Below are 135,463 nucleotides of genomic sequence, written 5' to 3'. Positions count from 1 at the left end.
CAAGGAGGAGCAGGTGGGGGGCAGGACGGTGAGGCCACCGGGGGGGGGCCCAGGGGGGGGCGGGGGGGGGGCAGGACGGTGAGGGAGTTACCTTGGACGTGACGAGTGTGTGCTGCTCTGAGGCCTTCTCGAGCGGTACTCTAGGCACTGCTACAGTTGGGTCAGGACCTTGGGGGACAGGCTGGGCCACAGAGACAGACCTGGGGGTGGCACAGAGGCCGAGCTGATAGCCGGGGGGTGGGTGCCGTCATTTGGGGAGAATGTGAGTGAGGAGGGACGTGCCAGCGTGTAAGGTGCGGGCCTGGGAGGTGAGCCAGCGAAGGCGGAAGGCAGAGGGGGTGTTGGCGTGCAGTCAGAAGAGGGGAGGGGACCAGGAGATGTGGGGGTCGCGGTGGGTAAGAGTTCTGAGAAGGGAGAGGGTCACCAGCGCCAAATGCTAATAAGCAGGGCCTCGTGAGACGCAGACTGAAACATGTCCGTTGGGTTTGAGCGCCTTGGTGGAGCTGACAGCTCCGAGAAGGTGGCCGCAGGCTGGGAGGGAGGGGCCGGAGGGGCCCGGGCGGCCTCACCTCCACCGTCCCCGCAGTGTACTGCTGCTGCTGCCTGGCCAACGTCTCCCTGCCCGGCATCGGGGGCACCGTTCCCGAGTCCAAGCCTTTCTTCTATGTGAACGTGGCCGACATCGAGAGCCTGGAGGTAGAGGTGTCCTACGTGGCCTGTGAGTACGGGGCCCGCCCCATCCTGCCCGCACATCCCTGGCGGGGTCGCCCGGGGCCCTCCTTGTCCCGGCAGCGTCGGGCTGGTTCCCTGTAGGGCCGCCCTCCGGGGTCCTGCCGCCTGAAGCCCAGCTCCCGCAGGCACCACCGAGAAGATTTTTGAGGAGAAGCGGGAGCTGTACGACGTCTACGTGGACAACCAGAACGTGAAGACGCACCACGAGCACCTGCAGCCGCTGCTGAAGGTCAACAGTGCCGACCGGGAGAAGTACCGGCGGCTCAGCGAGCAGAGGTAGATCAGAGCCCGGGGCCGCGGTGCTGCCTTGTCGGGACAGCGGGGGGCGGGGCTCCCGTCAAGCCCGCCTGCCGCCCCTTCCCTCTGGGCACATTTCTGCCCCTCTGCCGGGAGCCGGGGTTGAGGAAGCTCCCAGCACATACCGATGGGCAGCAGGCATGTGTGGGGAGACTCCTTTCTGGCGGCCTCTGGAATCTGTGAGGCCCGAGGGAGCGTGTTGGTATCAGTGGCGAAATAAATGGTCTCATCACCTCATCCCTATTTTATGACAGTTAGGAAAGATGGTCACTTGAGTGGGATTACACACGGGCAGAACCAGCCCTGGACTCCAAGCCCCGTTTATCTTTGCTGCTCTCCCTGCCTTTGGACGGGGGCCAGGGTGCGTGTGTCGCTCTGGATCAGCCTCCTTCCTGAGAGGCAGTGGCCCGTGCAGATGCCTGGCCAGTGACCTAGCCCATCACTGGGGTCCTCGTAGCTGCGCCAGAGGCTGACGGGCGTCTCCTCCCCGACAGGCAGATGCTGTTGTATTCCCAGGAGGTAGAAGAAGATTATAACCCCTGTGAAGAGGACCTCTTTGTGCTGTAAGTCGGCCCAGGCGGCGGTCGTGGGCCTCCCCGTGGGTCCCTTAGCACTAACGGCTTTAGCCTGGATCCCTCCCTTGTTACCTGCTGCAGCCCAAGGATGCCCTTTATTGCCACCAAGGGCACTTAGAGCTGGGCTCCACACAGAGTCAGCCTGAGCCCCAAAATGCTGTTGGGGGACCCAGAAAAGTTAAAGCAGCAGGGGAAGGTTTTTAAGAGAAAATGGGAGTCCCCGCAGCTGTCTTCCTGTTGGGCATCTACATCCAGACGTCTGCTGCGTAGGAGCTCTGTGTGTCCCTCGGGATGCAGGGACTTCTCATCCCGTTGCTTCCTTTGAATGGAGCAGTTCCTTGTACTGAGTATTATGGGCTAATCAGAAACTTAACTCTTGAATCGAAGGACATTTCTTTCCTTCAGAGCTGTTGGTGGTCAGGGTGGGAGCCGTGGCCTTTATACCTCGTAGCACTGATCCCATTCATAAGCAGCTGTGTGAGATAGCGCTCAGTGATAAGAACAGAATTGTAATTGAACCAGAAACAATTTTCCCAGCTTCCGGCTTGGTCTTCCTACCCCGCCTCCCGGGATGGGGGTGGGGAATAGCACTTGCAGTTAGAACTGTTTCTGGCTTTGATATTGGCTTTGATAATTCAACAAAGGTGCAGTACTTTGATTCTAATAAAGTGTACTTTCTAATGCATACATGCTGTTTAGCTGTAAAAGTATCTGGGAACTGAGCAGGGAACCAGCAGACTCATCAAGGCTTGACACAGTCTATTGAATCTGACATTCCAGAGCGCCCGGAGCTGCTTTGGGCACTAGGCACCTTGCTCTGTGGAACACAGCTGAAAAGTCTAGACAGTTAATGCCTTTTCTGACTACAGTTCATATATTCATACAGTACTGTAAGTTCGTGACATTCAAATCATGCTCTGTGCATAATTAAAACAAAAAAAGCAATCGAAAGCACACAGCTGCGTACAGATGGTGGTGAGCTGTGGCGATACCGGCACCTCCAGGCTGACTCCCCTTCCGCCTTCACTGCCCGCTCCAGCAGGGCTGGCTTCAGGTTGCCCCGTGCCCGCCGCAGCGCCCCTGAGCTCCACCTTTTCTGTGTGGGTGCCTCAGGGCCTGGAGAGCCAATTCAGAGCCCTTCTCTGCCTCTAGGAAGGCTCACCTCCTGCTGCGGGCTCTACTTACCCAGCCAGGGCTTTGAAGGTGGATTCCACTTTCTCACATTAAGTCTTGACCTCAGAACTGCGTTATCAGTCTTTTTGGTTTTGTTTTCTGTCCTTCTCTTCCCTTTACGACTAAGCAGAAAGAGAGGAACCAAGTTTACAGGGGCCTCTCCCTACAGCTGTGTTTAAACCCCTAGTGACCTCCCTCTCAACAGGAAAATAAATTGTTGGCAGTCAGACCATCAGTTGCTTAGAGATTTTGCTCGTCGTACCACGGTTAACGCCAGTTCTTTGCTGACCTTAGCGGCACTTGAATAACCGTTTAACTTCTAACCCGTTTTCTTCTTTTAAAAGATATGTCTGAGATTTGAAACCATTTAAAAGTATATCAAGCAAAGCAGTGCAGTTTTGGTTCCCCACGTGCGGCTTACTTGGTGAGCTTTCGTGTCTTTTCTGCCCTCCTTTCCCACGTCTTGTCTTGTGAATGCAGGTTTTTCCTCGAGCAAAACAATCGGATATTTCAGACTTTACTGGAGGTGTCTGCCAGTCAAGACAAAACTCTGACGGCTGAGCATGCCCGGGGCATGGGTCTAGACCCCCAAGGAGACCGGAGCTTTCTCATGGACCTGCTGGAGGCCTACGGCATCGATGTCATGTTGGTCATTGACAACCCCTGTTGCCCATAGGAAGGATGAGTTCACCCAGGCCCCAGATGGCCTGATTTTTAATTAAGTTGACACAAAGGAATACTGTTTATACTTCCAACAAATGTAACTTTTGCATCGCCTTCCCTCCCTTCCTCCCCACCAAGAGGTAAGATGAGAGAGCACCTTGGTTTTGTAGGTCGTTGAAAGCTACCGCCTTCAGAGCTGCCGCCGGTTTGGTCTTAGGAGTTATCAAAGCAGATTCTCTCATTGCCTTGTTGAGGGACTTGAGGAGATGGGGCGAAGGCCGCGTATCACCAGGCGCGGGCTGAGCTCTGGAAACCTGGGGCTGGACTGTTGAGAAAGTCTGTCTGGTCCTTGTCGCGTGACATATCAAGAATAAGACAGCTGTCCATCCAGTGTGGCGTTGGATGTCCACCTGCCTGAAGCAGAAGCTAGACCAGGTGGCCTTTCAAGGTTATTTTAATCAGTTCTGGGAGTCTAGTCTTGGGATCAAATCCCTTTTCCTGTTTATTAGAGTAAATCTGTGTTTTCTCTGTTCACGTAGGTAAGAGACTTCAAAGAGGGACAAAGGATATTTCTGTCACCAAGTGTGAGCTTCTCTAAGGACAGATGACAGGGAGAGGTTGCTTCTCAGTCACCTGAGAGCTATAATTGTAGAATGAAGCCTTGAAACCTTCCTCTGAGTAAGTTAATGGTGGCCACTCCACGTAATAGTCCTTTTTCTCTGAATCCCCTCCTCTTGGGGACGGGCTGGCAGATTCCTTCGGGCCGATGTTAACAAGAGTGTGTACCAGTTTGGAGCCCTCGTAAACAAACTTCTCTTTAGCAGAGACGACATTTGTCGAGCTGAGTAATTGGGACCAGAGAGGTACAGGTTTGTTAGAGAGCAAACGTGGCAGTCCCTCCACCCAGGAAAGTAGTTGGGAACCCTGAGAGTGAGCTCCTCTGCTTTGCTCCGGAGTGTTCTGACCTGGGACAGCTCCTGTCGGCCCTGCCTGTTCTCTTTGGCTGGGGCGTTCGGTGGATGCCAGCTTAGGTGAGACAGCCACAGTCTGTTAGCCAGAGAAGCTAGCTCCTGGAGTAGCGTTTAGGTCTTTGGGGTCTGTTTAGGATTTTGACTTGGGATCCTGGGTTGTTGGTGACAAATAACTTCTTGCCCTTCACCATTCCTGCCTGGCTCTGTTATTGGAATAGCCATCCGTATACCCATGTCTGGGACCAAGTTCCAGCCAGGCAAATGTACACAGCAGAGAGAAATAACTTCCAAATAGATGGGTCACATGTCTTATCTCAAGACTAGCTTTATAGGGCTTATTGCTTTATTTAAAAATATTTTCACTGTAGCCCCTTGACATGGAATTGAAGACTAAAGAAATTCGCATGTGGAAATGCACAGACATTGATTAATCAAGGTAGCATCTTTTATGTAAGTATATAAATCAGTTTGGGCATTGAATTGTAAACTGTACATTTTTCTCCCCTGTGGGTTTAGCCTTCATTTCAGTAATACATATGTTTACAAAAGAAAAAAAGAATCTGTGTTTAGAAGCTGAAGCTTCACTGCCTTTTTCCTGGAAGAGTGACTGTCCCCTCTCGCCCCTGGAGAAGAAGTGGCCTTTCTAACTTGGGTCAAGTTATGGTTACTTTTATATACTTTTAGTGGTATCCAAAGGCTCAGGGCTTTCTATGTTGGGGGTGGGTGGTCAGAAGTAGGGGCGGGATTCCAGATTCTCCAGATTCTCGTGGAGGACACAGGCAGACCCTCTTTCTGTGCAGCTGGGGAATCTGTTCGGAGAATACTCTTTTTAAGCACTTCTGCTCCAGAGGCCTTCTGCGTGTGAACGCTTTTGTTTTCGTGGTATTGTAACTCCAAGCTCAGACGTGCTGATGTAAAGGTAGTAGGATGAAGATGAGATTCCTGTATTTCCCTTTGAATGGTGGGCCCAGGCTTCTGTGCTCCTTTTAGCTCCCTGCGGTCCTAGGCAGCTGTCCATCTGGCATCTCTGTGTGTCCCGCCGATGCTCACGCAGAGGTCTGGGCTGGGGGTGGCCCTGGGAGGGGTGCACCCATGAGGCAGTGCCACTCTGAGGTCATACGCACCCTGGGCTCGGCCGACCTTGAAGAGGAAACCCAAGAATTGGTTCTTCCCTGCATTGCCAGCTTCCTGCGTGTGTGTGTGGCGGGGTGGGGGTGGGGGTGGCAGGAGTCTAGTGCAGCGCCCTCTGCTGGGCTGGCCGGCGCGCTGTTGCCCTGTGGTTACCCTCGTCACTGCCTGTCGTCCCCCAAGAATGCGGATGTGGAGCCTCTTGCTTCCGAGGTCAGAGGTCACCGTTTGAAGGCTCTCTCAGGTGGGCAGCACCCACAGCGTCACTTGCTGCCAGGTCCGTGAAAGGGGAGTTCGTAGGTGGGGTACCAGGCAAGACTCCCTGCACAGGGATGGCAGAAGCTAGAAGCCACACAGACCTGCTTTTGTGTCACTGTGGAAATATTTTCTGAGAAACCCCCTGCTTTTGTTTGGAAGCTTTGGAGAATGTCCCTCTTCCCTGTCCTCCGAAGGGACAGGGCTTACTGTTGCTACTGTGGCCTTCTGGAGCAGGTCGGGAGCCTCGGGTCCACTGACTGATGGTGGCCTCCTGTCCCTCTAGACCCTTGGACCACCTCTCTCCCTCCCCACGGCCCACTGTGCCAGCTGGCGCGGTCCTGCTGGGGGACTTTAAGCCTGATCTAACGCCCAGCTGCGAGCCACGTCCTAACTTAGAAATACTGCTGACCTGAGACACGGGGGCTGCCAGGTCACCCCTGAGTCAAGTTAGAAGAAACTCTCGGTGGCGAGAGTCCTTGTGGGACCTAGAACCCAGGCTTGGGGTTTGTTGATGTCTGTAAGGTACGACAGAGTTCTGAAGTGGATTTTTCACTTGTGCAGGCTGGGCAGACGGTACCATTCAGCCTTTGGGACAATGTCCAGTTGTCCTCTGGATTAGGACTCTTCAGGAGTCAGAAATGGTAGGACTTATCTTTCACCAGACCAAAAAGTATGGGCCAAATAATAGTTTAGAATTAGCTTTGGCTTTTGCTAGGCATGAAGCACTCCTTAGGCCTGGTGTCGATCCCTTCTAGTGTAAGTGCCTGTACAGCCCTCGGTGAGTTAGGAATCCTGTGGATCAGCAGGCATCTGCCCCCTGGAGCCATCCTTCACCCTGGCATCATGTCTTCCATTTGGCTGAAGAAGGGACGCTAAATTCATTGATATAGCGATAGAAATAATTTAGCATAGGAATTTGCATTTATAACTTACCTTGTTTTGTCCCACGTGAAAATCAAGATGGGAAATTTAACTATAGCACAGGGTGCAGACAATTCTCAGCACCACGTGTGCAGATTCATTTATCAGTGTAACCACCTATATTTTAGCTAGAAGATAAAGATAAGTGAAATCATAGCTGAATCACTGTTTTTCATTCTGGTGGTTATGAGGACGAACTTGCTATTTGTCTTGATACACTGAAAGCCCTTCAAACGCAATACAAAGGTAAGATTATTCACCTTTAAACCGAGGCCTTTGGGGAACCTTTTGTAAAGGGCAGTGAAGAGTTAACCTTTTAACGGCAGTACAGCAACCCTCCAGGAAGAGGCGGGGACCTCAGGGACTGTTTGTTTTGTTTTGTTTTAAATGAAACTTTAGAGCCCAGGGAATGAGCTGAGGTGCTTCCTCCACTCCCAGGACGGATCGTACTTGCAGAGGTAGAGGAGTGGGAGGGCGCTGCTGAATAAAATAAGACAGTGAACTTGCTTTGGCGTGATGACAGTTCTCAAACAGGCAAGGTTAGTATGGGGACTGGCGTGTCTCACACGGGCTTTCATCTCTCCGTTAGGTTCCTGGCTGGTGGGCTCAGACTCTGCGAAAGGGCCAGTCCTCGGGTCTTTTCCCTGCATTCCTGCTGTACTTAGTGCCCTGCAGTGAGGATCCTGCAGACCTGGGGCTCACTCCAGCAGGCCAGTCCGTCCCCTCTCATTTCAGGAAAGCCCTTTTGTGATTCAGGTAGGGGAGGAGGAGTTCAGGGCTCCTTTTACTCCCAAGTCATGGCTTTTTAATATTCCATTTGTATTACCAGTATACCTCTGTTCCCCGGAGCTACTGGGGTGGAGTGCTGTGGAAAAAGGCTAACTGTGAATTTAGTTCATGTTTTTCTTATAAGAAATGGAAGTTTATTTTTATATCGATATTACTATGTGATGAATTGAGTATGCAGGTGTTGGAAGGAAATTTCAAAACTATAATCCTAGAAGAAACGGGCAGTATTGCAATTTGGAAGCAGCTGAGACCCCATAAGCGTTTTGTTATTTAAACGTTCGGGTGAGTGAATAAGGACTGTCCTGTGAAATCTAACACACAGCCTCTTGAGGAGATAAAGTTGACAGTCCGATGGAGGATGACACACATTCACCAACCTTAAGATTCTTGTATGAAAGGGGGCGAATGTGAGCATGCTGATTTCTAGGCCTCTTAGCTGGAGGCAGATGAGAGGCAGGGGTAGTTTTATAACTGGCACTTTGACTCATTTGTGGAGCTGGAACACAGGGGCCATTTGGTGAAACTGCACATGTAGAAAGGAAGTAAGAATTTTCCAGAGCTAGATAGAGAAATGATGACGGAGAAGTAAAGCCCTGCTTTCATCTCTTTAGCATTTATTCTGGAAGCTCAGCGTAGTGGGTAGGTACCTTTTAGAGGTAGGTAACAGGCTCTAAATTCAGAAAATTTATTTAACTACCACGGAAGGATAGGTATGAATTACCTGTTTGCTGTGGAATGCCTCTTTAGACTAATGTACATCTACTTTGCTTTCTAAGGACAGCTGGGGGATGCAGGGGTGGGGTGTAGGGTATTAGGAACTAGCTGGAGATGATCCACAGAATGAAAAATCCACACACGGGTCACCGAGTTCACTGGTTGTTAACATATGCCATTGACATTGGAGTGAAAACTCCTTCCTTTGGCCAAATCAAGCAAAGATAAAAAGTCTCAAAACATTTTGAAGGCAGCATCAGGAAATGAGTTTCGGTCTAGCCCTCCACGACCAGTGAGGAAAGCTGTAGATTCTGTGCTTTTGAACAGACTGGGTAGGAGACTTTAGGGGTACAGAGTAGAGGAAAAACAAAACTAACCTCCTTTGTTTATCCCAAGCTTGTTGACTAAATTTTTTTATAGGTCTGAGAGAGAAACCTTTTTTGAAAAAGAAATAGTTGTAAGCCTTGGGAAAAGTTCTGTTTTTGCCAAGTTAGGATCAGCATAGTCTCCCTGTCGCCTTAAATGTCAAACCCCTACTTTGATTAATACCCCAGTGTAAGAGTTACAGCAATAAGAGCAATGGAATCTGTTTTTGTTTCAAGTGTTTACCTCATAGTATGAAATTAGTAAGACAGTTCATAGATCTTACCCTGAATATACTGCATCTGGGTGTGTTGTTCTCTCTCTTCAATGGTGATCATTTTAAAGGCCTAAAGGAAGCTGGGGTTCATCCCGAAGAGTAAATGTTTCTTGAATTGATTTTGTTCTGTGGTACAAATAACATCTGTGTATATCATATGTGTATATATCTGAACCAAGTTGTATGCAGAGAGGCTGATATAACTATATTTACAGAAGACAGTTTTTACAATTAAAATTCACATTTTAACATGAACATGTGTGCTGCAGTCCTTCACTTGGTCCAAGAAATGCGGCTTGTGGTAGGAAGCAGCAACAGCCCAGGGCACGAGCAGAATCCATGGCGCTCAGCACTGACCTCGCTTACGGTGATGATGGAAGAAACCAGAGCTGGTGCCTGTCCTCCTTGATTGAGGCCACGGTCTGGATACACATTCTCCAGGTAATGGAAACCGAAGTTGGAAATAACCGTCCCCATTCCATCAGAAAAGCCAGGACTGTGCACCCTCCATCATATCAGACAACTTCTGCAGAAGGACCCCACAGAGACCAAAGCTTTTTTGTTTCACATCTTCCTCCTACTTAAGTTTACTTTAAAACAAACATTATATACTGACACACACACACACAAACACATTTTATTTTTAACCTTCTGGGGCGTGAGTTATTTTAAGGCAGTAGAGACTCAATTCCTAACATTGTTAGCTCTGTGTTCCAAGCCAGGTTCCTACCTTCCAAGTGACATGACCACGTATTACCTATTTCCTAGGGTTGTGAGAACACAGCTCGTCAGTCGCACGTGTAAAGCACTGGCACATGGTAATTACAGCCATGCACACACATTGGCCATGGGGGTAAGCAAACGGCTTTATACTGAACTACATTTAATATAAAATATCTGCTCTGTTTTTAATAGAAATACTCTTGGTTTTTGAGTGAAATTAGTCTGACAAAAGGTTTGTACTAAACAAGAAGGGGGGACTCGGCTTCTCCTCGGACCCCTCAGCATTCCAGGTCTAGCTGACGAGGGTCTCTCATAGCTGCTGAAACATCCTTTACGTGGCCCTTATATGGAAGGACAACAGAGAGAAGGCAATAGATGATAAGGCAACCATGTTCTCAGTAAAATGTTCTCAGTAAATAGTCTGAATCAAGAAAACAAAGTTTGAACTAGGACATATTTACATTTAAAAATGAATAAAAACTCATCTGAATTAAATATCCTTCCCCAATCATATGTTCCCTTATTTCTATGGAAAAATTAGAATCACTAAAACACATACATGCTGCTAGCCAAGATCCTGTGCTGGTCCGTTGCGCTCTCTTATAGAACCAATATATGCCAGACTCTCGGCTCATGTAGACCGTATTTTCTTACACCACAGCACTCCCTCTCCCCTCCATGGGCAGTATGGCGTGGCTGCTCCTTAGACTGCATGTTTGGACCTGCCTGCTTTTTGTTGTTTTTTGCAAAAGCACAGCTTTTAACACCACTCTGAAGAACACAGAGGTAAACAGGTAAGCATTATTTTATGGGCTTTTCAGTCATGGTCTTTTCATAGCTGCTTTATAATCCTTTAAGCATTGGTCTTCACTCTCCAAGGGGTTCGTGGGTGCCGGCACATGCACTGTCCTAAAACTGATCTACCCGAGGGTGAGCCAGCCAGTTCTCCTTTCCCTCTTCCCCCTTGTGCAATCTTCCTTCCTCTTTACAAAAAGAAAACCTTACGTCTCATCCAGCTTACTGTGGTGCACTGCCCTCTGGAATATAAAAACCTCAGGGGCACCAAGGTGATTATCATGCCTAGCTACCGAATCCTTAGCAAGGTAGGTAAGTTTCTAGTTCTCTGTCTTCAACAAACTAAAGGGGGATCTAATCAAGCTGTTGATAGGTCACTGTGATTTTCGATATGCGGCTCAAGAGAACTGCATGGCGTTGTTATAACAGAATTTTTTCTATCCCATCTGCTTACTTATGTATTTACATCTATAAGGTTAAGCCTTGTTTCACCTTAGCTGTAAATAACATGTGCTTTGGGGAGGAGACAGAATGGTGGAATAGAATGACGTGAGCTCACCTCGTCTTACGGAAACAGAATCACAACTAACTGCTGAACGACCGTCAACCAAAAAAAAAACGCTGGAACCTACCAGAAAAGATACCCTATATCCAAAAGAAGCAGCCACAATGAGATTGTAGGAGGGGTGCAATCATGATAAAATCAAACTCCGTACATGCCAGGCGGGCAACCCACAAACTGGAAGATAATTATACCACAGAAGTTCTCCCACAGGAGTGAAAGTTCTGAGCCCCATGTCAGGCTCCCCAGCCTGGGGGTCTGGCAACAGGAGGAGGAGCGCCCAGAGAAGCTGGCTTTGGAGGCCAGCGAGGTTCGATTGCAGGAATTCCACAGGACTGGAGCAAACAGAAACTCCACTCTTGGAAGGGCGCACACAGGGTCTCGTGTGCACCACAATCCAGGGAAAAAGCAGAGACCTCGTAACTTACCTGCTAGTATTGGAGGGTCTCCTGCAGAGGCGGGAGGCGGCTGTGGCTCACTGTGGGGACAAGGACACTGGCGGCAGTAGTTCTGGAGAGTATTCATTGGCATGAGCCCTTTTGGAGGCCACCATTTTCTCACCAAGACCTCGCCCCACCCAACAGCCAGTGCTAGGACGCCTCAGGCCAAACAACCAACAGGGTGGGAACGCAGCCCCACGCATCAACAGGTAGGTTACTTAAAGTCCTGCTGAGAACACAGCTGCCCAATAAACACAACCCCTGACACGGCCTTGCCCACCAGAGGGACAAGACCCAGGTCCACCCACGAGTGGGCAGGCACCAGCCCCCTCCCACCAGGAAGCCTGCACAAGCCTCTTAGACAGCCTCAGCCACCAGGGGGCAGACCACACAAGCAAGAAGAACTACAGCTCTGCAGCCTGCAGAATGGAAACCGCAGTCACAAAGGCAAAATGAGATGGCAGAGAAGTATGTCCCAGATGAAGGAACAAGATAAAAACCCCAGAAAAAATACTAAGAGATAGGCAATCCACCTGAAGAATTCAGAGTAATGATAGTAAAGATGACCCAAGATCTCAAGAAAAGAATGGAGGCACAGATCAAGAAGGTACAAGAAATGTTTAACAAAGAGCTAAAAGATTAAAAGAATAGAGATGAACAGTACAAAAGAACAAATAGAGATGAACAATACAATAACAGAAATGAAAAATACACTAGAAGGAATCAATAGCAGAATAAATGAGGCAGAAGAACAAATAAGTGAACTGGAAGACAGAATGGTGGAAATCACTGCCATGGAACAAAACAAAGAGAAAAGAATGAAAAGAAATGAGGAAAATCCAGGAGACCTCTAGGACAACATTACACACACCAACATTTGCATTATAAGGATCCCAGAAGGAGCAGAGAGAGAGAACCTGAGAAAATAATTGAAGAGAGAATAGCTGAAAACTTCCCTAGCATGGGAAAGGAAACAGTCACCCAAGTCCAGGAAGCACAGAGTCCCAGGCAGGATAAACCCCAGGAGGAATATGCTGAGACACATAGCAATCAAATTGGCAAAAATTGAAGACAAAGAAAAAGTATTATTAAAAGCAACAAGGGAAAAGCAACATATAATGTACAAGGGAATCCCCGTAAGGTTATCAGCTGGTTTCTCAGCAGAAACTCTGTAGGCCAGAAGGGAGTGGCATGATATATTTAAAGTGATGAAAGGGAAGAACCTACAACCGAGAATACTCTACCCCACAAGGCTCTCATTCAGATTCGATGGAGAAATCAGAAGCTTTACAGACGAGCAAAAGCTAAGAGAATTCAGCACCACCAAATCAGCTCTGCAACAAATGCTAAAGGAACTCCTCTAGGCAGAAAAGAAAAGGCCAAAACTAGAACCAAGACAATTATGAATGGAAAAGCTCACCAGTAAAGGCAAACATACAGAAAAGGGGGGAAATCAGCTGCACGCAAATATATCAAACCAGCAACTCTAAGAAGACAGCACAAATGCAGGATATTGGAAATGCACTTGAAATTAGAAGACCAGCAACTTGTAGCAGTCAGATTTATCAAAACCTCATGGTAAGGGCAAACCAAAAATCTACAATAGATACACACACAGAAAGGAAAAAGGAATCCAAACAACACTAAAAGTCATGAAATCACAAGAGAAGAGAACAAAAGAGGAAGGAAAGACATAAACAAAATGAAAAGACAACCCACAGAATGGGAGAAAACCTCTGCAAACGATGTGACTGATAAGGGATTAATCTCCAAACAGCTCATGCGACTCAATATGAAAAAAAACAACCCAATCAAAAAATGGGCAGAAGACCTAAATAGACATTTCTCCAAAGAAGACATACAGACACATGAAAAGATGCTTAACATCACTAATCATTAGAGGAATGCAAATCAAAACTACAGTGAGGTATCACCTCACACCGGTCAGAACGGCCAACATCAAAAAGTCTACAAACAATAAATGCTGGAGAGGGTGTGGAGAAAAGGGTGCCCTCTTGCACTGTTGGTGGGAATGTAAATTGGTACAGCCACTATGGAGAACAGTATGGAGATTCCTTAAGAAACTAAAAATAGAGCTACCACATGATCCAGCAATCCCACTCCTGGGCATATATCTGGAGAAAAACATGGTTTGAAAGGATACATGCACCCCAGTATTCACTGCAGTGCTGTTTACAATAGCCAAGACACGGAAGCAACCTAAATGTCCATCGACAGAGGAATGGATAAAGAAGATGTGGTGCATATGTACAATGGAATGAATGAAATAATGCCACTTGCAGAAACATGGGTGGACCTGGAGATTATCATACTAAATGATATAAGTCAGAGAAAGACATATCATGTGATAGCGCTTATATGCAGAATCCAAAAAAAAAATGATACAAATGAACTTATTTACAAAACAGAGACAGACTTAGAGAAGGAACTTATGGTTACTAGGGGGAAAGACGGGGAAAGATTGGGAGTTTGGGATTGACATGTACACACTGCTATATTTAAAATAGATAACCAACAAGGACCTGCTTGTATAGCACAGGGAGCTCTACTCAGTACTCTGTAATAAACTAATGGGAAAAGAATCTGAAAAAACATAGATACATGTATACGTATAACTGAATCACTTTGCTGTACACCTGAAGCTAACCTCCAATACGAAAATTTTAAAAAAACTTGAATAAACAACACAGAAAAACTGCTTTTTGATAAATGAACTCTAGGATAAAGAGCATTCTAATAAAATGTTGATTTTTTAATTATCAAAAATTTATAATATTCATCAATTGTATTTCAATAATTTATAACATTTATTCTGTACTGAGTTAACACTTGAAGAACTAAAAGAAAGTTACTTCCACTTACATTTTTTGGTGGCAAGAAGATAGGTCCGATGGAAAGAAAATTTCAAGCATAAAAACATTACATTATGATAGCATTTGCTGAAAGTGGTTTGGAGATAACCATACAAGGATAATCGACATTTTCAATGACAAAAAACTTATTTTTGTAAATGGAGGATGACTGTTAAATTGTTATGTATTTCAATTACACTGAATATGTTGAAGACAGTGATGTAACAGTTTTATTTTAAAATATCAATATTTACATGACACCAGAAAGTACATACTTTGGCAACTAACTTCCATGAAAAATTTTAGCTGTCAACTTAAAACTGAGGGGATACGTGATTTTTCAAAATACTTTTAGGAAGTAAATACTTTTAGGAAGTACCTCAGCAGGGTAGTGTGTGGACCGCTGCTTTACAAGACTGTGTCCTGTTCAGTTTGGGGGACACCTCTTGTAGTAGAACCACCTGGGGAAGGTGGACACCTTTTAAAAAATGCAGATTCCTGGGCTCCAGCCCCAGACTGAGTTACTAGATTTGGGTTGGGCCCCAAGTGAGTCAGTTTTCAACATGCACCCCAGGTGGTTCTCATGCAAACCAACATTTAAGAAGCACGACTTCGGGGGAAAAAACGTACTTTACAGTATTTCAGCCATGGCTGAAGAGGGAAACACCTCAGGTATGTTTTTGATTAAGGAGAGAACCGAAAGACGCTAAGAATTGGAGCTCGCAAAGTAGCAGCACCCATGGAGGAGCCTGGGGAACGGGACGAGGCCGCAGCAGGCAGGCGCTTCCCTAGACTTCCCAGGGCAGCCACAGAGCCCACCAGGAGAGGACGAGCCACTCAGCCCAGGACCCTGCTTCCCACCAGGGAGCTAACAAGCTCTAGCCCTTCTCCATCCATTGAGGGTGGGGATTTCCTGGAACTAGCCTGAGGAAAAGCAGTATGTAGAAGGGACGGGCTGTCACAGCAGAGTCAAAGCATGCGCTGCTGGGAAGCCGGCTGCAAAGCTGGGAAGCACTAGAGAGGAGGGTGGAGGGTACTTGCCATGAACAGGCCCTTGGGATCCTCTGACAGCGCTGCAGGGACGGGGAGGCCTTGGTCCCCTTTTGGTCCCCGGGTAGCCTGAAGCGCAGTCTCGGGCACCCCCTTGCAGCCCACTCACTGGGCCGTGCTTTGCAGCAGCTGCTCCCTCTTCCGAGGGTCACAGAAGAACTGTAGTTTCCTGGGGAGCAGTTTCACCTGCACGGGCATCGCCTCGTATTCCTCGCTGTCGATGCTGAAGGAGCCCCCTGTTCCCTGTGGAGAAGAGAATATTCACAGCAGCTCACGCCCACGCTGGCTGGAATTCGTCATCACTAGAGCACCGGAGCAGGTTGCTAGGGAAAAGGTCCTCCTCTCTGAGGCTCTGGTCTAATGTTCTTTGAAAAGAGTATTTCGGTGCCTGTGTCAGGCACGGGGCTGGTTCTGGAAATAGCCCTATTCTACCACCATGAAAAAGGTTTCAGTGGCCTCTATCTCCTCCCAGAGTATGCTGGGATTTGTGAAACAAGGGTATCATTTTCAAATGCTTACTGTAAGACAGGGTCCTGTCACGTCTTTAAGGAAGTCATAGAACATACGTGTATGTCCTCAGCCCTAATCTTTCTCAAATGAAAAGCGAGAAACAGCCAATCTCTGAGGAAAGGCATTACAGCCACTTGATGATTCTCATGGTTCTTTAGGACTCGCTTAGCTTTATACCTAAGGTATAGCAACATTAATATTACAGATTCTATAAAACCCTTCTGTAACTCATGCATTTAATTCAACATTTGCTGTGTTGAAACTATGGTGCCAGCCACTGTGGGGACACCTGCCTTTTTGAACACCTTAGTTTAATAGCCACAAGTCTTCAGAGGCCACCTGTAGTAAGTTTTTTCCACTTACAGGTTATTCTACTAAGCTTGGTATTTCCCAGTACAGAAAAATCTACTGCCATCCTGAAAACTGCTTCCAGATCCTTTTTTAAAAATGTGAAGCTAGGGCTTCCGTGGTGGCGCAGTGGTTAAGAATCTGCCTGCCAATGCAGGGGACGGGTTCAAGCCCTGGTCTGGGAAGATCCCACAGAGCAACTAAGACCGTGTGCCACCGCTACTGAGCCTGCGCTCTAGAACCCACGAGCCACAACTACTGAGCCCACGTGCCACAACTACTGAAGCCCCTGCGCCTAGAGCCCATGCTCCACAACAAGAGAAGCCACTGCACCACAACGAAGAGTAGCCCCCGCTCACAGCAACTAGAGAAAGCCCGCGCACAGCAACAAAGACCCAACGCAGCCAAAAATAAATAAAAAAAAAAAAAAGTGAAGCCATAATCCACTATTAACATTTGCTAACTGGAGAACCTTGTGGGTATAGTAGCTATCTGCATAATTTACATTCAGAAAAATGAAAGCTTGGGAGACCTAAGGATCACTGTACAGAACCTTGGCTTGACAACACCGGAAGTCTTCAGGAGTCAACTCTAAACCTGTGACTCAGAAGGGGCTTCCGTCATCTTTTCAGGTCTCCCTTAATGGAGCCCAGAGCCTGGCACAGTGCTCAGCACGTATAAGGTACCTAAAAAAGGGCCTGTTTATAGGAAGGAGGGGGAAGAAAACAGGAGGGAAGACAGACCGGGAAAGAACCACAAGCTCTGGGACAGCTCACCCCCGCTCACCTCAGGAAGAAGCAAAGTGCAGCGGCTGGCCTGAAGACACTCGGTGCCGTCAGCACGCACCTTGGGGTCTCTCACCTTTTTACTTCTGTTGGTACAGGAAAAAGCAAGCTTGGAAACCAGTGCTGGCAGCTGCGTTCAACTGCAAGAACATAGCAGGTTCTGCCTGTCTTTTGATGATATGAAATAGATGGACTCATAATCTCTTGAACCATGGGGTTCTGTGAATAATTTTTCCCCCAGCGATTCTTGCTGAGTGTTGAGATACGTTCTAGTTTGAGGTTTATTTACTGCAGAGAACTGTGCTTGAAGTTAAGACTGATTTTTCTCTGAATTCTTTTTTATTTTTAAATAGATCCATGTACACCTAATTCCTGGGCTATTTAAAAAACTCAAATTTAAAAATTGGAATGAAATGAAATTCTTTAGAAAAAAGTACTAAACTTTTGATACTTGGTACTTCTTGTGAGTCTATTACTTAAAGGAGAAAATTTTTTATTCTAATTTAAACTGGTTATTTATATGAACAACCAGACTGAGTAGTTCTTGAATGATTCTCCATATTGATATAAACAGTCTACTTAGCATAGCGCATCTTTACTTTGACTACATGGCTTTAGAGTAGAATTATCAGCCTGTCCACACGCGCACGCACACGCACGCAGGCACACACACACACTCCCCCTCGTGTATGTACCGCCAGTTAGGGTCAGTGGAAAAGGGGTAAAAGCTAATCTCAGTCCATTCTTTATCATTAATTAACAAGAGTAATTCTTTCATCTATGAAACTTCATCCATTTTCTAAAGCAGCTTTACAGTGTTCTTATCAGATACCCAGAGGAAACGGACATTACTTGATTTCACTTCCTGTAGAGACCAAAAGGAAACCATGTTATTTCTGCTGCTGCAGGTGACAGCAACAAGGCAGAACATAATGACTTCGTCTAATTTAAGCAGTATCACCGGTTTTTCTTCCTATTTTTGGATGTCAGTATTATGAAGGAGATTCAAATATAGCTGGTCCCACTGGCCAGACTTTCAATTAAGACACTGTGTGGCTTGTGGACCCTTCCTAGGAGAAGAAAGACTTTTCCCTTCTTCCTTATACTACAGTTAAGTAAATCAAAGGCTGCAGAAGCAGCTATTCAGCAACTGAAGAATTGGTACCAAAGGCAAGAATAACACACACTGATGAAAGACATTGTACTGCCGGTGCTGGTGCAGAGAATGAAGTAGCCATGGAGACGCGGCTGCTGCAGCAGAAATGTCTAATCCTTAGATGGGCACCAGAGGGAGCTCTGAGACAGAGCTCATAAAAAGCTGAGACGATTCCCAGTTGGCATGGTAACACACAGCCTCCTCGGATGCTTTGAAGGCTGGCAGAGGGTTGAGAGCATCCTTAACCAATAAAATTCTGGCAGAGGTAGGGCTTAATAAATCAGACAGGACCTGGAAGGGTATTTTGTAGTGGAAAAGGGAAAAAAGCCTGGAAAATGTCCAAGGTACTCAACACCTTTCCATCAATGCCCTGGGAAGAGGGCAAGGTGGGCTGACATGAATGGTAACGGATGCTGTGAAGTGCTTCACACTGAAAAAGAGTTTTCCCACACAGTCCCTTGTATGAGACTCAAAAACAATCCTGATAGAGGTGATTATACCACACCATTCTATACACAGGGAAAAGGATTCAGAGAAGGTAAAGGATTTGTCCAAGTCATAAGGCCAGTGAGTGGCAAAATCAAGATTTGTACCCAGTAGTTCTGACCCTGAAGCCAAAATTCTGGGCATGATACCACACTACACTGAATCCTGTCATTTCAGTCGAAAGACAAAGACGGCTCCCATACTCTGATCTTCCCGAAATGAATGGGGGAGGCCAAAGTAGGAGAGGTACACTACACATGCCAACTCAAATGAAAAAAGGATGCTCTGGTTCCCAAACCAGACAAGTCCTCGGTTGGATCTCTGTCTTGGAGTGCATGGGCACTCAGATTGGTAAAGTCTGAGGACACAAAGTACTTAAAGCCTCACAGCCTACAGACCCCAGTCCACTTACCCTATAGTTACGAAGTCTCCTTTGCTGACCGTGTTGGGCTCCATGCAGATGTTCATAAAGTCTTCTTTGCTCTAAAAAGGTTAGGAAAACGAAAATTAATGCTCTAAATTTTGGCTCATGCAGCCTGTTGCCCTCCTTTAGCCTTAGAGGGTCGCGGTTGGAGCTGTGTATTACAGAGGGGACTTTACTTTCAATGACTTTATCCTGAATATATCCTCAGTCCTTTTTCTTTTTACATTAAGACCTTTATTGAAGTGGTATTTACATACCATAAAATTCATCTCTATTGCTTGCTTGTTTTTTTACTACATACATAAGCTAGGTAAACACTCAGGCTTGGAGGGTTGTCAAGTTCTGTCACTCACTAATAATCATAGCTGTTATAGTCTCCAGGATCCCCTCCCTGGCAGGCCAAGCTTTCAGCCCCTCTCTCCCAGCAAGTCTCCACCCTCACTGTACGTCATCATCATGCCACACTGGCTGGATCAGCTTCTTGATGTGGAGAGCCCCCAAGTATCTGTGTTTTTTTAAAATGCTCTACATGCAAACTTGGTATGTGACCAGAGTTGAAGAGCAGCAATCCTTTTATGCCATGGCAATGTTTTTAAAACTCTACATTCCCAACCACAGAATGTTCTGGAAGAATTGAGCTACAAGGAAGTGGCTATAAAAACAGACTTGGTTCCTGTGCCACTCCCCACAATTTACCACCAGTTGGTGGCTAGCAGTATAAACCTGGCCCTCTGTAGATCAATCCCAACACTTCTGTGTCTGCTTCAAATAGAGGTTTGTTTATTTTTGGACAGCTTCAAAATCTGTAGCCCCAGGATCACCCCCAGACCTCTCAGAGCTGACAGCCTGTGCCTAAGATTAAAGGGCACTATCAAAGCACAACTTTACGTCTCAACTAGGAATTACAAAACATAGAGGGATAGCTCTGCTCCAGGGTCACCTTTTGTTAAATGACTTATTGTCACCTATGTACCATGAACTCTTCTAAGTGCTAGGGTTGTGTCAATGAATGAAAAAAACAATTTCTGCCTACAAAGAACTTACATTCTACCAGAGAGAGTGGAAGGGATAAACAAAACACAGCCATAATAAAATAATAAACTTCATGTATATTAGAAGTATGTTAGAGTATATCTGTATAAAAATAGTAAATTGTGGACTGTGTATGTATATTAGCATAAACGGCGAATTATAGAGTATATTAGAAGTATTACAGTATATTATAAAAATGAGACAAAAGGTGGTATTGGTGGCATTTTCAGTATATGTGCTACCGAAGCAAGCACGATTGGTGGCGTTTTTAAAGAGGGGTCCAGGTAGGCCTCACTGACAAGGTAACCTCTAAGCAGACACCTGAAGGAGGTGAGGGCATTGTGGAAATCCAGGGCAAACTCTAACAAACGTCACCTGGAGGGCCTGTTAAAACACAGGTCAGAGCTTATGGTTCAGTAGATCTAGAGTGAGCCCCAAGAATCTTCATTTCTAACAAGGTCCCAAGCGATGCTACTGCTGCTGACCCAAGGCCCACACTTTGAGAACCACCGGTCTAGGGAAGCGCAGGCCCCACAAAGGGCACTGCCAGGGCAGGGGCCTTAGGTGGGAGCAGGCCTGACGTGGGAAAGAACAGCGAGGAGGCCAGTATGGCTGGAGCAGAGTGAGAAAAGGGGATGAGAGGAGATGGAATCAGAGGGTTCAGGCACTGCAGCAGTAGGGCCTTGTGCACCCCCACGAGGAAGTTGGCCGTTAGGCTGAGTGAAGTGCGGAGCCACTGGAAGGTTCTAAGCAGAGAAATATGATTTGGCTTTTTTTAAATTAGGGTCTCTGGCTACTGTGTTTAAAGGAGAAGAAAAGGGGAAAGGGCGGGGAGACCCCTTAGGAACATATTATAATAATCGGGCTGAAAGACGATGGTGCCTTGGATCAGCTGGCAGCGGACACTGAGACGCGCTGGCAATATTTAGAAGGTGAAGCCGCCAGGACTTCCTCTGAGATTTGATGCCACGAGAAGGAGGAGCCAGATGTTTGGCCTGAACAATGAAAAGGGTGGAATTAACAATCGACTGCGCTGCAGGAAGACGGAGGAGAAGGCAGGTTTCGGGGGTGGAAGGGAAGACCAGCAGCTCAGTTTTGGACATGCCAAGACTGAAATGTATCTTAGACATGGAAGGGGATAAGTAGATACACATGCAAGTCAAGGATTTGACTTTTGTTAAGAGTGCAAGTGCGAAAATCAATGTGTTATGCTACAATGACAGGTTCAGCGAGAAAAAGCCTTATCTCAGTAGTGGCTGGAAAGGTACTTGATAAAATTAAAGATCCACTCATGATAAAAACTCTGAGCAAACTAGGATAGGAGTGGAAGGGGACTTCCTTAATCTGATAAAGGGTATCTACAAAAAACCCCATCAAACTCAAGAATGAAGCAGTGAAGCCTTTCTCTCTCAGTCAGGAATGAGACAGGGACACCTGCCATCACTGCTTCTGTTCAACACTGTACTGAGGCCCTAGCCTATGCGATAAGACAAAAGAAGAAGGTTAAGTATTTGAAAGGAAAAAATCATATCAACTGCACTGTTTGTAGTTGATATGACTGAATCTATAGAAAACCTAAAGGAATCCGTAAACTTAACGTAATAATTGTTAGGTTGCTGCTGCGCATCAATATAAAAAATCATTTCATGTCCATCGACTAAATCAGATAGTTAAAAAAATAACAAGAGATCCTGTTTACAACAGCATCAAAAATTACGATAACTAGGAATCTACCCAGCAAGACAAAACCTTATAGAGAAAACTATAAAACTTCATTGAAAGACATTAAAAACCTAAATAAATGAAGATACGCCATATGCATACAATAGAAGAGTCAATATTGTAGAAATGTCATTTCTCCGCAAATTGATCTACAGGTTCAATGTAATGCTGAGCAATATTATAACAGATTTTTATGTGGAACTTAATAAACATTCTAAAGGATTTATAGAAGTCGGAGAGCCAAGAACAGCCAAGAGACTCTTTAAGAAGAAAAACATAGAAGGACTTACTATAAAACTATAATAATTAAGAGAAACATAGTATTAGTACAAATATAGAAAAATAGAGCAAAAGAATAGACTAGAAACATCTCCATGTATACAGATACTTGACGTATGACAGAGGTTTACCGCAGATCAGTGGGGTGGGGGGGGAAGGACATTTCAATAAATGGTGCTTGGACAACTGGCTTTCTATATAGAAAGAATATAAAACTGGAGCCTTACCTCCATCATTCACAAAACTCAATTATAGGTGGGAGTACCTCTTTTTTAAGTAAATATGAACTCATTTGCTGCAAATCACGTTAACCTGGTTTTTCATTTAACAAGATACAATGAACATCTTCCCATGTCAATAAATAGAGAACATTTAAAATATATGTACCAAAATGTATTTCTCATCAGTGGCCTGATTAGTTTGTTTCACATATTTTGCTATTATAAATACAGTGAACATAGCTCTACAAGAGATCCTAATTTTCAAGCATTCCACACCCCTCAGGCCTCTTTCAGACTCTGAATGGACTTTTTTTTTTAATGATAAATGAACATTTTGAGCTATTACACGGCAGCTTCACTGTCTTTGAATATTTTATTGCATTTGCTTTTATTTTTACAAAGAGGATAGAAAAACAAATGAATGTGCTGCTGCTGCTGGTGATAAGCAGCACAGGATCATATATTTTTATAACTGTCACAAAGATAAAAAGCTCTCGGCACTCTGAATGAGGCTAATCTCGAGCCACAATCACATACATACTCACTGAACTCAATCCATTCATTGGCATTCAGTCATCAGTGCGAAGAACAAGGTTAAAGAACATGAACAAAACACTGGAAGTACATATCATCAGAGACTGAGTATAAAGGAAACGTATAATTAGAAATCTTATCTTTCTTTTTAAGATTCCTCTTTTTAACAGAGTATTTTTTGAACCTTAATACATTCACTTTCACCAACATTTTCAGACTCTCTACATCATGTATCATCTGATTATTTCTGAAGGATAAATTTCTAGAAATATGCTTAATAGGGCCAAGGGTACGCTTACATTTCAGTTGCTTCATATATACTGCCAAAATGCCTTGGAGAAAAAGTGTTCCGATTTCTCTTTCCCTCAGGAAGACCTGACAGCCCGTTTCCCTGTCCACACCGACAGTGAACACTAGCAGGCTTTTTAATCTATGGCAATTCAATATTTAATATTTTAATTTGTATTTCTTTGATACTGAGCACTTTTTCTGTTTCTTTACCTATGAAATTCAGAGAGAAGTTATATCTACCTGATAGAGAAGTTATGAGGATGACATGAGCTGACACTGTGTAAAATCCTTAGGACAGTGCTTATCATGTAGTAAATATAAGCGATTTTTTTCATGTTTATTTCCTTTGTGAATTTCTAATTATGCCACCTGCCTGTTGTTTATATTAGTCCTTTGCCCACTTCTTATTGATTATCCTAACAGTTAAGTATAAAGGAAAGCTATTAACTCCTGGTATATCACATCCTAATATTTTCCCCAATTTGTCATTAAAACAAATTTTTTTAAAGGTTGCTAAACTTTAAAGGAAATCTAAAAATGAGTGTCATTAAAATTTTTGTTTATAGTTTCTTTTTTATTAGAAGTAAATGCATCAATATGATTTTTGGTTAGATGCCAGTCTTGGAAAGGCCTTGTCCTCCCAAGTTTATATTGATAATCACTTAAGATTTCACTCTAGTGTTTTTTGTTTTGTTTTTTAATGCGGTACGCGGGCCTCTCACTGTTGTGGCCTCTCCCGTTGCGGAGCACAGGCTCCAGACGCACAGGCTCAGCGGCCATGGCTCACGGGCCCAGCCGTTCCGCGGCATGTGGGATCTTCCCGGACGGGGGCACGAACCCGTGTCCCCTGCATCGGCAGGCGGGCTCTCAACCACTGCGCCACCAGGGAAGCCCTCTAGTGTTTTTAATAGTTTTATTTTCTTACATTTAACCTTTTAATCCAACCAGAATCAATTCAGAAGGTGAAAAGAGCTGTGTGATCCAAATGTTATACAATGGACATGCATTACCTTTATAATTAAAAAGCAATCCAATACTCTGAATATTAATATTGGAATCAAGCTTCTCACTACACTTGTCCCCCTCATTCATCTTACTACATTCATATGTTCAACTCCATGTGCCAGTTTTCAGACTGACCAGGTTAGTTGTGAACATACTACTTTGATTCACATAAAAGCTGAACATAATATTAGTCCATGGTTAAGGATAGCTTTCCTACTGGCATTCTCATTAACATAAACTACTAAAGTTTTCTCTAGACCAGGGGTCAGTAAACCCTTACTGTGAATGGCCAGACAGTAAATGTTTTAAGCTTTGGGGCCATTCAGTCTCTGTCACAACAACTCAGCTCTGCCACTGCCCCATAAGAGTGGCCACAGACAACATGGACATGGATGAATATGGCTGTGTTCCAATAAAACTTTACTTGTGGATGTTGAAACTTGAATTTCGTATACTTTTACCTATCACAAAATATAATCCTTCTTTTGACTTTTCTAACCATTTAAAAACATAAAATCAATTCTCAGCTTGCAGTCTATAGTAAAACAGGTGGCAGACCAGTTTGCTAACCTCTGCTTTATTTCAAAAAATTTTTAGCACATTATCTGTATCAGTACTCTCCAGGAGACCTTTTTGCACTATGGAAATGTTTTATATTTACGCCTTTCAATATGGTAGCTACTAGCCACGTATGGCTATTGAGCGCTCGTCATGTGGCACAAGTAATGAGTTTTAAATTTTATTTGTATTAATTTAAGTTTAAGCAGCTACCTGTGACTAGTGGCTACCATACTGGTCAGTGCATGTCAACAGATTGGACTCAATATGTAAAATAGAGATGTTTGTGTGTATACATATATACATCTATATGAATGTAGATGTATATATGGTTTTCTCTCCTAGAGGCCTAAATCTACATATTTAATATAGTCACAAAAATAATGGATATTTACTCAAGTAAAAGTTCCACAAATTTTTATTCCTGTGACGAATGGGATTAGGCTAACTCCATCTCTAAAGGCCTTTTGCCCTCAGTTCTCTCAGGCAGAAGGCTTGGCGACAGATACTCGATCAGAGCCCCTTAAGCTTTTAGGCACTTCACTCGCTGTTTCTTCTCATTGCTTATTCCTTAAAGGCACCCCACATCCTCCTGTCCTGATCCTTCCCTCTCTATCCCCACAGGGTAAAAATAAAAACACCAAGTTAGTGGAAGAGCATGTCGCCTTTGTCACTTTTTCCCAAATGCTTTTCTACTTTAAAAAAAAAAAAAAAAAAGGCACACTTACTGCCAGGTCAAGCTGACTGTTCCGGGTCGAGATGGACAGTTCAAGGGTGGACAGCTGCACTTCTTTCCAGACCTCTGGGCTCACCTCTTGGGGGGCTGTGTGAATGCATTCGATACAGGTCAGTGTCTCCCATGAACATCTCAGTACCACCACCACAGCCAGCTACCAGTGGCTCAGATGGCCTCCTGAGCCCATCTGCTGACCGCCCCCCCCCCCCCGCTTAGTTTTCTTTATTTCATACTTTTGATACACAGGTTAAAGGGCCAGGCTCAAAATGGAATCTCTATGCCTGAGACATCCCTATAAAAGTAGCCACAATAACATAAAGGTTGGTGACAGAAAGAGGGAGTCACTGGGAGTCACAACTGACACAGGCTGTTCCCATTCATGGGACACTGCTGCTGCCGTTTGGGGCCTGCACTGTGCACACAGAGGGCTGAGTTCAGCGATGCTGGAAAGGCTTCCCCTGCTCTAGGAGAGTCAAACACTGAGGTGGGGTCTGCTTCAGGCAGGCCTGAGCTGACCAGGGCTTTCCAATCGTCAGTCCCCACGCTGCTCACCGTCCTGCGGCTGTACCCAGTAGGATGCGAGCCTTCGTAATATTCTCCTGTACAAAGAGGGCCGTGGAGGGGTCTCTTCTGCTCCACTGGGAGGTCGCTCTGCAGGTCCCGTGTATGAGAGAGAGGCTTGATGAGTCTGAGGCCACTCCTTTCAATGTAAAGAGACAAAAACCTTTATCGTGCAGCACGATTCCAAACTCTTGGGGTTTCTCTCTACAAAGGATAGTATTCCACCCATATCTGCTTGAAAGCTAACTAGTAATCTCTCATGGGATGAAATTATCTCTAACTTGGAGTGTGGAATCCTCAAGCTTTCTTTTCCTATTGAAGGCCTATAGGAACCCAGTGACTGCGGCCTCCATTGCTCTCCTAACACAGAGCAGAGAGGAGATCAAAGTGGACCAGTAACCAACCATTGCTTACACTTGTCCAAGAAAACCTCAGTATGAACAAGCACAGAGTCATCCATACTTTGACTTAGAGATGGTGACACAAACATGAAATCCAGTTGTATCACATACCTTCTTCGCTTCTGTCATCATATTCCACTCAGAGACCAGACTGGTTCAGTCCAGCCTCGAAATCCAGCCCAAGTCCTCTCATTCCTGCTTCAAAGGCCATCACTCTCAACTCTAGATTTGTCTTCTTCCTGGCACCGAGTCCAGTGCCATCCTGGGTCCCATCAGTGTCCCCAGGGATGATGAAAACAACACCCTAGCCTCTCAGCCCTTGACGTCACCTCTAACCCACCACAGCCACCGATTTCCATGGCCACGTCCCGGTCCTTAGCGGTACCCGGAGCCACTCCATCTTAGAAATCTAAAGCCCTGATATCCTACCATCTAATCACTTCCCATATTCTTTTGTGCCCAGTGGCTCTTAGGGTGAACTGCTCCCTTGTTCTCCAGTTTCCATGGGGTGAATTACAAAAGAGTAACAGTTCCAACTCCTCTCACTCCACCTCTTACTCCTTCCCAAGTCCAGAAAGACCCAACCCCTTCTCTTCTCACTCTGGAAGTGGCCGTCCTGCGGACTCAGGCATCCACTGCTTCCTCACGCAGTGAGCTTACTTAGCAGTCTCTGCCCCGAAGGAGATGTTTTAAGTGGATAACAATCTGGAGTGTTAGGAAATCAGATTGTGACCGCGTATCCAAGCTGTGTCCTTCACTCCTGCTGACATTTATAAAGCTGGCATGTTGATTTCCATATGCTTTGTTCCTGCATTTGGTTGGTCAGAGGAGGAAGAGAGGGGTGTGATTTGGGGGCCCGTGGAGACCCTAACCACACCAAGCTCTCAGTCGCACTGAGAATCCCAGACCCTGACCACGCCATTTGTCCTCAGGCCAACCAGATGAACAGTGGGTTACTTTACAGCACACTCTTTTCCCATTGCTTTTGGCCCTCGTGTCTTCTTTCTTCCATAATGTTTGCCCTGAAAAGCCCCTATTCTTAACCAATCTGTCACTAGGTGTCTGTACTTCTACATCGTGGCTCAATATTATTAGAAGGGGAAATAAAACACTCCTGCTGAGTACTGACGCAGGGAAAACAATCACCCAAACGAGCATATCCATGTCAACAAATTCTTGGTCTAAGGTTGTCCATGCCACTTGATAATCCTTCTAAACCTATTTTCATCTTGCTTCAAAACTCCCCGTACTACCATCACCATCACCACAACCACCATCACCACCACCATCACCACCTCACTTTCAAAAGATCACTTGCTTCCTGCACTTCAGTGAGAATATCAAGACATCAGTGAGAACCGCCTTACCTCTTTATAAATATGTTTTCATCTGTACCTCTTCTTTATTTCTCTCCTGTCTCAAGGAAAAAGGCATCCCTCCCCCATCCAAGGCTAGTCCAGGACTCTGGATCCCACTCCCTTCCATGTGCTCATGGAACTAGCTGAGTCAGTCATGCTTTTTGTGTCCTTTCTCTCTTCTCCTCCCATTCTTTTTCACTTCTGCTTCAGGAAATAAAGACACAGATATCTCTCCAATTAAAAAAAACAGAACACTCCAGTGGCCCCATATTTCTCACTAGCTTTTGTCTTTTTATGTCCTTCTTTTCAGAGTCGAGATCCTTGAGGGAGTGGCTCTACTGCCTCTACTTTTTGCTCCCATTTACCCCTGAACTTTCTTCAGTGCGGCTTCAGCTCTTCCACCCACAGGCTACCGAACCTTCAGAGGGCACTCACTTTCCTGCCTCTATTTAGACTCTGCCGTTGCTTCTTGAAATCTCACTCTATTCTTGAAATTCTCTCTTCCATCGGCTTCTATGTCAGTACTTCCTCCTGGAGTCTCTCTTGGCGGTTCCCAGGCACCGTCTCTGCCTCTTTAAATGAAGGCTATTCCTGGCCATCTATTCTCGACAGTAACTTTATCAAATCCATAGCTCAATGCCACTCATACACTTATGACATTTACATCTATTTCTTTAGCCCAGATCTCTCTGAATTCCAGACCGAAGTCACGACTGTATCGCCACCTGTCTGCACCACCAGTATGTTAAACTCAGTATGTGCCAAACTGAAAATTTTATCTTTCTTCACAAACTTCATTCTACTCTAATATTATCAGCATTAAGGGAAAACTCTAGTTACCAAACTCCAGTCCCTCAAACCAGAAATCTGGGAATACTACACGCTCCTTCCAGCTTTTGAGGGCTGTACCTCTTTAATCCATCCTCTGTGGTCAATATTCACTGTTACCACCTTATCACCTCTCAACTGGATTATGTTAAAAATCTTCTACCTGATGCCTTTGCCTTTAACTACCCATGTCCAATCTCCTGTCCGCACTGTTGCCAAACAATTTTTCTAGAGGGAAAATCTACTCTTGCCACTCCCCTGCTTAAGACTCAATAACCCTCTAGTGGGCTTCCCTGGTGGCGCAGGGGTTGAGAGTCCGCCTGCCGATTCAGGGGACACGGGTTCGTGCCCCGATCCGGGAAGATCCCACATGCCGCGGAGCGGCTGGGCGCGCGAGCCGTGGCCGCTGGGCCCGCGCGTCCGGAGCCTGTGCTCTGCAACGGGAAAGGCCACAACAGTGAGAGAGGCCCGCGTACCGCAAAAAAAAAAAAAGAAAAAGAAAAAAAATAACCCTCTAGTGCTTTAGTGATAAATGTCAGATCCCACATCAAAACCTGCCATCAGCGGTCCTGACCTGACCCTCAAAGTCCCCTTCCCGCCATGCTACTGCATTGGCCATAATTAAAGACCGTGTTACACCACTGTGACTTCACACATCCTCACTGCTCCACTTGGAATGCCATTTATCTAGTCCTGTATGTATTTCAAAATCTGGCAAAAGTGTCACCTTCCCTGGGCTGACTTTACCAACCTTCAGTCAGGGGTAAATGCCCCTCCTCTCTGCTTCCATCTTATTCTCTCCATATTTCTCTCTTAGCACTTGCCAAACTGCTGATTTACCTGGACCTCACCCCCAGCACTTGAATACTTCTTGAGGGCATGAAGCCTGTCTTATTTGACTTTGCATTCCAAATATATAGCAGGGCTTGCCACACAACAGGTATGCAGTAATTGTTTGCTGAAGAAATGATGGAAACAGTTTACATGCTCCCAGATTCTACAACTTAAATAAGTAGTTACTCTATTTCTTCCTGAATGCAATCCCTACTCCACCAATGTAATTATCCCCTCAAGCAACAACAGTAATGCATTTTACTCACACAATTTGCCTTAGGTATAGAAAGTCCCTGGCGCCCCCCAAGTTCATTTTAATAATCATGTAGATTGGCTACCCCTAGTACTTTAATGGTTTTGTTATCCATCTGGAATTTATTTAGAAGGTAAAGGGAGCTATGTTTTCCAAACATTTTGCAATGGACATATATTACTTTTGTAATTTGAAAAACACTCGATACTCTGAATGTTAACATTAAAACCAAACTTTTCACTACATTCAAACTTCATCTGCCAATTTTCAGATTGGTCGAATTGTAAATATACTACCTTGATTTGCGTAAAAGCTGAACACAGTATATAGTACACAGATTAAGTATGACTTTTCTATTAGCATTTTCTTTAATATACATTGTTGAGCTTTTCTCTATGCCAGTATTTTTCATTGTATAGTCTACAGCAGCATGGCCTGATAGAACTTTCTCTGATGATGGCAACTGTCTCTATACCTGTGCTGTCCAATACAGCAACCACTACCCACATCTGGCTAGTTTGAAAAAGCACAGTTTGAAGCACAAGCCTGTATGATTAGATACACAACTTCAGTTCATTTCCAGATGCTAATATATAGACACACTTGCAAATAGTTAACGAGATACAGGTCATTGTGTTCAAGGTTTGTCTGGTAAGAGTGAGTGCATGAATAGACAAAGGGAAGTAAAATACTAAAATGAAATGAAATCTGGGCTTGGTAATGGAGAGGGTAAGTTGGTAGATGAGAGGAATCACAACAGGAATGCTTTCTGCATTTGTATATAAGTAAATATGCCCCATTTCAGTGCTGGAGCACACTATATACATCTGTAGCAAGAAATTGTTAAGGGTTCCAAATACACACATCACAGAGGAACAACAAAATACCAGAAGTCAAGCTTCTACACTGTAAACTGTATTTACCTTAAGAGTGCTGAAAAAGTGGGCTACTTTGGTCTTTAGAGGCCCAAGATACCAGTACCTGAGAAAGACCAAGATAAAAATGTAATTAGAATGTTAAAAGAACTGTCAATGTGCTAGATACCATTCATGACGGATAATGCATTAGAATTACACCTTTACCATGAGTGTCTGCTCTGGAGGCTTGGAGACTGTGGTTTAGTATTAAAAAAAAGTATTGCAGTTAAGTTTTTAATCTGCATTTGAATACCATGTCAAACTGTACATAATTAGTTATACAGCAGCTAGATCCTTGCAATCTACAAGGGATATATAATCAGAGTCTCCTTGAATCTCTAAATTCACAGGTATCACCGTATTATATACTTTCCACCATGGAATACAGTTGAGTATACATTCCAAATGAGCGGAGAGGGATAAAGCCACAATGAGACGCAGTTGCTGGGTGCTGATGTATTACTCATGAGCTAAATGGCTGCATTCTGTACACCGTGTTCTCTCTCACACACAAACATACAATTAAAATCTGTAAATCAGCATAATTTCGCATTACTTATGTTATGCAGCTTGAAAATGGCAAATGTGAAATCTGGGAATGAAGAGGGTCTGCTTCATATTGCTAAATACCTAAAAGCTACTGAAGAGAAAAAGATGCCTAGTTGGAATTAGAAAAGTGGCATAAAGTAGATTTCTCTCTTAAAACTCATCTCTGTCACCTACCAGCCCATCTTAACAGCTCCCCATTTGTTTTGGATCAATATGTATTTATTTAGCACTTACTATGTATATGGAGGAAACGAAGCAATATAAAGAATATAAAATTCTTGCCTTTGAGGGCTCCTAATTTGAGAAAATAAGGCCCCCCAAAGTAATAGAAAACAACAAATAAATAAACATTTACATGACATGGTATAAACTGATCACGATTCATTGGTAAGGAGAGTCAAGAAGGCACAAGAAATCACTAAGGGCCTAAAATCACTGAAGCAGCCACACTTGCATAATGAATGACACAAGAACAAAGTAAGGGCATGAGACCTAGAAACATGGGTTGGATTTAGATACATAAAAGAGGGAAGGAGATCATTCTAGGCAGAAGGAGTAGTAAAAGTACGGGAAACACTGAGAGTAATAGCCAGGGCAAAAGCTTTATTTAAAGCAAAGATACACAACTCTGTAGTTAGGGGTGCTGACGGATTAAGTTGGGCCTTGAATGCCCAAATAAGGAGTTTAGCTATCCAACGAGCAATGCGGAACCACTCTATTACCCAGGTAAGTACCGTGATGCTATTCATGAGGGCTTGGACCAACTAATTTTTTTGTTTTTGCTCTTTTGTTTCAAAGGTTACTCAATGATTTGCTTCTTTTCCCAGTTAGCCAGACAGAAACACATCCCATCCAAGGCAGTTTATTTCTAAACTGCCTGCAGTTCCCTCCATCTGTATCGATAGCAAGTTCTGACACTGCGCTTGCAGTCTTCCCGAGGCCAGCTAGGAATTGGTTTCTCGCATCCCAATTGTTTCTCTCATGACACACAGAGCGACTCAGTGCACGGTCCTAGTCCAGGTATAACAACAACCAGAATTTTAAAATTCACTGCTCAGAAATCAAACAGAATGTGGGCCCGCGTGTGATATTCCTAAAGGGCTGACCTATGCTTGTGCTCAATATATTTAGAAAGCAATTTGCTCTCATCAGACTTTCTCAGGGGAAACCAAGCAATTCCTCTTGGTAAATTGCTGGCATTTGAGATTACAGATCAGACACAAAGATAACTTGTGGAATCAAGATAACCACGGCATACTTGCAAATAAAAGCTGTGAAATATTAAAGAACACAGTGTGTGATATAACGTAGTGATATCTCTCTTTTGACAGCCCACTGTCAGGAACTTCATTAGCAGGAATAACCAGTGAAACAAATGAGAGACATTTCTGTAGGCACCTCCCTGGCAGTCCAATGGTTAAAAGACTTCACCTTCCAATGCAGGGGGTGCAGGTTCGATCCCTGCTCGGGGAGCTAAGATCCCACAGGCCACACGGCCAAAAAAAACAAAACATAAAACAGGAGCAATATTATAACAAAAATTCAATAAAGTTAAAAATGGTCCACATCAAAAAAAAAAAAAAACTTAGAAATTTCTGTAAAGAAAATGAGCAGGAATGCCTACAGTGTGAAAGAGGGGTTTCTTGATAAAAGCTGTGTGTGAGATCAATCCTAATTCATTTAAACCATACTAAAATTGTAAGCCCGTTTTCAAGAAGAGGTAAAGAAAAACTAAAACGCCCACCAGCGAGGAGGTAACCTCACGCCGCGTCTGCTCAGCCCCACCACAGGAAGCCCTGCCCAAGCAGCCTCTCCATGCAACAGAACAGGACACACCCTCTTTCCGAGCCAGGAGCCTATTCTACACGATGAATTCTCCAAAAATAAGCCCGTTCGCATGAAAAGCCAGCGGCGGCCCTCTAATCACCTCCTCCACAGGCCTGTTTCTTTCATCTCCCAACATAGCCAGGCATCTGCCTTTCTTCCTCCTCTGAAAGAGGTGGCCTGGGCTCTGTGGATCTGCTAGGCTTTCAGAAAAAACACCTCTCGTCGGGGGGTCTTCCAACCAGGGCTGTGAAAGCTCCACGAGGCTGTGGCCCCAGCGGTGCCTCTGACTTCGTACCCAGCTAAGGAGGCCGCGGGAGGAGAGGCCATCCAGTGCCCCTCCGGGCTAGCTCAAATACGACGTCTAGAAAGAGAGATGCACGCTGCTCCTCTTGATCTTCCGCCAAGCTAGCGTGGAGGAAACCGGAACTGTCCGCAGCCTCTCTGCACGTAAGAACTTAAACCTCTACCTCTGTTATTCACACATAATTCAACCGCCCTAACTCCTAGATCACTACATATTGAAACCGCAAAGACAGGGACAGAATAAGAAGGTGTCTTAAAATCACCACACGTTAATACAGTGCCCCCCTTTACTTGCTAACTGAGACGCCAGCATCTCGGAAGGATCCCCATCGGAGGCCGGTCAGTGCAAACACTGGCTGTTCCTTTTCACCCTGGAAGTTAAACACATTTAATTTAAATTAATGACGACAATAACTTGGAACTCTCTACAGGTAAGTAACCAGCAAACGTTCATGGCCTACGTTTCATCAAACCAAAATTCTAAAAGGAATGTTCCAAATTTAAGAAATTAATTCTGTGAGTGCTCAAAGTACTTAAATAAACTGTCCTGTAAAATGAAGCTAACTTTTATGTATCAGGCCTCATGAATCCGCTGGCAAGAACACACAGTATCATACTTCAGACTGTAATCATTAGGCTGATTCTTGGACCAATTAGTCGGGTCAGCCAGAATTTCTTCTCTCTCTTATACTTGTCCAAGGCAAAGATAATTTAAGCCTGCGTTCTCTTTGGAGGGCCAAGAGCTAGCAAGGAAGATCAGCATCCCGGTATGTACTCCAGAATGTTTCACTTGGATATCTGAAAATACAGCCAGATATTTGTCATGACAAATCAGGATGAAAAGTGACCTGGATTTAGTCCAGTGCTTTATGGCCAAATACTGCATATTATAATCAGCAAGCTTCTAATAAATCAGTGAGTTTACTTAGCAATATATAGAAAACACACAACTGAGCCACTGCCTTCAAGAGTTTACACTTCATGATGGGCTTTCCTATATGAAAATATACACACCAGGATTCTGAAAGGGACTTTCCCGGTAGCTCAGAATTGCAGCTAAAGCCCAAGGGTACCCACATTCTAAAGAGAGCTGCCAAATGCCAGACACAACTCCACAGAATTTGCTGAACAGGCACAGAACCAGCTCGGTTTCCACCAGGCCATCATTAGAACCAGTGTAAGCAGAAAATTAGGAACTGGAGGAGAACCCTTGGCACTGTGAGTTGTTGGCCTAGAGAAAGCGTCTAAGTCTTCTTAGGAGAGGCAGTCCTTCCCCGCTCAGTCCCACTTTCACTCCTGTTCCCGCTACCCCGAAACAAGTGAGGGTTTTCTAGGCAAATCACACATGAATAGGGCCAGCCTACCAGTAAAAGACACTGGCCTCTCATTCCTTGGTTGTGTATCTGTTGAAGCAGATTTCCTTTTCTGCTCTCTCCACCTGCTTAAGCAAGAGAAGAAGGAGCTAGAGGGAAATGGCAGAGCAAAGAGGTGATGGTAAGGTAACCCACTACTGGCACAGCAAGGATGTATTAGTCTCCTGGGTGCCTAGTGCATACTGTGGGAGACAGCAGGGCTTGAGCCATCCTGATTATACTAAGCTAATCATTCATTCATTCTTTTTTTTTTATGAATCACCATTAACGGATATATATTATATATTAGGAACTAGTGATAAAAAATGTCCTCAAAGAGCTCAAGGTATAATAGGGGGTAGAAAGACACAGACAATAACAACACAATGCAGTAGGTTCAAAGAACAGAGATGTGTATCAAGTATTATGAAAGTACAGAGCAGGTGCAACTGTACAGTGCGTGAGGGAGCCAAGGAGATGGATGGTCAGGGAAAACACAATGTAAGTTTTAAGACAAACCATACATTTTAAAGAATAAGGTAAAATCTGAACAGACTGATTACTAGTAAGGAGACTGAATCAGTAGAAACCTCTCAACAAACAAAAGTCCAGGACCAGACAGTTTTACTGGTAGATTTTACCAAACATTCAAAGGAGAATTAATACCAATCCTTTTCATACTCTTCCAAAAAACAGAAGAGGAAGGAATTCTTCCAAACTGATTTTTTGAGGCCAGCATTACCCTGATACCAAAACCAGACAAGGACAATACAAGAAAACAAAATTAAAGGCCAATATTCCTGATGAACATAGATGCAAAAACCCTCAACAAAATATTAGCAAACCAAACTCAACCATACATTAAAAGGATGAGACACCATAAATCAAGTAAGATTTATTCCACGGATGCAAGGATGGTTCAGTATCTTCAAATCAGCCAATGTGATATGCTACATCAACAAAATGAAGGATGAAAATCATATGATCATTTCACTAGATGCAGAAAAAGTATGTGATAAACTTCAACACTGATTTATGATAAAAACTCTCAACAAAGTGGGTATAGAGGGAACATACCTCAACATAATAAAAGGCCATATATGACAAGACCATAGCTTACTTCCTACTCAACAGTAAAAAGGCTTTCCTCTAAGATCTTGAACAAGAAAGATGCCTACCCTTACCACTTTTATTCAACATAGTATTGGAAGTGTTAGAGCAATTAGGTAAGAAAAAGAAAGGCATCCAGATTGGAAAAGAAGAAGTAAAACTATCATGATTTACAGATGACATGACAGAACTAATGAATTCAGTAAAGTTGCAGGATACAAAATCAATGCACAATAATCTGTGGCATTTCTATACACTAATAACAAACTATCAGAAAGAGAAATAAAGAAAATAATCCCATTTACAATTGCATCAAAAAGAATAAAATATCTAGGAATAAATTTAACCAAGGAGGTGAAATTGAAAACTACAAGACATTAATGAAAGAAATTGAAAATGAGATGATATTCTATGATATCTACTCCTGGATTGGAAAAATTAATGATGTTCAAATGTCCATACTACCAAAAGCAATCTACAGATTCACTACAATCCCTACCAAAATTCCAAAGACATTTTTCAAAGACACAGAACATATAATCCTAAAATTTGTATGGACCCACAAAGAAACCCCAAACAGCCAAAGCAATCCTGAGAAAGAAGAACAAAGCTGGAGGTATCACACTCCCTGATTTCAAACTATATTACAAAGCTATAGTGATTAAAACTGCATGGTACTGTGATAAAAACAGACACATAAATCAACAGAACAAACAGCCCAGAAATAAACCCACACATATATGGTAAATTAATTTATGACAAAGGAGCCAAGAATATACAATGGGGAAAGGACAGTCTCTTCAATAAATGATGCTAGGAAAACTGGACAGTCACATGCAAAAGAATGAAACTGGACCACTATCTTACACCACATAAAAAGATTAATTCAAAATGGATTAAAGACTTCAATATAAGACCTAAAACAATAAAACTCCTAGAAGAAAACATAGGGGGTAAGCTTCCTGACATAAGTCTTGGCAATGATTTTTAAATCTGACACCAAAAGCAAAAGCAGCTAAAGCAAAATTAAATAAGTGGGGCTACATCATACTAAAAACCTTCTGTTCAGCAAAGGAAACCATCAACAAAATAAAAAGGCAACCTACTGAATAGGAGAAAATGTTTGCAAATCATACATCTGATAAGGGGTTAAAATCCAAAACATATAAAGAACTCATATAACTCAATAGAAAAAACAAAAAAAAAGCAATCCACCTGAAAAATGGGCAAAGCATAGAAACAGACATACTGATGCCCAGCATCATTAATCATCAGAGAAAGGCAAATGAAAACCACAATGAGATACCACCTCACACCTATTAGAATGGCTATCATCTAAAAGACAAGAAAAAGCAAGCATTGTTGAGAATGTGGAGAAAAGGGAAACTTTGTGCATGCTGGTGGGAATGCAAATTGGTGCAGCCACTATGGAAAACAGGATGGAAGTTCCTCAAAGAATTAAAAATAGAGCTACCATGTGATACAGCAATTCCACTTCTAGGTATTTATCCAAAGAAAACACAAACGTTAACTCAAAATATACATGCAACAGACACCGCAGAAATACAAAGCATCGTAAGAGACTACTACAAGCAACTCTATGCCAATAAAATGGACAACCTGGAAGAAATGGACAAATTCTTAGAAATGTACAACCTTCCAAGACTTAACCAGGAAGAAATAGAAAATATGAACAGACCAATCACAAGCACTGAAATTGAAACTGTGATTAAAAATCTTCCAACAAACAAAAGTCCAGGACCAGATGGCTTCACAGGTGAATTCTGTCAAACATTTAGAGAAGAGCTAACACCCATCCTTCTCAAACTCTTCTAAAAAATTGCAGAGGAAGGAACACTCCCAAACTCATTCTATGAGGCCACCATCACCCTGATACCAAAACTAGACAAACATACTACAAAAGAAGAAAATTACAGACCAATATCACTGATGAATATAGATACAAAAATCCTCAACAAACTACTAGAAAACAGAATCCAACAACACATTAAAAGGATCATACACCATGATCAAGTGGGATTTATCCCAGGGATGCAAGGATTCTTCAATATACGCAAATCAAGCAATGTGATACACCTTATTAACAAACTGAAGAATAAAAACCATATGATCATCTCAATAGATGGAGAAAAAGCTTTTGACAAAATTCAACACCCATTTATGATAAAAACTCTCCAGAAAGTGGGCATATAGGGAACCTACCTCAACATAATAAAGGCCATATATAACAAACCCACAGCCAACATCATTCTCAATGGTGAAAAGCTGAAAGCATTCCCTCTAAGATCAGAAACAAGCCACTATTATTCATCATAGTTTTGGAAGTCCTAGCTACGGCAATCAGAGAAGAAAAAGAATACAAATTGGAAAAGAAGTAAAATTTTCACTGTTTGCAGATGACATGATACTATACATACAGAACCCTAAAGATGCCACCAGAAAACTACTAGAGCTAATCAATGAATCTGGTAAAGTTGCAGGATACAAAATTAATGCACAGAAATCTCTTGCATTCCTATACACTAACAACGAAAGATCAGAAAGAGAAATTAAGGAAACAGTCCCATTCACCATTGCAACCAAAGGAATAAAACACCTAGGAATAAACCTGCCTAAGGAGGTAAAAGACCTGTACTCAAAAAACTATAAGACACTGATGAAAGAAATCAAAGATGACACAAACAGATGGAGAGATATACCACATTCTTGGATTGGAAGAATCAATATTGTGAAAATGGCTATACTACCCAAAGCAATCTACAGATTCAATGCAATCCCTATCAAATTACCAGTGGCATTTTTTACAGAACTAGAATAAAAAATCTTAAAATTTGTATGGAGACACAAAAGACCCCGAATAGCCAAAGCAGTCTTGAGGGAAAAAAACGGAACTGGAGGAATCAGACTCCCTAACTTCAGACTATACTACAAAGCTACAGTAATCAAGACAATATGGTACTGGCACAAAAACAGAAATATAGATCAATGGAACAGGATAGTAAGGCCAGAGATAAACCCACACACCTACGGTCAACTAATCTATGACAAAGGAGGCAAGGATATACAATGGAGAAAAGACAGTCTCTTCAATAAGTGGTGCTGGGAAAATTGGACAGCTACATGTAAAAGAATGAAATTAGAACACTCGCTAACACCATACACAAAAATAAACTCAAAATGGATTAGAGATCTAAATGTAAGACCGGACACTATAAAACTCTTAGAGGAAAACATAGGAAGAACACTCTTTGACATAAATCACAGCAAGGTCTTTTTTGATCCACCTCCTAGAGTAATGGCAATAAAAATAAACAAATGGGACCTAATGAAAGTTAAAAGCTTTTGCACAGCAAAGGAAACTACAAACAAGACAAAAAGACAACCCTCAGAATGGGAGAAAATATTTGCAAACGAATCAACGGACAAAGGATTAATCTACAAAATATATAAACAGCTCATGCAGCTCAATATTAAAAAAACAAACAACCCAATCCAAAGATGGGCAGAAGAGCTAAATAGACATTTCTCCAAAGAAGACATACAGATGGCCAAGAAGCACATGAAAAGCTGCTCAGCATCACTAATTATTAGAGAAATGCAAATCAAAACTACAATGAGGGGCTTCCCTGTTGGCACAGTGGTTGAGAGTCCGCCTGCCGATGCAGGGGACATGGGTTCGTGCCCCGGTCTGGGAGGATCTTACACGCTGCAGAGCGGCTGGGCCCGTGAGCCATGGCCGCTGAGCCTGCGCGTCCAGAACCTGTGCTCCACAACAGGAGAGGCCACAACAGTTGGAGGCGTGCGTACCACAAAAAAAAAAAAAAAAAGAAACTACAATGAGGTATCACCTCACACCAGTTAGAATGGGCATCATCAGAAAATCTACACACAACAAATGCTGGAGAGGGTGTGGAGAAGAGGGAACCCTCTTGCACTGTTGGTGGGAATGTAAATGGATACAGCCACTATGGAGAACAGTATGGAGGTTCTTTAAAAAACTAAAAACAGAAGTACCATATGACCCAGCAATCCCACTACTGGGCATATAATCTGAGAAACCCATAATTCCAAAAGACACATGCACCCCAATGTTCACTGCAGCACTATTTACAATATCCAAGTCATGGAAGCAACCTAAATGTCCATCGACAGACGAATGGATGAAGATGTGGTACATATATACAATGGAATATTATTCAGCCACAAAAAGGAAGGAAATTGGGTCATTTGTAGAGACATGGATGGACCTAGAGACTGTCATACAGAGTGAAGTACGTGAGAAAGAGAAAAACAAATACCATATACTAACGCATATATGTGGAACCTAAAAAAATGGTACAGGTGAACTGGTTTGCAGGGCAGAAATAGAGACTCAGATGTAGAGAACAACCTATAGACACCAAGGGGGGAAAGTGGTGGCGGGGGGGTGGTGGTGGGATGATTTGGGAGATTGGGATTGACATATATACACTAATATGTATAAAATGGATAACTAATAAGAACATGCTGTATAAAAAATTTTTTAAATAAAAAGATACATGCACTCCCATGTTCACTGCAGCATTAATTATAATAGCCAAGATATGGAAACAACTTAAGTGTCCATCGACAGATGAATGGATAAAGAAACTGTGGCATGCACACACACAGACTCAGAAATATTATTTAGCCATAAAACAGAATGAAAACTTGCCATTTGGGACAACATGGGTGGCCCTTGAGGGCACTGTGCTAAGTGAAGTAAGTCAGAGGAAGACAAATACTGTATGATCTCTCTTACATGTGAAAACTAAAAAAAACAAAAAATAACAACAACAAAGAAAACAAGCTTATAGATGATACAGAAAACAGATTGGTGGTTGACAGAGGCAGGGAATAGGGGGTGGGAGGAATTTTTTAATGCAATCTATGTTTTTTGATCCAGCATTTATATGTATGTGTATCTGTATCTATATCTATATCTGTATAATTCCTGGATTCATTCTTTTATCTATTCATTATAATTTTTTCACATCTACCTAGGAGGTTCCCAAGAGTGAGCTAAGCACTATATAGTATTGAAAGAGAAGGAACAAGGCTGAATCATACAGTACTGGACTAGGGAAGATGCACGCTAATGAGAAAAAAAGAGCGAGAGAAATCAGGTCCCTTGAGGAAGGACACTATATTACAGTAATAAGTGCATACTACAGTGATTTCCCCAGTCCTTCCCCAAAAAGGAAAACTAAATAAAGCACCCAGATTGGGGAGGGTGGGAAGAAAGTAGAGAGAAAGAAAAGAAACGAGGAGAAAGGGCGCTCTAGCCTAAGGGAGAGAATTAACACCATGTGAACAGTTTGCTGTATCAATGGGAACATCTCCCAAGTGTTTCTTAAGATGTTAAGGTTACAGCCGCTGATGATGATGACCGAAGACTCCATGTTGAAATAAGCTGGGAAATATCAAACTTATTTGGTTTGAAAGAAGTTATATTTACTGCAATTCTTTTTAGAGTCTTTAACATGTTAATGTACATTATAAATGTCCAAAAGAAGAAATACAATATACAGCTTTCCTGAGTTGTTAACTGTTCAGCCCTTCTCTGGGAAGACATCTTGCATAAGTAATATTCCTCAGGGAAATGCTGTTCTAAAGCATGTAGTGGAAGCAAGAAGTGCTGAGCTAAGTACTCAAGATTTCCTGACTGGTGCTCTAAAACCATTTTCCCTTTCTTCATGTAGGGGGAAGAATTTTGGGACTCTTCTGTTAAGATTAACCGAAAAGCCTTGCAACCTTAAGGTTCCACGGAATTGAGTTGCTAGATTCCAGCAAGGCGTAGGAAAGGAGTGTGAAGAATGTGAAGAGTCTAGGAAAGCAGATGGGCACGGAGCCCTCAGGATTCAGCAGAGGCCAGTAGTGGAGACACTGGTCCCAGTTGGAGGACACACAAGCACAGGAAAAATAAGCAAGGTCAGCTGAACAGAGTGGAAGCCAACAGACAAAGCACCACTGTATCTTAGGCCAGTGAAGTTCTGGGCAATAGTCAGATTATGAGATGGAGAGATGAGAAAACAAGAATAGATACTGTACAGAAAGACAGGCATGCAGCCAGACCTTAGCAGCAAAGGAGATAAGCTGCTCCAAGTCAGAGGCTCCCCTGGACAGAGTAAATCCCTGCGGGGAAATGACCTCATGCTCTGCAGAGGAAAACAACTGGGAGAGCTGGTTGGAACAGAATTTAAGGAACAGTGACAAGAAAACGATCCTGGTCAACTAGACAACTGCCCGACCTATGGATTTTAGGGATTCTAGATGAAGAAAAAGAATCAAGGCAGAAGGAGCTCAGGAGCAGCTCTAAGCATCGTCGTATGAGAATGATCAGAGCTGCGGCTTTAACAGAAGGAAGCCAGGAATGAAAGACAGGGGAAAGGGGGAGAGTCTCACTCTCACCACCTCCCCTATCTTCCTCATTTGGTTCTGGGTTGGCAGGGTCTGAGTCGAACTGAGAGACCAAAAAGAAAGAACTAGGAAGAATTCCATAAATCTTTACAGTAGTTACTTTAAAGTCAACTTCCAGACATTGTAGATGTCCACATGAGAAAACTGCCCTTTAAAAATCATGTGACAGGCCAAGAGTGATCCCACCTAGACAAAGCAGTGAAGGAAAAAGCAATGGACTAAGACAGAAAATCCTTATTCTACTTCTGTCTACAGCACAACTAGTCATATGATCAGACAACCCTTTTAAAAAAATCTGTCCAATGAAGATACTAATACACATCTTGCCTCCCTCACTGAGTTAGAAGTCCTAGGAGATGTGAACTCACACTATACAATGAAAACATAAAGCACTATTATAGCTTCCAAGGACTATTTCTTTTATTTTTGGAGAATCTTCCATTATACGTTTAATTGTGTTTCAGTTTGTTTTTTAAAAGAAGAGGAATCTGGTATCAGGCTTCATCTGCAATGCTTTTCACCACATTCTGAAAGCAATTTCCAGAAATAAAGAAAAAAGAGAAGACAAATTCAGCCTAGCTGGGTGCCTCAGAAACTACAGTAGAGGCTACTGTACTATGTTTTCTAGGAATTGATTTTAAAAGTTTTCTGCTTCCTGGGGTGTGTTACCAATATACAGAGCCTGTGTTAAATTTGACACTGGTTTCATCAATTCACAGAATGAGTATATTTGAAAGAAAAAGATAAAGGAGACAAGAGACATTTAAATGCAAGCACAGTCAAGAATGTTCAGTTAAATCCTAATTACTCTAGAATGTATTACTTCTCACACATAAATAAGAAGCAGTAAATCACTCAGTTATTAAGAGATCTACCCTGATTCACTCCTTTGACAGCAACAATAAAATAATGGATGCTGATCTGTAGTCTCTTTTCCAGGTTAACATTCCTTTCAGCACATTTTGTGAAAACGATTAAGCTTTATTAGATGCTAAAGAATCAACTGCAACTTAAATCGCTTTTACCCTGACCAACAAGGTCATGGTGGAGAGTCCAGATATCACTGCATAAAGCACAAAGGAAAATAAAAGGGAAATGGGTTGCAAGCTCACGGGTTCATCAACCGTAAACGTGCATATAGCAAATGCCATATAACTAGGAACGACATTTTAGGATTGAAGTTTGGAATCATGACACAGTACGGAGGCTTCTTCCACAGATACTAGGAAACTTGCATGCATATAAAATGTGCGTAGCCTTTGGAGGACAACCTGAATGTAGCTGGTACATTCTGAGGCTAAACCTGAGTAAAGTATGCAGGATTCGCTGTTTATAGGATTATTTGGCTTTATGGCTCAGCCTTCTTAGGAACCTGCCTTTTCCAGGGGGAAAAAGAAGAAATTTAGATGAAGAAGGAATAGATACTTAACTACCATCAAGCGAGAATATCTTTTCCCTAGGAATTAAACCCTTTTTAGAGAGAAGATTCTGATCAGGAATCAGGAATGGCTATTGGGTCTTTTTCCCTCCAAAATTTTAATATTGGTAAGATGTCAAACCAAAACACCTTGTATACGTGCAATGAACACCATATTTACCTCTCACTCAGCTTCACCAGGCCAACATTTCCCCACATTAGCTTTATCTCTGTGTGTATAGTTCGTAGTATTGTTAAATCATTTGCAAATAAATTGCAGGCTTCATGACCTTTCACTCCTAACTATTTCAGCATGTATCTCCCAAGAACAAGGACATACACGGACATAACCATAACACCATTGTCACTCTCAAGAAATCTCACACTGGCACATAACATCTAATATATCATCCATATTAAAATATCTCTGATGTCTTTTACGGCTGACACTGTTTTTCATTTTTCCAGTCCAGGATCTCGTACTGGACTTCATTATGATATTTCTTTAGCTTCCCTTAATCTTGAACAGACTATCTTCTTTTAGATTTCATGACACTGACATTTTTGAAGAAGCCAAATCAATGGCTGTTTTTAGAATGTCCTACAATTTGGATTTGATTGTTTTCTCATTATTAGAGTCAGTTAGATTAAGACTAATGTTTTGGGCAGAAAACCACGTAGGTGATGTTGTACCCTTCTCAATGTATCACATCCGGAGGCAGATAATGTCCATCTGTCCCATGATTGGTGATGCTGTTTGATCACCTGGTTAAGGTGGTATATGCTAGATCTCTCTACTATAAAGGCACTTTTTCCCTTTGTAATTATTAAGTAACTTGCGATCATTTGAGACTGTGTGGATATTTGTTTCTCAACGACCTTTTATCCAATGTGTGTAGCATCCATTGATGACCCCTGTTTGAATTAGTGATTTCATTAGTGATTGCCCAATGGTAATTCTCTAACTCTGTTGTATCTTATACATTTACAATTTGGCAATTCTTCTGTAACGTAACTATAGATTCATCATTTTTATTTAATGTATTATAATCCACTAGCATTATTCTTTTTGATGTTCAAACCAGCCCAAAATTGGCCAATAAGGTACCATCAGGCTGCCTCCTATTTTGCATTGTCTTCATCAGTTTTTGAGTAGTTCTTTGCCCTTATTCTTGCCCTGCCTCTGAAAGACATCTTTTCACAGAATCCTGTTAAGTTTTATTAGGGAATGGTACTTAGAAACCAAAATCTGGATGCCAGATATGCTCGTTGTTGTTGGGTGTCACTGCCTTTAGGCCCCTTCAGTGGGCAAAGAGAGCAAATGTCTTTCTAGAGTAATTCATGAGCTCATCTACAAATCAGTAAGAAAATGTTAGACAACCCAATAGAAAAATGGGAAGTTCTGCTCCTCTCTAGGATGTAGGAAGCAACAAAGAACATTGTTCCCACCCTAAAAATGAGAAAAAGCCTGATAATCTACAGAATCATAATTATTCTTAAGCCCAATAGAGAGCTGACAATGCAAGACAACCAAGTAACCTGAATTCCAAAGAGAAGGCCCTCCAAAAGACAGATGGGTCACGAGAAAGGTTTCGCCTTTGGCAGAGCATGAGATAGAGAGGTGGCCACCATACAAACAGGTGAGATGAAATCGGGTGCTGTCCTAAGTGCGTTATATTTATTAGCTCTTTTAATACTCAAAACAACCATATAAAACAGAAAAATTACTTGTGGGCCAAAGGTAATCAGAGGAACTAAAAATCATGATACCACTATACTGAGAGGTGATACAGAGGACTTCTGATAAGAGGCCAAGAGATAAGGTCTAAAACTGATAAACCAAAAAGTAGTATTATATACTTAAACTGAATTATACACCTAAAAATGGTTCTGATCATAAATTTCATGTTTTGTGGGGTTGTTTTTTTTTTTTTTACCACAATTTTTAAAAGTAGCATCACGAGCATACTAATTAGTGATAACTAGAACAAACAGGTAAAATTATCTTCTCTGGGGGGTTATACTTCACATAGGAAAGGGTAAGAAGAAGAACAGTTGTTTTCTTTACAATCTTATTTGAACTACTACATTTTTTTTTAAAGTGTGTATTACTTTGTTAATTCTTTCAAACTCTGATGAAAAGATCTTACCTTGATCTGCAAGACATCAAGTGGAACTGTCTCCCCTTTCACAATGGCAAGTGTAGCATCTGTAATATGTCTAAAAGATAACAAGAAGGAAATGATCATGTTGTGAAAAATAAGCAACATCTCCCCCAACACACACACACACAACCACACTCCTACCCAGAGTACTAATAGCTGGGTCAAGAAAAAGACAAATTCTTTCAAAATACTCCAAGAAAGCAGAACAAAGGTGTATAAAAGAATTACTGATACAAATCTAGTGGAAGGCTCTGATACAGGCTCAAAGAGAAGGCTTTGGCAAAGAGAAGTTTATACAAGGCACCAATCATTTATTTACCTCACATTTATTGAGTCTCTACATGGTGTCTGACTTTTATCACTGGAAAATATGATAAATAAATAATAATACATCTTTCATTCACTGTAAGAGAATGAAAGTCAAGCACTTCAAAAACCATATTCCTTTTTACTCTAATAATCTGAAGGATAGCTAAAGGACAGGATTTGCTGGAGTTATATTAGCAAAATATAATAAATCCCCAAAATATACACATTAACTCCAATGCTTGGATTACATTCTGGGTTCCCTAGGAAGCAAGTTGAAACTTAAGAAACAGCCTACTTTACTTTCTCATATTTCTCTATCAACATATCTTTATCCCATTTTCCCTCCAATACAGTTGCTATCTGGGAAGTAGGTAGCAGTTTAGAAAATGAGATTCAATTTGGGAGAAAGCAAAACACATGATCACCAGTTTAGATTAATTTGATATGAATACATTAATTTCAAAGGAAGTTATTAGAAAGAATCCTAAAGCTTTGTGCTCGCTCTGAGCAGTACCTAGCACATTAAGAGGTTTAAGAAGTGCTTTTGAGAGGCTGACCTTTAAAAAATGTTCCAACTGAAAAATGCCTTTTTCTATTAATTTTTTTTCAAAATTCCTTGGCAGAAGATGGTTAAAATGCAACCTTAAATTTATCATTCTCCAGCAATAATTGAAAGTTCTAAATAAAGCAGCACTGTAGCACGAAACAGCTATTTTTTAGGATTATTTATCTGCAACATTCAAAATTCAAAATTCCTTTTTCTTCTGTAGTAATTATGGTACAACAAATCTCGACAGCAATGCAAAAAGCAAAGCCTTGTTCTTTTAAGTAGCCTCAGGCATCTGCCATGTTAAGAGGTCTACAAAATTATGAACCCAGGGCAGACTGACTTAATTATCTAAGAGCCCTGGGGCATGCTTATAAATTAAGTTTTATAAATCTTTAAATTATAAATAGAAGCAGCAACAACATTAGTTTAACTACAGGGAAAATCAGCTCCTAAAAAACTGAAGGCTATTTAAGACCTTGAGGGCAGCCACACTGCACAGACACTGGCTTTTGGATAGGTGAGGTGTTCTCTAAGGGACATGTCCTACCTCCACATCACTGGCATATCTGGTAATGCTGGCAAGCAGTTCTAATAATCTATACTGACAGGGGGAAAGACTAGCTATCTAAAGTAACCAAGACCCAAACCAGATAGGATTTGTCTCAGATAAGAAAAAATGTTTAATTCATTGTTTGTCATATTTATAGCCCCTTAGAAATTCTAAACTGGGAAAAAAATATGGCAAACTGAAATGCCACATTAGGCTGCAGGATGATTGGTAAAGAGCTGACCCTCCCCATCAGACTAAGGCTTGAAGCATGAGAGACGTTTTAATAAAGGTCTGCTATATGTCTACGCTTATGTCTGGTGTTTGATATATGGAGCAAGGTTTTTATCTAAAAAAAAAAAAAGTTAGAAGATAAAAGATGACTCCTAAAACTACAACAGCAAAAACAAATCCACAAAACCAGCCTATTCAAAATCCCAAAGCAGACCTGGACAGCCACATGCAAAAGAATGAAACTAGACCATTAGCTTACACCATACACAAAGATTAGCTCAAAATGGATTAAAGAATTGAATGTAATAAGACCTGAAACCATAAAACTTCTAGAGGAAAACATAGAGGGTAAGCTTCTTGACATAAGACTTGGCAATGATTTTTTTTTTTTTTTTTTTTTGCGGTATGCGGGCCTCTCACTGCTGCGGCCTCCGGACGCGCAGGCCCAGCAGCCATGGCTCACGGGCCCAGCTGCTCCGCGGCATGTGGGATCTTCCCAGACCGGGGCACGAACCCGTGTCCCCCGCATCAGCAGAAGGACTCTCAACCACTGCACCACCAGGGAGGCCCGGCAATGATTTTTGAATCTAACACCAAAAGCAAAAGCAATAAAGGTAAAAATAAGTAAGTGGGGCTACATGATACGAAAAACCTTCTGTGCAGCAAAGAAAACCATCAATAAAATGAAAAGGCAAAACCTATTGAATGGGAGAAAATATCTGCAAGTCATATATCTGGTAAGTGGTTAATATACAAAATATATAAAGATCTCACACAACTCAACAGAAAAAAAAATCCACTTGAAAACTGGGTAGATAATTGGAATCGACATTTTTCCAGAGAAGACATACAGATGTCCAACAGGTACATGAAAAGATGCCCAGCATCATTAACAACCATGGAAATGCAAATCCAAACACAATGAGACATCACCTCACACCTGTTAGAATGGCTATTATCAAAAAGATAAGAAATAACAAGTATTGTAGAGGATGTGGAGAAAAGGGAACCCTCCTGCACTGTTGCTGGGAATGTAAATTGGTGCAGCCACTATGGAAAACAGTATGGAGGTTCCTCAAAGAATTAAAAATGGAACTACCATATGATCCAGCAATTCCACTTCTGGGTATTTATCCAAAGAAAGCGAAAACACTAACTCAAAAGATATATGCATTCATGTTTGTTGTTCAGCATTATTTACAGTAGCTAAGATATGGAAACAAGCTAAGTGTCCGTTGACAGATGAATGAATAAAGAAGATGTGATATATATGTGAGATACATATATATATATATATATATATATACACATTTGTGTGCACACACACATACACTGGAATACTATTCAGCAATAAAAAAGAATGAAATTTTGCCATCTGCAACAACACTGATGGACTTGGAGGGTATTATACTAAGTGAAGTTAAGTCAGACAGAGAAAGACAAATACTGTATGATATCTTATATGTGGTGGCATCTTTAAAAAAACAAAACAAAACAAGGGACTTCCCTTGTGGCGCAGTGGTTGAGAATCCACCTGCCAACGCAGGGGACACGGGTTCGAGCCCTGGTCTGAGAAGATCCCATATGCCACGGAGCGACTAAGCCCGTGCGCCACAACTGCTGAGCCTGTGCTCTAGAGCCTGCGAGCCACAACTACTGAAGCCAGTGCGCCACAACTACTGAAGCCTGCACTCTAGAGCTCCCGAGCCACAACTACTGAAGCCCACACGCCACAAATACTGAAGCCTGTGCGCTAGAGCCTGTGCTCCACAACAAAAAGCCACTGTAACGAGAAGCCCGTGCACCGCGAGGAAAAGTAGCCCCCCCGTCGCAGCAACTAGAGAAAGCCTGCATGCAGCAACGAAGACCCAATGCAGCAAAAAAATAAATTAAATTAAAATTTTAAAAAAATCAAGTTCATAGATGATACAGAGAACAGATTGGTGGTTGTCAGAGGTGGGGGGTGGGAGGTTGGTAAAAAGGGCGAAGGGAGTCAAGTTATAAAATAAGTCAGTCATCGAAACAAAGACCCAACACAGCTAAAAATAAATAAATAAATAAATTTATTTAAAAGAATAAGTCAGTCACGGGGATGGAACGTATAGCATGGCAACTAACGTTAATAATACTGTATTACATGTCCGAAAGTTTTTAAGAGAGTATATCTTAAAAGTTCTCATCACAAGGAAAAACAATTCTGTAACTATTGAATGGTGACAGATGTTAACTATAATTATTGTGGTGGCATATAAATATCAAATCATCGTGTTATACACCTGAAACTAATATGTTTTATGTCAACTATACCTCAATCTAAAATAAAAATCCCAAAGCAGAAAAAAAAATCCAAAACAGAAAATCACCTGAGTATTATTATTGTTATTGATTCTAGAAGGTTATAACAAGAAATGTCTTGAGAAGATTTCAATTCATTCATTCACAAACATTTTTTATTGACTTCCCCCAATGTATCACAGAGCTTACATTAAAGATCAGGCAACTGACAATGAGAACCTGCCTGAAAATGATTTGTCCAAGATTATATTTTTAATCATTGTCAAAGCCATGACTCAAATTCAAGATTCCCATCTTCCTGAAAGACTAAATCTTTGTTTACATAATGCTTTTGAAAGAAAAGAGCACTAATAGCAACTTGCCTGACTCCTGAGGACACTGTTAGACTCACAACAGTTTAATTTCATGTCAGGGTTGCACTACTTCCTCTGTCTACTTTATCCACACTGCCTTCCACTTTTGGCATTCCCTAAAGGACGTAACTATATTTGGTTGTTTTAGCTACTTATATTATCAAGGTAATGGAGCCAAGGCTGCTGCTGGCCCAGTCTCCGCAGGGAACTTGCTATTTGTCATCATACATACTTAAAGCAAACAAATGATCACTGCGAATATGTCTTCAGCAGAGAATCTTACAACACAAAAGCACACAAACAGTATGCTTGGACCAGCGAAGCTACCTTCGTAGGTGTCAGAAGGACATCAGTATTCGTCTCCATACCTGCCCTGAGGACTTAACATTAGATCACCAGGGTCCCACAACCCAACAGAGAAACTTCCCAGTCAACCCAACGCTTGAACTCTGATCTCTTCCTCTTAATGATCTGAAGTTTCAGGCTATCAAAACTCAAAAAGAAAATTATATCACACGTGTGAATTTTCCATTCCCAGGCTCGCTTACCCACAAATGCTACCATCCCACATTGACAACCTACTGGACTTTGTTTCCACTTTCGGCAAAGAGTGTCTGACTCAAACTACTGGTCTGGCCCAGTGGGATAAATCCAATGGGAATCTTACTGAAGGTAGCCTGGCGAGGAAGAAAACAAGAGCAAAGTTTTATTGTTATGGTCAGAAAATGAGGTTGAACAGAGAGGCACAGGTGTGTCCACTATGACAAAGTAACTGACCCTGGGCCTGCCTCCCAGCCTTCCTTCCCACACCCCTAGACCAGCAACCAGGTAATACTGAGGAAGCAGATTGTAGAACAAGGCAGTTCATGAAAACCACATACCTTCACATTTGGAAGGAATATTTGGGTGCTAATGGCAACTGGTTGAAAGAAATTTGGTTAAGAAAATGAGGGTCTTAGATATTAGATAAATGCATGATTGTGACAGACTGTATTATGTTGCCACACTATTTGACAAAGTTGCAGATAGAATTCAACTAAAAATGTCTAACATTTGTACAGTGACTGAGGACAGGTGAAAGGGCTTTATAAACTACCTCAAGTATAAACAAGGCTAAGAGAATAAGCAAGGTCAAGTAGCAGAAGAATGGCACAGTAGAGGACTTAATTAAAGGCCACAAATAAACAGATACCGTAAGGTTCCTAAAGATTATTTTGAGCTCAGTCTACTATTACCAAAGGGACTGGGAAGGATCTTCTTTCTTGTTATTACTTATAAAATATTTTATCACACTTTTCTACAATAATTTAAAGTAATCTCACGAATACCCATGTACCCAAGACCCAGATTTAACAAATATTACATTTTGCCATATTTGCTTCAGAGTTTTAAGAAATAAAGTGATGCAGATACAACTCAAGTCCCTTCTCATCCTACTCCCCTTTCCCTTCCCAGAGGAAGCCTTTATCGTGAGGTGGGTGTGATTCCTTTCCATTCACATTGTTATCCTTTTACTACATAGTTTAGGCATCTGTTAAGAGTATCTTTGTTTTCTGAATTTTAAAACTTTGTAGAAATGCATAAAATACTTTGGCAACCTGCCTTTATTGAATATTTTTTAGATTTACCACGTAGATATTTATAAACCTAGTTCATTCATTTTAACTGTTGTATGGCTTCTAATATATGAATATACCACAATTTATTAATGAAGGAATCCTTTGAAGAAAAGATTCTATAGGGAAATTTTATATTTTAAACAACTCTTGGTAAAAGCCATTGGATACCCTGGATCCCCAAAGCAGAAAAGTCCACCATGAGTTAATAAAAGTGTTCTATGACATAGGCAGAAGTACTTTATTTTCTAAAATCCGAGGAAGCACAACTTGTGCCCATCTTAAAATATAAAAAGGGGAGAAAGGGTAAAAGAAAGAAATAAAGAGAGATTAAAACAGGAAAGTAAAAGTCAAAATGCAATTATTCTTATTTTAAAGCTCACCTCATCTGCTCTTCGAAGAACTCCAGTTATAACCTACAAATGTTTTAAAAAAATTATTATGAACAACTTGTATTTCCTTTATCATAAAAGAATTGGATTCAATTTTCATGGACCACAAACTTGTTCCTGTTTTCTTCCTAGAAACTATGTCAAAAGATGTATTGGCTCTTAAAGCACAAACTATTCTCCAATAAGATCAGAGCTAGATTAGATTTTATTCTCCACCTAGGATCAATAGTACTATAAAGGCTAAGATAAAATAATTATAAAACTTCCACATTATATTAGTAAAATTACGTTTTAAGTTCTATAAGATGGGCATAAATGTGATGTACACATCGATTATACTAAAGATCCTAGTTTCCTACTATGAAGTACACATATCGGGAAAAAAACAGCACTTTGCTACACTCAGAGAGAAGCCTGCTCTCAATAAATGTTTCTTACTGATGAATATGAAGACAAGGGAGACTGTATTCCCTCTATAAAAAGACATTTTTAATTTGAATTTTTACTTAATTTATTTTTTATTTTTAAACTATAATACACATGGTCTTGTAAAAACTGTGAAAAATACCTGAAGAAAAAATACTTTCTCATAAACCCACCAGGCATCATTAGTCAGTTGTTTATATTTTGCTATATTTCCCTCCAATTCTTTTTTTTAACCAGGGCATATTTTGATGACTAGATTATACCAGATACACAATGTGGTTTCTTTCTTAAAAACATTTTGTGAAGTCAAGGCAAAAGCCAATCTTCTCCCGCATCTCCCGCCTCACTGAGTTTCGGGATTAAATGGGGCTGTCGTGAGTTCCACTTCATTACTTTGTTGGTATGCTATCCATATTCTTCACACTTCATTAAAAATCCACAAACACAATTACAAGATCATTAGCACAGCCTTTTTAAAAGAAGCTTACTAAGGCTTACATGATTGCTAACTCAAACACAGGACAGTGCCCTGTCCGCTATTATAGCTCCTCGTCCCTGAACACCAATGAAACCACCAAAATAGAGGCAAAAGACAATGAGAAACGAGGTATGGATGTGACTTATGGTACACAGGATGGGGTGACTGAGTGGGAGGGGCACCTGCACTGGGCCCTTTAGGGGTTTCCAATACATAATGTAGGTTCTAGTCTATTGCCCTGGAAAAGAAGAGCATTTCCAGGGTAATATACTTACTGTCCTTATTGGACCAAAGCAAGCATTAAGGAAATGGAATTGCAGAACAAAAGCAACGCATACATCAGAACATGTAGACCTCTGCCTCTAAATGTACCATTAGGAGATAACATTACATGGGATGGAAATGATGTGAGAATGGACAGATGCATTTTTTTAAAAGGCAATTGTTATTTAAGTTTATTTTATAAGAAACCTTCCCATAATTGAAACAGTGATTCCCTAACAAACAGGGCTACTTCATAAGAGTCTTCAAAATATAAAAAGCGTTTCACACCCAGCACCATTTTGTACCCTGTTTTATTCCATTTTATCCGACTTAAATCTGATAAAACAAAAACCCTTCCATGTGCTGGGTATAGAATTTATACGAAGCAATGAAATAAAAGTGCATGAGAAAAATGTAATGCTATACTTGTTTCAGAGAGAAACAATCCTAAAAAGAATGGATTACAAAGAAATAATTTCCTTGAATTATAACCACTTTACGCCACTGCTCCAAGACCTAATTTCTATTTTCCTCCCTTTCAAAATGGTTTCAAACAGAAGAGCGGCCACACCTCCTGCAAAGTCCCATCTCCTCCAGCAACAATGATCACATCTGTGTTTTCCAGCAGTTCCAGGAGCTTCTTGGCTTGGCCCTCATAATCTGTCTGCAATACAAAGGAAGCCTTTGGTAAATTTATCATCCTAGAGCCACAGGCCCAAAGGTCTAAAAATATGGGATATTTTCTTTAAAGTTTTACACTGAACCTTTTCTTAAATTCTACATAATTGATATACATGAGAAACTAAACAGCTATCAAAGCAACTATGTATGGTTTTTATAGTTTTATATTTTTAGAGCTGGAAGGGACCTCAGAAACCATCTAGGCGGCTCCTTACTTTAAAAATAAAACTCAAACCTAGTGATTTGTCTCGGTTATACAGTCAGCTAGTCAGAGGAATCATTTCTAGTCCAGTGCACGTTCTATTATTACATCATTTACCCAGTGACTTTCATCTGCAAGCAGAAAGTCAAGTGTATGTGCAAATAAGGAGAAACAGTTGTAATAAAAAGAGCACAGATTTGAGAGCCCAGGAGACCCAGATTAAATCCCAACTCTGCTACTTTTTACCTGAGTGGCCTTAAACTCTCAGGATCTTAATTTCCTTATCAATGAAATCATGTGTACTGGAGGAAGGGAAAAGCGCTTCTTCCTAATACTGTTGGAAAGCAGTATGAAAAACGACTAGCAAGGTAACTGTTCTTAACTGGCACTGTACTACATAAACGGTTACTGTGGTTTTGCTATGATTGTACATAAAGAAATATAGGTATGGCTCAAAGCAGTCACAAAATGGTGACTAAATGGTATGTAAGCCTCACCATTTGTATTGAGGATACCTCATTTCAGATACATATGTAGACTTAAATGAATGATCTAAGCCACCACCTCTAAAACCAAACACTGAATTTTAACAAATGTAATGCAACTAATACTGAAATAAGGAAACACTCTCTCCTGTTGACACTTTACTAGACCCACTAATAGGCAAAAATTAAAGATTTGGATGTCAGATGGGCTAAAGCACCTGGGCCACTAAGTCACAGTCAACACACGAAAAACAAAGTCCTACACTAACACCATCTAATCTTATGATGAATGGTTCTACTTTTATCCTGAAAAATGAAATGACTGGCTTTGCAGTTATACATTTGTAAATATTTCTTTTTTTTTTTGTCTCACAGTTATCAGTTTATTAGAAAGGATTCAGATGAACAGACAAATGAAGAGGTACATGGGGCAAGGTGTGTGGGGACCGGTGTGGAGTCTCCAGGCCCTCTGTGGGCGTACCACCTCTCCTCAGATCTCCACAGGTTTATCAGCCCAGAAGCTCTCCAAACCCTGTCCTTCTGAGTTTTTGTGTCATTACATACCCATGGTTGATTAAATCATTATCCTCTGGTGACTGAGCTCAATCAATCCAAATATTTCACTTTTTAAAAAAAGAATATAGGGACTTCCCTGGTGGCAGAGTGGTTAGGAATCTGCCTGCCAATGCAGGGGACACGGGTTCGAGCCCTGGTCCAGGAAGATCCCACAGGCCGCGGAGCAACTAAGCCCGTGTGCCACAACTACTGAGCCCACATGCCACAACTACTGAAGCCTGCACGCCTAGAGTCCATGCTCCGCAGCAAGAGAAGCCCGTGCACTGCAACGAAGAGTAGCCCCCACTCGCCTCAACTAGAGAAAGCCCGCACACAGCAATGAAGACCCAACGCAGCCAAAAATAAATAAATATTTTTTTAAAAAGAGAGAATATATGTTGATCCTGATTAAAAGGATGCTTTGTGAACACCCCGAAATAGGTGATCACTGGGAATCTGCATGGGTTCACCGAGAACAAGGCATTTCAGAGTATCCTCATCTTTGACAGATTACTAGATCAGAAGATCAGGAAATCCAGACAGACATTCTATTGGGTCTTCAGCAAGGCACCTGGCAAGTTATTTGATAACATCCTTGGGGACAAGGCGGAGATAGGTGGGAACAATACACTAGAATACAACTGGGTGAATTGATTACCAATTGAATGTCTACGTTCAAAGCAAGTTGCTCAGTGGAGGGACATCAAATTTTAGGTAGATTCCTGGTGACATTTCTTTAGGGCTCTCCATTCAGCCTTTTCCTACACAACACTTTATCAACAACAGAGAGGAAAGGTAATTGACTGAATGCGTAAATGATACAAACCTGACAATCTTGCCCCTCCTGACTTCTTCAACCTCATCCTCTCTCCTGCCTCCCCTTGCTCATTCTCCTCCAACTACATTTGCCTCTCACTCTTCCTCAAGCCCCAAGTACACTCCTCCACAGAGCCTCCGAACGTGCAGTACGTTCGGCCTGGAAGCTTTCCCCAACCTACCAGCATGACTCACTCATTTCCCCCACGTCTCTTCCAAAGGTCATCTTACCAGACTGGCCTTCCTTGGCCTCCTGAACTAAACTAACACCGCCATTACTCTTGGTCTCCTTACCCTGCTTGATTTTTCTTCTTGGCTCTCATCACCATCTGACAAATCATATGTTTATTTGTATATGTGTTTTATCTGCATCCCTCCTTTTCACACTTTGAGTGGAAGCTCTTTGAGGACAGAGAGGGAGAACTTGTTTAGTTCAGACTGTATCCTCAACAGGTAGAACAGAGCTTACTTTGTAGTAGGTACTCAAATATTTGCAAGACAAATTGATAAATATGAATAAGTACATGAATGAAAGAACCAAAATTCAAAAAGATATTGACAGATTTAACAGACCATAATTTAAAAGATTACATTAATAGGGATGACACATTTGAGGTTCTGATCTTAAGAGGAAAATTCCAAGTGCAACAAAGAGAAAGGATAAAGAGTGGCCGATGCAGAAAACGTGAACCTTATACCTTTCACAAAAATTAACTCAAAATGGATCATAGACCTAAATGTCAAATAAAAAACTATAAAGCTTCTAGAAAATCACACAGTAGAGGATGTAGGTGATCCTGGGTTTGTTGATGAGTTTTTAGATAAATCACCAAAAGCAAGAGCCACAAAAGAAAAAAACTGATAAGTTGGACTTCCTTAAAATTAAAAACTTCTGCTCCGTGAAAATACGGTTAAGAGAATGAAAACACAGCTTTAAAAGACAGTATAAGAGAAAATATTTTAGAAACACATATCTGATAAAGAACTTGTGTTCAAAGAACTCTAAAACTCAACAATAAGAGAACAAACAAGAAACAACTCAATTAAAATAGCAAAGGTTTGAACAGACACCTCACTGAAGAAGATATACAGATGGAAAATAAACCAATGAAAAAATGCTCAATGTTATATGTCATTAGGGAACTGCAAATTGAGACAATGAGAAACTACTGTATACCTATCAGAACAGCTATAACCCCGAACACTGAGAACACCAAATACTGATGAGGATGTGGAGCAACAGAAAATCTCCTTAATTGCTAGTGGGAATGCAAAACGGTACAGCCACTTGTGGAAAGCAGTCTGCCAGTTTCTTACAAAGCTAAGCATGCCATGTAATACAGCCACTGAACTCCTAGGTATTTACCCAAATGAGCTGAAAAATTATGTCCACACAAAAACATGCACACAAATGTTTACGGCAGCTTTATTCATAACTGCAAAACTGGAAGCAATCAAGATGTCCTTCAATAGGTAAATGGATAAACAAACTGTTGTACATCTACATGATGGAATATTATTCAGTGAGAAAAGGAAATAAGCTATCAAGTCATGAAAAGACAAGCCACTGAGGAGCCCAGGTGAGACCAACACAAGAACAGCTCTGAACACGGATTGTTGACCAACAGAATTGTAAGCAGAAAAACTGTTGTCAAGGTGGTTTGTTATGTAGCAATAGATAACTGGTATAGAAATAAATCTAAATACATTAACAATTACAATAAATGTTAATCGATTATATGGTCCAGTCAAAAGGCACACACACAAAAAGCCTTGGGACTTTAAAATATCCTGTTTTCATGCCTTTACCAATGATGCATTAAAATATAAGGATACAAAATGGCTTAAGTAAAGATAAGTAAAAATTATACCAGGTAAAAACTAATCAAAGCAAGCTAGTATGGTTACTAACAATACTAAATAAAATAGACCACAGTAAAAGACAGCATTAGTGCTAAAGAGAGTATCTATGACAGTGTCAACATGCAAGAAAAATGAAATAATTTGAAATGTGAATGCATCTACTGACAGTCTCAAAATATAAAAAAGCAAAAGTGGATAAAACTACATAGAGAAACAGACAAATCTATCTAGTGCGATATTTCTAACACCTCTTTCTGAATAATCTATAGTTCAAACAGAAGAAAAAAATCAGTAAGGACGTGTTAAGATTTGAGCCACACAACTAACAGACTTGACTGAATGGACATATATAGAACATGGTACCCAATAACTGATATATATTCTTTTTAGGCCTACATAAAACATTTATGAAAACAAACCACATGCTAGGCCATAAAACAAATCTCAATAAACTTAAAATACTGGAATTATATAGACTACATTCTTTGACCATTAACACAATTAAATCAGAAACCATTAACAAAAAGATGTAGGAAAACTTTAGACTTGAAAATTTTAAAACATGCTAAATAACTCATAGGTCAAACAAAAATCATGATGAAAATTAGAAAACATTTAGAAATGAATAATAATGAAAATATTATATATCAAAACTCCTAGGACGCAGCTGAAGCAGTAAAGTTTATAGCTTTCTAAGAAAACACCAGGAGAGAAGGGTGAAAATTAATGAAATAAGCATCCAAGTTAAAATGTCAAAAAGAACAGCAAAAAAAAAGCCAAAGAAAGTAGAATGAAGGAAACAATAAAGACAGACCAGAAGTTAATGAAAGAAACATAAATGAAAGGATCAACAAGCCAAGAAATGGTTCTCGGCAAAAAGGATTAATTAAATTGACGCACCTCTCACATGACTGGCAGGCAAAAAAAAAAAAAGCACAAATAAACAATAAAACAATACTGAGCAAGAAAATGATGTATTTCAGATGTCACAGAAATTTAAAAGTTAAAAAGAAGATATTATGAACAACTTGATGCCTATTAATTTGAAAACTTAGATGAAATTCACAAATTCCTTTAAAAAATTTACCTTACTAAAATTAATTCAAGAAGAAACAGAACTTCCTGATGTACTTCTACAGCCATTAAAGAAAGTTAATATACAAAAAAATTTCCCTTCAAAGAAAGCTCCAGGCCCAGATGGTTCTCCTTGTGAGTTCAACCAAACACTCCAGGAACAAACAAATATCGGTCTTAAATAACCATTCTCAGATCTCTAATACATAGAGTCTGCAATATGCATTACAGGTCCTGAAATAAATGTCAGTTTTCTTCCCCACTCTCCCATCCCTGGAGGCAGACAACCAGAAGACCACACCTCGGACAAGCTGGAGAGGAGAGTTCAACATCAACATTGCATGGTCAACTGGACTAAACGACCGTTCAATCTCTATGATTTAATGAAAGTGTGTAATATTAAAAATTGGTATAACATAGATTTACAAACATGGTAACAGTGATTTTCACCAAATACACACACCTATGTACATACCACACACACAGCACTTAAAGTCAAGAAAGTGAAGTCTTGAGGCATCTTCTAAAATAGCACAATTCCCTCTCATTTATTTTTGTCCCCATTTCTTCTTACCCAAATCTCGAAAATTCTAAAGCTTTACCACTTAAAATTCCTCACCTGAAATAATTCGTCACCAGAAAGAAAATGTTTACCTGTCTGCGGAACTACGAAGAAATTAAATTAATTACTCAAACTTGAAATTTCTTTTTAATAGTCAGAAAAAGAATTCTTACAGCTGTAACAACTTTCATCTTCCAAGAGACAATAGTTCCACGTCCTATCTGTCAGATGAAAGGAGCCAAGTTCATAGCTCCATTCAATCCTGTTCTGAAAGTGAAAAGCTGACCGTGGTTGGAAAAAACAATATTATCTTATTAATTATCAGAAGAAGAACACAACGTTGACTTCTCTGTTCTTATCTTCTAAGTGATAAGTGATTTCTGCTAAGAAGTCAAGAGAAGAGGATATGTTATAAGGAGGGGTAGCTTGGATAAAATCAACATTCTAGAGCAGTTCTCACCTTAACGATAGTCACATCCATGCCAGATAAGTGTAAAATCGGGGCAGCATTTTTTTCAAATAGAGTCCTGGCTTTGCTGTAGACAAAGGAAGAAAACACAAATATTTTAACATGAGTTCTCAAGAGGAAATATAAAAAGCCCAACCACCTTCTCTAGAAGAGAACAAGAAATAGCGTAGAGAACACGTTTCCTCTATTTGTTCAAGGACAGGAAGGCTAGTGAAGAGTAATGAGTTTCTCTGGATATAAACGTGGACTCTCTCACTCTGGGGCCTCCAAGATTTCGCCCCTTGTCTAATACAATAAGCTCTTACCCATGTGGCACGCTTAGAATGCACAATCTAGTTCCTCTAGAGGAAGTGTGTGCACTGGATATGGCTCCACTCAGGCAACAATGTCTGATTCACTCAACAAGCATTTACTGAGCCTCTACTGTGTGCTAGACACATCTAGGAACTGGGCAAACAACAGGACAAGGCAGGCAAAAATACATGTAACTGAGGTATAATGTAATAAGCCCTCATGGAACTTATTTACATTCCAGTGGTTGACTGAGAATGTACTAGAAATCAAGGGATACAGACGCTGCAAAAAAGTCCCCAATTGCAGAGTCTCAGAGTTGAATAAACGTTAAAACATACCGATCAGTTGACTTGTCTTTTACCCAAATATTTTCAACTATCACATCACAAAACAAAAACAAAAAGTAGTACTTTCAAAACAATCAACACCAAACATCTAACTTTTACATCCACATTTACTCAGTCCTCTTTCAAAAAGATTATTATTTTTTATCAGTGATGCATGCTTCAACTTTAAGAATATTTTATACTAGAAACAGACACAAAGGTAGTGAATGAGGAACATGTAGAGTTATGCACAAACCAACTTCAACATTCTTTAAACTAAAAAGAAATAGCTATCAAATGGAACACAGAACATAAAAGATTTCTGATTATGAATTAAAATAGAAACTGAGAAGCTTGAGCAAATTTTTACAAGAACCAAAAAAATACCTTGAACCAAGGGCACACCTGAGCACTTAATAAGCAAATTAAACAAACATATCCTCCCTCTTCTACAGCTCTGAATGCTTGTAAGAGTGAACATGAAAGGCTAAATGGAAATTTCTCCTTTCCAGATCACCATTTCTGGGGCTTAACCCAACAATAAAAGGCGAGCTAGTGATACTGTAAACATTTCTCCTTGCAGGGTTGCTTTCATTTCTAGGTTGATAAGAAAGGGTCAGGTGGAAGTGGATTAGATCTATCTCTGAGAAGCAAAACTCTGGAGAAGTCTCAATCAGCCGTATTAATCACTTACAACACATCTATAAGCTCCTCTGAGTTAGTTTAAGAAATAAGATTTGGGCTTCCCTGGTGGTGCAGTGGTTAAGAATCCGCCTGCCAATGTAGGGGACATGGGTTCGAGCCCTCGTCTGGGAAGATCCCACATGCCGCGGAGCAACTAAGCCCGTGCGCCACAACTACTGAGCCTGTGCTCTAGAGCCCGCAAGCCACAACTACTGAAGCCCGCACGCCTAAAGCCCATGCTCCACAACACGAGAAGCCACCGCAATGAGAAGCCCACGCACTGAAACGAAGAGTAGCCCCCGCTTGCCACAACTAGAGAAATCCCACACGCAGCAACGAAGACCCAACTCAGCCATAAATAATAAGTTAATTAATTAATTTTAAAAAAACAAATAAGATTTGTAGAAGTAAAATGAGGTATCACCTCACACCAGTCAGAATGGCCATCCTCAAAAAGTCTACAAAGAATAAATGCTAGAGATGGTGTGGAGAAAAAGGAACCCTCCTACACTGTTGGTAGGAATGTAAATTGGTACAGCCACTATGGAGAACAGTATGGAGGTTCCTTAAAAAACTAAAACTAGAAGTACCATATGATCCAGCAATCCCACCCCTGGGCACATATCCAGAAAATATGAAAACTCTAATTCGAAAAGATACATGCACCCCAGTGTTCATAGCAGCACTATTTACAATAGCCAAGACATGGAAGCAACCTAAGTGTCCATCAACAGATGAATGGATAAAGTGTGTGTGTGTGTGTGTGTGTGTGTGTGTGTGTGTGTGTGTGTGTTTCTGTGTGCAGAATATATTATATACATTATATATAAAGGAATATTACTCAGCCATAAAAAGAATGAAATATTGTCATTTGCAGCAATATGGATGGACCTAGAGATTATCATACTAAGTAAAGTAAGACAGAAAGAGAAAGACAAATATTATATGATATTACTTATATGTGGAATCTAAAAAATGATACAAATGAATTTATTTAAAAATAGAAACAGACTCACAGACATAGAAAACAGTTATGGCTACCAAAGGGGGAAGGGATTAAGTAGGAGTATGGGATTAACAGATACACACTACTATATATAAAATAAACAATAAGAATTTACTGTATAGCATAGGGAACTATATTCAATAACTTATAATAACCTACAATGGAAAAGGATCTGAAAAAAATATATGTATGTATATATAACAATCATTTTGCTGTACACCTCAAACTAACACAAGACTGTAAATCAACTATACTTCAATTAAAAAAAAGAAAGAAAGAAAAAAGATTTGAACATTTGGGCCTTTATTCACATCTTTGTGATGCCACAGGTACAGAAAATCTCTAAAGTGGAAGTGAAGGCATTTTTTTCCTTATAATATTATTATATATTATTATATATTATATATTATATATATTATATATTATTCCTAATAATATAATATTCCATATAAAAGATTGAAAAGCAAGTGTTACCAGTAATAAATGTATTATTTATTATATAATTAAGGGTGAGATAGCACCAGAGTTAAATAAAACTTTCTATACCTCTAGCAATTTGCAGGTTCACACGCACACACAAAATAATTACTCTTTAATGTATCATTTATTAATGCAAAACAGTTATTTCCTAAAGCTCTAATGTAGTTTTAAACCAGTACTACATAATGAAATAGCTACATGATAAATTATAAATTATGTGTCAGGTCAGAGTCAAGATGACAAAAATAGTACAGTTAAACAGTGAAAGCTTTAAAAAAAGATGCTGGAGAGATTCAAAGTGGCTGCTTCCTAGAAGCTTGCAGGGATTCACCTTGTTAAAGGGGACCATGACTTTAGAAAAGAAACACTTTCCTTACCCTAGCCTGCAGGTAAAGGTATTACACTTTTCAACAAGAACCTACCTTTAAAAATGCAAATACACTTATGTGTAAAAGTGTAAAAGGAACCTAAAACTTCTCTAAAAGAAAAGTTTATTCATTTTTAAAAAATGCAAATATCTCAAGTAGGAACTCAAAATGACTGATTATAGCTTAAACAAACTACCATATATTTCAAGAGAATTAGCAAGTTACTAACTTACTAGATCTCTAGAGGAACAGGACCTGGAGCAGTTACAACAACGGAGGCAAAAGGAGAGATCCCAGGGTGGGAGAGCCAAGTAGAGAACCTTCTGACCCAGCCTACAGGTCAGTAATACCAAGAACAGCAGCTTATATTTCTTTTATCAGGTGCTAACTATGAAATGGAAAGAATGCTGAATACCTTATAGGCATTACCTCATTTAATCCTAAAGAATTACATGGTAATTTTTATAAGGCATGTGCTATTAGTTTTCACACTTTACAGATGAGTAAATTGAGGATTTAAGAAGTTAAGCAACACCGACAGTATCACAGAGCAGAGAAGAGTATACAGAGGATACACCCAGTTCCCTGCTAGCTTCTCCCACAGGCCACCAGTGACTATTTAGTTATCTTGGGTATTTTGATTGTGTTGTGTTAGAACCTTTGTTGATATTTTTGTTCAGCGCTGGTTTTAAACAAGAATGAACAAGAGGCCTTATGACTGGTATGTTTATGGGGGCGGGAAGTGGCTCCAACGAAGGTGGGCAAATATGATTCAATTAGGTAGAGTAATGGAGCCGATTCAGACAATCTGTAGGTAAATATCTTAAACTGCTGAATTAAAAAGAAATAAGGCGTGACTAGCCCTCACATCTGTGAAGCCACACACACTACCTCCCAAGAAATGACTAGAGAAACTTATTTCAGAGCCCCTGCGTTTCTCTCCAATGTTAACCTCACCACTTAGAAGCTACTCCCAACTATGCTTTTTGCTGTTGTTCTTATTATCTTAATGTCATTTGACTTCGAACTTAGAGAATCCAATCTAATACATACTTATTAATTTTTCCTCAGTCAGGACAAAAAGAATTGTTCTGGCCGTTAGACAGAATAAAAGGTATCACTTTTTTCTCCCCCTCAACCCTTTAATTCTTACTATTTTTAAAAAATAATTTTAAATTTTAAATGATTTCTTCTATAAGCCACCAAAAGTCTTATTCACCTTTCCAACTGAATGAGAGTTGTACCTAACTAGCAATGTAAAAAAAAAAGTTTTATTTTGCTTATGGTACTTTTAAAAATTAATAGACTATTTTTTAGAGCAGTTGTTAGGTTCACAGTAAAAATGAGTGGACAGTACAGAGAGTTCTCACATACCCCCTGCTCCCCTACACACATGCACACACACACACACGCACACACACACAAAAAACCTCCCTCACTTTCAATATCCTGCACCAGTGTGGTACATTTGTTACAATAAATGAACATGGACACATGACTGTCAACCAAGGTCCCAACTATTCTTCACATCTTAATTCTCAGAGTTGCCTCACATGACCCCTCGAGGCCAACCAGACCAGTTTACAGACTTTCCCGTGACACAGCAAAGGACATTAGTCGGCACTCCTGTCTGTAGGCTCCCGCCCCATGGGCCATTTCGTCAGTCGGGAACACTGAGTGTTCTCCCTTGACTGACCTCCAAGACGTAACTCTACATTCACCACTTTGGAAAAGAATGTTTCTGACCTCACAAGGCCACAGTGCTTTCGGCAATCTCTGAACATCCTGTAACAGAGAAGGACTCATAATTTACATCACAGCAGCAGAAGTTGTTCCCAAGGGGGCTACCACCAAGCAGATAAGACTGATTTGAGAGTGTTAATTCTGGAATAATTATTAAACTTCAATTAGACCAGTTAGCTAGGCATCAGTTAGCTTTACAGTTATATCTGATTAACCGTGATTTCTACATTACAATTGAATCTTATTGCTACAAGGGTACTGAACCTAGTAGCTCCAATTCCACACAATCCAACCAGCTGCCTAGTATTCTGTGACTCTTTTCCCCTTAGAAAAACCAAATCTATAACAAGTCACAAACTGAACTACCCTTTGCAAGCGGCAGGATTGAGAAAGACGGTTGCCTTCTTCACTTGTGCATTGGGAGGAATAAGTTGACTGCCAAACACCTAAAAAGGAACAAAGAAAAGTTTTCAGTAAATGTCCTTCTATTCAGTTAGTGAGCACAGATATTCTTTCATTCCAAAAGAATTTACTACTGGCAGATACAGTGTCTACCCTGGGGAAACAAATGTTCTTTCCGGATTTCATGTTGACAACCCCACCATAAACAACAACAATAAAAGTGCACCTTTATTTAATGAAAATAAGCTGAATTTTATATTGTAATAAAACGCCCTGCTTCATTCACCTACTAAAGGTAAGTAACTTTTCTTTTCTCTGTAAGATATGACTAGGTTTATTACAACCAGTAAGTCCGTAGTCTGTCACAAGGGAAGTTTAATTTGTCTTCAGTTTTCAGAATATAACCTTTTTCTCTTTTAACTTATTACTAAAGCTTATTCATGAAGAATCTTCATGTTACCAGTTAATCTTCGTATCTTTATACACATAAAAAATAAATCTAATACTCTATTTGCCTCCTTTCTTTGCAACCTTGATAAGTAGCATCAACTGGTACAGGAAAAGAAATGTAATTAATATTTACTAAGCACCTAGTATTTGCCACTTCCACACATATTAATTCTTAGTTCTTAGAAACCAAGGAGGTATTAAATATTCTCATGTTTATAGATGAGAAAGCCAAGATTCAGAAAGATTAAGTCAGTCAAAGTCAAAGTGTTAATAAATTACAAGCCTAGAATTTATATGAATCTAACTCCAAACTTCTACTCTATCAGCTCTAAAGAGCTAATAAATGATGAGGCAGAGTTAAGACACCCAGAGGACTAGATGCGAGGAGTGAAAATGGGAAGTAACGGGAGGAGAAGGTGGTCAATAAAAGGAATGAGAATAGGAAAACCCCAAAGAGGGCAAAATTGCGAGTCTTAGATTGTGGGAAGTAGGTCTGGGCCAAGGAGGTAGAATTAAGTACAGAAGCACAAAGTAAATATAGGAGAAAAATGGAAGTTACACCAAGATTTTTATTAAGTAACTGACCCCAACTCTACCACCTCCCTGACAGCCCACTGGAGATCCTTTGTCACCATTGTCTATTTCTTGCTTTAAAAAAAATAAACTTCTATTTCTGAATACTTCAGAAAGACATACTATTTCTTTGTAAAAAGTTTCTGTGTACGTTATAATTATTACTCTGTTTTCACTCTTATTGAGTTAGATCTTAACGTTTTGCTGCCAAATCTCTAAATATTGTAATTTGTTCTTTTTCTATCCATATTATTTCTGGAATTTGGCCAGAAATGATTTAATTAACCTGCCAGATTCCAGATCTACAGTTCTAGATTATTCCTCCTGGTCCTGGGTTTTTAGCCTCTAGAAGTCTTATCTACCTGCAACTCATGTCTCAGGTTTACATGAGACTACAATGAGGTGAGTTTATGTGAGATTAAAAAAAAAAATCGGGCTTCCCTGGTGGCGCAGTGGTTGAGAGTCCATCTGCTGATGCAGGGGACACGGGTTCGTGCCCCGGTCTGGGAAGATCCCACATGCCGCGGAGCGGCTGGGCTCGTAAGCCATGGCCGCTGAGCCTGCGCTCCGCGATGGGAGAGGCCACAACAGTGAGAGGTCCACGTACCACACACAAAAAAAATCATATTCTTTCAAGAATTTAGACTGAAAAGGGAAGGACACAGACAGGAAAAGTAACTAGAGGGAGGGGGCTATAAGGATGAATTCGCTTCCTTTTTTCAGATGGAAGGAGCTAAATGGGTGTCGGGAAGTGGAGAATTAGAACAGTGGGAAAAGTAAGAGGAGATGGAGTTCAGAACAGAGGTGGAGGTATTTACTTTGCACAAGAAAGGGAGTACCCCATGACCACTCTTCCTTCAAGGGGGAAAGCCTTCCCCTCCCAAGAGGATTTTCCAGTTGCTAGTGGAAAATTAGCTTGGGGTAAAGATCACCTCAAATTTAATATTAAAGTTTATTTGAATTGATTTCCAAAACAACTTAGAGCCGTAAGAGATAAAAACAACAAAGCAATCGAATTCTTGAAACACGGATTTAGAACAGTTAGGGAATCACTAAAAAGAGGAATTTATTAATAGTATCTATTGTCATTGTCATCCACGGAAACATTTCAAAAACAAACATGAGGTCTGCCACCCACCTCTCCTACTAAATGCATCATGTCTTTTGTCATTTTTTAGTTTCATGTTTCTTTTTTGGTATTTCTGACATCGTATGCCTGAATGACGTAACAAAAAGGCAACTCAGTCGTGCAAGTTAATCTGCAATGTATAATGCACACATTTGGAGGGGAGGGAAGAACAAAATTGTGGCCTTAAACCTGAAAGGATTAACAATTCAGCTACAACTAGATAGATGAATATTTAAGTGCAATATCATGGGAGAGGGTCTGAATCAGTTGTGCTAAAGAGACAGGCTTTAAAAATATGAATCAACAGTTTTAAGAAGATTTGACTTTGAGAGGTAACACCTGTTCTGAACTGATATCCTTGGGGGTTATTCGGATTAGGGATGATTCGGGCTTTAGCCAGATCTTCAAGGACACCTGCAGACATGAACAAATTCCCAGAGTGCCAACCAGTCCAGTTCTGTGTTCTCTGGACTAATCCAGAAGTAAACAAGTCTAAAGGGGTGGGCATTGGAACTGCTCCTCACCAGATTGTTAACTTCCTCCAGTTCTATTCAGAGTTGGCTGGCAGCCTGATTCACCCCGATAGTGGGGAAAAAATAGCCAAGCTGCGCTGATGCAAGGCACTGTGCAAGTCCCCCTGGAACAGCCTGAGATTTCTGCACAGTGGAGATAAGGCGGGTTTTAATTGTTTCATATTAAATGGCATTACCTGAGCTTCTTGACAGGCTGCTCTCCTTAGTAGGTTATCACTATCAAAGTAAACAAAACAGAATGAACGTTAGCTTTAATAAGTAGGTTCAGATCCAAGCAAATCATTGTCATTTTTAGAAATATGTATAACTCTTCCCTGTAAAATACCCAAGTCAAAGTTTCTTAAGACCTGTAACAAATCATGGGCACATTTGAAAAATACTTTCTCTGAATGAAACCCGGTGTTAGGTTTCCGTACTATGGGAGGCATGATAATCCCACCTCCCTCTCAGATGTCCACATCTGAGAATTCCCTGGCAGTCCAGTGGTTAAGACTCAGCGCTTACACTGCCGTGGGCCTGAGTTCAATCCCTGGCTGGGGAACTAAGATCCTGCAAGCTGCGTGGCTCGGCCAAAGAAAAAAAAAAAGGATGTCCACATCCCAGAACCTGAAAATGTTATCTTATGTGGCAAAAGGGATTTTGCAGATGTGACTAAGTTAGGATCTGGAGATAGGGAGAGAATCCTGGATTACGCAGGTGGGCCCAATCAAACCACAAGGGTCCTTAAAAACAGAGAAACTTCAGCAGCAAATATGACCATGGAAGGATGGTCAGAAAGATGCAACCTCACTGGCTTTGAAGATGGAAGGCGGCCGTAAGTCAAGGAGTGTGGGTACCCTCCAGAAGCTGTGACGGCAAGGAAATGGGTTCACCCCAGAGCCTCCAGAGGAACGCTGTCCTTGCCAACACCGTCATTTTAGCCCAGTGAGACTTGTGTTGGACCTCTAATCCACAAAACCATAACATAATAAATTTGTGCTGTGTTAGATCACTAAGTTTGTGGTAATTTGTTAGGGCAGCAGTAGAAAATGAATGCACATACCCTGCATTTTTCTTATCCAGTAGAAATTATTCAGGTCATTTGCCAGAAATAAATTTAATATGTAGTTGCTTCTGCTAGTGCTTTACCTAAATCAGGGGTCCCCAACCCCCGGGCCACAGACCGGTACCAGTCTGTGGCCTGCTAGGAACCAGGCCACACAGCAGGAGGTGAGCAGTGCGTGAGCGAGCAGAGCTTCATCTGTATTTACAGCCACTCCCCATCGCTTGCATTACCACCTGAGCTCCGCCTCCTGTCAGATCAGCGGCAGCCTTGGATTCTCATAGGAGCTCGAACCCTACTGTGAACTGCACATGTGAGGGATCTAGGTTGCTCACCCCCTGTGAGAATCTAATGCCTGATGATCTGAGGTGGAGCTGAGGCGGTGATGCTAGCGCTGGGGAGCGGCTGCAAATACAGATTATCATTAGCAGAGAGGTTTGACTGCACAGAGACCATAATAAATCAACTGCTTGCAGACTCATATCAAAACCCTATCAGTGAGTGGCAAGTGACAATTAAGCTGCATCTTACGGAGTAGACTGGACATAAGCAACACACTTCGGGTGTCACTGTCTGCCATCACCCCCAGATGGGACCATCTAGTTGCAGGAAAACAAGCTCAGGGCTCCCACTGATTCTGCATTATGGTGAGTTGTATAATTATTTCATTATATATTACAATGTAATAATAAATAAAGTGCACAGTAAATGTAATGCGCTTGAATCGCCCCAAAACAATCCCCTACACACACCCGGTCCCTGGAAAAACTGTCTTCCACGAAACTGGTCCCTGGTGCCAAAAAGGTTGGGGACCGCTGATCTAAATCTCTTATTTTTTATATCACAGTCAGATACTCAATTATATCATAAACAGAAAATTTGGGCATGAGGCAAAATTTTGCCTTGCAAAAATGAAAACATTCTATCAGAACATGTTCATCTATTTAGCATAAAGCTTTCTAAAATGTTTGTGCCACTTATACCTTAAGAGCACTTTAAATGGCTGACTGCCTACTGGGTTCCAGAATCTTCTCCTTGTAAGAGTCAATTCTAATGCATGTTGCTGGCACTGCTAAGATAATACCTTCAACCTGGTTAACAACAGTTAAGAAAACTAATACCCAGAAAACATGACCAATAAACAATTTATAGGAAAGAATTAAAAGGAGAAAAGTGTTATTTCACTTAAATTTTCTGTCTAGACCTTTTTCATAACATCAAAGACCTTGAATTTTGCATTTTTATAGTAATTCAAATCTAATTTTGACATTTAAGTTTGAACTAAAAAAATTAAACAATCTTTTGCTTTCTGCCATGGTTGCAGTCAAAGGCTATGGAGTTTCCTTCCATAGCCAGGCTGGAGGAGAACTCCTAGATTTCACAGAGCAGTCAGCTTCTATGAGAAAGTGGAAGTATCTCTTCCCTAAGGGGAAGTATCTCTGCTGCCCACCTGAAACCTAAGGGCAATGACAATGTCCCATTACAATTATAATGACACCAGTACCTCAAAAGCACATACGGTTTTACAACGAAGATTTGAGGGGGACGGATCCCTTGTGAGGTCTACCCCACAAGGCGCCTTTACAGCCTGCTTGAGTGACACTGCTCCCCTACTACCCTGTGGCAAAGGGAGTCCTACAAGCTCCCCTCCCCTCCCCCACCCAAGAGTCACAAATATTCACGTTCTGCTCTTCTCTTCACATGCCCCTCCATCAACTGCTCCCGGTGAATTATTCTAACATCAACAAAATATATACACACATGCAAGATGAGGTATATTCAGGGTACAAACTAGTAAAATATTTAAAAATAATTAACATGTCAGTCACCCTTTATAGTTGACTTGATCCCTCACGCTCATGCCCTTCTGCACGATGATGAGGTGAAATACTGAGCCCTCATAACGGCCAGATCATAAAATAAAACTGGGTTCCTTGTAGTCAGCTGAGCATTGTCACCAGATTCCCCCGGGCTTGGCTAACCCTCAGTCTAGCTTCCATACTGCCTGGGGTACCACTTCCGGCCTCACAGGACTGTCTTCCTGCAACCACCTGCCTCAAAGTGTTTTTCCTAGTAGACAGAATGACCTGTGCCTCCACTCTCTTTTCCTACAAAGACATCCTGTGGATTATTCTGTACAAGTATATGCTGCTATAAAAGCTGAGTGCCTATCTCTACACCCCTGTCCATTTCCCCCAGCCAGCTTCCTCCTCTTCCTACTAGGGACAGGCCTCCGAGGGCGCCAGGCTCCTCTGGGTCATTAGTAGATACCATCTTCCTTACTGAATCAGCCACACTGATGCCTGTGGACCCAGCTGAAAACACAAGACCCCCAAACATATACAAGAATATGGGTAGCACCTTGGATCATTTTTTTCCTCAATCCTTTTTTGCTAGGAGTAAAATTTTGATGGTTAAACTTGTGATGAAGTATATTATTAAAGATCTCAGCTCTCTCGAGCTTACTAATACTGCTTGATGTATCAGCCTGCTATTCAATATCAATAGATCTTTTGATCGTTAATTCCCTGGATTTTACCGTGTCTAATGGAACGTGCATGCTGCCAATGCCACCTGTGAGAAAGCCAGAATATGTACCAATTTAGACACTACAAAAGAAATCCTCATTATAATCACATTTAATTTTTTAAATATCAAAAGTGGTATTAACTATGTTGATCACACTCTCTGAACCAAACTGTATCTAAAAATCAAACGTAACCTCAAAGGAAAAAATATTTCTCCTATTGACATATTCTGACATATTTTTAGACAGAAAGCTCTAAAAACTATTTCAAAAAAGAAATTTCAAAAACATTTTCTGTAACGGCTGCATTGGTGGAATAGAAAATAACTTAAAATTCACAGAACTACTGCGTGCCAGACACTATGGCAGTTCTTTTCATAAACGTTTAATCTCTGCAACAACCTTGCCAAGGCAGGCATTATATTCTCATCTTACTGATGAGGAAGTCCAGGCTCAGAGAAGCGGGAGAGCTGGGTTTCAAACCCATGCCAACCTAACCCTACAGTAAGTGCCTTAAGGCTCCTTCTTCTTAATTTCAGACAATACTGAATGGGCAGTACTCCTTTGGATGTATACATTATAGCACATTTATTAAATTTATCACATTACTTCCTAGTTTCGTCTAATATAACTCTTAAGATTTACAACCATATAATTTTTTTAATAAGTTCAGGTGGAATAAAGCTCCCAAAAGTGATTGGTGAAACAAACTTATTTAACACAAGGTGCCAGGTACAGCACCATGAACAAGATTCGGTCCTGACCTGAAGAAGCTTAGGACCCACTGGCAAAGAATAGCTCTTGGTAAATATCAGTGATATAGTAAAAGACATGTTTCTTGATAGATAACATGCCAGGCACTGTGCTAGATGTCTGGGATATACCAGTGAATAGGCCCAACATTCCCCATCCTCATGAAGTTTACACTTCAGAAGGGAAGAAGGACAATTCGATGGGCAATCATCAAATGATGTGACTTTTATGTGCACCATGAAAGAGGCATATAATAGGGGTATCTAACCTAGCCTTGAAGGAATTAGAGAAGACTTTTTACAGGGACAGCGAAGTTGAGATCTGGGAGACAAATAAAAAGTAGCCAGGCAAAAATAGGGAGGAGAATGCAGGCAGAGGAAAGAGAATGTGAAAAGCCTGCAAGCGCTAGATCACGACCAAGGTAGGAAACTGAAAGCAGTTCGGGACAGCTGCAGGCAGGAAGCCACGGAGGAGCCAGGTACAGGCCAGACCACCAAGAGCCTTTCTTAACCTATTTAAGGAATGGGGATTTCATCCTAAGGGCCATAAGAAGCCATTAAAGGGTTTTAAGAAGAGAACTGATATGGTCAGGTTTACATTGTAGAAGGATCATTCTGGCTGCAGTGTCAAGAGGGCAAGGGTCAAAGGTAAGATTGAATCCAGGGAGCCAGGGAGGATTCTTCAGGAACGCAGGTCAGCAAGGAGGTCTACAGCCAGGATGGAGGTAGTGGAGACAGAGAGAAGACAGACTCAGCAGACATTTGGAGGTAAACTTAAGGGCTGGCTCGTGAGAACCAATGAGAAGGGAGGGGTCAAAGATGGGGCCCACATTTCTTCCAGTGGAAGGCGGTACCAGTCACAGAGATGGAAGGCAGGAGGAGGGACAGGTAGAGGAGGGAGGAAGCTGAGTTTAGTTTTGAACTGGTCGATCTGAGGCAGTGATGAGAGAGCAGGTGGAAGGTTCCAGGGGACAACTGGAACATCTGGAATTCCAGACAGAGCTCTTGACTAAAGATACACATGGTAATAAGAGGGGTGAGAGGGGATAAGATCATCTCCATGAGGAGGTGGAAGCAGAAGCAGGAAGACATACCCTGCACGTTGGGACCCTCCACAGAGAACACCAAATGACTCTCAAGTAAATGGAGACTGCACCTCATCTCAAAGCCAAAGGAAAGACGTGGTGGACAAGCAAGGAAAAAGGCTAAGCATCCTTTCCCTTATCTCCCACCATGCTCTCGATGTTGCCTCTACTCTTGGCAAACTGCATGCCTTGCTGTTCCTAAAAGACAGAGTGGACTGCACTTTTCCCCTCCAAGGATGTGGTCATTTTATCCCCTCTCCCTTTAAAAAAAATCGAAGGCCAAACAATACCACCCACACCCTTACCTCACCACACACAAAGCTGCTTGTTGTATCTTTCCTCCTTGATTATAACTGTCTTGAAGTCATGGATAATTCACCCTTTTCTCTTCCACAGCACAGAGCACAGACTCTTGTAGGTAATCTAAGATACTCAATAAATAATAAATTTATGTTTATGTTTAATAAATAAATTTATGTTTAGTAAATAAGTGGCAAGTGTTTGAACACAAGAGACTGACTCACTGTGCCCAGACAGACAGACTCTGTTCTGGAGGATAAACTGAAGGTTATTCTTTGTAGGAGTATCTGGCATTCTTGAACCAAGAGATCAGCTGGGATGGTTCTTCAGTGTCATGACCACCAAAGGGCAAGAGGAGGGCTCATTGTGGGGCAGGACAGGAGAGGAGAGGAAACTTCAAACAGTCACAGGAACTTTACTAGATCAAAAAGACCCAGGGAGGTGTGTGTGTGTGAGCACACACGCACGTGTGTATATTTGCCAGAGAGGGTAATGGAACTAGAACCCTCTAGAAAGGCTAAGTCAAGAACTCCTTTTGGTACACCAGGAAGCACCATAAGAACTGTCCCAGTGGCTGAGTTTGGTGTCAGAAATTCCAGATTGCTAATGAGTCAAGAATCTGATTGTGAAACGAAGACCCTGTGACCAGGAAAAAAAAAAAAGTACTGTATATAAATTCCAAGCCCATGCTGTTTCCACTACAGCATGCTGCCTCCTGAGAGAACTGAAGTTTAACACAATTTAAAAGAGGTGCTACAAAATGTAGTCATATCAAAAAGGGTGCCTGAAGGTCTGCTCAGTACTAAAATGCGGGTTCTTTGACAGAAAGAAATTACAAGCTTCTGGATTAGAAAATGAAAAAATCTGCTGATGTCACCCTGCCTGAGGCTTTAAAAGAATATGAACAATGCCTGCTACCACAGGAAGTGGGATGCTCTCAATTTATTCTGAGCCATAAATGTTTTATTTATTACTTTAGTACTGCAAAATAAGATAAGTTGTTATTTCAATAACAACTCTACATGGAGAGAAAAATCACATGGATCCATCCTATTTCCCAAAAAAGACTTCCCGCTATAGTCTAGAGGCAAACTGTACAGCAATTTCCACCACCAGCTTTTCCCTTCATGCATGCAAACACAGCTTTTGCTTTACACAAAACAGATTTCAAGTGTAGATGTTTGTAACAACTACTTCTACTAATCAAAGTGTACTAGAATAATTAATCATTATATTGCAGTGGTGGTACCCACTGGTTGTCAGCAGGGATAGAGTGGAAACAGAAGCAAAGATGAAAATGAACCTTTGAGAAGCGATTGTCTTGTGTGCAAGACGGCAAAGCCTTCAAACTACAGATTCCTCCTCAAGCCCATGCCACCTCCAATTCCCCACCCAAGGGCTGCTGCAGTGAGCCTCTGTCATTCACGGGAAAATGCTGACTGTCCCTGCCTAAGAGAAAGGCATGTGACAAAGCCGGAAGAAATGCAGCCCCTTAAACAAGAATGCTTGATCTTTGAGGCCTGAAGAATGTTCATCTGGATAGAAGAAAATGGATAGTATGCTGATTAGAAACTCCAAGAGAACAATGAAAACAGTAATGATTTTTTTAAGGTTTTTTTTTTTGAATGATTCTTTAAATTCTACAGTGCTTTACAATTTTCAAAAGTTTCACACACATGATTTCATATAATCCCATAACCCTTTTTTCCCCCATCCCTATATTGTCCCTCCCCCCTTCCCTCTCTCCACTGGTAACCACTAGTTCGTTCTCTATATCTGTGAGTCTGCTTCTTTTTTGTTTTACTCACTAGTTTGTTGTATTTTTTAGATTCCACATATAAGTGATATCATATGGTATCTGTCTTTCTCTATCTGATTTATTTCACTTAGCATAATGCCCTCCAAGTCCATCCATGTGGCTACAAATGGCAAAATTTCATTCTTTGTTATGGCTGAGCAGTATTCCACTGTATGTATGTAAGTATATACACACACACACATACCACATCTTCTTTATCCATTCCTCTGTTGATGGACACTTAGGTTGCTTCCATACCTTAGCAGTTGTAAATAATACTGCTATGAACACTGGGGTGCATTGTACCTTTTCAAATTAGTGTTTCTGTTTTTTTGGATGTATATCCAGGAGTGGAATATCCTTCCAAATAGATTTCTGTACTTAGGTATATTTAACAATGCAAAGATAAACATTTTTAATAATAATATAAAGCAAGTCAAGAACATTTCCCCAAGACTGTTATTTGCCAAAACAGGAAAGAAGGAAAGAAGGGAAGGAGGGAGGGAGGGAGGGAGGGAGGGAGGGAGGGAGGGAAGAAGGGAGGGAGTCAGTCAAATCCATGGTTAGCAAGAATGAATAAGTCAGCATTGAAATTAAAAATCTAGAGAAAGTAGCTTCTCTGAGGAATGAGCTGATACAGCAACCCCTTTCGTATCTTGTCTCAATAAAGTCAGTCCTCCCAGCAGGCCTTTGCCAAAATATGTTTCACCCCATTTAATACATAAGATGTGTGATTTACCCCAAAGATATCAATTTACCCACTATTTAACCATGGCTTCCTGAACATTTACACTAATTTTCAGGTCTACAATCCCTGTTTTGACTATCTTTATTTATTTCTTTGTCAAAGTGTTAAAGTTCTACAGCTTTAAAGGTATTTTATTTAAAGCTAAATAAAATGCCTTTATCAAAGGCATCCAAACCCAAGTTCCATTTCCTGACGATGAGCATTTTTAAGGCTGGGCAAGTCCTCAGAAATTATCTAGTCCAGTGCTTTTCAACCTCCCCCAACACAGGCTGATCCCCACCAATCAAATGACACGACATTCCACTGGCAAGAGATACACACATACCACACCACACCACACCACACCACCCACCCACACACACCCCTCTTATGTGATGCCAATCCCTAAACCCCACGTGATTCTGGTACGTTCACTTAATGAGGGAATCCTTCAACAGTGCCATCTCCTTTGAGCTCCTAAAAAATACCCAATTGATCTACTCTGAGAAACTTCTGGCCTGGGGATTTGCCCATCGTTAGACAGAAGTTACTCAAAGACTGAGCAGTAGAACTTAAGCCTTCTCATTCTCAACAATGGCCTTTTTTCTCGCAACACTCTGCTTCTACTCTGTTCTCTACGGGCATCCCCGAATGGCACAAAAAGCAGTCAATAAATCTCCATCCACTCTTTAATCACACATGCAGGCATATGCCTCTGCTATGGTCACCTCAATTCATGACTGATAACTATAATGATTACCTTATCTCCTGCAAGTAGGCTTAGGAAAAAGCCCAACTAAATCTGACCCCACTCTTTATGCATTAATTCAAAAACACTTATTAGCCAGACAAAGATTCAACCTCTGTCCTCAGCGGGAAGGCCCCGTCTATAATAATGGCTAGCAGCTGCACAAAGCTCTAGTTGAACTAGTGCTTATTCTTTCTCTCTGAAATATAGAAATCCAAACGCTATCTTCCTCCAGTCTCACCTGTTCCCAGCCATTTTAGTCTATACATGTGTGCTTAAGTGGAACACGCCACTACTTCTAAATATTTCAAGTACCTTCTAATTCCTCGGGTTCTCTCCACAAAACTTCTCCTCTCCAGTTCAGGATAGGAAGTGACTTAATGAAAAATGGCATCCCCTGAGGGCTCCTCTCACATAATAAACGAATCATTTGGGTCTGTTCTGTAGAACTTTCCATCAGCCAGAGAGATGGAAATGGGTTCTGCCGGTTATTCCCTCATTCCATTGACCAAGAGAAATGGACATATAGGAAGCCTAAATTGTCTCTTTCTCCTCTTAGAACATGAATTTTTTCTATTTTCACCCTCTTATTCGAGCCTCAGCTTTCCCTAAAATACCAATTTCTGTTCCGACTCCACTTCCGTATTAATATCCGCAGGAGCTGAGGTCTGAGGACCGTCTCCAGCTAGCTGCTAGGTTACGCTCAAGTGCGGGCTTTGGCTGCCTTTAAAGGGCATCGTTCTTTGAGATGCTACCACTAGCCACTTTTTCAATGACTCCTACCCCTACCTAATTCTCACAAGTATTCTGACATTGTCTTATGGTTCATTTACTTCTTCCACTTTCTGCTCTTTTTTTCATCCATTCATTTTTAGCCTACATGCCAACTCAAACATTCTATGCCACATACTTTTCTTCACATACTGTATTAACATTAACATTAACTTTACTAGGCAACCCAAATACTAGTTCTTTCTGTTCTGTCAACCATTATACATTTGCATATACAATTACAAACAAAGTAACAATTAAGTAACAATTATATACAAGGTCCTTGCACCTATTTGCATAGAAAAAGAAAAGACAGGGCTTCCCTGGTGGCGCAGTGGTTGAGAGTCCGCCTGCCAATGCAGGGGACATGGGTTCGTGCCCCGGTCCGGGAGGATCCTACATGCCACAGAGAGGCTGGGCCCGAGAGCCCCGTGTACCGCAAAAAAAAAAAAAAAAAGAAAAAAAGAAAAGACAGAAAACAAACAACACAGAGATTATGACAGGTATTCAGGAAGAAAGCACAGGAAGAGAGAGTCCCTTCCGATATTCCTCCCACCCGACAATGTGCTCTGTATAAATCACATGCAGAAAGAGATTATTTACTTTGAGCCCCCAGATTCAGGACAGATCTGGATAACTTCTGACCTATAAACACATAAACTAGTAGCTACTATTGTCAGTATTTCTGCAGTTCCAGCACATGCAATATTTGAGATGTCAGTTACTACCTGCGGAAGGGTTAATTTTAGCATCAGCTATGATTATTCTCTCTGCAGTGCTTGGAGCAGCTAAAACCACAGATATAAATACCCCTAAAAATTATGTAAAATCTACAAAACAAAATATAACTTAAATATACCTCTGCCATTCCATCTCAGTCCAACCCCATCCCGCTCTACCTCCCACTAGTAAACATATGGAAAACACAGAAAGGAAGCAAAATAAACAACATAGTTTTTTTAAAAGAAGAAATCTCTTTTCTAAATAATATGACAAAGAGTTAAAAGGAAAGGGAAAATAAACTTCACTGCACTTAGAAAAAAAGGGAAAAAAAAAAGCTTCCCCTATTCCCTATCAAATCTGGGCTGACAGGCATGTTATTTAATTGCCCATAAATGAACTTCTTTAAATAGCACCTATTAATACTCCAAATTTCAGCATCAGCTTGTGCTCAGAAAAAGAGACAGAGAGAGAAGAAACCTGAAACCGCTAAAATGCAAAACAAACTGCTTTCTTCAAATTGCAACAATATCTGGAATGAGGAAAAGCCATGAGGGGGAAGAGCCTTGCTACCTTCTGCAAAGTCAGAGGCTAATGTGAATGGATGTCCAAGTAAAAATAAAACATCTGCTTGGTCAGAAACCACAGAGATCCTGAGAAATAAAGCACAAGGCATTATTGGAACCATAATCTGTACCAAAAGAAACAGCACAGGTCTAGTCAAGTGTGGCTCCTGCATAATTTCCCCCTGAAATCTGACACACTTACCCCTGGACATCCTGTCAGGGTCTCAAACTCAACACATCTAAAAGGGAATGTAATACCGCCTCCTTAAACCAATTCTCCCTGGCAACCTTCCTCTTTCTGTATCACCAATTATCCTAGACTTGAAGCTAAAAAATGATTTCTCCTACCCTCCTCTCCTTCAGCCAGACACCCAATCATCTTGTAATAATTACGGCCAGCATTTATCTAGTGGCAGCTCTAAGCCGGGCACGTGACATGCACCATCTCATTGAATCCTTACAGGTAACCTGCTAAACAAGACGTCACTGTCTCCATTCACCAATAAGGAAAATGAGGCTCTGAGGTTAAGGGAATTAAGTAACTTGACGTGGCCAGTAAGCAGCGAAACCCAGACCAAACAGAAGTCTGTCTGCCCACAGCGCCCACGCTCAGGCATTGCTCACACTGCCACAGCTTCATAACCGCCCTTTTATTTTCCCCCCCTAATGCCACCACTCTGGCTCTGGCCTTTCCTACCTTCTACATGAACCACTGAAACGCCCTCCCAGTCTTCGAACTTTTCTCCCTCCCGTGTCTCTTGCGCAGGGAGACGGATTCAATGTCCTAAACTCCACTTCACAACATTCTCCCCTCCTTGAGCATCTTCACTGAGTCTTCACTGCTCACCAAATACTACAAACTTCCTAGAGTCAAAGCCTTCCCCAATCTGGCTTTCCCCACACTCTACTGAAAAAAACAACTCCAGTGAAGTCAAATTCTTCACCAATCTCCAAAAATACACTGTGCACTTCTGAATGTCACCTAGAAGTGACATTCAAATCATGAATGTCACCTAGAACACTGTCCCACCCAGTCTGCAAGGCCCCACTCAAGACATTTTTGTTAAGATGCTTTCTCTAATGAGGAAGGAAAAGTGGAAAGGCAGCACCGTCTCTGATGGAGAGCTTGCTTTGTGCCAGGTCCAGTTCTAAGAAAATCTGCATGACAGCCCAATGAGATGCATCCACCATGATGCCCATTTTACAGACAGAGAACTGAAGCACCTTGTCCAGGGTCGCAGACTGGTAAGTGTAAGTCGACATTCAAATCCATCTAGCTGCCCTCCTCTTCACCATGTTGCCCCAGGGAGCTCTCGGAATCGACTTCTCAACTTTCTAACAGGTGGGTCAGGCTGATCACATCTGAACCCACTGATCAAGCCTAACATCCTCAAAAGCAAGACAACCAGACACCACGTACTTCCTGATGTGATACAGTAAGAAATCTTGCCAAACAAACTAACCCTGATTGGAATCACACCTCCAGAGCAGCGCTCCTCAAACTTTACTGTGCACGCAGACCCCCTGGGGATCCAGTTAAAATGCAGATTCTGACTCAGCAGGTCTGGGTTGGGGTCTAGGATTCTGCATTTGTAATAAGCTCCCAGGAGTGAGCTGTGCTGCTGGACCACGGCTCACGCTTTGAATAGCAAAGCTTCAGAAGCCAGACATAATCACCGGTGGACGAGACAAAGGCGAGACAGAGAAACAAGTTAACTCATGGCCCGGACTAGAACGAAGGGAGTGAGGAACCACTTGCCTCACGTTCAAAATTTAAGGGAGCACCGGAAGACATAGGAATGGAGAGAAACATTTTAATACAGTATTTTAAAACATCAAAATGAACGTAAAAGACCCATGATGAACACAATATCAGAGTTTTAAATAAAGGCAGACTCGGTATTACTGATTTTTCTTTTTGCTCAGATTCCGATATGGCTCTGCCCAGCACTGAACTGTATAAATTAACCGCCAAATCTGGAGGATGAAAAATTCTAAAGGGCAAATGCAGACATGCCTGGTTGCTAAAACAAGTAAATACTATGAAAGGAGGAGGGGGTTAGAGTTTACGAGGCTAAAGAATAGACATCAAACGCAATGTGTGAAACTCGTGTTGACATTGACTTGAGCAAAACCATAAAAGAGAATTTTGGGTCGACAGGCAAAATATAAACACATACTGAATATTAGATGATGTAAAGGATTTTTAATTTTGTTGGGTCATGTTAATGGTATTGTGATTTTTAAAAATTCGTTAATTATTAAAGATAAGATACTAAAGTATTTATGGGTAAAATGACATGAGATATATCTGGGATTTGCTTTAAAATATTCCAGAAAAAAAAAAAAAAGTAGAGGAGAGAGATGGGATGAGATTAGCAAAATGCTGGTATCTGTTGAAGCTGGGGGACAATACAGGGGGATTCGTTGCACTACTCGAATTTTTATGTTTTAAATTTCCATGATAAAACAATGTTTAAGTAGCCCTCTTTGCCTTAGGCGCCCTAACACTGACTTTGTGCCACTCAAACAGGACACAGCACGGAGTGCCTTATTCATCCATAATAAAAGGAGCTGCTCTTTCTAATGTGTGCCAGGAACTGTGGTGATCTCATTTAAACGCCACAACAATGTTGTGAGATACTGTGTGGATGAAGAAGAGTGAAGTTTAGCAAGCTTGAAGAACCTGCCCAAAGTCACACATCAGCAAGTGACAAAGGCAAGCCTTGAACCCAGACCCAACTGACTCAGAAGGAAGCCCGATTAGAAGCACGACATTCTATCATCCGTCTTACGCCCTATGGGGCTGGAGGCCTAAGACAACCTCAGTTTATAGTTCATCTCTCATGCTACCTAATACACAGGAGCCATTCTGAGAGGTGACGAGGAGGCCCTGGTTTTGAATCGGGGCCCTGACACTGACCAGCCATGTGACCCTGGGCAAATTACTCAACCTTGCTGTCCCTCAATTTCTTCATCTTTGTAGGGCTATTAATCTCACACTAGTATGAGATTAACAACCATCTCACAAAGTTGTTAGGAAGATAAAATGAGCTAATAAATGTAAAGTGCTTAGAACTGTCTGACACATGGCAAGCACTGATTAAGTGTTAGTGATTATCATCATTATTGCCACTAAGTTCTCAATAAAATTGAATGACACTGAACACACCCCTCAGGCCAACTCATAACCATTTAGTTTTCCTTCTAAGCAACTGTCTGACCACAGAACTTGAAAGGTGGGCTCCCACCAATGCTTACAGTATAGTAATCAAGATTAATATTCCTCTGTTCAGAGGGAAAAAAAAAAAAACTCCAGTATTAATAAAAACCTAGAGACCCATGGCCCAGGACCATTGCTAAACAGTAAGTCCCGTACATACGAATGAGTTCCGTTCCGAGAGCACGTTCCTAAGTCCAATTTGTTCGTGAGTCCAACAAAGTTAGCCTAGGTACCCAACTAATACAATCCGCTCTATACCACTGCTTTTACACTTCCTTCCGGACATCCTGGGCTTGAAATAAAGATCCTATACTACTGTACTCTATACAGTACCGTACAGTACACAAAAACACAGCCACTTGTAGAGGATGCACGCATGTGACGATGTATGCCAGACTCCTGAACTCACTTACATGATGGAACGTGCGAATGCTTGTTTGCATCTTTGAAAGTTCGCAACTTGAAGGTTCATATGTAGGGGACTTACTATAGTATCACAATTGCTTTGCATGTTTCACGTTAAGGGAGGTATAGTGTTTGTGGGATTTAAAATTCTCCGAGAAGGAACCAGGGGTTCTGGCTGAGAGGCTAGACGCTCCACAGAAATAAACAGGAGGGAGTCCTGGGGCACAGGCCAAGGTGGGTGGCAGAAGTGGTGCCAGAAGCACTGAGCCAAAGGCTGAAGCTGAGAAACAGGAGCCAGAACTAAGCAGGAGCAGAGCTACGGCCAACTGCTGAGCCACGAGGATGAGCTGAGAAGCTGCGGAAGGGCTCACCGGCCAAAATCACAAGGAGAGAGGCCAGAGCCAGGACGCGCAAGGACAAGGCCCCCAGTGATGAAAGGAACACTCTGAGCGCAAATGAGACAGACAAGGGTTCCGACACAGCTCGCGGCTTTTAACTACTTAGGCCCCGCCTCTTCTGTGGTTACGTTCTGTCACGCTTGAAATTACACTTTTCCAAGCTGTCTTGTTACCCATGGAAGGTGAAATAAATAAAAGGCTGAGATCTCATTACACCATCTGGCAGATCCTCGTCTTCCTTCCCCATTGGCTGTCTCTCGAATCACTCATTGCCTAGTTACCAGCAGTAATTCGTTTTAACTCCCAAAGTAACTGAGTATACATTATATCAAATTAATTCACAATTACTAGCATGTATTGAGCCCTGGTATCAATCAAGCACCATGCTAAGAGCTTCCCAGTTATCTTAATCCTTCAATGGTCCAGTGAGGAACTGTTATTATCCCCACTTTACAGATGAACCTGAGGCTTAGAGCGCCCAAGGTCATACTGTTAGAAGTGCCTCCTTTCTTATGTTACTCTCTATTAGCAGGCTCCTTGCTACTGAAAGGGCTCCAAATGAGAGAAAGACCATTGCAGGTAACTGCTGACATGATGAACTGAACAGCCTGAAACTCGATCTCCCCCAGGGAACCCCGAAAGCTTGGGAAGAGCAGTTGAAGAGGAATGAGCAATACTTAAATTCTCTTTACTTTCAGCAAAGAGGGTCATTTCCTCCTCTTCAGTTGCTCTTACCAGAGTCCTGAGACCAGCCTCTGCTGTTCTTGTCAACTGCTGCGACCTGCTGTGGGGGAGATGATGCAGAGAAAAATCTCACAGGTTCTCTTCCTTGAAACTGAGGGGAAGGGAGAAAAAAAGGAGAGGAATTCCCACAGGAGAAGAAAACTTATAAATACAGCAACATGAAATGATGCCTGCAGATAAAGAATACCTGTGCCAAAAGACAAGTTAAAGACAGCAGCCAAAAATGGGGCAGATACAATAACATATGCAATTTCTTCCAAAGCTGTTGCAGAAAAAGCCTTGTTTCCTTAAAAGCAAACTAAAATTTACTCTATCAAACCACGGTCGTTATTAAAATCAACACTGAAATACAGCCAATTATTATTACTGGCATGTGAATCCTGTATCAGGAGACACTATTTTCCTTTCAAAGGAAAGAAAAAGTCAAATACATATAATACAATAATTTGCTTGCTTTTTAAAATTAGAAATATAAAATATTATGTTCACTATTATGTTCTTGTTAGAAATCAAGAACAAGGAACTTAAAATTCTGTAAGTGTAAAATTATAATTATTTTATGCTTATCTTCTAGAATACTACCCAGCAAAAAAAAAAAAGGAATGAACTACAGATAAATAAAACAATATGGATGAATCTCAAAGCCATTATGCTAAGAGAAAGAAAGCTTACAAAAAACAATACAGGTTACATTATATGATTCCATTTATATAAAGTTCTAGAAGTGAAAAAAAAAGAATCTATGGTGGGGAAAAAAACAGAATAATGGTTGCCTCAGGGTGTGGGGGACAGGGATTGACTATGAAGGGACATGAGGAAAACGTCTGGAGGGGTGGCAGCGCTCTCTGTCTTACTAGAAGTCTGGGTTACACAGATGTATGCATCTGACAAAACACAGTGAAAGCAGGCTTAAGGTTTGTATATTTCATTGCATGTAAATTTCATAGTAAGGGAAAAAACACTATAAGCAAATACTGAGCTCTAATTACTGATATACATGGTCAAGTATTCAGGTGGAAGTACACTGATGTCGACAAATTATTAATACTTGGAAATGCATCAAAAAGTAAGACTGAGAGGAGGATGGACGGATGATAAGTGATGAAGTAAAATCTAGAATCCAAGTAGTAGGTAGGCAGGTGTTTACTGTAAAATTCTTTCGAGTTTGCTGTATGTTTGAAGACTTTTGTAGAATAGATGAAAAATAAAAGTACTTATCTATAAATTACAAACAGGTAAGGAAGCTAAGAAAAGGGCGGGGGGGGGGTAGAAAAGTGAAAGGCAGAGTGAAAGGGAAAGAACAGTGAGTAAAAGGGAGAAAAGGAGAAGGGGAGTCAGACCAGTATATGAAAGGCCCACAGAGAACAGCTGAGAGCACTAAAGAACAACCAAGAGCACCGGGGAGGTTCTGAAATGAGGGCTCTGGTCCCTGGGCAGATGTGTCCAGTTTTCACCTTGTCTCTACTAAATGCGAATAAATGTGTTCTATTTAATAAAGGAGCTTTAGTCTATCCAGTGAAAAATGAAATGAGAACATAATAGAAGAGTTCTAATAAAGTTATATGAAAGGCATTTAAAAGTTAATGTCATTTAATAATTACAGCAGGATTTATATATTAAAGTGAGCTTTATTTTTCAAAGTTGTCAGCAGCAAAGAAAGTACATGGGATTTAGAACATGATTAACCTGGGTCCAAATCCCAGTTTCACCAGTAAGCAGAAATATGACTTTAGACAAGTTACTAATTTTTCTGAGCCTCAGTTTCCTCATTTATATATGGGAATAACATTACCTCTCTCACAGGGCTATTTTAAGGATTAAATGAGACCATGTATGCACACGGAAACAACTAGCCCAGCACCAGGTACAGCGTAATTATTTAACACAGGTTGTTTTCCTTTCCTCTTATTCTAATAATGCCACCATTAACACAGCTTTGTGACATTTTTGAGCTGTTGGCCAGGTGAAGAAGAGCAAGTGTTCCAGGTTGGGGGAAGAACACAAGCAAAGGGAGAGAGAGGGACAACAGGAAACAGGTCTTTTTCTAAAGACTTCTGGAACATAGAGGTTGAGTGTAAGGGTGATGGAGGGAGGATGAAAAGGAATCAGAAAAAAGCTGAGAGGAAGACAAGGCAGGATCATGAAGGGCCTTTTATGCCATGCTAAGCAGTTGGGTCTTTTTCTTCCAGGCAATGGAGAGTCATTTACAGGTTGTCAGTAGAACAGTGACATGATCAGAGTTCTCTTTTAGAAAGAATATTCTGCTGGCTGGCTGCATGGTACAACTCCAGGGACATGACTCACATAGGATGTCAAGAGAAGCAAGACATGGACTAAAAAGCATTATGACTCTGAAATCTTAAGTACCACACCTGAAAACCCTAGTGTAGTTATGATCACCTAAGAAGTCTACAGAATGAGGATAGGACCTGGGACACCAAACTTTAAGGGACAAGCAGAACAAAAAGACACCCTAAAGGTAACTGAAGAGGAGATGGTCAAAGAGAATCAAATGTGGCAGATATGGACTGAAAGTATCCACTTCATTTAACAACTAAGAGGCTATTAATGACTTCGTCAAGAACAGGGTCAATCAAATGATGGGAACAAAACCAGATTTTACTAAGCTTACTCTAAAGTGGAGGTAGAGGCTGCAGGTGTGAGGCAAGATCTCAAGAATGGTATAAATGGAAGAGAGAGAGCAGTAAATAAATGGGGACCCACAGCTGAGATGACACGTTAAGCTAGGAAGAGTTTGACAAATAGGGGGAAAGAAGTAGGAAGGATGAGATTCAAGATACAAGCGAGGAAAAGGATAACCAATGAAGGAGGAAGAATGGGATGCAGATCAGGGTTGGAGGGGTTGGCCTTGGGCAGGAGGATAGCAACCTCATCCAATGAGACAAAAAGAACAGGAATGTGTGTGCAGGGGTAACTGCCCAGTGTTCTTTATTTTGTCTTTGAAGTAGGACTTAAGGTTGTCCAAGAATGAATATGGAGAAGGTGAAGCAGGAAACTGAGGAAATTCATGATTATTTCAAAATAAGTTTGTGAAAATGGAAGAGTCACCTGACTATGGGTTTAGTGTATCATTTTCTTCAGGAGGATTCAACAGCCTGGTTTGTGAATTCACAAGTGGCCGGTCAACAGGGTTGAGATTTTGCCCTCTGAGACTTTCATTCTCTTGTTTGTTCCTTCCTCCATAAATACAATATGTCTCAAGTACCTTCTATGTGCTGGGTCTTGGGGACAACACTAAGAAAGACAAACAGGGCCCCTGCCTTTAGAGTCTTATAATATAAGAGAAAAAACACACAGAACAAAAAACTATAATAGTAATGAGTATTATGTAGAAGTTCACAATACCATGGAGAAAATGTAGGAAGTCTGCCTAACCAAGACTGGAGGGGACAGGGAAGAAGTAACATTTGAGACCTGGAGAAATGGTAGTTGGCTGGGGAAGAAGAGAAGGGAAGAGAGTTTCAGGAGGGAGCATGTATGAAGGCCCTCTAAGGAACCCTGAAACAGAAAGGACATGCCACTTTGGAAGGCCTGAGAGTTCTATATGCCAAAGTGTAGAGTGTGGCAGGGCTAGCTAGAGCTGTCTACAGATGGGGCCAAGTCATGTAGAGTTGGTAAGAATTTGGGATTTGAGTCTAAAAGCAATAGCAATTTGCATTTTTAAAAGACTGCTCTGGCAGTGCTGTGCAAAACAGATTAGAAACAGGCAAGAGTAGATACAAGGAGAACAGTCAGAAAGCATTCAGTAAGAATCCAGGCCAGAGATGATGGTAGTGAGCACAAAGGCAGCAACAGTGAGGAAGGACAACAGAAATCGAACAAAGTAAGTGATACAAAAGAAGTAAAATCACTTAGAACGTATAACCTGAATATGGGAAATAAGGATGAAGGACGAATGGAGGATCATGTTCAAATTTTTAGTTTGGGAAACTGGATGGTGAGTGGTACTAATCACTGAGAAGGAACCGGTGTGACAGGAAAGCTTTTGATTTTATTTTTAGTCTGTTGAGTTTGAGGCACCTAGGAAGCAACCATGGAGACAAGTTAAGTAAGCAGCCGAATGCACATATAGGTCTGGAGCTCAGAAGAGGTCTCTATGGAAATACAAACCTGTGGTCTGTCTACCTACGGCTGACAATAAAGCCACTGCGAGCAGATGAGATCATACAGGGAGAGGGTATAAAGTGAGCAGAGGGTCTAGGGCAGAGTCTTAGAGAACTAACTCTGTAACCCCTGAGTAGAAGGGAGAAGTAAAAGGTGAGAAGGAATGGCCAGAGGAGTAGGAGGGAAAACAGATACCTGGCAGTCAGAAGCCAAGAAAAAAAAAAAGTGTCTCAAGGAGAGTCAACTGTGTCTAAAGCTGAGCAGTCAAAAAGGATGAGTAATAAAACTGGTGCGACTAACTCAAAAGAAGACCACACAGGATGTAGAATGGGTAGGAGGTAGGGAAGCAGAGAGAACCTATTCAAAAAGTTTAACTTAAAATAGGAGGAGGAAATGAGAGAGTGAAAAGGCCAGGGAGGACATACGAAAAACTGTGATGAATTGTGTGATGTGTTGAATCAAGGAATCTAGGACAGGAAGAAAGTGAAGAAGGCAGGGGTGAGTGATAGATTGGGAAGAAAATGGAGGGCCCAAGGGACAAGAAGTCTTGATAACACTGAAAAAGAGGAGTAAAGGAAGAAAACTGGAATAATAGAAGGCCGAAATGAGAGATTCAGATGCTTAAGTTCCATTTTCAAAAGTGGAACAAGGACAAGTGATGACAAGGTTTAGCATTCAACCAGTGAGAATGGGGAGAGTTGAAAGAGGGAAAGGATTAAAGTCCCAGGAATAGATTAAGTCAGAGAAAGGAAAGACAAGGTGTTGTTAGGTGGGATGTTCACATAAACACTCAGGGCATTCAGAAAGATAACAAGATAACAATGCCCTTTTCTCTTAAAGAGAAAAGGACATTGATAAGCCAGGCACCAAAGCCTAAGTCTAATGTAGATGAGATCCCAGAAAGCTGGGTGGTTTATGGTTTTATAATATAGCCAGATATTATGAGCCTCAAAGGAGAAAAGATTTTTATAAGAAGATGAAAGAGTAATGGTTTGGAATAGGTCCCGAGGAGCTAGGAGAATGGCAACCCCACCTCACAACCCACTTGAAGAGGAGGGCAGCTTCTATTCAAGACAGCTGCAGGGTAAGATTTTTGCAGGGAAAAAACTAAAATAGTATTATAAAAAATAATGTGAGGACTGTTATGTGAAAAGTTTGGGATTTTTTTTTTGTAAAGACAATAGAAGGAAACTACCTCAACATAACAAAGGACATATATGAAAAGCCCACAGCTGACATCATATTCAACAGAGAAGACTGAAAGCTTTTCCTTAAAGATCAGGAACAGGGCTTCCCTGGTGGCACAGTGGTTGAGAGTCTGCCTGCCAATGCAGGGCACACGGGTTCGTGCCCCGGTCTGGGAAGATCCCACATGCTGTGGAACGGCTAGGCCCGTGAGCCATGGCCGCTGAGCCTGTGCGTCCGGAGCCTGTGCTCCACAACGGGAGAGGCCACAACAGTGAGAGGTCCGCGTACCGCAAAAAAAAAAAAAAAAGATCAGGAACAAGGGAAGGATGCCCACTCTTGCCACTTCTATTAAACATAGTACTGGGAATCTTAGCCAGAGCAATTAGGCAAGAAAAAGAAATAAAAAGCATCCAAATTGGAAAGGAAGAAGTAAAACTGTTTGCAGATGATGTGATCTTACATGTAGGAAACACTAAAGAGTCCACACAAATAAGCTATTAGAAAAAACAAATTCAGCAAAGTTGCAAAAGTTTGCAAAGTTTACAAAATCAAACACAAAAATCAGTTGTGTTTTTATACACTAACAGTGAACAATTCAAAAAGGAAGTTAAAAAAAAAATCCCATGTACGGAACAGGATTAAAAAGCCCAGAGATAAACCCACACACCTATGGTCAACTAATCTATGACAAAGGAGGCAAGGATATACAATGGAGAAAAGACAGTCTCTTCAATAAATGGTGCTGGGACAACTGGACAGCTACATGTAGAAGAATGAAATTAGAACACTCCCTAACACCATACACAAAAATAAACTCAAAGTGGATTAAAGAGCGAAACATAAGACTGGACACCATAACACTCTTAGATGAAAACATAGGAAGAACACTCTTTGACATAAATCACAGCAAGATCTTTTTTGATCCACCTCCTAGAGTAATGGAAATAAAAACAAAAATAAACAAATGGGACTTAATGAAACTTAAAAGTTTTGGACAGCAAAGGAAACTATAAACAAGACGAAAAGACAACCCTCAGAATGGGAGAAAATATTTGCAAACGAATCAACGGACAAAGGATTAATCTCCAATATATACAAACAGTTCATGCAGCTCTATGTCAAGAAAAAACAACCCAATCAAAAAATGGGCAGAAGACCTAAATAGACATTTCTCCAAAGAAGACAGACAGATGGCCAAGAAGCACATGAAAAGCTGCTCAGCATCACTAATTATTAGAGAAATGCAAATCAAAACTACAATGAGGTAACACCTCACACCAGTTAGAATCGGCATCATCAGAAAATCTACAAACAATAAATGCTGGAGAGGGTGTGGAGAAAAGGGAACCCTCTTGCACTGTTGGTGGGAATGTAAATTGATACAGCCACTATGGAGAACAGTATGGAGGTTCCTTAAAAAACTAAAAACAGAATTACCATATGACCCAGCAATCCCACTACTGGGCATATACCCAGAGACAAACATAATTCAAAAAGACACATGCACCCCAATGTTCACTGCAGCACTATTTACAATAGCCTGGTCATGGAAGCAACCTAAATGCCCGTCGACAGGCGAATGGATAAAGAAGATGTGGTACATATATAAAATGGAATATTACTCAGCCATAAAAAGGAACAAAATTGGGTCATTTGTAGAGATGTGGATGGACCTAGAGACTTCATACAGAGTGAAGTAAGTCAGAATGAGAAAAACAAGTATCGTATATTAATGCATATATGTGGAATTTAGAAAAACGGTACAGATGAACTGGTTTGCAAGGCAGAAATAGAGACACAGATGTATAGAACAAACGTATGGACACCAAGGGGGGAAAGCAGGGGCAGGGGTACTGGTGGTGGGATGAATTGAGAGATTCGGATTGACATGTATACACTGATGTGTATGAAATAAATAATAAGAACCTGCTGTATAAAAAATAAAATAATTCAAGAAAAAGGGGAAAAATTTTTTAAAATCCCATTTACAATAGCACTGAAAAGAATAAAATATTTAGGAATAAATATTTTAACCAAGGAGGTGAAAGACCTGTATACTAAAAATGATAAAACACTGCTGAAAGAAATTAAAGAAGACACAAATGAATGGAAAGACATCCGATGCTCATGGATTGGAAGGCTTAATATTGTTAAAATGTCCATACTGGGCTTCCCTGGTGGCGCAGTGGTTGGGAGCCCACCTGCCGATGCGGGGGACACGGGTTCATGCCCCAGTTCGGGAGGATCCCACATGCCACGGAGCGGCTGGGCCTGTGAGCCATGGCCGCTGAGTCTGCGCGTCCGGAGTCTGTGCTCCGCGGTGGGAAAGGCCACAACAGTGAGAGACCCGCGTACCGCAAAAAAAAAAAAAAAAAAAGTCCATGCTACGCAAAATGAGCTACATATTCAATATAATCCCTATCAAAATTCTAGTGGCATTTTGGAAAAAATAGGAAAAACCATCCTAAAATGCATATGGAATCTCAAAGGGCCCTGAATAGCCAAAAGAATACTGAAAAAGAACAAAGTTAGAGGCCTATCACTAATTTCAAAACATATTACAAAGCTACAGTAATTAAAACAGTATGATACTGGCATAAAGACAAACATATAGATCAGTGGAACAGAACAGAGAGCCCAGAAATAAATTCTCACATATATGATCAAATGATGTTTGACAAGGGCACCTAGGAGACACACTGGGGAAAGAACTCGAAATGGATTAAAGACCTAAACCTAAGACCTAAAACTATAAAACTCCTAGGAAAAAAACATAGCAGGGGAGCTTTTTGACACTGGATTTGGCAATGATTTCTTAGATGTGACACCAAAAGCAAAAACAGACAAATGGAATTACATCAAGCTTTAAAACTTCTGTGTAGGGGCTTCCCTGGTGGCACAGTGGTTGAGAGTCTGCCTGCCGATGCAGGGGACACGGGTTCGTGCCCCAGTCCAGGAAGATCTCACATGCCGCGGAGCGGCTGGGCCCGTGAGCCATGGCTGCTGAGCCTGCGCGTCCGGAGCCTGTGCTCCGCAACGGGAGAGGCCACAACAGTGAGAGGCCCGCATACCACAAAAAAAAAAAAACTTCTGTGCATCAAAGGACAATCAACAGAGAGAAAAAGGTCAATCTATGGAATAGAAGAAAACATTTGCGAATCATGTATCTCATAAAAGGTTAAAGAACTCCTACAACTCAACAAATAACCTGATTTTTTTTAATGGGCAAAAAACTTGAACAGACATTTCTCCAAATAAGATAAACAAATGGCCAGCAAACATATGAAAAAATGCTCAGTATCACTAATCATTAAGAGAAACGCAAACGAAAACCACAGAACGCCATATCGCACCCATTAGGATGGCCAATATCAAAAAAAAAAAACAACCAGAAAATAACAAGTGTTGATAAGGATGTGGAGAAATTGGGATTGCAAAATGGTGCAGCCACTATGGAAAACAGTATGGAGTCTCCTCAAAAATTTTAAAACAGAAATACCATCTGATCTAGCAATCCCACTTCTGGGTATATACCCAAAAGAATTAAAAACAGGATGTTACAGCCATATCTGCACACCCAAGTTCAACGTAGCATTATTCTCAATATCCAAGAGGTGGAAGCAACCCAAATGTCCATCAACATATAAACAAAGAAATGTGGTATATACATACAATGGAATATTATTCAGCCTTAAAAATAGAAGGAAATCCTGCCATATGCTACATCAATGAACCATAAGGACATTATGCTAAGTGAAATAAGCCAGTTACAAAAGACAAGTACTACATGATTCCACTCATACGAAGTATCTAAAGCAGTCAAACTTACGGAAACAGAAAATAGAATGGTGGTTGCCAGGAGCTGGAAGGAGGAGGAAATGGGGAGTTGTATTCAGTGGGGGTAAAGTTTCCATTTTGCAAGATGAAAAAGTTCTAGAGATCTGCTGTACAGCAATATGAATATATTTAACACTACTGAGTGTACACTTAAAAATGGTCAAGGTGGTAAATTTCCTTTTAGTGTTTTTTTACCACAATTTTTTAAAAGGGGGAGGGAGGGGTGCTAAATAGCACCAGAGCATGCGGAGAGAAGTCTGAGAAAAGGAAGCTATGCAGGACAATGGGGGGTTGCATTCTGAGCAGTAACCCTGAATGTCAAGGGTAGAGACAGAGCAAATGATGCCTCCAGCCTCCTGCTACACTTCTAGTTCAAGTTGTTTCAGATCCAACTGAGAATGAGGCCTCTGACGTGTCACAGACTTAATGGGCCTTTTTTAAAGTCTCAAGACTACGCTGGCGAGAAATTATTATGGTACCTTAAAGACATCCTGAACAGGGGACACGGTTATTTCCTCACATCTTCACCCAGCAGTAGCAATGGCAATAATCCACAGCAGGTGGGAGGTTCTCCCGCCTTAAGCCAGCTGTGGCCTGGACTGGGTGCTCCTAAATAGGAAATCCTAGTTCCTACCCTGGCAGGAGGTATAAGGAACCTTTCCTCGAGGGCTTAAATGTTACGGCTCAAATTTGCCGAAAAATGTTACGGAAAGACCCGAACGAACTTATTGGCCAGCCCAATAGTTTGAAAAGGGAGGAAAAGCCAAACATTATATGCTCCATACACAATTTGTTAAAACATTTCCTCTGCCCTTCTCTTTTTTATATATTAAAATTTTAAGATTCTTAGGTCTGTTCTTTATACGCTAGCTAATGGAATTCAAGTGCTTAGCCTTGAGAAGACTTAGAAAGAAAAGGGGGGAATGTTCCATCTTTTCCACACCTGCAAAAAGTAGACACCATGAGCATCATAAATTATCTCTGATAGTGGTGAATTGAGAACGTTCACAGAAGTACCAGTACCTTTCCAATGTGGAGACTTCCATTATAAAGCCTGTTCCGTTTTCTGTTTAACAAAGCAGTTATTCAGGACACTCGGATGTCAGAGAATGTTGCTATATATTTAAGACGTAGCCCTGAATCCCCAAAAGACTGCAATTTGATCGGCTCTCTTAGTAATCTGTATAATTTTTATATAAAAGCTGTTCATTTAAATCTTATCACCATGTGAATCCAGAAGAGGAGCTCTGGCACCTTCTTCTCCCCACAGACCTGAAAAGCTAATAAAACCCATGAGTGCCTGGAATTCCTTATTCAAACAAAAGGTCTGAACGTCTAAGTTTCATTCAAATGAACTAATGGGTTCATTAGTTTTGCTGTTGCTAATGGGTTAGATGAGGAAAATCACAGGGGTTGCAGGTAGCAGACTCAGTGTCTAGCAATGGGCACTATTAGAGATCAAGAGACCATAGCGAGAAACAGAAGGACCACCCAAGGACACGTGTGAGTTCCAACCCTCTACTATTACTAGGGAAGTCCCTTGTCTCTCTCTAGGCGACCCTCAATTTCTCCCCGTTCTGATCTCGCTGCAGTAATCTGTGTCCACTGAAGTACGAGTGTTAATAGCTCTATACAGTTTCCATCTTTCAGAACTGGGTACAACAAGAAGCCTTTGTCTTTGAGGTTTTAACATTTGCTTTCCTTTTACAACACACTGTTTTACAGAGACAAGCACAGCTAAACAGGATTTTAACCATAGGCCCTTTTGAACTGTTTTGTTGTTGCATGTGAAGGTGGGGGGTATGGGGGCTGTCAGATATTTACCAGTGTTTTCCATAGAGCCAGTGGCCTCCCCATGTCATCAGGCAGATCCCAGCTGTAGTTTTTTTCCAATGATTTCGAAGTGTTTTAAAGAACACAGTCATCTTCTCTTAGGGGTTTGCTAGATTAGTAGAGGCAGAAAAGAAAAAAATATAATTGTCCAAGGGAATCGTGCAGAATCCCTATGACTGTCTTCAGTTCTTTCATCCTCTCCATGTTTTCCTTCCTCCCTCCTTTTCCTTCCTAGTTACATCATCTTCATCTCCTCACCCACCCACCTACCCTTTCTTTCTTTTTCTTTCTTTCCTTCCTTCCTTCCTTCCTTCTTTCTTTCTTTCTTTCTTCACTTCTTTCCACCTAAACTATACTTTTTTCTTCTCTCATCACTTTTTCTTAGAAGGAAGGGGGAGAGAAGCAGGAAGAGAAGAAGGGAATTCTAGGTGTCCTGTCTTTGCTTTCTCCTTACAGTCATTATACCGCTATTTAAGAGTATCTGCTTATCTGGGAATTCCCTGGCCATCCAGTGGTAGGACTCGGCACTCTCACTGCCAGGGCCTGGGTTCGATCCCCGGTCGGGGAACTAAGATCCCGCAAGCCGTGCGGCACGGCCAGAAAAAAAAAGGAAAAATAAAAAAAAGAGTGTCTGCTTATCCATTATATATAAAGTGTATATCATCAAATTAGTAATCAAACTAGTAATGTAAAGGGATTATTCAAAATAGGAGAAAACACTAGGCCCTCAATAGAACATTCACAGAAAACTCAATGAAGAGGAAATGCACATAGCTCTGTAAAAATGCTCAACTTCCTGAGTAATCAAAGACATGCAAATTACAAAGAACTATCACTATTCACCTATAAAATTACCAAAATTTTTAAATGATTATACTCACTGATGACAAAATGAGATAGACACACACTCCTATACGGAAGGCAAACTAGCATAACTTTACTCAAAAACAAAGTAACCATATAAACCTATTCTGTTTCTTTTCGTCACAGCACTTATCCTGTGATGATCCTTACGTGCTAGTTTGTTTATTAACTTACCCCCCTGGAATGTAAACTCCGTGAGAGTAAAGATTTTGACTGTTCTGGTCACTGCAGTATCCCTGTGTCTAAAATAAAACCTGGCACATAACAGCCATTCGGTAAATAACTGTTGAATGTGATGGGGTTCAAGACATGCTACCCCAAAATACGGCACCTTGCAGAGTGGATATTTTAAGCGGAAGGAGTTCGGGAAAATGGCAGAAGCAGGAAGGTCACCCTGCCCACCTGCCCACCTTGCCCTTCTTCCCTGAAACAGATCATAAAATCCTCCAGTGAGAGGTGCCTGCCCTATACCCAGCAGGAAGGATCCATTTGTCTCCAAAGAAAAAGGGATGCCAAGAAGAATCCTAACACACAGGCCTTGCTGTTTCCCATTTGCTATAATTACCTCATACCCTTCACCCTATCACGCTCCTCCACGACTGTCTAAAATAAAATACTCGGGCCTGTTTCCTTGGGTCTTCATTTCTTTATGAAGGCTCTCATATCATGTAAAACATATTGAGTAAACGTGTATGCTTTCCTCCTGTTGATCAGTCTTTGTCAGTCTAATTTCCAGACCTAGCTAGGGACCCTATGAAGGTTAAGGAACACTTTTCCCCCCACTACATTAAATTTTTTTTCACTAAGAATTTTTGTTGATGTGGAAAAAACTAAAAATATAATGTTAAGTAAAATTAGCAGGATTAAAAAGCCTTATGGAATTGGTATTTACCAATTATGTCCAAACATGAATATAAATGAAAAAAAATACCAGTAGAAATAAACACACAGAAACTTTAAGTAATTCCCTCTTGATTGTGAGAAAATGGGTGACATTTATTTTACATCTTAAATTGCAATGTATTTTCTAAATTTTCTAAAAATAAATATAAATTATTTTCTAAACAGATACAGAAAATTTTTATGACTTTGTGTGCATGAGGTAAACAGACCAAGAAAAAAAAATCTTCAGCTTTTGGTGAAGATTCTAGTTCTTTTATTACTCCCTTTAACCACGAAGACTCTCTTCTTGACCTAACTTTAATCGGGCTCCTCTGAGCTCTGCTGGACAAGGCCCTAGCTTGGGCTTCCCTCTCCACCCTTGTAGAATCCAGTTTGAGCAAGAATCCTACTTAGTTTAGTGAAAATCCCCCACCTCCACCGTTGGTATCTGACCACCCTGGATATCTTATCACTCTGGTCTGCCTTCAGCAAGAACTCTACTGAGTCAGCCTAACAAGAATTCCCCTTAACCCTGATGTTCCCTCTTAGTAATTTTCCATCCACTGATGCCCACCCTGCCCCTTGGCTATAAACCCCCATTTGTCCTCGTTGGAGTCAGAGTTGAGTCCAACCTCCTTCCCCCACTCTAAGGCCACCACTGCAGTGGTCTCTACATCCACCCAGATGCCTCTCCCTACCCTTGAGTAAAGTCTGCCTGACCGTTCTTTAACAAGTGTCACTACATACTTTTTTCTTTAACACTACCATTGCTTAAAATTCCTCTCAAGGCCAGACACATCCTTATCACCAGCAACAATGAAGCCAGTGCCAGGAAGCCCACCTGCCTGTGAATCAGAGCCACAGTCCAGGATGGTACACAAAGGAACCCAAAGGCACACGTGATAATTAGATGCCTCTCCATCGCACCTTAAAGCACTCGTTCATTCAGCATGCTAGACTCTGTGCTGGGTGCTAGGAAGAGAAGCACAAGCCTCTATTCTCAAGTGCTGGCAACTGTTAAACCCACAAATGCAAAACAATTACACAATTTATGATTGTAATACAGTGGGAAGGATGTTGAGGGGTAAGTCATGGCTCTGTCAGAAGCCACAAGAATGACCCAATGTAGACTGGAGGTGACACGGTGGTCCACGGTTGGGGGAAGTCTTCCCAGAGGCGTGACATTTACCCTGGGTCTTGGAGAATGAGGAGTACCAAATGAGAAGCTAAAGAGATTAATGTGCATAAAGGCATAAATGATAGCAAGGTATGTTCAGGGAAACACAGGTGGGTAGTCAGGTATAAAGAGCAGGGTAAATATGGAAGGTGAGAACAAGGCCTCTCAAACTCTAGTGTAAAACTTGTTAAAATGCAGATTCTTGGGCATTACCCCCTGAGATTCTGACTTGTTCTGGTTGGGCTGTTAGTGAAACCGAGCAGGACCCTGTGGGGCTCCTGGGTACGAAAGCCTTTCTGTGTCTCCCATTTCTAGACCTTCCGAGTTCCAAAGGGCAGGTTCAAACAGTTGCTAATCAGGGAAGGGAAGGGATACAGAGACAAGGGAGGAACAGTCAAAAAACATTAGTGCAGCCTTGGGGCAGGGTCCTGGTTCCACCTCAAGGGATACACATAACAGTATCTTCGAGCTCTTCCACAGAACTAAAACCCCCAACAAATGGAAGATGGTAACTACTTGAAGAAGCAACCTTCATTTCAGAGAGGCCACAGCTTAACCTCGAGAATCACAGAAGCTCATCAGAAGACCACCTGAGGCCAGATTAAAGGAACGCAGGCCCTGCGCACACCCTGAGCCTTATAAGCAACCCCGCCCTTGAACCACTGTTATAAAACTCCTCACCAAATCCCCCTGGGTTGGGACACACAGTTTTTGAGGGCATGAGCCTGCTGTGTCCCCCTCTGCCTGGCAAAGCAATAAAGCTATTCTTTTCTACTTCACCCAAAACTCTGTCTCCAAGATTCAATTCGGCACCAGTGCACAGAGGCCGAGTTTTTGGCATCATCGTCTTCATTATTAATGAGTACTCCCATGCTCCTAGTGGAGGTCAGCACCACATTTTGAGAAATAGTAGTCTGGAGATAAAGGATGGGGAAGGTCGGGAAGGTTCAGAAAAGATCAGGAAGGACCTTGACTCCACGCTAAAGACTTTGGATGTTACATTGAAAATGATGAAAAACCTTGAAGGGATTTAAGCAAGTGAGTGATAGGATCACATTTGGACTGTAGAAAGATCACTTTGTAGCAGAATGGAAAATGGGCTCGAGGAAGTTGAGCTAAAAGCTACAGAGAGCCGGTAGCAAGTTCTACCACAATCTCTAGGCACATAACGAAGGAAGAAGCAAAGGAGACAGAGAGAGGATAGATGTGGCAGATCTTTAGAAAATAGAATCTAGCAGCCATTGGTGATCAACTGATTGTAGGAGGTGAGAGAAGAGGAACCAAGCCAGTTTTGTACTTGGGCAACTTACTGAATAGTGATTTCAATCATGAGAGTTGGATTGTAGGTTCATGAAGAAAAGTGTCGGAGATATTGAGTTTGAGATGCCTGTGGCGCATCCAATGGAAATGATCAATGGATGTCTGGACTTAGCAGTCTGAAGCCAGGAGAAATTGTCTGGATGGAAGATATAGATTTGGGACTCATCAGTGTGAAGGAGATAAAGTTGGAGTACAGGTAAAATATACAAGGCAAGGACAGAAGTTAGAGAACAACCTAACAGTCGTTAAGAGTCTGTTTTAAGGCCACCCATGACCCACTGGAACTCCCTTTGTGTCAATGGGTCTGCGTATTACAAAACTACTGTGGAAACATGCAGGCAACCTAGTATAGTGGAAAGAGCGCTGGTCCAAGGGTCTTGAGGCCTAGATTCTAGTCCAACTTTTGTTACTTACTGGCAGTGAGAGCCTGGGTAAATCATTTAACCTGTCTCTATGTTCTCATTAGTAAAATGAGGATACACCTGCTCTGATTAACTCATTTGGCTGCGAAGATCACATCTGATGGGGCTGTGAATGCACTTTCCTCCTTAGTAAAATGAGGATACACCTGCTCTGCTTAACTCATTTGGCTGTAAAGTTCACATCTGTGAGGGGTATGGATGCACCTTGTAAATTTTTCCGGATTTAAGTCATCATCAAATATGTAATATATTAGCTAGCAGTGTATATGCCTTCTAAGTACCCAACAGAACTCTTATTCCCCAATCTCAGTAAAAACTTAAATTTTTACTGAAAAAATAAAATTTGGCACATAATAGCCATCCGATAAATAACTGTTGCATGTCTCGTCCGAAATGCATGGGTTTCGTTTTTTTTTCCCAAGAACTCCCCAATTCTGATTGTATTCGACCCTCCTCACCATGAGGCGGGGCTTTTCTCACGAGACTTGGGACCCCACAATGGGCAGGTTCTGTCTGTGCATCTCTAGCAAACAGAACCTAGTAAACCACCTGGAATGAACGAACCAATCAACCAATCCATCAAGCAATCAGAAACCATTCGCCCCATTTTGCAAATGAGTTAGCTGAATCGCTCCCCCCGGCCCCGAGAGAAGTGGGTACGGGTCACGCAAGTTCAAGGCAGCTCTGGGGCTAAACCCCAGGCCACCAGCCTCCCGCAGCGGCAACAGGAACCCCGCCGTCCGCAGGGAGCCCTCCCCGCCCGGTTCCGTCCGGCCCTCGCTCCCACCCTCCGCCCGCACCCGGGTCGCGACGCCCACCCCACGCCCCGGGGCCCTCCCCGCCCGCCCGGGCGGGGTCCCCGAGCCCCGCTCCCGGCTCCCCGCCCCGGCACTGCAGCACTCACCAAGACGGGTCCAGCGCGCAAGCTGCCTTTCCTGTGTGCTCGCTCAAGATTCCCCGGCTCTTTGAAGGGAAACCGCTGCCGCCGCCCTTGGGTTCCGCAGCGGGTTCCTGGCGCGCAAGGAGGGTGCGGTTTGCAGCGGCCGCCCGAGGCGCGCCGGTGTGTATGTTTGTGTGTGTGTGGGGGGGGGCGGGCGGTGCCTTCAGTTTTCGATCGCTCATTTATTCATCCATTCAGCCTTATCATCCATCCCTCTGTCGCTCAACAATATTTTATGGAAAGCCTACCAAGACAAACACTGCTTTAGGACCTGGCACTAAATCGGAGAATAACTAAATGAACAGGGCAATTTCAGGTAGTGCTATGTACCACGAAGAAAACGAAAACAGGTGATAGAAAAGGAGTGGGGTGGGGGGAGAACTATTTTAAGTTAGGCCGTCTAAGTTAGGCCTCTCCGAGTAAGGGGCAATTAACCTGAGACCTGAAGGCGAGAAGCCGCAGGTCAAGCAAAGATCCAGAGGAAAACAGAACCTGAAAGAGGGCACGGCCAGTGCAAAATCTGTAAAGCCTGAGGCAGCTTACCAAGTCGGGGGCCAGTGCGAGTGAAGCAGAGACAACTAAGCAATAAGAGGTAGCGATGAAGCCGGAGGGGTGGGCAAGACGGGCCATGGTGGTGAGGAGTTCCGACATTATATGGAACGGGCTGTGAAGACCCTGAGAGGATTCAGTCAGGGGAATGACCTGATCTGGTTTGCATTTTAAACACCTCTGGCCACAGTGTAGTGAATAGATTCTAGAGAGCCAGAGAGCTGCAGAGAAGCCAGGGCCCATGCTGACCACCAGAGAGCAGTTCTAGTTCTCTGTCCGCCTCCCACCAGTTCCCCCACCCGCACGTGTGCTGTGGGCACCATACCAGTCAGTCAAGGTTTCTTTTCTTCTCCCATCCATCACTGGATCAACCAACATTTGCTGAGTGCTGCGCATGCGCTAGGCACAGGGGATGCACTCCTGTGCAGCACCCACCCCCGCCCATTGTCCCTGCCCTCATAGAGCTTGCAGTCTAGTTTCCCCATTTACTGCATAAAGACACGCATCCTTACTATCGCCCCCCAGATGAATGTTTTAAGAGAAATGAGAACCACCGACGAGATTATGGTGCAGTAAAGCATACTCGGCCGGGTTCTAATCCTCAGGACCCCACACTACCAGTAGGGTGAACTTCCTAGCCCTTCCACCTGTCAATTAGGAGACTGGATCACCGTAAAAAATCTCTTCTAGCTATACGATGTTGTGATATTCTAGGTATGAGAGACAGTTATTTTCAACTCTCCTTTTCCAACCATCTAAAACATTTGCATTTGATAATGAGTTGCTGAACTCCTTGCCTGCAGGCTAGAAAAATCTGGAACTTGATGCTGCATGGTCCAATGGGCAGACTAAGCTTTAGGGTTTCAGCAAAAAAGTGAGAAAAGTTTGGCTTAAATGAATTTTCCATAATTTTCCAATCAGAAAATGAAGAAATATAGAAAGAAGCTTTTTCTTAAAATATATACCTATACTTTATATATAGATGTATATTTTGTGTATGTATCCTTTTTATATATGTATACCTTTTCTTGTTGTTTTAGGGCTGATTTTATTTTTGTTTTGGATTACACAGTGACAGGGAGCTCTGCACTCATTTCTGTCTTTAGGGTCAACGAAGAACAGAATCCAGTCTCGCTGGGACACCTGCATCACGTGTGGATGTGATCTGACCACGCTGAGTGTGCTCACGTGCATGCTGGCCTGTGAGCGCCCCTGGGAGGACAGCTGTGCAAGCATGGCCGTGTATCTGTGCACATGGTGCGGATAGTTTTATGGCAGTGAAAAGAGGCCTCCCTCTGTGGTCTGTGACTTATTGGCACAATTGGATGAGAGCATAGCACTGCCCAGGCTGCAGATGGGCATTTAGTGTGGTCTTTACGCTGCACTTAGCCAGTGCGGGAAGGCAGCACTGTCCAGTAGGTAAATGTATTTGCACCTTTGGAACCAGGTGCCTGGACTGGAATTCCAGCTCTGCCACATACTAGCTGAGGGAGTTGAACAATACCTTTAATTTCTTTGTACCTAAGTTTCTATAATGATGATGATAATAACTGTATCTACTTCAATGGATTGTCATGAGGAGTAAATGAGTCCATACACGTAAATCCTTTAGAAAAGTACATAGAACAGAGTTAACACTCAATAAATATTTGTGGTGTTTTTGTTTTTTTCCTGTAGCCACTGCCTAAACCTCAAGCAACTACCAGTTAACCAGAAAATCCCTGGGATCCACCAGGTACCCTGGGAGGAAGAATATGTATTTGGCAAAACTGGGATGAGCTGAGAGTTTCAAGCCCACCGGGAGCAGGCCATCTGTGCACATGGATGGAGTGCTAGTCGGCCAGGGCGAGAATTCTGAGTACCGACCCCTCCCCAATCCACCCCCCCAGGGTCACTGAAGACAGGAGACAGGAACGTTAACTCACAGAGGGCTGATGCCAAAGAACCAGGGCTGGGATGAGATTTCAGATCCCCTGTTCAAAACGGAGGTCACAGCTTTGACTCTCCCAAAGCTCCGGGGAGAGGGCGTGAAGGTCTCACCGGAAGGTAACATCTGGATGGGGTTGAGCTGTGGGAAAAGAAAACTCTGGTTTTATTTGAGTTAGAGCCACGCACTGTTGAAAAGCTCAGGCATCACAAGGCAGATGCCCAGAATGCCTGTCAAGAAGGGTGACAGGCCCCTGCCACCAGGGAGAAAAGAGCACCCCACGGGGGAGGCAGTCCCTCCAGGGAAGGGAGAACAAGGGCATGTGAGGGTCGTGTGTCTCACAGCCCACCTCACTCAGGACTAGTCGAGTCGTGTTCGTGAGACCATTAGGGAATATTTGTTCGTTTTCTTTATTTCTTTAATATGAAGGCTTTAATTAATTGTGGCCAGTGTGGCAGTAATTGGGAATGTTGGTGTCAGGCTGTTGAGTTCCTAGCAGAGAAGTCTCCCAGGTTTTTATCTGGATTCTCAGACTAGAGAAAATAAGACATCTCCGCAAAATAAAGCCTCAGAATTACATCTGCAAAAGAGAGGAGTGTAGCCATGGTGTGGGGCATGTCTCTGAGAGAGACCTTTGTGTTCCCTCCTTAAATTGCACGTTTGTATAAACAGGAACAATAGGTCATATGGCTCAGATAGGTCACCTGCAAATGGGAAAATACCTGCATCAAAATGGGAGTAAGCCATAAATTCATCTCTGAGGAATTAACTGTACCCATCACAGGACACATGTATTTCCTGACACTGTAAAGCATTCTTGAAGCAGCCCATTTATTTTTGAAATGATATAATTTATACTATTAATATTTTTGCTGTAGAAACTGCCCTGTTTTGGCCACATTGTTTAAGCCAATGATTGCCCCTTCGTATCCTTTCTAGAGGCACACAGTTGTAAATAAATAAGTGAAGGATTATCCCTGTTTCAGATGTAGAAAACGGATGGACGGATGCCGGAGGGGGGGGGGGAAGAGGGAGGTGGGATGAATTGGGAGATTGGGATTGACATATATACACTACTACGCATAAAAAAGATAACTGATGAGAACCTACTGTAGAGCACAGGGAACTCTACTCAATGCTCTGTGGTGACCTAAATGGGAAGGAAATCCAAAAAAGAGGGGATATATGTATACGTATAGCTAATTCACTTTGCTATACAGCAGAAACTAACACAACATTGTAAAGCAACTATACTCCCCCCCTCAAAAAAAAGTGAAGAAAAAAAAAAAAGATCAGAAATTGAAAAAAAAAACAAAACATTATCCGTGTTTACATAAGTTAACCCCACCCACATTCTGTGGGGGGATAGAGTGGAAGCCACATCCTACACATGTAGTCTGTAAGGCCACAAATGACACTAAAACATGGAAACCTCTCAGAGGCTCTTTTCAGGCATCATGACCAGGGCTGAGCAGTGGACATGGAGATGCGCCACCTGGATCCCCCTTCAAGGAAAGACCTGCTGTCCCAGCTGCCAGGACCACTGTGATAGACAGCCCCTGCAGGGGCAGCCTCCATGCAGCGAGCCATCTTAACCGGTGTCACGCCCTTCTGGAAGTGACCCACATCTAATGACCTGACCCAGAAGAAAGTACAACAGCTTTGTCACTTTAGACCCAAATAAGACACCTCTGACCAGTTATCCTAGCCCCAGAGCTCCTCATGGGGTCAGCTGCGGCTGTCAGGCTGCATCATAGCTCGGCTTCTCCCTCTACTCCATCCTGCTTCCTTCTCTCCCTTTTTGCAGGTGTTGATTCTGAACGCTAAACACTGTATGCAAGACAGCATAATAACCCCCCCAAAATGTCCGTGTCCATCCCCAGAACCTATGAATACTCTGTAGATGTGTTTAAGTTAAGGATCTTGAGATAGGAAGAGTATCCTGCATTATCCAGGTGGACCCAGTATAATCCCAAGGATCTTTATAAGAAGGAGACCAGAGATCAGAGAGAGAGAAGATGTCGCTCTGCTGGCTTTGAAGGTGGAAGAAGGGGTCACAAGCCAAGGAACATAGGCAGTCTCCAGAACCTGGAAAAAGTAAGAAAATAAGTTCTCCTTTAGAGCCAGAGAGCACACAGCCCTACAGACCCATTTTAGGTTTCTGACCTTCAGAACTGTAGGATAAGAAATGTGTGTTGTTTTAAGCTACTGAGTTTGTGGTAATTTGTTACAGCAGCCAATAGGAAATTAATATACACTGTCACAGAATATACTTCCTGGAGAATCCAATCTAGACAGGTTGATATTTCAATACTTTCAGTGAATCAAAATTAAAACGAAATTATTTTTCTGTCTGCCATTTTGTTTGTTTAGGGCCATTTGTGCAATCCCTCACCCATCCCCAGAGCAAACCTGTAGTGCCCCCTTTCCTTCTCTCTGCTCATCCAAATCACATCCTTCCTGCAGCCTTTCCTGAGAGCTACCCTTGTTGATCTACCCCTTTCTCGAATAAGGGTAATGGTTTTAGTCTGTATCATTCACTTCAGCCATTAATCATGTATTTTTATAGGACAAATGGGGGACATCAGAGACAATGAGGGAATCCCTGTATGCATTCCTCTAGGTAGATGTAGAGGTTGGAGTTTTTGGAGACCTACACCAACTCTACTCTCTTCCAAACTCTTATTTTACTAGGATGTACACAGATCCCAAAATAATCAGGCTCCATTGCTAGCCAGCCTTGAATGGTTTCCTGCAGCCCAGCAGAAATCTGACACTCTGGCTTAGGCAGCCCCAAGACCTTCTGTTAGTCAAGGACTGGAGCCTGGTGCTCTCTCATAGTTAGGGAGAGTCCTGGAAATTTTCCTCTGCTGGTCCATGATGAGCATCTCTCGTTCCAGAGAAGAAGACTCAGGTCTGACACCACAGGACTTAGGTGCCTGCAGCAGCTCCTTGGGCAGCATCCCTGAGGTTCACTGGCACATTCATGTCTTAGATGAGGCCAAAGATCTATCCAGGTGTGCACAGCCAGAGACAAGGGCATGGCTCATGCTCTCCCTTTCTCATGTTCTTTGTTCAGTATTGCTGACAGTTAAGTGAGGTTCCTAAACAGCAGAAAATTAATTCCCAGTAGTCATTTGGAATTTTCCTTGGTCTCCAACTCTTGCCTGGGATCTTTGGAGAACATTCTGCACCGTCAAAGATAGGGATTTGTGTCTCTTTCACACAACACGTTGCCACACATGGTACTGGCTACATGTTGAAATAAGCTACATATTGAAACTGTGAACTCAGTTGCCTATAAAATGAAGTCATGTTTCCCTGAGGGCATTAGAAGAATGTGCTGACAGATAGCCAATATCCCCTAGTACTGGAAGAGTCTTACTTACGTCTCAGTATCTGTAATATTTAAGAAACTAAAAATAGAGCTACCACATGATCCAGCAATCTCACTCCTGGGCATATATCCAGAGAAAAACATGGTTCGAAAGGATACATGCACCCCAATGTTCACTGCAGCACTGTTTACAACAGCCAAGACATGGAAGCAACCTAAATGTCCATCGACGGATGAATGGATAAAGAAGATATGGTACATACAATATATACAATGGAATATTACTCAGCCATAAAAAAGAATGAAATAATGCCATCTGCAGAAACATGGATGGACCTAGAGATTATCACACTAAGTGAAGTAAGTCAGACAGAGAAAGACAAATATCATATGGTATCACTTACATGTGGAATCCAAAAAAAATGATACAAATGAACTTATTTACAAAACAGAAACAGACTCACAGACTTAGAGAATGAACTTATGGTTACGGGGGGGGAGGGTGCAGGGGGAGGGATAGTTAGGGAGTTTGGGATTGGCATGCACCCACTGCTATATTTAAAGCAGATAACCAACAAGGACCTACTGTATAGTAGAGGAAACTCTGCTCAGTACTCTGTAATAACCTAAATGGGAAAAGAATTTGAAAAAGAATAGGTACAAGTATATGTATAACTGAGTCACTTTGCTGTACACCTGAAACTAACAACACTGTTAATCAACTATACCCCAATATAAAATTTTTTTAAATCTGTAGTATTTTCCTAACACGATGACAGACCATCCGGAAACCCAGTAGCTTCCCATTAGTCCAGAACCAATCCTGAGGTGACTTTCTCTTGGCTCAAAATCTGTTATTAAGAATGTTGAAGGGGGGCTTCCCTGGTGGCACAGTGGTTAAGAATCCGCCTGCCAATGCAGGGGACACGGGTTCAAGCCCAGATCTGGGAAGATCACACATGCCGCGGAGCAGCAAAGCCCGTGCGCCACAACTACTGAGCCTATGCTCTAGAGCCCGTGAGCCACAACGACTGAAGCCTGCACACCTAGAGCCCGTGCTCCACAACAAGAGAAGCCACTGCAATGAGAAGCCTGTACACCGCAAGAAGAGTAGCCCCTGCTTGCTGCAACTAGAGAAAGCCTGCACGCAGCAACGAAGACCCAACACAGCCAAAAATTAATTAATTAATTTTAAAAAACAAAAAGAATTTTGAACGGAAACAACCTGTGTTTAGAAGTAGGGTAAGAGGAAACAGGAAGATAGGAGTGCCATGATCACTCACAGATCACTGGGGATTTAAGAAGTACTTAAGTTACCAGTCAGATTGCTCCCTAATGTGGAAGAGTGAGAGAATGTGAGACTAAACCAAGGGAGAGAGACTCAAGGTTTAAGGTAGCCCCACATTTTAATTTTATGCTCACTGACAAGATATACATATATACATGCATATTCTAATACTCTCATACTTGCAACCTCCTTCCCAGTTATATACATCAACCTAGAACAGCAAGGGTGGCTGTTGATTACCCTAGAGAGGGTGCTGTGTGGCTCTCACTTCTCACTTACTTCTCCCTGCTTTTGCCACTTCCCTGAAGCTCCAGAACTTGGTCAGCTTAGCTAAGCCTGATGGTAGGATCTACTGCAGGGGTGGTATATGGAGTGACTTGAGGCAGTGACCATGGTAAACCTACAGCAAAAGAACCTTCATAGCGTCCTAGAGTCGGAAACTTACAGATGCAGAACAAAAAGCCAGAAAGAAAGGAAGACCAATAGAATAAATAAACCCAAGATAAGTGTAGCCTCTTTCACCACTGATTCTTGGCTCCACTTGTAATTATGTTGTACTAAGTGTAGTACACACTTTCTTTCTTTATCCATCATCCATTTCCCCCATTCTTCTTTCCTAAAAGGAACCAAATTTTGCTCAGGTATACACTTCTCACCTTCACAGTCCCTGCCTGCCTGTGACAACTTTGCAGGTGACTAGATAACCCCATCCTTGTTGTTAGGAGTTAGTTCACATCAGTTTAAGGTCCTCATAGTAATTCCTCTTCCACTGCCAGTGCCTGGGTTAGGAAGTGATCATGTAACTCACTTTAGACCAGTGAGTCTTAGGGGGAGTCTGCTGAGAGATCTCAGGAAAGATTTCACTCTCCTTAAAAGGGGACATTCAAGAAAGATATGGTGATGACCCTTAAACATATTATGCTAGATGAAATAACCAGTCACAAAAGACCACATATTGTACGATTCCACTTATATGAAACATTCAGAATTGCCAAATACATAGAGATGGAAAGTGGATTAGAGTTTGCCTGAGGCTGGGGTTGGGGATGGTTGGGGGAAAAATAGGAAATGACTGCTAATGGGTATGAGATTTCTTTTTGGGGGGATGAAACGTTCTAAAGTTGGTTGTGGTGAGAGTTGCACAATTCTATGAATATACTAAAAACTACTGAATTATAAACTTTAGATGAAAGAGTTGTAAGGTATGTGAATTAAACCTCAATAATGCTGTTGAAAAAAATGAAAGGGATGGTCCCACTTCTTCCCATAGATAGGGTCATATGTATACATAATAACTGAAACTGCTACAACTATTGTTCAACCATGAAGGGAGCCAGCCCTTGGGCAAAGCCAGCTCACAGGGGATGAGCAGGAAGAGATGGAAGGAACTTGGTCCTTGGTGACATCGTTGAGGCAAATGGTTGGACTACGCCTGGAGTTTGCTCAAACTTGGACATCCGGGCTTCCCTGATGGCGCAGCGGTTGAGAGTCTGCCTGCCGATGCAGGGGACACGGGTTCGTGCCCCGGTCCGGGAGGATCCCACATGCCGCGGAGCGGCTGGGCCCGTGAGCCATGGCCGCTGAGCCTGCGTGTCCGGAGGCTGTGCTCCGCAACCGGAGAGGCCACAACAGTGAGAGGCCCGCATACCGCAAAAAAAAAAAAAAAATGGACATCCCGTAATGTGAAATAATAAATTCCATTATTGTCTAAGCCAGTTAGAGCCAGGGTTTTCTGCTTCTTGAAGCCAAGAGCACTGACTTGATAAAGCACAAGCCATAGGCTCTTGGTGGGTAGGAGACACAGTGAGGACAATGTTTTTAAAAAGATGATGTTGAAATTTTAAGGGAAAACCAGATGAAAACAGAAGGCAGAAAGGAGCTAGTTGACATCAATTGGTATGTCTAACCTTAAATTGTTCTTAAAATCATTCTCCAACCATTCCCCTGGACCCTGGACCCGGGCCATGCTCATTTGCTATAGATTCATTAACATTAAAATAAAGTTAAGTGTTCAGAAAAATCGGTATAACATTCATATCACAGCAAATAGCCTTACATGAGGCATCTCAGATGGAATCTGCTTCTTATGGGAATAGATGCTCCTCCACCGGAACTTTCACCCTCGAAAATTATGTACAAATTCCTTTAACATTCATTTTGGCTTGTTTACATATTTTATGCACACAGGTTCTTCTTTAGACTACTTTGTTTCCACTAAGAAAAGTATGAAGTGGAGATCTTGTGGTATTTAGGTTTAAAATCTCTTCTTTGTTTTGACCTTTAATATCCACGGTTAGTAGTAACTAACAGATTGGAAACATGTAAATGAGGCCTTTCAAGAAACCAGCAGGTTGCTAGGAGAGAGAATATCTTCCACATTTAACATGGGATTTTATAAAAACCCTCTGCAAAGCCCATTCTCACCCATGATCGATACGGGCCCTACCCTTTCCCGAAAGTGACTTCTTTTGTTAATGTGTCTCCTTGTCTTTTGCCACCTCCTCCTCCTGACGACATCTGGGCCCTAGCTAGCACTTTCCAGGTGGCTGTTTAACACAGGCATGAAAAGGGACAAAGATAGGGTTCACATTGATTGTATCAAGCAAGTTCTCCAATATTGTTTTGCAAAACCCAGTCTCCCAGAGTAACCCAGTTTCTAAGTATTCTGAAACAAGAAGGAGGAAATTCTATCCATAATGAATTTTAAGGAGGTGTTCTTTTAAAGATTCTATTTTTTAGAGCAGTTTTAGGTTTATCACAAAATTGAGAGGAAGGTACAGAGATTTCCCATAGATCCCCCTGCCCCTACACTTGCCTAGCCTACCCCCAGTATCCCATCACTCACCAGAATGGTGCCTTTTTTTTTTTTATCTAAAGATGAGCCTACATGGACACATCATAATCACCCAAAGTCCATAGTTTACCTTAGGGTTTACTCTTGGTCTTAAATGTTCTATGGGTTCAGACAAAAGTATAATGACATATATCCATTATTATCATATTATACAGAGTAATTTCAATGCCCTGAAAAAACCACTGCGCTCACTGTGCTTTCTATCTCTCTGTCTCACAATCCCCGCCCCAGCAAGCACTGATCTTTTTACTGTCTCCATAGTTTTGCTTTTAGAGATTGTCACATAATTAGAATCGTATAGTATGCAGCCTTTTCAGATTGGCTTCTTTCACTTTGGAATACGCATTTAAGTTTCCTCCATGTCTTTTCATTGCTTGATAGCGCATTTCTTTTTAGCCCTGAATAATATTCCATTGTCTGGATGGACCACAGTTTATCTACCCATTCACCGACTAAAGGTCATTTGGTTGCTTCCAAGCTGTGGCAGTTATGAATAAAGCTGCTATACACATCCATGTGTACGTTTCTTTTTTTTTTTTTTTTTTTTTTTTTTTGCGGTACGCGGGCCTCTCACTGTTGTGGCCTCCCCCGTTGCGAAGCACAGGCTCCGGACGCGCAGGCTCAGCGGCCACGGTTCACAGGCCCAGCCACTCCCCGGCATGTGGGATCTTCCCGGACCGGGGCACGAACCCGTGTCCCCTGCATCGGCAGGGGGACTCTCAACCACTGCGCCACCAGGGAAGCCCCATGTGTACGTTTCTGTGTGGACATAAGTTTTCAACTCCTTTGGGTAAATACCAAGAAGTGTGATTGCTGGATCATATGATAAGAGTATGTTTCGTTTTGTTAGAAACCACCAAACTGTCGTCCACAGTGGACGTACCATTCTGCCTTCCCATCAGCAATGAATGAGAGTTCCTGCTGTTCCACGTCCTCACTAGCATTTCATGTTGTCAGTGTTCCAGATTTTGGCCATTCTAACAGGCTTGTAGTGGTATCACCTTGTTGTTTGAATTTGCATTTCCCTGATAATATTATGTGGAGTAGATTTTCATATGTTTTTTTATTTGCCAACTGTATATCACTTTTGGTGAAGTATCTGTTAAAGTTTTTGGTCCATTTTAAAATCAGGTTTTTTGTTTCCTTATTGTTGAGTTTTAAGAGTTCTTTATATATTTTGGAGAGCAGTCCCTTACCAGATGTGTCTTTTGCAAGTATTTTCTCCCAGTTTATGGCTTGTCTTCTAACTCTCTTGATATTATCTTTTGCAAAGCAGAAGTTTTTCATTTTAATGAAGCCCAGTTTATCATTTTTTTCTTTCATGGGTCATGTCTGGTGTGGTGTCTAAGAAGGCATCGCCACACCCAAGGTCATCTAGGTTTCCTTCTTATGCTATCTTCCAGAAATTTTATAGAGTTTTATTTTACATTTAGGTCTATGATCCATTTTGAGTTAATTTTTGTGATGAGTGTAAGGTGTCTAAATGAATTTTTTTTTATAAGTGGATTTCCAGTTTTTCCAGCACTATTTGTCGAAGAGACTATCTTTGTTTCATTGTACTGTCTTTGTTCCTTTGTCCAAGATCAGTTCACTCTAATTATGAGGGTCTATTTCTGGGCCCTCTATCTTGTTCCATTGATCTACTTGTCTGTTCTTTTGCCAATACCATACTGTCTTGAGAAGTGATGCTCATGGCCCTCTACCTAACTTGGGTTCCTTGGTGTGAAGCAATGCTGTGCAAGATACCGCAATCATTCATAAGGCCCCTGGTGAGTCCCCAGTTGGTGGCTCTGGCAAGGCATGACAGGCAGGGAAAATAAAACCAAATCTGTGAATCCACAGGGTCTTGCTATACGTCCATTCCACATCCTGATCTGCCCCCAGACACCAGGAACATGGTTAGATCTGTTAGATCTTAAGGGCTGAAGGACAAAATCAATTGTAGCCCTCAGCAGAGGAAACTTCTCCTGCTCCAAGCCCACTCAGACCTGACAGCTTTTTGCCCACCTGTGAAATGGGTCACTGTAGCACACGTGCATCTCACAGTTGTTGCCTCAAAAATGGGTGCCTTCTTTTGGTGGAGGATGCAGTGCATGGTGCGCTTCCTTCGCTGTAGTAGCGTTAAGGTAGTGGACCAGCCAATATGATATTTTCTAGGGTAGTGTGGCAGTAAAAGTCTCTTGCCTTCGGTGGCCACATGGTTGCAGGTGACCACAGATCATAATATATATATTTTTTAATTTATTTATTCATTTATTTTTGGCTGCGTTGGGTCTTTGTTGCTGCGCGCAGGCTTTCTCTAGTTGCGGCGAGCGGGGGCTACTCTTTGTTGTGGTGTGTGGGCTTCTTATTAATGTGGCTTCTCTCGTTGCAGAGCACGGGCACTAGGCATGCGGGCTTCAGTAGTTGTGGCACACAGGCTCAGTAGTTGTGGCTCGCGGGCTCTAGAGCACAGGCTCAGTAGTTGTGGCACCTGGGCTTAGTTGCTCTGTGGCATGTGGGATCTTCCCAGACCAGGGCTCGAACCCATGTCCCCTGTATCGGCAGGCGGATTCTTAACCACTGAACCACCAGGGATGCCCACATAATATTTTTTAAATTCTTTTAAATTAATACATAATATTTCAACATTTGGATACATCATTCTTTATCCCTTCATTGTTGAAAGATTGGGCTTTAAGATTTTAACTAAAAAAAAAAAAATTGAAGATCTTTGAAGTCGTTTAGGATTATATCCTTAGGGTTAATTTTAAAAACTGGAATCAGGGGAAAAAATATCTAAGGTTTCAGATGCATATTCCCAAACTGTTTTATTAAAAGCTTATAACCAATTTAATATTCTCACCATCTGTATAGGATAGCCTTCTCACCAGCACTAAGTAACTTTTTTCCCTCCCATTTCTACTTATTTAATTGCTGGGAAGATGGTATTTCATTTTTCAACTTCCATTTGATTATGAGTAAAAATGCTTTTTCATCTATTTAGCCATTTTAATTTTCTCTTCCATAAAATACTTGCTTGTTTTTTACTTGTATTTTTATCATATTTTCTCAACTTGCTTTTTATGTTTATTTTTGCCTCTAAAATTCTATGACCTTATCTAAATGATGAGAGTATTAAATCATTTTAGAAGGATGATATTATAGTAACTGGATTCTGTGAATATTTTAGCGGTTCTCTCATCAGTTTGGTACATGCTCTTTGTAGATTAAGAGTCGTAATCCTTTGATTTATTTGTTCCAAATACCTTCATGGTTTATTTGCCTTTGTACTTGGTTTATGATATGTTTTACATTTAAAAAAACAAACAAACAACAAAAAACCTATTCTATGGTATGCAGTTGAATTTTAGTCATACTACTGGAGAGCCTTCTATCAAATCATCAGAAATTCACCTGTATTTATTTCCTAGGAATTTTCTGTGGTTTCATTTTTTATATTAATGTTTTAAAATTCACCCATAATTATTTTTCCATATCAAAATATACCAAAATCTTTCCAATGTCAAGGTCTTCACCAAGCCTGGTCCATTCACTCATCACCTAACCCACTCCCATTCATCTTCCTCCTCTCAGCTCAATGGTCACTTCACCCCAGAGGCCTTCCCTGGGTCATTCATCTAAATTAGGTTCCTCCTGTTACACTCACCCAGAGCTCCCTTAGCCTTCGTGGAATTCATTAATAATCTGAATGTTTCGCAATTGTATCTGTAATATAATACAAGTTTGTAATTGTATTAGTGCCTGACCCCTCCCCCAACTATGATGTTCTAAATTCCATAAGGACAGTGATAATGTTATTCTTTTTCCTATAGAATACTCTCATCCTTATATAGATAGTGCCTGTCATAAAATAAACACTATTTTAGGGTTGAATGAACCCTGAACTTCCTCAATTTTCTGCCCTCCCACGCACAAAATTACTCACATAACATGACTCAAAGGTGAAAATGCACCCTCCTCGACTGCAGGCTGTGGGACACAGTGTTCCCTCCTCCCCTTCAAGGCTCATGCATCCACCTGCACTTTGCCAGGCACCCCCTTCTCCCTCTCTTTGAGAAAACTGCCTTAACAGTCAAACCCTCCCTCCAGTGTTTTCTCCCTCCATCTCCACTGTCTTTCCCTCTTTAGCATATAAACCTACTCAAAACGTGTCCACCTCAACACAGAGATATACCCAAACCTACTCCTTCCTGATCTTGCATTCCCCACTACAATTTTTAAAATCAATTTTATTGACATATAATTTACATACAATAAAATGCACCCAGATTGGTGACTTTTGATAAATATATACATTCCTGTCATGGCCACAATGAAGACATACATAGATCAATTTGAGGAGACAACTTTTTTACAATATTGAGTCTTCCAATCCATGAAAGTGGCATTTCTATCCATTTATTTAGGTGTTCTTTATCTCAGTAATGTTTCTTAAGTTTTAATTGTACATGTCTTGGACACGTTTTGTTAAATATATCCCTATGTTTTTCAGGGTTTTAGTACTCTTGTAAATGGTACTATTTAAATTTCAATATAGAACTATTTGTTTCTAGAACATAGAATATACAGAAATATATCTTTTAAATATTCAGCTTGGATCCGTCAACTGTTTTCTCCAAATCTCTCCAAGGCTAATTGAAATTTTTCACTTACAGAATTATTTATTCCAATTACCAACGCTTCTGAAGCACTAAGAACTGATTATATAATGAATATTAATTTGATCAGATTGTTTTGCTAACATCAAACTGATAGGCACTGAGGAAACCAAAGTAGGTGTGAGTGGTAACTTTGAAACCTGCTGTATGCTGAGACGGAGAGGTTAAAAGGGGCCGCTAGACTATGAGTCATTTATGTCTCAATGAAGCTGGAAACTAAATAAGTAAATAAAAGGTTAAAAAACAAAAAAGAGAGAGAGAGAGATGAAAAAGATGGGGAGCTAGAGTGAGTAGCAATCCAAGAAAAAGATGAAAGATGTCGAAGAAAGGAAGGGAGAAGATGCCATACCATAGGTACGTTTTACATTTTCATGGAGACCCCCGGAGACAATCACTGTACCATTGAAATCCTGCTCCCCCATATTAATTCTTTCTTGAACAAGGAAGGTTACAAGTAAGAATTTTGAAGCAAACTTATGCTCTGAGCTGTTTTTCCATTTTTGTTTTATGCCCAAGGACTATTTGCAAAGATTGAATCCTCATTCAATTCAAAATCATCTCTCAAGTCCAGGTCTCTTCAATCAGACTGTCCAGCATATTATCTTCCAGACCAGCATTTCTCATGGTGTGTTTTATAGCATGTTATGTCAGAGGAAAGTTAACAGTTATACACACATACCAAACAACAACAACAAAACAATGATTCCATGAGCTTGGGAATCACTAGGCTAAACATGTGTATTTATATTAGATTCAGTAGAACCTTTGATATACAAATGAGCATACAAATTTCCAAAAGAGTGATATAGTATATAGTGTTTTATGTATTATTAAGTTGGGAATAAAAAAGACTTCTTGACTTCAAGTATGGTGCAGTCGGGTCATGTGGCAGAAATACTCCTAGACGTTGAGATAGGAAACCCAGCTCCTTTGTTTACTTATGTCATTGGGGGTGGTTACTTTAAATCTATGAATGACATGCTCTTAAAGAAAATGCAGATTTAAAAAATCCACTGTGATCTGCATTAATTAGGTTAAAAATATTACATACAGAGATGGACCTAAATTTTATAATAGACAAAGGAGAGAGGAGTTGACATTATAGTTAAGATATTTAATGTATATAACAAATGCAATAACCTGCCATCTGCATTATAAAAATTCTCAGGTTGAGGATATGGGGAGGGGGAAGGGTGAGCTGTGACAGGGCGAGAGAGAGTCATGGACATATACACACTAACAAACGTAAGGTAGATAGCTAGTGGGCAGCAGCCGCATGGCACAGGGATATTGGCTCGGTGCTTTTTGGCAGCCTGGAGGGGGGGGATAGGGGGGGGGGGAGGGAGGGAGACGCAAGAGGGAAGAGATATGGGAACATATGTATATGTATAACTGATTCACTTTGTTATGGGGCAGAAACTAACACACCATTGTAAAGCAATTATACCCCAATAAAGATGTTAAAAAAAAAAAAAAATTCTCAGGAACTGTAGTTCTTGCATTAGGGACAGCATGATCCAAGCCTTTAGGAGTAGAGTTTGTTGCAATAGGATAGAACAAAGCTGACTTGCCCATTGGTAGGAGAATATCAATGCAATTGTGGCAAAACTAGGTGAATATCAAAAGAAAGGGGGGCACTAAGAAGCAGCACAGCAAGAGGAAAAGATCATTCCACCCAATCCCGGTCCTTGCTTCCTTTGTTGGCCACTTGGCCTTGGGCATTTAATGGAGCCTTACCTGCTCTAATTGAGAAATGGATAACACTTGCTGTGCCTGGGGGAAGGGGCTGGGTCGGGTTCTCTCTTCTACTTCTCAGTTCTGCACTTCTTTGCACAGCTTTAACTTTTGATCTTGGCCTCATTGACCAGAATTGCTCAGTATCCCAAGCTGCAGAGAGAGAAGCACAAATACAAAACCCTGCCCCTAACTGTATGCATGTAATTGCTGAGATTAAGTTCTGTGACTTAAAATTCTCTGACGTTAATTCTAAAGCTCTCCATTTATTCATTATTTCCACATAGTCTCTTATCCTGAACCTTAAGAGGAAGGCTTTAATCCTTCCAGCTTTAAGCCAGGGCCTGAAGCCCTCCCCGGTCGGTTGCTTTGGTAGCACAGCCAGCCTGAAGGGCACACCACTAGGTGGCGCTGAAGATCTGGCTGGAGAAGGAGAATTGGGGCTAAACAGGTCCACAAGCGACCAATTTTCCTCCGGGTCTACTGGCTGGCCCCAGGTTGCTTTTTTCTTTATTGTCAGAGACCTTGGGGATGTCCTGGCTTGAATCTGATACAAACAGTCCCTCTGCAGTGCTTAGCAGTCTGTAAAGGGGACCTTGGTCTCGGCAGTAGTATCTCCCGGGCCTTATCACAAGATCATTAATGACTGGATCTTCCTGCCTCCTCCTGGCATCTTCCCTGAGTCCCCAAGTCTGGGGGCCTATCCTGTGTTTCCTCACCCATTCATTCAAGCATTTATTGCATGCTCTTACGTGTCAGGTTTGAGATACAAGACTTGAGCATTTTTTTTCTTAGTCGGCCATCAGCACCAGGCCCAGGTACTGTGCAACAGGCCCTGCGCTTAGGGGACCAAGTTGCTGGCAGTTGAGCTGCGTTTCCAGGAGGGAGAAGAAGAGCAATATCCAGGTTCTCATATTTACAACCAGCCCATAATCCCTGCCCCCTCTGAGACACACCGCCTGCATCAGTGCTACCAGAGGGGAAATGCAACCTCTCTGCCCACACACCTCCACATCAAGCTGCCCTGTGCACCTTCCTTTTCTCTTTCATGGAACTCTTGATATTTAATTAACTCTAATACAATGCAGTCTTTGGTCTTTCTTTTTAAATAAAATGTCTGCTGGGAATACGTTGGTAACGGAATATTTTTCAACAATGAAAAAGAGCTCTCAAGGAAAAGACCTGGAGCAACTTGAAAGACATATTACTAAGTGACAGAAGCCAATGTGAAAGGCCACACACTGGATGAGTCCAACTCTATGACATCTGGAAAGGCAAAGCTACGGAGACAGTGAAAAGATCGCCGGTTGCCAGGGTTCTGGGGAGACAGGAGATGAACAGGGGGAGCACAGAGGATTTGTAGGGCAGGGAAACCATTCTGTACAACACTGGATATATGTCATTAGACATCTGTCAAAGCCCATGGAATGTGCAACACAAAGAATGAACCCTAATATAAACTATGGGTTTAGTTCATAATAATGTACCAGTATTGGCTCATCGATTGTAACAAATGGATGCAAGAATTTAATATTAGTGGAAACTGTAGGCGGAGTGGGAGGCCTATGGGAACTCTGTACTTTCTGCTCAATTTTTCTGTACACCTAAAACTGCTCAAAAAATAAAATCTATTATTTTCTTAAAACATCTGCTGGGAAAGACCTTATATTTATATAGTGCTTTACAGTTTCCGAATCAATCCATTTGATTCTCAGAAGAGCACCATAAGATGAAAAGGACTGGCATTGTCTTGAGTTTACAGATCTGGGCGTCAAGGTCAAAGAAACTGAGTGACTTTTCAAATTCATGTAGCTAAAATACTGCAGAACAAGGACTGGACCTCAGGTCTTCTTATCCCACATCCGGAGCTCGTTTCTCTATTCTAGACTCTTGCAAACAGGGAAGTCGGTAATAGTCCTCTATGCTCTCTAATGATTATTCTTTTTTCTCCCAAGGTTCTGGGTGAGCCCAATTTGATAGAGATATACACCATAAATTATAACTCAAGACTTCACTCTATGGCTATTTGACACAATTTAATGCAAAAGTTTCATGAATAAAAGAGCATCTGTAACGTACTTTTTTCACCCAACTCTACCACCAATTCTTTCCTCCAGAGTCTTGGAAACTTTGTTTCCTCTCCACTTTTAGGATAATTCATTAGAGCAAGAATGAAAGCAGAGAGACCAGCTAGAAGAGGCTGGGGACACTTTTATAGAATACAGCACTGAGGACGTGGGATTGTTCTCTATAAGAACCCACAGCAGGTGGTGATGGGGTCTGAGCCTTCTAGGAGGATTGGTCCAGAGCAAACCAGCATCTGTGGTCAGATGGCTCAGAACAAGTCCTCAACAGCGACACCTTGTGGTCACGAGGCTCAACTGCAGTAGAAATCAGATGAAATAACTTTTGTCTCCTCTTGGGTATGGAGACCATACTGTCTCCTCTTGACACTGTATAAACCTCCAGAATCCCTGGGAGGGGAGTGAAAATTCCTAAGAGAGTCACCTTCTTTCAGCTAAGTCGTCCTTTAGACACTTGAGCAATGAATTAGAGAAAAGAGGTGTGACCATCTTGCACCCCGAGGTTGTGGAGCGGTTCACAACAACTGCACTAAGGAATGTAATCTGGAAAGAGACCTTTTCAAAAGGACGAAAGCGTATTGGGAATGTCCGTAAAATGACCAGGGAAAAGAGGGTAAAATGGAGGCATCATGTTTGTGATTCTTACATGGTGACCGTCCCTGGTACACTAAGTACTCTCCTGCCTCAGGAATGCCAGTGGAACCTGAATAAATATAGATGCGGTCAGAAAGGAGAAGCCCAACTTGGAAAGTTATGAGATCGTTGGTGAAATGTCTCTGGAAATTTTTAATTTTCCTATAAGAAATGAAGACTGTGGTTTAGGAAGTCACGATAAAAATAACATTTTCGACCCACAGGGACCGTGGTGAGTATGAGAGGGGCAGCCCCTGTCTTTATGGGTCTCACATTCTGAAGGGAAAGACAGACATGTTAACAGGAGCACAGACCCAGTGGAAAAGACAGGTATCGTGCTGCTAATTTTTTCACGCTTGTCCAGCCCTCCTGACCTCTGATGTTGCTGTTCCTCAGCACTTGTCCCAGGGCCCTTATTATGGGTTCAGTTGTGTCCCCAAAAGGTGTGTTCAAGTCCTAACCTCCAGCACCTCAGAATGTAAGCTTGGTTGGAAGCAGGGGTTTTGTAGATATAACTAGTTAGGATGAGGTCATACTGGAATAGCAATGGCCCTTAATCTAGTATGGCTGGTGTCCTTCAAAGAAGAGGAGAGAAAGATACACAGGAAATGGAGGGCCCCATGGAGACACAGACATGTGAGTGGAGGGTGCCTTGGTTTTTTTTGTTTATTTTTTTAAATTTATTTTTGGCTGCGTTGTGTCTTTGTTGCTGTGCACGGGCTTTCTCTAGTTGCGGTGAGAGGGGGCTACTCTTTGTTGCGGTGCACGTGCTTCTCATTGCGGTGGCTTCTCTTGTTGCAGAGCACGGGCTCTAGGGCCACGGGCTCAGTAGTTGCGGCTTGCAGGCTCTAGAGCGCAGGCTTGGTGTTTGTGGCGCACGGGCTTAGTTGCTCCATGGCATGTGGGATCTTCCCAGACCAGGGCTCCAACCTGTGTCCCCTGCATTGGCAGGCAGATTCTTAACCACTGTGCCACCAGGGAAGTCCCTGGAGGTTGCCTTGTGATGACAGAGGCAGATATAAGAGGGATGCATCTCCAAGCCAAGGAATGTCGGGGACTGCCAGCGAACACCAGAAGCTAGAAGAGGTGAAGAAGGATTCTGCCCTGCAGGTTTCAGAGGGGGCACAGCCCTGATAACACCCTGATCTCCGACTTCTAGTCTCCAGAACTATGAAAGAATAAATTTCTCTTGTTTTAAGGCTCCCAGTTTGTGGTACTTGGTGACACCAGCCCTAGGAAACGAATACAGCCCCCATTCTGCTTCACCCTCACCCTGAGTGACCTTGTTCATTTCCGTATTTTTAAAAACCATCCGGTTGCTGATGATTCCCAAGTTCATACACTAAAGCCGTATTACACGCACGGTGATTTCAACTTTACCCGCGTGGCAAAGAAAAAAGTCTTCCTTCCTCCATTTTTCCCATTTCCGCAAACCAGACTTTGCTTTCCAGTAACCCAGAGAAGATGTTGCTGGGGGTGAGGGAGATGCGAACAGGGGCCACAGTGCAAAGAGCAAAAGAAGTGGACCCCAGCTTCTGGCTTCCAAAGGCTCAGGTTCAAGAGACAGTAGAGTTTTCCAAAGGCAGTTTCTAATTGTTTGCACTTTGGCTTTACATGCTGACTTTACACCTTAACCCTGAGGTCAGAGGAGACTCCATATATCCCCATCCTACGTGTCATCTTTCAACTCCCAGCCTGCATAACTGACCACTAGACACATCTGCTTGAATGTCTCACAAACATCTCAAACAAGCATCTTCAAAACTGAACTCTGGATTTTCCTCTCTAACCAGTTTCTCCCTGTCTCTGGTGCCACCACGCTAATCTAAGCTATTACAGTCCCATCGTGGGATTCACTGAAAGTAGCCTGATTGCAAACCCTGCTTTCACAGTTGCCTCCACAGGGTCCATTCTCACATAGTGACAGTTGTGTCATAGCTCTTCTGGTTAAAATCTTTAAAAATCTTCCTAATATCCTTACTGTAATCTAAATCCTTATGAGGGCCACGTGGCCCTGTGAAATCTTTCCCCTGTCTACTTTTTCCAACTTCACCTAGGTTCCTCTCTGCGTCACTCACTGCATTTCAATCATCCTGGCCTCTTTCATTCTTCTCAAATACGCTAAACTCTTTCCCACCTGATTGCCTGCCCCTGGTGGAGCAGGTGGAGGGAACAGCATACGTGAAGACGCTGACATGGCTAGCTGCTTCTCAGCCTTTAGGTCTTAACTTCAAAGCATCTTCTCAAAGAGGCCCTTCCTAGCTCCTGAGTCTACAATAGGTGCTCACACTTCTCTCTCAACATACCCTGCTTTTTCCTTTGAGTAGTTCTTATAATTTGTTATTAGATATTCATTTAGTTTTCTTATTTATTGTCTGTTCCACCTGTTCACCTCCCGACCAGACTATGGGCTCCTTGAGGACAGGGACCTCTGTGCCTTGTGTATCAGAATATATTCAGTATTGGGCACTGTTACGGACTGAATTGTGTTTTCCCAAGATTCATATGTTGAAACCCTGACCCCCAGAGCGACTGAATTTGGAGATAGGGCCTTGTCTTGGCTCAGGCTGCTATAATAAAATGCCATAGACAGGATGGCTTATAAACAACCAGGAATTTATTTCTCACAGTTCTGGAGGCTGGAAGTCTGAGATCAGGATGCCAGCACAGTTGGGTTCTGATGAGAGCCCTCTTCCAAGCTGCAGACTGGCGACTTCTCATTGTATCCTCACACAGCAAAAAGAGAAATAGCTAGCTCTCTGGTCTCTTCTTATAAGAGCACTAATGCCATTCATGAGGGTTCTACCATCATGACCTAATAACTTCCCAAAGGCCTCAGCTCCAAATACCATCACAATGAGAATTAGATTCAACATATGAATTTTGAGGGAACACTAACATTTAGTCCATAACAGGTCTTTAAAGAAGTAATTAAAGCTCTAAATGAGGCCATAAGGATGGGGTCCTAATCCAATATGATTAGCATCCTTGTAAGAAGAGGATACCAAGACAGGGGAACCTGAGGACTGGTGGCCATTAGCCAGGCAGAAGGAAATAGTGTATGCAAAGGCCCTGAGGTTGAGAGGAGCACAGTGTATTTTAGGATCTGAAAAGTGGAGCTCAGAGAACAAGGAGAGAGGTTCTAGAAGAGGCTGGTGAGGCAGGCCAGAGCCAGACCAGGCAGGGCTTCTCAGGCCACATGCAAGAGTTTGGAGTAAGGGCAATCCATGTTAAGGACAGAAATGACAGGATCAGGTTTGTGTAGCAACAAGATCCATCTGGCTGCTCTGTGGAGAGTTTGTAAGATGGGGCTGGGGTGGGGTGGTGGGGAGGTGAGGATAGATGTAGAGAGACCAGGAGTCCACAGGAGGCAAAGTGCGAAACCGTGGCTTGAACTAGGGTGATGGAAGCAGAGATGAGCGGGTAATTCCAAAAGGTATTTAGAAAGATGTACAAAAAAGAAAAAGACCAGGTCCTTGCCCTCAAAAACCTTACTTTTTCTGAGGATGGAAAGCCATGCCGAAGGTAGGAATGGTAGTAGATAAGGAATAAATAGGAAGAGGAAGGAATAGAACCTGGTCTAATAGAATCCTGAAAGTATTAAAAATGGAATTCTGAGGGGTGATATTGTAAGAAGAGGAAAGTCAAGATTCTTGTGCCTAATCTGTTTGTCTGATTACCTTACAAAATCCCCTTTGTAACGCAGAAGCAGCAACATGTGTTAGTTCACTACTGGAAATAATATTTTGCATTAAGAGTTTTCTCTTTCAGCCCACCTTCATTCAGTTTTAGATCTGATTTTTTGCTACTCAACAGATCATACTCTTGGTTGCTTTTTTTTTTTTTTTTCTTTCTTTGCGGTACGCGGGCCTCTCACTGCTGTGGCCTCTCCCGTTGCGGAGCACAGGCTCCGGACGCGCGGGCTCAGCGGCCATGGCTCACGGGCCCAGCCGCTCCGCGGCATGTGGGATCTTCCCGGACCGGGGCACGAACCCGTGTCCCCTGCATCGGCAGGCAGACTCTCAACCACTGCGCCACCAGGGAAGCCCTTGGTTGCCTTTTAATTATTGGATTGCTGTTCTTTATCTGCAGTCTCTAGCAACCTTATTATAACAATTGCCCAAGACTCAGAACTGCACAGGGCACAATAAAAATCTGGAATAATGAAAATGCTTAAATTAAATAAAAATCTCCTAACAAGTAGCAGAGCGCGTTGGAATGGATTATATGAGTCACCGACTGTATGAATGGTTTATTTTGGAAGTTACATCAGCTGAGGAAGGTCATATTTTGATCTCAACGTTCAATACTGAGGCTTGTCCTAATACCCTCATCACAGAGCCTCTGAGTGAAATAGCCTCATGCAGAGATTATTCATCTATAAATAAAACCCTGATGGTCTATTGGGATTTACAACTACTGTTTTTAAAAATATTTGCTAGTGGCTTTAATAGTTGCTGCATATTTCTTTTCAGTGTCCGTAATCTGTTTGTAACTGTGAGTGTGCGTGCTGTGTTGTAAACTTGCTAAACTAGCCATATTGTGATATACAGGCTAGAATCTGCTTCTCGTTCTTATTTTTTTTTAGTACACTATTAGATTCCATTGATCTTTTGTTTTAGTAAGTTTATTTATTTTATTTATTTTTGGCTGCATTGGGTCTTCGTTGCTGTGCACGGGCTTTCTGTAGTTGCAGTGAGTGGGGGTTATTCTTTGTTGCTGTGCGCGGGTTTTTCATTGCGGTGGCTTCTCTTGTTGCAGAGCAGGGGTTCTAGGCACACAGGCTTCAGTAGTTGTGGCACTCGGGCTCAGTAGTTGTGGCTCGTGGGTTCTAGAGTGCAGGCTCAGTAATTGTGGCGCACAGGCTTAGCTGCTGTGCGGCACGTGGGATCTTCCCGGACCAGGGCTCAAACCCACGTCCCCTGCATTGGCAGGCGGATTCTTAACCACTGTGCCACCAGGGAAGCCCATCTTTCTTATTTTTAAAGAAGAATAAGAAAAGAAGAAAGCCTTATAAAACATTAAAGAAAATCCCAATTTTGTGACTTGAGAATGCGAATGATTTTATGAATGGAAAACTAGAGAGCTATGTTCTAAATTCTATTCCTCCTTTACTAGAGCAGCACAAAGGAATCGCATGGCAAGAGATCTCATCAGACACTTCCCAAAAGAGGAGATCCGAATGGCCAGTAATGACACGAAAGGGTACTCGACCTCCTCAGTAATCAGAGAAATGCAAATGGAAATGAAAATGAGCTGCCTTAACAGAATGGCTAGAGTTAAAAGGACTGGCTGATGAAGGACTGACAAAGACGCGGAACAGTGGGAACACTCATACATTCCTGGTGGGAGTAAAGTTGGCATAACCATATTGGAAAACTGACAGTGTCTAGAAAAGATGAACATGGACATACACAATGATTCTACTTACAAGAACATCATTGTATTAGTTTTCTATTGCTGCTGTAACAAACTGCCTCAAACTTAGTGGAATAAAACAACGTATCTTTTTATCTTATGGTTCTGTAGTTCAGAAGTTCAAAATGGGTCTCCTGGGTTAAAATCAAGGTGTCAGCAAGGCTATGTTCTTTCTGGAGATTCTAGGGAAGAATCCTTTTCCTTGATCATTTCAGCTTCTAGAGGCCACCCATAGTCCTCGGCTGATGGTCCCAGAGCCAGCAACAGTGGGTGGGTCTCAGAATGCATCACTCTGACGTCCTTTTCTGCCCCCTCTCCGACTTGCACATTTAAGGACACTTGTGATTATACTGGGCCCAGCCAGATCATCCAGGATAATCTTCCTATCGTGAAGCCAGCTGATTATCAAATGCATTTCCATTTGCTACCCTAATCCCACTTTGCCATGAAATGTAACATATTCATAGGTTCTGGGGATTAGGATGTAGATATCTCTGTGGACCTGCCTACCACAACGGCTAACAGAAATGCATGCACGTGTGTATCAAAAGACATGTACAAGGAGGTTTACAGCCTAGCGTAGGTAGTGTCTTTATTGGCCCCAAAGTGGAAATAACCCAAATGTATATCAGTGGTAGAATAGATTGTTATATAATGTATATTGTAGTATATTCATATAACAGAATTCTTTATGGTAATGAAATATATTGAGTTACAGCTTCATGCTACAGCTTAAATGGACCTCACACATACGTTAAGCAAGAAGCCAGACGCAGCACACATACCGCAGGATTGTATTTATATATAAGTTTAAGAACAGGCAAATGTGTCAATTATACCTCCGTAAAGCTGGAAAAAAAAAAAAAAAAAACCCAGGCAGATGTGGTGCCAGAGTCTAGGTAGCGGCTTCACTTACGGAGGGAGAAGAAAGGTGATGCCTGGGAGAACTAGGGCTTCTGGATGATTCTGGATGATTCTAGGTCATGTTCTATTTCTTGACCTGAGTGGTTACATGGGTGTGTTCATTTTACGAAAATTCACTGAGCTGTACGCTTTAGATCTGTACGCTTTTCATATCCGTGTTACGCTTTGATAAAAAAAAGGTTTCTAAAATGACCCACCTACGTTACTTTTTCTTATTAAATGTCTTTAACTATTGGTCTCACGTCACTGGGCAGCCCCGTGGAGAGGCCCACACGATTGAGTTTGGAAGCACATCTTCCGAGGCCTGTGAACAGCCACACAGGTGAGCTTCGAAGCGGCCCTTGGAGTCTTGGGATGAGGCTGCAGCCCAGACCGACACTTGACTGCAGCCTGTGAGACCGTGAGCCAGACACCAGCTCAACTACTCCCAGAGGCCTGACCCACAGGAATTGTGAGACAACGGACGTTTGCTGTTTCAAATCGCTAAGTATTGGGGGTAATTTGTTACTCAGCAATAGATCGCTAATATGGGAACCACCTAGGGCTGCTTCGCATTTGCAGAGATTTTGGGGAGAGGCCTGGCCTGTGCGGTCCACATATCCACGTGAAAGCGTAAGTGCAGCTCTGATCAGAAAGTCAGCCCCATAAGTCAGTGCCCCGTCAGGGAGCACAAGGAAGAGGTGTAGTGTACAGCCCACGTTAGCTGGGCAAAGGGCAGCACCTGCATTACAGAAGACAGAAAACAGCGACGGTGTGTCCCAACGCTTGGGCCTAGACATCCCGGAACCAACACCAGGTAGAGAGATAAAGGTCCCATTGGCTGATACTCCGACACACTCCAGATATGGCGTCCAGGGCATGGATTCCTTTCCTGCAAGACTTCAGATGAGCCTTTCTTTTCCTCCAAGTACAGCAACCAGTGGTCCCCAGAGCCTTTTCAACCCCTATGATGGTTGCTCAAGCCTTCCCCGGAGCAGCTGTGCTGAGGGCTTCCAAACAATGGAAACGAGGAAGTCCTGTGACGTCACACCTCCCCTGAGCTGCTCCAGGCCTGGCCACCCAGCCAAGTGACTGAGCTCTGCCACTGGCTGCATGACTTCTCAGCTGCGCCCTCCACAGCCCAGCGCGCAGGAGCGGTCCTCCGACTCCAGGGAAATCTGTTGACAGATTTTGTGGTTATTTACCACGAAATCTGGCTGCACACTTTCCCACAGATGTCTCCAAACTCCATAATACGTATCGCAGCACCCTAGCTAGCTCGCGGGCTTTTGGAGACACAGAATTTGTCTCATGCACCCTCTGTAGCGTCACACGCGCCCTTGAACTCGGGGGAAGGAGCTACATGTGCAGAGATATGCTTATTTCTACATTCACACAGATGTGCCAAGAAAAGGCAGATTTTTTATTTCCTATAACTGATCTGCTCTTCACCGTCAGCCCCCATCCCATTGGGTAACTCTGAAGAGAAACAAAATTAAAATTTGAGCAGTGTATAGTTTCATAGTTTATTTTGCCTAAAATGGTCTGGGTTGTTTGTTTCTTTGTTTTAATCACTCATCCCCTTTGTGGTGTGAAGCTCAGTAGTTCAGATTTCCTCCACACCTAGTTCCTTTCAAGGATGCTGTGTGGAAAGGTAGAGAGTATTCAGGGCCTTATGGTAGCAGAGATCGGGGGGCAGCCTTCACTGAATCATTTCACTCAAATAATATTGATCGAGCTCCTACTGTGTCCCAGTAGTATGTTCCAGGGGCTGGATAGACAGCAGTGGACAAAGTCCCTACCCTCTGGCCTCGTGGACCTTATATTCTGCGGGATGTACAACAGATGATATATAGACTCCCAATAGGTAATACGTCAGGGGAGATAGATGATTATGTGGGCGGGAGAGGCAGGTTAAGGGAGACAGAGCGCAGGGCGGGGCTGTTCTTTCACATGGGGTGGCCACGGAAGAGCCTACTAATAAGAAGACATTTGAAGCTGAGTCCTGAAGAAAGTGCAGGACCGATTCTGGGGGCAGGGCCTTCTGGACAGGCAGAAGAGCCAAGGCACAGGCCTGGAGGCCAGAGCGGGCACGACGTGGAGCAGGGAGGGCAGGGACTCCTGACGGCTGGGCTGGAGGGGGCGAGGGTGAGAGGCAGCCAGAGTGTGGCAGAACTGGTGTGCCGGGGGAAGGAGTTTTGCTTTCACAGTGAGATGAGAAGCCTTTGGGGAATTCGAGCAGAGAAGTGACATACATTTTAAAAGTCCCAGTACAGCTGCTGGTGGGGAACAGGCTACAGGGGAGCAGGCGTGGGCAAAGAGAGGTGAGTTGGAAGGCGACTGCAAAACTCCTGGTGAACGATGACAGCGCATGGCCCAGGGTCGTAGCACGAATGGTATGAGAGACAAAGAAGTCGAGGATACTCCATGGTTTTTGGTTGAGCAATTGGCATTTCCCTGTAGAAGAAGAGAAGGCTGAGGGGGAGGCTTTCTGAGGGGAGAAGAGGGCATGGACTTCAGTTCTGTGCAAGCAGAAGTGTTAAGGAAGGAACTGCCTTTAAGGGTCTGAGTTCAAGGAAGAGCAAAGAGTGGAGACATACGATTGAGATTTGTTGTGTATGGGAAGTGTTTAAAGCCGTGCCAATGGAGGATATCACTAAAGGAGTTAAGTATAGATAGGAATTCCAGAGCTTAGAGATAAAGAGGAATCTGCAAAGGGGACTGAGAAAGAGGACAGGTCCCAGCCATTTGCCCTGGTCTCAATGTCTCCACCCAGGGCAGTGTCTTCTGCCAATCCCAAGCTTCCACCTGCCCCCAGCACTCTCTGAATCCCCTCTTGGCCAGGGAAGAACTTCCGGATGCTCTGCTCTTCCTGAGCCGGCCAAGGGGACCCAGAAGTGCCGCCTCAGGGTCCTTCATGCAGCCACTTCCTCACTCAATGCCTTATGACCTCTCTTTTGTCACCTTGGACAGGTGGGTCTTCGACTGGGAACAGGTAGCCTCCTCTAAGGTGTGTCCGGGTACATGTGTCACAAGGCCACCCTTCACTTTAACCTTCTCAGCTCCCCCATAACTACCTGTTTCTCTCCCCGGTCCTCCACCTACACACACACACAAACACACACACACACTGAAGGCTTTCCACTCCTCAAAACGGGCAACGAGAACCCACCTGATCCCTCATCCTAGCTCAGTCTCCCCTCAACCTGGATAGGTCTTCTCTCTGATGTGGACCTCCCTTTTCTAAAACTCACCCATCTATCCAACCAGGCATGGCTCTTCATATGTTAGAAGACCTATCCAGGTTTCTAGAATCTAGAAAATCCTCTTCTGGTTCCATAAATCCTAGCTTTCAAGATCAAACTCTTGACTAAGAGGTCAAAGTAGTGAGGATTCGATACCCAAGGGTAATCAAGTTGCCTCTCAGTTCTACCCACCTTCTCCTTCCCTGGTGAAGTAAACTCTGTGACTCAGACTTGAAGGGAGATTGTTGCAAGTAATATGATTTAAAGGAGAAATGAAAATACACCATTTTTAATATTTTCCAAATAGGATTCTCTTCTCGACCCATCTACCTGCAGATAACAATTCTCCCTTTCCCTCTCCCTCCCTACTCACCAAAAAGAGGGGGATCTAGAGGTGAGTTGTCAATAACCTTATAGTGAGGGCTGAGAGGGAAGGAAGTAGAGTGCAGACTGCACGAGAGGGCAGGTGAGAACCAGCAGACAGAGACTCAGAGCTGGGAAGGCGGGGCAGTCCTGAGGCTCACCTCCCGGTCTTCTCCAGGCTGGGAATGGGTTGGGAGGGGGCATATTTTTAATGTGCAAGGTCCCCGCCCTGGGAGTCAAGTCCGAGCCCTGGAGAGCTTAGTTCTGTGGCCAGCGAGGGAAGCTGCAGAAGGAGCTGCTACTGAGCCCAAAGAAGATTCAGCACATTGATTTTTTCCCCTTTATTTTTTTCTAGTCACTGTGGTTTGTGATTGAGTGGGGAGGTTGGGGAGGACAGCTAAGGCTTTTAAAGGTGCCAATACTCCAGCCAGAAATAAGGAAGAGTGGCTGCTAAAAGAGCCTGGATTCTCCGTTCCACCGTCCTGTGCCTCATTTTTCTTCTCCTCTTTCTGCTTTCTTAGATGACCCTGCCTGTCGGCAGTGTGATTAAAAGCTTTGCTGAAGTGCAGAGCAGGACTCGGACGAGGGCTCAGAGCGGGAGCCAGAAGGCCTGGGCCCTGAGCCCGGCTGATGATCTGACCTTGAGCACATCGCCACCCGGCTCCCTGGTTCCTGCCTCCCTTCCTTCACGTGCGCTTTCACTCTGGCATTGATCAAATAATAACGGAGTGTCTATTGTGTGCTAGGCACTCTTCATGCAGTCGTGACAAAACAGACACGGTCCTGCCCTCAGGGGGCTTATACTCTAGGAAGGTAGAGGACATTCAAGAAAGGACAAGAAATAAATATGTGCCTACAGGTAATGCTAAATGCCACAGAGCAAAACAACCGCACACCATGGAAGAGAATCACCACGCAGTTGGCGGTCAGGGCAGGTTTCTCTCTGGGACATTTAGGCGAGGGCCACAAGGATGACATAAAATGGAGGTGGGACCCAGGTCAGGCCCACGGGGACAGAGTGCCAAGGAGACCAACACATGATGAGGAAAAGAGCTCCAGTTGAGCCCGCATCTGGTAGGACAGATTCAGGAGCTACTCTCCACATTTTTTAAGCTTATTCACTTCTTTGTTAGCACCAGCCTGTAAGGTGGCACCTAGAAATCCAGTGTCTGAATGTCTCCTGCCCTTGACAGAACCATGTTAAGTGCATAGTGGTACAAGTCTGCTATTTTCTACTTTTAAAATAGGACTTTCTAAATTGAAAGAATTTGTGAACGATGCTATAATAAGGATCTAAAATACTTCTTATATCAAAAGTCAGGAAGCAGAGATACTTGTGAAATCAACTCTCTACATTTTCATTTGGGAAAGCCTCAAATTCTTTTATAGAAAATTGGAAATTGAGTATGTCCCAAGATCTTTCTTATACAGTTGTAACATTCCCATCTGGTAGACTCTGAGCAATTACCAACAAAGATCAATAAAGCCAAGTTGTACGCTGGTGACTATGGTTACAAATATTCTTTCCATTCTTTTCTCCCTATTATCCATCTCTATGACCATTTACTCAGTAAACATTTCCTAGACACCTACTGTGTGCCAGGGACCATTCTTCCCACTGGCTGGGAATATAGCAATGAACAAAACAGAACAGACTAAGTCCCTCTTCTCGTGAAGCTTACCTTTTGCTGGAGGGAGACAGTCAATAAATAAACAAATTAACATGCAATGAGTCTGTTAGCCATTGATGACAAAAAGAGAAAGAAAGCAGAGAAAGGAGATAGAGAGTGACTCATAAGGGTCAGAGTTCCTACTTTGCACAGAAGTCAGAGAAGATGGTATTTGAGCAGAGACTGCAAAGACTCGAGGGAGAGAGTATTCCAGGCAGAGGAAACAGAATATGCAAAGGCTCTGGGTGGTGGGGTGTTCGATGTGTTCTAGAAACAGGAAGCTGGTGTGGCTGGAGTGGAGTGAGAGGTGTCTTTGTTTTCATACTTCCTGAGACAAGGATTTGGGTACAAGGGGTTTCTGGAGGTGATCTTAGGAAGCACTAAGAGACAGTGGGGAAGAGAGAGAGGGAAGGAAGGAAAGCTAACAATGGGACATTAATGAGTGGGTGTCTCAGTGTGGGCCACTGAGGCTCAGTCCTGCTGGCGACCTCTGAGAATACATGGGACATGCCTCAGAACTGCCCCAGTGACCAGTCAGGAAGCTGGGTATTTTCCCACTCCTGCCTCACTGCTGAAGATGGCTTCTGGAAGCTGCTGCCCCTGAGGCCACAGAAGACCTCCAGGCAGATGCACAAAGACCACTGGAGCCCAGGGCAGTGTTAGCAGGTGGCATCTGGGGCAAGCCAGGGGTGTGGGCAGGGCACTGACCCCATCTGCTGGAGGAGGCAACAGGAAGAGATGAGATCCAGAGGCGGTGCTGCCCAGATCAGGCGGGCCTCCTTGGCCTCGATAAGAACTGCAGACTTTATCTTCAGCATGGTGGCAAGCATTTGGAGACTTTAAGCAACATGATCTGATTTCCACTTTTAAATAAAAATATTATGGGGGCCGGGGGGGAGAGAGAGACTGGGAGGTTGAGGTTGACATGTACACACACTGCTATATTTAAAGCAGATAACCAACAAGGACCTACTGTACAGCACAGGGAACTCTGCTCAATACTCTGTAATGACCTAAATGGGATAAGAATTTGAAAAAAAAAATAGATGCATTTCTATGTATAACTGAATCACTTTGCTGTACACCTGAAACTAACACAACATTGTCAATCAACTGTACTCCAATATAAAATTTTAAAAGAATGTTTTTAAAGATGTGGTATATATACACAATGGAGTATTACTCAGCCATTAAAAAAGAATGAGGAGAACCGACTCCCTCTTGTGACAGCACCGGAATCACAAATAACTGCTGAACAATCATCAGAAGGAAGACACTGGAACTCACCAAAAAAGATACCCCACATTCAAAGACAAAGGAGCAGCCACAATGAGATGGTAGGAGGGGCGCAATCACAGTAAAGTCAAATCCCATAACTGCTGGGTGGGTGACTCACAAACTGGAGAACACTTATACCACAGAAGTCCACCCGCTGGAATGAATGTTCTGAGCCCCACATCAGGCTTCCCAACCTGGGGGTCCGGCAATGGGAGGAGGAATTCCTAGAGAATCAGACTTTGAAGGCTAGTGGGATTTGATTGCAGGACGTTGACAGGATTGGGGAAAACAGAGACTCCACTCTTGGAGGGCACACACAAAATAGTGTGTGCATCGGGACCCAGGGGAAGGAGCAGTGACCCCAGGGGAGACTGAACCAGACCTACCTGCAAGTGCTGGAGGGTCTCCTGCAGAGGTAGGGGGTGGCTGTGTCTCACCGTGAGGGCAAGGACACTGGCAGGAGAAGTTCTGGGAAGTGCTCCTTGGCATGAGCCCTCCCAGAGTCTGCCATTAGCTCCACCAAAGAGCCCCGGTAGGCTCGAGTATAGGGTCGCCTCAGGCCAAACAACCAACAGGGACAGATCCCAGCCCCACCCATCAGCAGACAAGCAGATTAAAGTTTTACTGAGCTCTGCCCACCAGAGCAACAGCCAGCTCTACCCACCACCAGTCCTTCCCATCAGGAAACTTGCGCAAGCCTCAAAGATAGCCTCATCCACCAGAAGGCAGGCAGCAGAAGCAAAAAGAACTACAATCCTGCAGGCTGTGGAACAAAAGCCACATTCACAGAAAGGCAGACAAGATGAAAAGGCAGAGGGCTATGTACCAGATGAAGGAACAAAATAAAACCCCCAAAAAACAACTAAATGAAGGGGAGATAGGCAACCTTCCAGAAAAAGAATTCAGAATAATGATAGTGAAGATGATCCAGGACCTCGGAAAAAGAATGGAGGCAAAGATCGAGAGGATGCAAGAAATGTTTAACAAAGATCTAGAAGAATTAAAGAACAAACAAAGAGAGACGAACACCACAATAACTGAAATGAAAACTACACTGGAAGGAATCAATAGCAGAATAACTGAGGCAGAAGAACAGATAAGTAACCTGGAAGACAGAATGGTGGAATTCACTGCTGCAGAACAGAATAAAGAAAAAAGAATGAAAAGGAATGAAGACAGCCCAGGAGACATCTGGGACAGCATTAAACACAACAATATTCGCATTATAGGGGTCCCAGAAGGAGAAGAGAGAGAAAAAGGACCCAAGAAAATATTTGAAGAGATTATAGCCAAAAGGTTCCCTAACATGTAAAAGGAAATAGACACCCAAGTCCAGGAAACACAGAGGGTCCCAGGCAGGATAAACCCAAGGAGAAACACGCCGAGCCACATAGTAATCAAACTGGCAAAAATTAAAGACAAAGAAAAATTATTGAGAGCTAAAGGGAAAAACGACAAATAATATACAAGGGAACTCCCATAAGGTTAACAGCTGATTTCTCAGCAGAAACGCTACAAGCCAGAAGGCAGTGGCATGACATATTTAAAGTGATGAAAGGGAAGAAACTACAACAAAGGTTACTCTACCGGGCAAGGGTCTCATTCAGATTCAATGGAGAAATCAAAAGCTTTACAGACAGTCAAAAGCTAAGAGAATTCAGCACCACCAAACCAGCTCTACAACAAATACTAAAGGAACTTCTCTAAGTGGGAAACACAACAGAAGAAAAGGACCTACAAAAACAAACCCAAAACAATTAAGAAAATGGTAATAAGAACAAACATATCGATAATTACCTTAAACGAAAATGGATTAAATGCTCCAACCAAAATACACAGGCTTGCTGAAAGGATACAAAAAAAAGACCCATATATATGCTGTCTACAAAAGACCCACTTTAGACCTAGGGACACATACAGACAGAAAGTGAGGGGATGGAAAAAGATATTCCATGCAAATGGAAATTTAAAAAAAGCTGGAGTAGCAATACTCACATCAGATAAAATAGACTTTAAAATAAAGAATGTTATAGGAGACAAGGAAGGACACTACATAATGATCAAGGGATCAATCCAAGAAGACGATATAACAATTATATATGCATCCAACATAGGAGCACCTCAATACATAAGGCAACTGCTAACTGCTAACTGCTATAAAAGGGGAAATCGACAGTAACACAATAATAGTGGGAAACTTTAACATCTCACTTACACTGATGGACAGATCATCCAAACAAAATTAATAAGGAAACACAAGCTTTAAATGATGCAATAGACCAGATAGATTTGATATTTATAGTATATTCCATCCTAAAACAGCAGATTTCACTTTCATCTCAAGTGTGCACTGAACATTCTCCAGGAGAGATCACATCTTGGGTCACACAAATCAAGCCTCAGTAAATTTAAGAAAATTGAAATCATATCAAGCATCTTTTCTGACCATAACACTATGAGATTAGAAATGAATTACATAAAAAACACAAACACATGGAGGCTAAACAATACGTTATTAAATAACCAAGAGATCACTGAAGATATCAAAGAGAAAATCAAAAAATACCTAGGGGGCTTCCCTGGTGGCGCAGTGGTTGAGAGTCTGCCTGCCGGTGCAGGGGACACAGGTTCGTGCCCCGGTCCGGGAAGATCCCACACGCCGTGGAGCGGCTGGGACCGTGAGCCATGGCCACTGGGCCTGTGTGTCCGGAGCCTGTGCTTCACAACAGGAGAGGTCACAACAGTGAGAGGCCCGCGTACCGGAAAAAAAAAAAAAAAAAAACCTAGGGACAAATGACAATGAAAACACGACGATCCGAAACCTATGGGATGCAGCAAAAGCAGTTCTAAGCGGGAAGTTTATAGCAATACAATCCTACCTCAAGAAACAACAAACATCTCAAATAAACAACCTAACCTTACACCTAAAAGGAACTAGAGAAAGAAGAACAAACAAAACCCAAAGTTAGCAGAATGAAAGAAATCATAAAGATCAGAGCAGAAATAAATGAAATAGAAACAAAGAAAACAATAGCAAAGACCAATAAAACTAAAAGATGGTTCTTTGGGAAGATAAACAAAATTGATAAACCATTAGCAAGACTCATCAAGAAAAAAAGGGAGAGGACTCAAGTCAATAAAATTAGAAATGAAAAAGAAGTTACACAGACACCACAGAAATACAAAGCATCCTAAGAGACTACTACAAGCAACTCTATGCCAATAAAATGGACAACCTGGA

At 42.2% G+C, this 135,463-nt stretch overlaps 2 protein-coding genes and 1 long non-coding RNA gene across 8 annotated transcripts in view; 2 read left to right on the top strand and 1 right to left on the bottom strand.

Moving 5' to 3' along the window:
• Positions 1 to 9,110, top strand: part of KIAA1147 (KIAA1147 ortholog) — a 47,705-nt gene extending 38,595 nt beyond the window's left edge. The window contains exons 6-9 of the mRNA XM_029233098.1: positions 587 to 718; positions 858 to 1,008; positions 1,524 to 1,592; positions 3,258 to 9,110. Coding sequence (XP_029088931.1) covers positions 587 to 718; positions 858 to 1,008; positions 1,524 to 1,592; positions 3,258 to 3,453 — 548 coding nt within the window. The 3' untranslated portion in view covers positions 3,454 to 9,110. The remainder of the gene's footprint in view (positions 1 to 586; positions 719 to 857; positions 1,009 to 1,523; positions 1,593 to 3,257) is intronic.
• An 85-nt stretch (positions 9,111 to 9,195) lies between these two features.
• LOC114901416 lies at positions 9,196 to 12,120 on the top strand. The gene is made up of 2 exons (XR_003795111.1): positions 9,196 to 9,302; positions 10,246 to 12,120. It is a non-coding gene; the product is annotated as an uncharacterized LOC114901416 (long non-coding RNA).
• A 1,770-nt stretch (positions 12,121 to 13,890) lies between these two features.
• AGK (acylglycerol kinase) lies at positions 13,891 to 100,271 on the bottom strand. Of its 6 annotated transcripts, XM_029233099.1 has the most exons (17): positions 99,797 to 100,068; positions 98,907 to 99,052; positions 94,665 to 94,782; positions 68,061 to 68,100; positions 65,164 to 65,243; positions 59,888 to 59,963; positions 53,761 to 53,853; positions 52,013 to 52,045; positions 50,596 to 50,690; positions 45,711 to 45,780; positions 33,514 to 33,593; positions 30,550 to 30,607; positions 25,944 to 26,091; positions 25,384 to 25,478; positions 19,002 to 19,072; positions 16,949 to 17,033; positions 15,345 to 15,547 (listed from the first exon to the last, which is right to left on the bottom strand). In XM_029233099.1, the coding sequence occupies exons 3-17, from the start codon at positions 94,763 to 94,765 to the stop codon at positions 15,410 to 15,412; spliced, it is 1,263 nt and encodes a 420-aa protein (XP_029088932.1). In that variant the 5' UTR covers positions 94,766 to 94,782; positions 98,907 to 99,052; positions 99,797 to 100,068; the 3' UTR covers positions 15,345 to 15,409. The 6 variants fall into 6 exon arrangements, with proteins under 6 accessions (XP_029088935.1, XP_029088938.1, XP_029088932.1 ...); XM_029233102.1 differs by having other exon boundaries at positions 13,891 to 15,547; positions 98,907 to 100,068; XM_029233100.1 differs by lacking the exons at positions 98,907 to 99,052; positions 99,797 to 100,068 and adding an exon at positions 100,243 to 100,271.
• Between the last annotated feature and the right edge of the window lie 35,192 nt (positions 100,272 to 135,463).

Source organism: Monodon monoceros, unplaced genomic scaffold, assembly GCF_005190385.1.
Source record: "Monodon monoceros isolate NGI ecotype Baffin Bay Population unplaced genomic scaffold, NGI_Narwhal_1 Super_Scaffold_2, whole genome shotgun sequence".
In the NCBI taxonomy this organism is placed as follows: Eukaryota; Metazoa; Chordata; class Mammalia; order Artiodactyla; family Monodontidae; genus Monodon; species Monodon monoceros.
This window is presented reverse-complemented; position numbering and strand designations above follow the sequence as displayed.

What these genes read in the sequence shown, in the direction of transcription:
- AGK (XM_029233100.1), bottom strand. Translation starts at nt 94,765, where the DNA reads ATGACTGTGTTCTTTAAAACACTTCGAAATCATTGGAAAAAAACTACA. An exon ending in TTCTTCGAAGAGCAGATGAG is followed by an intron (nt 50,691 to 52,012) that starts GTGAGCTTTAAA and finishes CTTCCTCGCCAG; the next exon opens with GCTACCTTCAGTAAGATTCC. An exon ending in TTGATGTCTTGCAGATCAAG is followed by an intron (nt 33,594 to 45,710) that starts GTAAGATCTTTT and finishes TTTAACTTCCAG; the next exon opens with GGTGAAAAGGAACAGCCAGT.